Genomic DNA, 144179 nt, shown 5'->3' on the forward strand with positions numbered 1-144179 from the left:
GCTTGGGATTTATATCCCAAGTCCAGCCAAACTTTTGTAAATAGCGTTTTAAACCTTTTTGAATAAACAGCATTTAGAGTTAGGGGTTTGTCCTAGATAGAGAGTTTAGAGTTAGGTTTTGATCTTTGTTTTGCTGTGTGCTTATTTGTGATTGTTTTAGAGTTAGGGGTTTGTCCTAGAGTTATAGGAGCGCCTCCGTCCGATCAGTCGGCGATCCACATCGCCGAGTGATGACTAAAGCAGGATACGTTAGTCCATCCTTTGTTTTCCTTAGGAAGCATAGCCTAGTTACACACAGGTTGAAGGAACCACCTGCATTAGCTTATGGCTAATCTGCATTTAGTTAGGGCATATAGGGTGTCCTAAAATCTACCATTCACTGGAATTTAAATAATCGTACAAGAAACTTTAATAACTAGTCTGGTCTTTTAGATCGAGTCTAGGATAGAGGGCTAGGTGTCTTAGGCGTCATAGCTTAGAATAGGCGCGAAGAACTATGTTGCCTTGATTCTCGTGGAGGCGGGGATACGTAGGCTTCTTTGGATGAATATCAGACCATCCAAGGACTCGGGCTAATGTTTTAGAGTCTTAGGATTTATTGAGTGGTCATCGTATGTTTTGATGTGTTTTCTTACTTTCTTGTACTGATCCTATACCTTTAGCTATAGCTTGCATGTGTTTGCACATTAGAACTTAGACACCCATTAGGCTTGTCACTCGTAATCAAGCTATGCTTAGGTGACACATCTTTCATTTTATTTTATATGTGTTTATTATCTTTATCCTCAGAAAATGCATGCTTAGGTAGACGATTCCTGAGGATTGTTCCCATTTCACATGATTTTTACCCAAACTTCTTTGGAGTTAATAATAAATGGCATAAGAGACCAAGTGCTTGCACTCGGACGAATTGGGGGTGCTCTCAGACCTTCTCCATTCGTAACCAGGCACGAACCCATATATATTTCTGGTTATCCATTGCACAGAGGATTTGATTTTAGGGTTCCATGGCATATCCATGGATGGCGACTCTGAGTTTATTTCAGGTATGTCTTGGTTTCGAGCCTTGTCTCCGGATCGAGACATATCTCTTTCTTTTTACATCGCCACTCGTGCTATGCTATGAGGGTGGCATCCGTTTTGAGAGTTCCTTAGTAGAGCTCTCCTTCACACGTGGATGATCCAGAGGGTGTGTAGGGACTCGTTCCCTCTCGCCGTCCTCGGATCAGGGTCCACAGGCTGGCTACTCTGCTGGGGATCTTAGATTATTTTCTCTGTTCTTGGGACGCTATCTTTCTTGTTGTGGTTTGTCTCTTTGAGACGTTAGTTGCTTATTTGGGGTTTCTCCTTTAGATTTAGGGCTTTGCCCTAGTTTGTGGTGTTACTTGCGTGTTCCCTTTAAGATTGAAAACATTTAAAGGTTCAGAGCATTAGAAAAATTTTAAAATCCAAAAACATTAGAAATTTGAAATTCAAAAAATATTGGAAAACTTTAAAAATATCAAAAACATTTAACAAACAGAAAAATCCAAAGTTATCTAAAGTATTGAATAGTTTTAGGAGTATAGTAGGAGAGTTCGATTTTCGAATTAAGTTGGTTTGATCCTCTTCCGACGTACGTAGTGCAGCTTGGGATTTATATCCCAAGTCCAGCCAAACTTTTGTAAATACTGTTTTAAACCTTTTTGAATAAACAACATTTGATTTCGAAAAGATCTTCCTTTAGAGTTTAGGACTTTGTCCTAGATAGAGAGTTTAGAGTTAGGTTTTGATCTTTGTTTTGTTGTGTGCTTGTTTGTGATTGTTTTAGAGTTAGAGGTTTGTCCTAGAGTTATAGGAGCGCCTCCGTCCGATCGGTCGGCGATCCACATCGCCGAGTGATGACTAGAGCAGGATACGTTAGTCCACCCTTTGTTTTCCTTAGGAAGCATAGCCTAGTTACATACAGGTTGAAGGAACCACCTGCATTAGCTTAGGGCTAATCTGCATTTAGTTAGGGCATATAGGGTGTCCTAAAATCTACCATTCACTGGAATTTAAATAATTGTACAAGAAACTTTAATAACTGGTCCGGTTTTTTAGATCGAGTCTAGGATAGAGGGCTAGGTGTCTTAGGTGTCATAGCTTAGAATAGGCGCGAAGAACTACGTTGCCTTGATTCTCGTGGAGGCGGGGATACGTAGGCTTCTTTGGATGAATATCAGACCATCCAAGGACTCGGGCTAATGTTTAAGAGTCTTAGGATTTATTGAGTAGTCATCGTATGTTTTGATGTGTTTTCTTACTTTCTTGTACTGATCCTATACCTTTAGCTATAGCTTGCATGTGTTTGCACATTAGAACTTAGACACCCATTAGGCTTATCACTCGTAACCTAGCTATGCTTAGGTGACACATCTTTCATTTTATTTTATATGTGTTTATTATCTTTATCCTCAGGAAATGCATGCTTAGGTAGACGATTCCTGAGGATTGTTCCCATTTCACATGATTTTTACCCAAACTTCTTTGGAGTTAATAATAAATGGCATAAGAGACCAAGTGCTTGCACTCGGACGAATTGGGGGTGCTCTCAGACCTTCTCCATTCGTAACCAGGTACGAACCCATATATATTTCTGGTTATCCATTGCACAGAGGATTTGATTTTAGGGTTCCATGGCATATCCATGGATGGCGACTCTGAGTTTATTTCAGGTATGTCTTGGTTTCGAGCCTTGTCTCCGGATCGAGACATATCTCTTTCTTTTTACATCGCCACTCGTGCTATGCTATGAGGGAAGCATCCATTTTGAGAGTTCCTTGGTAGAGCTCTCCTTCACACGTGGATGATCCAGAGGGTGTGTAGGGACTCGTTCCCTCTCGCCGTCCTCGGATCGGGGTCCACAGCGATATGTTAGGAAATGATGAAAGTGAGGTGGGATATATATCTGTTGATGAGGAGGTAGACCTAAATGAGGAGGTAGACCCAAATGAGGAGGGAGACCCAAATGAGGAGGGAGGTGTAGAATTTGTTGATATTGATGATGGTGGTGAGAGGAATCTGGGTAAGAAACCCTTTTTGGATCAGATATTTGATAGTGAAAATAATGCATACGAGTTTTATAATATATATGGGTTGGCCACCGGTTTTGGAGTACGGAAATCATCAACTTATAAGTCGAAGATAACACAGAAAGTGATATTTAAGATATTTGTTTGTGATAGAGCAGGGTTCAAAAGTAGTAAAGCTAAAAATGTAGTGGTTGATAGAGTTGTGAAGCCACGTCGGACTGTCAGAGAGGGTTGTAAAGCGAAAATGGATATCTCATTAATTGATGGGAAGTGGAAAGTTAAAGCTTTTGAAGATGTACATTGTCATGAGCTTACTTCTCCACTCAAAAGACAAATGCATCATTCGCATAACAAATTTATCAAGACTCAGGTAGTTAAGAATTTGATGGACGACCTAAGTACAGCTTCAATCCATCTTGCTAATATTGCGAAGGCCATTAATGTTTCATATAAAGGATCAGGTAGTTCTATAATCACAAATCAGGTGGTTTGCCATTTGAGAAAACAGAGGGTGAATAATATGGGGCAAGAAGGCGTTTTGGTAGCACAGAAATTCCAAGCGAAACAATCAGAGGACCCAAACTTTTTTTTCAAAATGGAGTTGGATATTAATGGTAACTTGTGATCAATGATTTGGGCCGATTCACGAGCTAGAGATGCATATCTAACCTTTAGTGATGTCATTGTGTTTGATGTAACGTATAGGACGAACAGGTTTAGAATGCCTTTTGTACCATTTACTGGAGTAAATCACCACAGGCAGAGCACCTTATTTGGATGTGCGCTAATAGCAGACGAAACAGAAGAGACATTTACATGGATATTTGAGCAGTGGTTGGACTGCATGTTCGGGAGAGCTCCTGGTTGTATCATCACAGATATGGATGGGGCGATGCGAAATGCTATCAGAACTGTTTTTCCAAATACGCATCACAGATTTTGCTCTTGGCACATCAGTACGCATCTACTTGAGCATGTTCCATTAATGCGAGATCCCACTAGTGAATTTTCCAAGGATTACAAGAAATGGTTTTACACGAGACAAAAGGAAGACTGTGAGGTAGCATGGGAAAATTTGATTCAGAAATATCATATTGAGGAAAACGGATGGTTAGCAAAAATGTGGGATGTACGGACCCACTGGGTGCCAGCATATTTCAGGGACACATTCACTGCTGGCATGACATCCAGTGCGCGCAGTGAAAGCATCAATTCTTTCTTTGATGGATATGTAAATCAGAAGACAAGCTTAAAAGAATTCGTAGAGCAATATGATAGGGCACTTATTGAACGCCGTAAAGCGGAGTCCTAAGAAGATTTCAAGTCTAAATCTACGAAGCCTGTACTTGTTTCAAGGAGCAAATTGAAAGAAGAAGCTAGTAAGTGTTATACGAAGAAAATATTTGACATATTTCAGGCAGAATTTAAGGATAGTATTGACTGTTATCATGAGAAGGTGGAAAAGAGTGGCGTCGTGGCAGTATACAAAGTTGGATTAAGTGTTGATGAGAAGTGAAAATGGTGCAAGGTTGTGTACGATGAATCTGAAGGGGTAAAGGCAACATGTGAGTGCGCGATGTTCGAGACGAAAGGAATTTTATGCAAACACATACCCCGCATTATGTTGAAGAAGCAATTGATGAGCATTCCCCAACAATATATCTTAAATAGATGGACAACTGGGTTTAGATATCGTGTGGATAGTGGAGTGTTTATGAGAGAGTTGGATAATAATGACGTATCTCCACTTCATAGATGGTGCCTAATAACAAAATTTCAAACACTTCTAGATAGGTTTAAAGATAATAACACTCTTTTCAAGAAGGTGAATGAAACCCTTGATGCTTGGTTGTTGGACTCTGAAAAGGAGATGAGAGACAAGCAAGTTGATTTGGCAAACAGTGGGAGCCAAGTAGTAACCAACACTGTTAGCCAAGGAGTTGAGATTTCTATTCGCGACCCCCAACCTGTAAGAACCAAGGGCCGTCCAAAGGTTGCTACCCGGTTCAAATCCCCGAGAGAAAAGTCCCAATCCCAACCAAAGCAGATACGAAGGTGTAAGAAATGTGGAGAAATTGGCCATTACATGACAACATGTGGACAAGAAAATAAAAAGAAACAGAAGGTTTGGATTTCTTATGTCAACCTCTTCAATTTTTTATTCTTACTAATTGTCTTTATCAATGTTGTAATTTTTTCATTTTTCTTGCTTCGAAATAGATGACTTTAAGGGATGAGCAAGATGATGACAAACATGAAGAGTCAATGCACGCGGATATTGCTTCGTGATTTTGCAGATTCGTGTAGGTATGTGGTAGCTTCTTTCGATAATAGAATAATTATTTATTGCTTCAATAGCCTATGTATAATAGAATAACTCTGTTGCTTTCTTTCTCTGTTTCACATTTCTGCACTGATAGTTTAGTACTTAGCTTTATGCATTTCCATTTACTAGTGACCTTTTTCTCACTATTTTTCTTTCTTTTCAGGTTTTGAACTGTAAGGCATTTGAAATGTCTCAATATTAACCTCTGAATGTTCATCAACAGTCGTTTCGAATACTTGGACACAGGTTGATGGCATGGGTATAATTGCTACAGGGTGCAATTTCTTTCTGTAATGGGGGGATCAAGGAATACTTTGTCTTCTATTTATATTTTTTGTCGTTTCTTCCTTTATAGACACAGATGTTGAAAGTGGAACAGTGTTGACATTTTATAGTTTCTTAATTGCATTATGGCTCGTCTAAGTTCTTAAATAAGCTATCAAATTTACATGTGCCATGTTGGTATGGAATGTGCAGGGCCCTGTTGAATGGATGATCTAAACAGGTTCAGCTATAAGAATTGTGGCCAATTTTGTGAAATTGCAGTCATTCTGTTACCTCAGGTTCAGCTATAAGAATTGTGGCCAATTTTTTCACAGGAGTACATCAGTTTGTATTCATGGCGTTCCTATGTCCTTTCACGTTAAAAAAATCCTTACCAATAACAAGAAAACGAAGATCCAACCAAGCAATCAATTATTTCATGAAATTTATGAGTACCCACATTTTATAATTTTTTTCTCAAATTTTTTCTTATTTGAAGGCTCTCTGTTTCACACTTGAATTTAAACCTTATTGTAGTTAGTGAGCATTGCCCGTTGCCTACATGAATATTTTGACCAGGTTCACATTAGAGTTGTAATGTAGGCCATTTTGGTACTCTATTCTGATTGTGCCAAAATGCTAATGTTTGAAAATCAATTTGATCCAGTAAAGCCTAAAAATCACAAGGGAGAATGTTGTAACCCAAGTACCCAACTAGGGTATGCCACTTACCCCCAACTTGGCTCGTTGAGTTCAGGAAACTGGTAAACAAATCAGAGCCCAAAGGGGTTTAAGTATTTATATTTACAGGTTCTCTATATCACTTGAAAGTTTACTATAGCTTACATGGGTATAGTTGCAAAGTTTGTTTTGAGGAATAATTAGGTGAGGTAAATTTTTATATTTTAAAATCTACCAAGGGAGGGCGAGTTTTTTATTCTAAAATGTCACAACTAAAAACACCTAGAACAATCTTAGTGTCCACTCATTCATTCAATATTACCTTGGAAGTGAGGCATCAAAGTCAGCCTCATTTAATAATCAGTTTTGAACTCACAATTGGTTCTCATAATCCAGAACAAATCTTAAATTGTTCACAAATTGCTTTCATGATTCAAATTCTACAATTTCAAGTCCAATACTGATTATTACACTCAAACTAACGCAGCATTGAGTCTCCACTTAGAATATAGATCCACAAAAGGGCACTGTAATAAAACAACTATTAATGGAAGAAAATTATCATTTGTTCCCATTTGAATAAATCCCTAGGATTTACCTACCCTACCCAATGGAGCTGTTCTCAACAATAATGCCCACCAGAGTGGTCAATCTTGATTATGAGGGGCTGGTGAAGATACATTGGATCTTGCCATTGCATGTGTTGAGCTGGTTGCTGCCACCATGTGTTGAGCTGGTCTCATAGTAAATGGAATAGGCTGTGATCACATTTGCCATTTCATCCCTAATCACCCCAACAACACTCATTTCCCCATGTTTCCTTTCGCTTCGTCATCTATATTCAATTTGTACAAACAAGTACATACAAGTAACAATTTCAGGAAAAGCAAGTTAAACAGGCTAAGTTAAGCATCTTACATTCATAAAAGGGCATCTAAACAACAGTACCCTAGATCACTTAGTAACGGATAGACACAAAAAGAAACAAGATAAACAACCCCACACCTCCAACTAACAACACTGCCCTAGATCATTAAGTAACATAGACACAAAAAGGATCAAGATAAACAACCCAACAACTGCAACTTTAATCCATTGTAGTTGGTTCTCAAAAACTTGGAACCGTTTGCCTCCATGCACCTTCAATTCATTTGCATGCACCTTCAATCCGTCGAAGCGTTTGCCTGATTGCACCCTCAATTCGTATAATAAATTTACCAATGTGCCCATGTCATTCTTCAATTCGGCTATTTCATTCTTCAATTCGGCTATATCATCCCTATTCGAACCAACTTCATTGTCATCCATATCTTCTTTGCACTAACGGAAATAATTGCACTTCTTTGTACTTCCTTCCTGCGTGTTGTATAAGAGTTAGGAATTTGAAACTTCACATACTAGTAAAAATTAGAATTATTCACTGCTTACTTACACAAAAGAAGGCACAAGCGTAAAACAGGCGGCCTCTATTGCCATTCTCATCCGTCTGCGTTATTTGGATAGAAGCTTTCTTCTCACATTTACAATTTCTTGTAGCAATTCGGATACAACGTCTGCTAGAACTACTATTGCGAGAGGATGCCATCATTGGAAACGAATAACTTAATCCTAAATACTTGTCTGCTCCATTTACTCTACTGCTCTAATTAGAATACAGAACAGAGCTTCATATCTCTGCAAAATAAAATCATTGCAGTATATCAGATGAGCAATTGGCCAAACAATAGGGTTTCAAAAAAATACTGTCATGTTAAAAAGATAATATGCATCTGATCATACAACTAAGCAAGTGTTATGAAATATAAATATGGTATGTGTAATATAATAAACTTTTTAGGGAGTTATTTCCTCAATTCCTCCTCAAATAAGAACATGGGTGGAAGTGCCTAGTGTTATGGATTGCCCCCATCTGTATTCTGTAGAACTTCTCTGCCGACACCTTGCAGAAGAAAGAGATCTCACGCCCTCTATGAATTTACCAATAAAATGTGCTGGTTTCCAAGGACCCAAACTTTTTTTTCAAAATGGGGTTGGATATTTTCTAAAAACCCAATAGTTTCCTCTCTGACTAAAGCTTTAAGCTCTCCACATTCTCTCTCACTAAAACAAAATTATGATTTTTGATGGAAAAACAAAAATACTCTAGAAACATCAATGATTCACGATTTTCCCTAGAAAGCCTAGAAAGAAATAGAGGAAACCATCAATGATTCACGATTATCCCCAAATACATCACCCTTAAATCCCAAGAAACCAAAAAAGCCTAACTGAAACCCTAGAAAAGGGGAAAAAATGACAAAAAATGAAATATAGAACTTACCTAGGGAGGAGAATGGCGTCTAGTTCGTTGGAGGAGAAACCTAGAAAGAAAAACCGAAACTCCTAAAACCCTAGAAAGCAAAAATGTAGATCTGAAACCCTAGAAAAGGGAAAAAAAACAAAACATTAAATTACAACTAACCTGGGAGGAGAACGCCGGGCTTCTGCGGAGATGGCAGATTTCTTCGTTGGAGGGGAAAAAAACAAAAAATGAGGTTATATATATAACCTGGGAGGAGAAAAAGGAAAAAAAAAACAAAAAATTAAATTACAACTAACCTGGGAGGAGAACGCTGGGCTTCTGCGGAGATGGCAGATTTCTTCGTTGGAGGGAAAAAAAAACAAAAAATGAAATTATATATATATAACCTGGGAGGAGAAAAAGGGAAAAAAAAACAAAAAAAGAAATTACAAACTAACCTGGGAAGAGAACGGCGGGCGTCTGCTCCTTCGTTGGAGGAGGAAAACCGGCGGAGATGAGGGTTTCTCTTAGGAAAATCTGAAACCCTCGTTGAAAGAGAGACGATCGGCTCTTTTCTTTGGAAAATCTGAAACCCTCGTCGATCGGTTTAATCTGTGACGAGAAAGAGAGACGATCGGCTTTTTTTTTTAACGATCGTGGATTTTCACAGGCGAGAAGAAATGGGAGAAGGGATTTTGGACGCCAGTCGAGAAACACAGAGATCCGATCGTCTCTCTTTTTCTCAGCCGGATTCTCGACTTTGTTTTCTTTACATTTTGAAAAGGGCAAGGAATGGCCACGATCGTTTGAGATCGACGGCTCTGAAGCTGCTGCGCATATAACCTTATATGAGCGACCGCGCATAGTCACTTCCCCCTATATATATATATATATATATATATATATATATAGGGGAAAGTGATTGTGAGCGGCCCCTCATATAAGCTTATATGAGGTGACCGCTAAAAACATGGTGGGACCCACATTTTTTGGGTGATCCGAACCGGTCATTTGATAGGCCCTGACATAGATAGGGGGTGCCCAAAATCTCAGCTCCATAGGATCATCCCAACCCTTCGTACTGTGGAGGTGAAAGAGGGGAAATTGGACGGGTAAGTGGGCAAATTTATACCCACCCATTTTCCCCTATTTCACCTCCACAGTACGAAGGGTTGGGATGATCCTATGGAGCTGAGTTTTTGGGCACCCCCTATCTATGTCAGGGCCTATCAGATGACCGGTTCGGATCACCCCAGAAATGTGGGCCCGCTATGTTTTTAGCGGTCACCTCATATAAGCTTATATGAGGGGCCGCTCACAATCACTTTCCCCATATATATATATATATATAGGCCCCTGACGGAAAGTTTCCACAATATAGTGGGAAGTGATACGGTCCTCTCTAAATAAAACTAGTTGGTTGTTTTAAAGCGAAACCAAACAATGGAAAAGAAAAAAATTATGATAAAAATAAAATAAAATAATCCAAGTGTGTTTGGTTGCACAAGAGCCATGATGACTCAGAGGTTTTGTTTGGCATTTGAGTGCCACATCAGCAAAAAACCTTGTCCGGTTGCCAATATAGCATTGGTCTCAGGAGACTCCCAGGGATGTCTCCTCCTTACTAGTAATTGCATAGTGGTGATGTGTCACCTTTGTGCCCTCCCTATGATATCCAAGTCAAAATCTACAGAAAACGTGCAATTTTGCTTGGATTTCTTGGGATTATGCTCTCTGTGTGTTGGTAATGACACACCCTACGACTACCCTACTAGATTGATGACCAGACCCTACTTACCACTATTCTCCAAGGTAAGCACCAGGCAAATCCAATGCTTGTCCATGGTGATTGCTTATTCTAATACTCTAGTCTAGGTTGCGCAAGTAAGCAGACCTGGGCATGACCTCACTGGAATATAATTAGTGAGGTGCTCCCCCATGACATACTAGGTCCCTCCTAGCATGAGGTGTGGGCAGACAAGAGAAGACATGACGAGCGGTCTTATAGTAGCCGTGATGGGAGGAGGGAAGAACTAAATGATTTGAGAGAGAGAGAGAGATGGAAAGGAGAGAAAGGGTTTCAGTTCACACTCCAAACTCTTCTGGAAATGGATTTCTTGGCGCTGGGAGTTATCTTTGGCCCTCTTTGGCTACAACATGTTTGGCAATAGGGGAAACACATTTCATGAATTCATTGTAGGCTTAGAGTTGTGAGAGATGGGTGGCGAGGGGGGATTTTGAGAAGGTGATAGTGATGGAGCAATTAAATGGTGTCCAATGAAAAAATATGGTAGCAAAAGTACAATTGGCATCCAATGGTTTTGCTATTCAAATCATTCATCTATTTGTCCCTACAATGAATGGTTCATATGAGATTTTACCTTGTGCGCCCACGTGAAGTCCAATATTTTCCGAATAGTACAGTGGGGTATCCAAATCTTTCATCTGTTGGGCCACAATGTAAATAAATAAATCGGTCGTCTTACGGAGATGATCTACAGGATATAACCTATTTATGTTGCGGCCCAACAAATGAACTGTCTAGATCATCTTATGACGGGCGGGCCTTACTATTCTGTTCGAAAATACTGGACCTCATGTGCACACATCATATCAAACACCAGTGGATAAGATTAGGGACCCATTAATGAACATTGTTTGACTAATGGAAAATGATCCGTAGCCCTCCATTTTACACCAACCCACTCTTATTTTCTTCCTTATAATTGGGCGAGTCCCCATTCTTTTCCTCTTTCTTTCCTTTTTCAGTCAAGTTGAATTGCGTGGAGAGTTAGTTCTCTTTTGGGTCTTTGGTCTCTGTTTGTAAAATACTAAGAAGAAAGTTGTTCTTACTTATTGGGCTCTACTTCGTCCTCTCGTATACGATCAGATCCGTTGATTCAATAGGCGATTGAAAATCCGACGGTCCATATATGGGTCATTCTACATTACACATGGAATGTCCATTTGTGATGGGACCGAGACCATATATATGGGTCCCCTAATTATACTCTTCAAGATCAACGGTCTCGATTTCACAAAATTATCCCATGTGGGACCCAAAATTTACCTAAAATTGCCTGTTACCATGGATGGTGGAAGTGACTTTCTGCGTGGTCGTTCTCCTATCTTTGCTCGTTGAGGTCGGCAGTGTTCGGTTGGTAGACGTTATCCCTCGCCGTCCCACCAATCAACATAAATATAAAGAAAAAAGTTGGGAAGTGATGTATTCGCCCCATTTTCTTACTCGTGACAGCCCCTTCTAGTGTATTTATGACTGTTTTTTACACTACAAGGGGCTGTCCCAGGGAAGAAAAATGGGAGAATATGCCATTTCCCAGAAAATTTAAAAAATTATAAAAGCCGTATCCCGATTTTTAAATATCGAAAATACCCCCAAGATTTTATCGTATATCAAAACGCATCCCACATCCGAAACAGTTGGGATACCGTATCCAAATTTCAGATACTGACCAAAACACCCTTTTCTCCTTCTTTGTTGGAATATGGCCCTCAGATGATTGTAAGAGTTGTTTTCTGGGGTGTTGACTGGTTTAAACTGAAAGCAGGGTTGTCCTTGATTTTATTGAGATGAGCAATTTGAGATCAAGTTCTTCGTCTGCTATTGAGATTTTACGGTCTACTAGTGAGAATGTCACATAGGTGAAGTTCATTTTCTGGTTCCCGTGGTTAGAATTTGTGATGATTGTGGTTATTAGAGAATAATCGGAGTTTTGTGTTACACTCTCGATTCTTGAGTGGAGACCTGTCTAGGTATGAGACTATGTAGGCGATGTTTAAAAGGTCTAGCCTAACACATTCCATCTTCGAGCTTTTGTCATATTGGTTAGGTACCTAACATTTGGTATCAGAGCAAGTGAATTGGCTCATCTAATGCGTGTGGTTTACATGTGATTGTGCATATCCACAAGGAATAGTCTCGCCCTAAAAATTGGGGTTTGCCATATTAGCATTTCATCTTTGCAAAAATTGATGATCAAAGATTTGTGTTATGTAACTTACCAATACATCACAAGTTCCATAACTAATGGAATGCATCAAGCAAGGCCTTTTATACTCGGGTTGGATCCCACTTAGTCCAATACGCAGGCCCTCACTCAGGACAGTAACATTCTACCACGTCTCCGTTTCTGCCGTCCTCGATGGCCCACTCTATAAGTGACGTGGTGGCTCCTATGAAACCAAATGTTACGTACTTACCAATATGACAATGGAGCTGATAGAATGTGTCAAGCAAGGTTCTTAAAAACCTGTCCCATGCCGGGCTAGGTTTCACCCAATCCCATACCTAGGTAGGCCGCACTCAAGACCCTCAGGACGCTTTACAATTTCAATTTGCTTATCACAAAAGCCCAGATCACAAAACCGTTATCTAATTACACCTCCAAGAATGACAAATCAAGAGTTGAGAAATTAGGGCTCTCGTAGCGTGTACGAGATAGAGAAAAAGGCAAACGAAATGAAATGCAGATACAGCGGCAGAAGAATCAGGGATATTTTAGTACAAAGGGAAACTGGGAGACCATAATACGCGGGTAGTTGAGGTAGAGGGTAGTTTTGAGATTATACCAACCTCTCTCTCTCTCTCTCTCTCTCTCTCTCTCTCTCATACACACAAGATAGAAACAAGATAGAAACAAAGACCGAGGGAAAATAAAAATAAAAAGAAGGTGGTGGTAGATGCGACCCTCTCTTTCTCATAACCCTCGCCACCTTTGCCTTCATTAGCATGCCTCAAAGACCCCTTCCATATTGACCAGATTTTCTCAATTACCCTCTTTATTTTCCCTCAGTTTTTACCATTCTCTGGTCTTTGGCTTCTTCAACACCAGGTATGAACAGTTTCTCTGCTTTCATGGGGTTTTCTGTTATTCTCCCTTTGCATGAACGTGGGTTTTGTAGGTTGTGGTATTTGGGGTTTTCTGGGTCCCACTTAGTCTTATGCCTAAACAGGCCCCCACTCAGGACCTTAACATTTTCAGAGGAGAGATTGGGAATTTTTGTTTCTATGGATTTCTTTTTGGTGTATCTTTGTTGGGTTTTTTTATGGTATTCTTAATTTTCAATGTTTTTGGGGTTCTGACTTGATTGGTTGATTCTATATAAGTATTGTGACTATTGTCTTTGAAGTGTTTTGAGTTTTGGATGAGTTAAGGTTTTGTCACCCTATTTGTTTGTTAAGGCCAGGACAGAGACAATGCAAGTGGTTTGTGGTTATACCGTGTTTTCGCCGCACATTTGTTGTGATATATGTGATATACGTTGGAATAGGAGAAGGAGATTAGACCAGTGAGATGAATAGATGGAAACTGTTTAAGGACACTTCTGATGTTTCATGACTTTTTTTTATAGGTGTCCCAGCAATTAGGCATATTCATTTACTTTTGTGACTCGTAATCTATGTAATCTGGCCAGCGACCTTCATATTAAGTCTAGAATCTGAGGCCATGGCATTCTTCTGTTTGATGTTGGTAACATAGTTTATAATCCTGTTCAGGATTCATCAGAACTCGAGTTATTCTATTAATTTTGCTCCACCTCCCCTCCCTAGAGATTTAGACACCTGTTCAGACCGATTTTCAATGTGTTTAATGTGTTGGAGTGTAGATTATCTCATGATCACAGATAAGGCAATGCTGATGTGGATTGGCTTGCAAATTTTGGTGTTTCGAATCCCGGTTTGATGGTGTGGCATGTGTTACCAGTTTTTTTTTTTTAGAATTCTTGTTGTTTTTGTTTTAGGGGCTTTGCCTTCTTTTTTTTATTTTTTAAAATTCTCAGTTGTCCAAACAAATTGTAAACCGTTTGGAACTCTTTGAGATGAAGTGATTCATCAGAAGTCTATCTTCAGCTGATACATGCTAAAGAAATGAACTTCAGTCCAATACTTTCACACACTGTCTGCTATGTCTCATTTTACTGCCAATCACTTTGATATTTGCCTTCATTCTTTTCAACCACGACTCACTTCTAACAGCCTTCTATTTCTGCATGTTCTTACATGTTTCTACTTCTCACCTTATTGTTATCCCCATCCTCTGTCTCATGCCTTTTATTCACCTTTGCTCACTTTTAGATATCTCCCATGTCTACCTTTTTTTGTGTAAATTCTTTTACACACTACATTCTCCATGCAGAGTTTGTTGATTCTGTACCAGACCCGTAAATAATCTGGGAAAAAAATCCTTCATATGCATCTTCCACTTGTTAGTAAATTAGAAATTCTCCTCAGGGCATGCCCAAAACATGGAATGCAAAAAACCTATCACCTGCTTTTCAAAAAAAGAAAGAAAGATTGAATACCGGTCACCTACATTTAACTTCCGAGGAACACCCACACACTCGGAGAAAATTAGCTTATCTGGTTTAGTCTACTGAGAACACCTTTCTAATTATCTATCAAGTGTTCATATGGTGTAAAGACCCATATTTTAATATTGCACATTAATTAAATCACTTAAGTTTTACTAATGGTACCCTATTAAGATGCACTAAACCAAGTAAAGAAAACTGTAACGACCCGGCTTCCGTTGCCTGAGGTATTTTTTTTTTTTAAAAGGCCATTAGATAACAAATGGCGGAAGCAATAATTAAAACTTAATAACATAAAACCTTGCCATAAATATTCGCTCTTAACAATTAAATCATAACAATTAAAACAAATCCTTATTAACTACGACTCTCGGTTATGACAACTGTGTCAAACCGAACACAAGACTCCAACTTTCCCCTTTCCCGCATGGGTTTCGTCAAATATCTTCATTAGCAAACGCTCCTTCCTCTTCACTTACAATTCCTGTAGGATAAGTGGGTTAAAAGCAAGTAAAGAAAACTCCCAAAATAATGAAATTAAGCGACATGAATCTACAACACAATATTTTCTACAATAATGAAACAATAATAAAACATGACACAGTAACAATCTTTTATTCGATAATAACAAAACGATTTAACTGCAACATACAAAGCGTAGCATGTATTTTAAATGTTCTCCCCTTTTTCCCCAATGATCTGCGGTGGCTTTCTAGCCTGGCCGGTGATCATTGACCATCAAGGACCCTCCGTTCCCTAATGGAACGTGATCCACTTTAGGATTTCAATCGGTTCACCACGAGGGTTCCTCCCAATGCATCGCCCACCAGCTGTCGTACGCTCTCAGACTGGTTGGCTTTTGGCTTTTCGCCCAAGGTTGGATCTAAGGGTTCTCCTTAGTCCTCCCTCCCATTATTCCAAATTCTAAATATATGTACGCTTATTTTACAACAAAACTTTTCTTTACAAGCATTATCAAAATTCACAATTATTTTCCAATTCCAAACAATTATCTATTTACACATGCTTGATTATCCGTATCATTACTATACAAAATAAAATGTTAAAGTCATATCAAAATTAATAGCATTATTAAGCGAGTAATCAGAACTTGCCTTGATGCTTGGCGCTCGAAAAAACGGCGATCCCTAAATGAAAAAGCACAATATTCAACCTGAGCAGTGTCACACACATACAATGTCATAGATGTATACAAAAAGGTTCACGGGTTCTAGGAAATAAATAATCCGGATTGAATTAAGATGTTTTGGAGTTGAGAGAAAAAGTGGCTATGGATGAAGGCTGGAGATAAGGGTTTGGGCATGGAATCAACGTGGGTGTGGGTCTTTGTTAAATTATGTTTGAAGGTTTGAATATATTCCAAGAATGGTTGCACGGCTCACACCAAGGATGATCCAACCGTCCAATTGATGGGGCTCACACTAATGATGATCTAACCGTCCAATTGATGGGCCGTCCAATTGATGGGGCTCACACCAATGATGATCTAACCGTCCAATTGATGGGCCGTCCAATTGATGGGGCTCACACCAATGATGATCTAACCGTCCAATTGATGGGCCGTCCAATTGATGGCCAAGTTATCCAAAATTAGACAAACAAAATGGGAACCCACCTGTCGGGTTGCATATACTCAAGCACATATCGGGTTGCATATACTCACAGTACTCTAGTCATTAAAAGGTATAGCATAAAGTGGAAATTATAACATTAAAAATATGGCAGCGACAATATCAGAAGGAATGATATAGTCACCCACTGTTTCTACCCAAGCCACCCCTTGTAGTGGAAATACATTAAAGGGAGGTGGTCTAGGGAAGAAAAAGGGGCTGATATATATCACTATCCTTTTATGCATATCTTCTTTAACTCTATTTCTCTCTTTTCCTCACCTCTCTGTTTTTGGGTTCCTGGGCTGAATTTGTGAAAGGTTGATAACATAAAAAAAATCTGAATACTTACTTGAAATTGAAGATTGAAAAGGTAAGCCTAACTCTCTATCTTCCACTTCTTATTCTTCTCTTCTTCTTCTTCTCGATTTTCTGATTCTCTGTTTTTTTTTTTTATAAGAGCGCAAGCACAGTGGGGAAAAACCCACGAGGATGGGTTTTTATAAAACCCACAAACTTGCATTTACACTGAAATTATTAACCATAATTAGATTTAAATTTTTAAACCTACCTTAATAAAGAGGCCCACAAACTTGCATTTACACTGAAATTATTAACCATAATTAGATTTAAATTTTTAAACCTACCTTAATAAAGAGGCCCACAAACTTGCATTTACACTGAAATTATTAATCATAATTAGATTTAAAATTTTAAACCTACCTTAATAAAGAGGCCCACAAACTTGCATTTACACTGAAATTATTAACCATAATTAGATTTAAATTTTTAAACCTACCTTAATAAAGAGGCCCACAAACTTGCATTTACACTGAAATTATTTATTAAATAAAGTAATTACGGGGAAAATATGGTTTAGTGCATCTTAATAGGGTACCATTAGTAAAACTTAAGTGATTTAATTAATGTGCAATATTAAAATATGGGTCTTTACATATGGGTGCCTCAACTACACTCATTTTCAGGAAGCCTTTGTATTATATGGCATAATGTAATAGCATCGGCGCCCTGATTCTACTTTAAGCGTCACATTTCTTCTCCTTTTGTTCCACTTCTTCCATCCCGCTCTACACCTTTTGTCAAAGAAGTATTTAGGGAAAATTTCTCCTGAAGAATTTTTCCTTTGACAAACGAGGTTGCCGTTGTTTGGTTTCCTCAAAACCCCCAGAAGGAAGAACCTTACATGACTTTTTCTATGAAAATTTTCATTGTCATGCTATTATATTTTCTCTTATTATTTTTTTTTTTTGTCAAATGTTAATATCTCTAGCCTGGTAAGGTGGCACACATGTACATGATCTAAACCGTTCATTTGGTGAGTCTCCCATCATGATGGGAGCCCAAAGTCGACAATGATCCACAATGCTCAATAATTCTCAAATTGGGTTGTTAAGATTATCGAATTGGTGTAGTTTTTGGGCTATTGCCAACTTCCCTGAAAGTTCTATTTCTGTTTGGTTGTTTTTATTGAAAAAAATCGTGAAAAAATAGCTCTTAGCTGAACAAATCTTCTCCATGAATTTTTTTCCTACATCCTAATGACTCCTTAAGGTAATACCAAGTAGTTGTCTTAGAATAATGGTTCCACTTCCTAATGACTCCTTCAAGGTTAACAAGTATGTTATTTTTCCACACCCATGCATTTTCAATTCCGCATAATGCCATTGTACTAGGTTCTGGTGATGTGGTGGTTTCCCTTTGAGAAGTCACCATGAAAAGCTTGTGTAGTGTGGAAGTGGCTGGCACTCCTATCTCTATATGTATGTACGTGAGCATGTATGTATGTATCTTTTTAGCATCACACTGAATGAGAAAACCTTAAAAACCCATTTGACCTAGCAGTTAGGAACATTTATTTGCCTTGGCACCAGTGAGCCCCATATAGTCTAGCAGTGCACCCCCAAGTCAATGATCCTGATCACTACACACATGTTGAATGTGTACAGTGTGGCTTGCGAGGCTCCAAAATGTTGGAGAAAGAGGGGTGGAGGAGTGGTGATGCTCTTTAGACAACCAACCTTTCCTTTTGTCCTGAAGTTTGGGTTTGCTTGAATTGTATGGGTTGTAATAGTCGCAAATGTACCCATATCTAGGCACCGGTAAAACTTTGGGTATACCATTGTAGAAGTAGCTTTTATTTACTTTATCAAACATAATCACATATATAATTAAATGCTTTCAAGTTTCTAGTATGTGCGGTGCCTCCTCCATATAAAGGTTTTAAATTTCAGTTTCGGTGGAAATTTTGGTGGAAATCTTGTAAAATCATGTAAACGTACGGAAACACATTCAAATGATGAATTTTTTAATCTTTAAAAAATACATATGCAAATGATGAAATTTTAAGATGGAACTTTGGGAAGTTCTAGAGTAAGCACAAATACATACATAGAAAACATCACAGAAGCAACAAACCAACCATAATAGCTTAATCACATCGAACACATAATGACATGCATTGTCGCACATGTCTATAACAATAAAGTCAATAAAGAAGTACATTGTAATCGAGTCTAAGAAAGTACAATGACCAAGTACAATGACTTGTCTTCCTTCTAAGGACCTCAACTCTATGTCAATGCCACATAAAGTTACGAGGTATTATTGATACCATGCTGCTATGACATCCCATGCACAAGATATGGTTTCTTTGTTCTGCAGTTCAATGATGTTGCCTGCCAAATATCATTTTCTACATTAAAGAAATGAAATGAATTGGAATTCAGATAATATCTTTCCATTTTATGTCGTTTCGACTATTTCGGTCGAATTTCGGCCAAATTTTGGGACTTTCGATCAAATTTCCGGGATTTCGGTTGGAAATAATGAATTTCGGGGAAATAATGATATGAATGGAATCATGTAGATTTCATTTCGGTGGGGATGGAAATGGAAACATTTCGGGGAACTTTAAAACCATGCTCTATATCACATGCTATCTTCGATCGTCAACAGTTGCTAACAAAGCCAGGTCATAACTGCATCACAAAGAAAAGTTTCAACTTGTAGGATTCCCAACCACTCATATTGACTTTGGTGCTCACCCTTTGTTTTGAATACCCACCGAAAACTCTCTTTTAGATATATTGATAACCCTCATCTCATCATTTCCTACTGTTCTACTAACTTGTTGATGTGATGTAGAAATATCTCAACAACAATCGTAGTCAAGCTTCCTCACTTCCTATTTGTCCCATCTTTATCATCATTGGAGGATCATGATGATAAATGATAGCTTATGTGTTTTTTGATTCTTTCAAAAAGGCTGCAGGTCATCCTGGATGTAGAAGGGGCTCTAGCCTCTAGGTAATGCTATGGCATTCGTCTGAATCTGTTTTTTTTTTTTAGCCAGAAAGTGGAAAACTCAGATGTAGTGTCGAGCCTGCAACCTCTCTTCTGCTATAAAATGACCTAAACTAATATTACTTGATTCACTCAATACCATGTCGTATTGAGACTTGAGAGCCGGTATGCCCAAACCAGCTCGTAACACAGTTCACTATAATAACCCAAAATATTACCAAAGACGATGCAAGCTTGTACACTAGCAAATAGAAGTCAACCGAATAAGCCCACCTGTAACGAACCGGGTTTGTATAAAGGTTGTGAACCACAAACCATGAACCTGAACCTGAACCATTTGAACCGATGAACAAGGTAACATAGACCTTGTTCCTAACCTTTATATGAAAGTTTCAGGAAAAAGGTAACATAGACCTGAACCACTGCACCTTTCAATATTTGTGTGATCTGGATGGTGTTGTACATGGAAATCAGCTTGTTATATGCTTTTGGTTGATCAAGAATTCTGAAACATGTCAATATGGCAATGTTGTTTGTATTATTATGTGTTGTTTATTAGAGATGTCGTTTTGAATGTTCTTATTTCTTTTTACCTGTGATATTTTTAGCCATCAAAGCAGAGTTCTTATTTCCTTTTACTTGTCAAATATGTATAGCCATCAAATCAGAGTAATTTTATGCTCTCTAGACATTGAAGAACACAGGTTCATTCTGAGACCGCATAATGTTAGACCTTAGCTATTTGACTCAGATATGCATTCTTTGTTTTTTTTTGGTACTTGGTAATAGCAAATCCCCTAGGACTGATTAGCTTTCACATGTTTGGGTTCATTGATCTAAAATTATAAATTGCCTTCCTTTTGTGTTTCAAAAATTACAGGCAGTTGATGGTTTTGCACATCTACTGAAGTATTTTCTGTTGTTTGTTAGGGAGACTAAAATCAGTCATGGTGAGCATAAGGAGACGTAAACTTTTGGGACTTTGTTCTGGTATACTCAAATCAACATCATATCAACATCAATTTCTGTTTTGTATTTTGATTCCATGAGTTGTTATTGTATTGTACATCAGATCCTTCTGTCTACTGTTTTTTTCTTCCATAGACCTTATAATGCCTATTGCCTTATTCCACAATTGATTGCTGGTGAAATGGAATGAGTATCATCAGAGGTTTTGGTGACTTCTTGATACGAAGCTTCTTTTTCCAATAACTACTTTTACATATTGGAAAAAGGCATCGAGAATAAAGGAAGAAACCAATGCAGAGGATTTATTTCGCATAATGGGTGGTTCTAATATCGCCTATTATTAGGACTATCTGGATCCCTCTTATTAAATTATGTGTTTCACTGCCTTGCACAACAATATGCTCATTCATTCTTGTATTGAACTTTTTGATGAATTAGCAATGAATTACCTTGGTGTCTTATTTCACATCTTGCATTTTTATGCTTGAAATCAACACATTGTTTAAGATCTTTTGATTGGTATCTGCAGGAAGAAATTCTTTCTTGGTTCAGTTTCCTAGGTTTAGCGAGATTGGAAATGCTTCAGAAAATATTTCTCATGGTGCCAAATGGGCCAAATCACTCAGTGTGCATCCTAAACCTTCATTTGATTTTGGCGAGCAAAAGCAGGTAAGTGGGTTTAATTTACCTATCATTATGCTTTTCTTGATATCTTTTACCATAAGTTTATAATACATTCCTCTTGCAGATAGCTCATTTATATTTACTAATATGCATTTAATCTAGCATCATATTGTTTAACAGGTTGAGTATAAACTGTGAACGGCCAAATAAATAAATTTTCAAAAAAAAAAAAAGTTTTACAGGCTTACCTAAAATGTTCCATATGATCTATCTGTGTTGGTAACAAACGTTCTTGTATTTATTTATTTTTTTGAAAATTATATGGAAAAATGGGGTGCGCCAGGCCCGTGCAATAGTGCAACGCATGGGCGACGTGTGAGTACCCCCAGCAGCAAGCTACTGGTAATGGGCCCTCCCCACAAAAAAATAGATTAATATCTTGTGGTCCGATGGACCACGTATCAGATATTAAACTGATAAGAACAGATACCACAATTGATCATAGCCAAAAGGCCGAGAAAGGTATGGACCTTCTTGTATTTATAAATTCATGAATTCATCTATTAGGCTTCGTTTTGAACTCTGAGGGCACGAATCCTTGAGTCCATTATGTCACCCTTTGTTTCGTACTTTGGTTAGCTAATTTGTGAAGCTATTGGCCTTTTGACTAATATGCAGGTGTCTATAGTACAACGCCTAATATTTTCTTATATTATATAGATTAATATTGATGCAGGGATTCACAGAAGAAAAAAAAAAAAACTTTCGCCCTTGATTCCTCTATTCCTAAAAGACCTAAATTCACCCGTGATATTGACGAAGGGGTTCGCCCAAAAAAAAATCATCATTGATTCCTCTGTTCCTAAAAGACCAAAATCTACCGAAATAAGTGAGGCCCAAAGTGCTTTTGACTTACTAAAACTCAAAATCATTGTTCATCAACATATTAGTACAATTTCACAAAAATAGGGCCCCGAAAAACATAATTTACCCTATGATACCCAAATATGGTTATTGATAAGGGCACGGTTGCGGGGCGGAGATGCGGTGACATTTCTTGAAATCCAATATGCGGGTACGGCTTGCGGGTCCCATGCCATGAGATAAGACACACTGACACACACACAACATATGTAAATAAAAATTAGAAAATCCTAACTAGGGGAGTGCTACTGTGTTCACTTTTGGACATATTATGATTTTTCCTTTATTGTTTGGACAAACCATACATGATATTTTTTGCTTTCTAAATAGAAGTCTTGTGCATTTTAACCTTTTTGACCTTTTATTTTCACTCCTTTTGTCCTCAACATCTTTGTTCTCTCCTCCACACCAAGATTATCATCCTACACGTACAATCATGGTGGCGATTTGCTTCACTAGAATCACCTCTCCTCTCCTCACCGTAACAATAATGAAAATCTTAGATGGCCGCCATGTTCCTCTTGGTTACCTTTGATGAGCATGTCCTTTCTCTTGACACGCCATGTAAAAGTGCACCAAAAGCTCTGTTGCAAGGGTTTTAGGGGTACTGGCCTCTTATATAAGGTCCCCCACAATCACTTTAATCAGCCACAAGAAAAGCCATATTGCGGTGGGGTGGGGGTGGGAAGCTGTAACCGTGAGGGTTATTGTCATGCAAGCAAAGAAAAACGGATTAGTATGCGAGGCTCCCTATCAAGTACCGTGAGCGTACTTACCTCCTCATCTAAGGTTCCCCACAATCACTTTAATTGGCCACAAGAAAAGCCATATGGCAGTGGGGAACTTAGACCGGTCAAAATGGTGAACTAGAGAGTTGCTTTCTGCTAATGTTCGCCTTTATTTTTGCACATTCTATATGTAACCCTTCATTCTTGAATAAATATTTATGTTAACTGTGAAAGGAAAAAGAAATTTGTGTGATTTCAGCTTCCAAGGACTGAGAATTGGATAATCTCTCAGGATGAAGAAGATTTGATCTGTCTTGATTAAAATTTGATTGATCTTTTGTCAAATCAGATATAAAAAATCCCAAGTGGTTGATTAAATGTTTACTCCTCTCACTGTGTGCGTGAGGAGGTATAGTAAGCCTGAAACTTCATAGCAGCAATCTTTAGTTGATAAATCTCTGCATCATTTCTAGTCAATAGCTTGGCTAGGTTAGGGGTGTCGAAAGAATCTTTGGCTCTATTTGACTCTCTTCCCCCTTGATTTCTGGTGCTTTTCTGGATCTTGTTCTTTCTATGTTTCTTTCCTCTCTTGTATCTGTGGAGCCCCGCGCGGGATCCGATAGCCCGCACCCACGGGTGTGTTGTAGGCATTGCCGACTGTTTGTTAGCGTTTGCTCGATTCAAGTGTGTTGTATTTGATTTTTCTTGCTTTTCTGTAAACTAAGGATAAGAAGGTCCGAATTTTACTAAATAGGGATTGACCAGAGTCGCCACCTAGGTTAGGGCCTAGGACCCATGAATGACTCTGCGAACTAAGTCCGCGTTCCGATGAGATTGGGTTAGTTGCCTGGTTACGAGAACGGAAGGTGTTAGGCACCGTTCTCGCCTGATTAAAACTAGTCTTTATATTTGAGAACTTATTTAAATGCTAACTAAAAGGGGTTAAAAGTGTTTATTAAAAGGAAATTGACTGACCTAATGTGTTTTATTTTAGCCGTTCACAGTTTATACTCATGTGGGCAAGGAGTTTCAGTCCTAAATGCCTAGCTAGAATGCCTAAATGCCTAGCATGGATCTTATGTATCTGAGTATGGTTTGATTGAGTTTGAGGATTGGAGGTTGATTGAATGCTAGTGAGAATATGCCTAAAATGCTGGTTTTATATGATCCTAGAACTAATGCATGGAATCCTAATGAGCCTAAGCTAAGGCTAAGATTTGAGGTGGAGGATTGGATGTCCTCGATTTCAGGATTCTAGGTGAAGGGTTTCTAGGATAAGGTATCCTATTTTTGGGATTGGGGAGTTGGGATAAAGTATCCTGGTTTTGGGTTCTAGGATTGGATGTCCTAGATTTAGGATCTAGGATTAGGTATCCTAGGCTTGGGTTCTAGGTTTAGGTATCCTAGGTTAGGGTGTCCTAGATTTGGATTAGGATTTCCTAAGGTTTTGGGTTCCTAAGGGGATCGATTTTCCTAGGAATTCGATTTTCCAAAGAATTGGGATTTCCAGGGATTTTGATTTTCCAAGGAGGGCTTTTCTAAGGATTTAAAATTCCCAAACACTTTGGTTTTTCAAAGAATTGGAATTTCCAAGGATTTGGATTTCCTAGTCACTTTGGTTTTCCAAAGAATTGGATTTTCCAAAGATTTGGAATTTGCAAACACTTGGGTATTCCAAAGAATTGGAATTCTCAAGGATTTGAAATTCCCAAACACTTTGGTTTTCCAAAGAATTGGAATTTTCAAGGATTTGGAATTCCCAAACACTTTGGTTTTCCAAAGAATTGGAATTTCCAAGGACTTGGATTTCCAAATAACTTTGATTTCCCTAAGAATTGGAATTCCCAAGGACTTTGATGTCCCAAAGAATTGGAATTTCGAAGGACTTGGAATTGGTTTTGGTGAGTTTCTAACTCAGATGGACTCTGGGGGACTCTGGTTGTGCAACTGGGTCACTCTCTAAGCACTCTGGTGTCTGTTGGTTCATTCTAGGAGACTGTTTAGTGTATTTCAGGAGTTTTCTGATGTACTCTGCGTCATTCCAGAGGAACTCTGGGTTGACGCTGGGAACTCAGGGGGACTCTGGTTAATTCTAACTCCTAGGAGATGACTTTAGCGTAGCCATTTGGGTTCAAGGCCGAGAGGGCCATGGGGATTGGGTTGGGTTGGGTTAGGTTTGGTTCGAGTTGGGGTGGGGTTTGGGGTTTGGTTAAGAACACTCATTTGGGGTTTGGTTGGCGTGGGTTGGGTTCGGATGGGGTGGATTGGCGTTGAGTAGGGTCGGGTGGGGTGAAGTTTTGGGTTGAGGTTAGGTTGGGTAGGGGTCAGGTGGGGTGGGGTTTGGTGTGTGAGCTCGGGTATGGGTTGGGGTGGGGTCGGCTTGGGTAAGGGTTCAACTAGGAGTGGGTTGGGTTCGGGTAGGGGGCTGGGTTAGGGTGCAACTTGGGTTTTGCGTGAGGTGGGGGTCAACTTGGCGTGGGTTGGGTTAGGTTAGGGGTCTGTGTTAGGGTACAATTTGGGTTCGGTTTAGGGTGCGGTGAGGTTGCAAGTTGGGCTGGGTTTAGAGTGGGGTAAGGTCGGCTTGTGTAGGTGGTGCAACTTGGATTAGGTTTGGGGTGGGTTGGGGTCGGCTTGGGTTAGGGTAGGGGTTGAGGTACAACTTGGCGTGGGTTGGGGCTTGGTGTGGGTTCGGGTATGGGTAAAGGGGGTTGGGTTGGGTTGGGTTAGGGTAGGGGTCGGATTGGCATGGGGGTTTGCGTGAGTTCGGGTGGGGTAAGCGTAGGGGTAGGATTGGGGTGGGGGCTTAGCATGAGTTCAGGTGGGGTAAGGGTGGGGGTTGGAATGCAACCTAGAGTGGGTTGGGCTTCGAGTGGGTTTGGGTAGGTGTAGGGGTAGGGGTTGGGTCGGCTTGGGTTAGGGTAGGGGTCGGATTGGGTCGGATTAGGTTGGGTTGAGTTGGGTTAGGTTAGGTTGAGTTGGGTGCAACTTAGGTTAGATTGGCATGGGTTGGGGGAATAGGGTTGGGGTTTAACTTAGGGTTGGTTGGGCTTGGGGTTGGTTTGGGTAAGGGTATGGGTAGGGGTAGGCCTAGGCGTGGGGGTTGGGGTGAAACCTAGAGTGGGTTGGGCTTGGAGTGGGTTCGGGTAAGGGTAGGGTTAGGGATTGGCGTGGGTTCGGATAGGGGTAGCGTAGGGGTTGGGTACGAGGCGGCTTGGGTTGGGGTTAGAGGTAGGGGTTGGGATGCAACTTAGGGTGAGTTGGGCTGGGGACTAAGGGTGCAACTTGAGTCGGGTTTGGGGTGGGGCAATGGAAATCATAAAAATCATGGATGCTTAGTTGTCTCCTAGAAATCCAAGAGTGACATGATATTCATTGGGTTTCAAGTAGCTCTTACTGGTATTAGGCCTTCTTCTAAACAAGTCATGCCATTAAACCAATGAAGTGAGCAAACAACATTGACCAATCAAGCACCAGATAACATCATGGATTGAAGCAAACAGTGAGCAGTATTCACTTCTTGAACCATTGGCATGTGAGTCATTCAAATATACGTACAATATAAAATCCAACAATAGAAGAAACCGTACACAATATAAGTTAGTGGATGAATGCAGCCCATCTAGTTTGAGTCTTTGAAAGAGACAAACTTTTATTTAAACATGCGAGTCCTATTAGTAAAAGATGTTTAGCCAAATTTTGGAAACCTTCCGTTAATTTATTTTTCCGATCCTTTTGATTTTGCATTAAAGCCTTCCCAAGTTTGGTTAAAAAAATCTTCTATTCACAGCATTTCGATTTTGTGATCTTTTTTGTCTAGAAATTTCCACAAAAAATAAAATAAAAGAACTTGCACATTAAATTGCCTACCTCTTGTGAAGCTTGATGAATGCCCTTGATGAAAACCTTTGACGATGATGTTGATGCTAGCTTAGCGCACTCTTCCTCTTGTTGATGTTAGCTTAGCGCACTCTTCCTCTTGAATGATTTGAGAATTATCTTGGTCTTGAAGAAGAGCGTGCCAAATCAAGAACTTGAACCGAAAAAGGAAGGATTGACGCTTGTGTTGCTAGGCTTGAGGGGGCAAATGTACTAACCTTGGGGAAGACTATGGGATTATGGGGAGAATAGCGTAGTGGAAATTATAATGTGGAGAGCAAGCTATTGAATTCCTCCCTCAAGGGTTGGGGTTGGGTTCTATTTATAGGCCAAATCGGGGTCATTTTAAGTTTTTCACAGAGGTGATGGGGTGGAGGGTTAGGATTATTTTGGTTGGGATCCAATGGTTGAGAGGATCAAGAGAGGGAGGTAAATGCCACAATTGGCTAGCAAGGGATAAGCTTGCCACCTCCCCAAAGTGGTTTGATTTGGATGGCTCGGATGCAATCATCTAAGAGAGGGAACCATTGACGATCAAGATAAAAAATGGTAGGAAAATCCTTTCTGCTGTGCACATGGGGGAGAGAGAGAGAGAGAGAGAGAGAGAGAGAGAGAGAGAGTTAGTTGGATGGTCATCAAATGGATGGCTTAGATTAAATAATGATAGAAGAAATTGAGACAAATTTGAAGTTCGTTTGGGGGAGGAAGAGAGAGACAGAGACAGAGAGGGAGAGAAAGGGAGACGAAAAATGGGGTGGGGGGGTGGGGGGGGATCGTGGGAGAGAGAGAGAGAGGGGGTTCGGTTGGGAGTGGGGGAGAGAGTGGCCAATGGCCAACTCTCTCTCTCTCTCTCTCTCTCTCTCTCTCTCTCTCTCTTTCTTGATCTTATCTCTTTCCATTTTCTTCTCTCCTTTCTTGTGTGAAATGACAAGGTTGTCTCTAACCTTTATGAGAATTGCAGGAGTGCCTCATTTTATTTGCAAATGGCAAATCTACCCCTCCTTTATGGCTTTTAAACAGACCGATTTTGTCTTTCAAGGGACGACTTAGACGTGTTTTGATTGACTATCTTGAGATCATCTCTCGATTTGACGGTCAATATCGCATTTCTCTACAAACAATAAATGAGAATTGTTTGGACTAACGAGATTATGCCATGCGACACTCAAAGATGAAAAAACATTTTGCCTGGATAATGATTTTTCAGGAAAAATGAATCCAAGGAAAGTAAAACGATAAGGGAAATACTTTCCTGGAATAGAATTGTAAGAAAAATATCATCTTGATCTCCAATGCTCTATCTTTAATGAAAGCCATTGGTTTCCCAGATAATCTAAACCTTCGCATTCTTAGGCGATCAACGATCTAAACATTCCTGTCTTGATCATGGAGTTAAGATAAGACGGTCTCGACCGTCGGTTCATAGAACTACAGTCCAAAGTGATCCCAACTTGCCGATCATCTCTCAAAAAATGATCTTGGCTCTTGATCTTGCGATCATCGGTAATCCCTTATCCAATGCGGGCCCGGGCATGAGAAAAATAAGGAGGCGGGGTCACAAAGGGAGAGGAAAAATAGGAAATGGGAGGAACATGGCATGAAGATGATTCAGGGAGTCCTATAATACTAGGATCAACCCGAGAGCGAGGAGTTTAAGTAGAGTGTGACTTTTGATACGACCATGTCCTAAGATGTAAGGACTCCTACATTTTAGGAGTTTTCCAAATCACTCCGAAACGACTCGAGACATAGGACGTTCTTACGAAGACTGTCCTAAAATTTAGGAAACACCCTAACATGTAGGACTCTCCTACAATTTAGGAATTTTCCTAAAAATTCAGGAAACGGTCCGAAACGACTCAGATTGCTGAACATTCTTCCCCGGTTCGGAGCTTTATCCTAAAATGTAGGAACTACCCTAGAACGAAGGACTCTCTTAAAATTTAGAACTTTTCCTAAATTTTAGGAAATGATTCGAAATGACTCAGATTGCTGGACATTCTTCCCAGGCTCGAAGCTTTCTCCTAAAATGTAGGAACTACCCTAAAATGTAGGAGTCCTTACATCTTAGGACATGATTGGTATCAAAGAGTCCCACTCTACTTGAGACTCCTCGCTCTCCGGTCGATCCCAGTATTCTAGGACCCCCTGAATCATCTTCATGCCTTGTTCTTCCCATTTCCTATTTTTCCTCTCCCTTCATGACCCCGCCTCCTTGTTTTTCTCTCACCCGGGCCCGCATTGGATAAGGGATTACCGATGATCACAAGATCAAGAGCTAAGATCATTTTTTAAGCGATGATCGGCAAGTTGGGATCACTTTGGACGTAGTTCTATGAACCGACGGCCGAGACCGTCTTATCTCAACTTGATTATCAAGACGGGAATGTTTAGATTGCTGATCGCCTAAGAATGCAAAAGTTTAGATTATCTGTGAAATCAATGGCTCTCATTAAAGATGGAGCATTGGAGATCAAGATGATATTTTCCTTGGAATTCTTATTCCAGGAAAGCATTTCCCTTATCGTTTTACTTGGATTCATTTTTCCTGAAAAATCATTATCCAAGCAAAAAAATTTCTCATCTTTGAGTGCCACATGGCATAATTTCGTCGGTCCAAACAATTCCCATTTATTCTTTGTTGAGAAATGCGATCTTGACATTCAAATCGAGAGATGATCTCAAGATAGTCATTCAAAGCACATCTCAGCCGTCCCTTAAAAGACAAAATCACTCTATTTAAAAGCCGTAAAGAAGGGGTAGATTTGCCATTTGCAAATAAAACGAGGCATTCCCGCAATTCTCATAAAGGTTAGGGACAACCTTGTCATTTCACACAAGAAAGGAGAGAAGAAAATGTAAAGAGATAAGATCAAGAGAGAGAGAGAGTTGGCCATTCGCCACTCTCTCCCCCTCTCTCCAAGGTTTTAAATCTCGGTTTCGGTTTCGGTACGAAATTTCGGACGAAATCTTGTAAAAATTTCACCCGGAAATTTCCGAAACGTTTCACCTAAATTTCAAATTTCCGAAATTTCAGATGAAAATTTGTACTTCACCGAAATTTCCAAAATTTCACCGAAACGAAACGTTTCGGCGAAGTTTGGTACTTTTCCGACTCACTGTGAATTTCGTTTCATTTCCACCGAAACCGAAATATTTCGGCCGAAATTTAAAACCACGCCTCTCTCTCCCACAATACCCCCCACCCCCTATTTCGCCTCCCTCTCTCTCTCTCTCTTCGACCTCACTCTCTCTCTCTTCCTCCCCCAAACGAACTTCAAATATCTCTCTCAATTTCTTCTATCATCGTTTAATCTAAGTCATCCATTTGATGACCATCCAACTAACTCTCCCTCTCTCTCCTCCATCTCATTCTCCCATGTGCACGGCAGAAAGGATTTTCCTCCCATTTTTGTTTGATCTTGACCGCCCATGATTCCCTCTCTTAGATGATTGCATCCGAGCCATCCAAATCAAACCACTTTGGGGAGGTGGCAAGCTTATCCCTCGCTAGCCAATTGTGGCCTCTACCTCCCTCTCTTGATCCTCTCAACCATTGGATCCCAACCAAAACAATCCTAACCCTCCACCCCATCCCCTCTCTGAAAAACCTTAAATGACCCCGATTTGGCCTATAAATAGAATCCAACCCCAACCCTTGAGGGAGGAATTCAATTGCTTGCTCCCCCCATTATAATTTTTACTGGCCTATTCTCGTCATAATCCCATAGCCTTCCCCAAAGTTAGTACATTTGCCCCCTCTCAACCCACCCTCAAGTCTAGCAACACAAGGGTCAATCCTTCATTTTTCAGTTCAAGTTCTTGATTTTGCACACTCTTCTTCAAGTCCAAGATCATTCTCAAATCATTCAAGAGGAAGAGTGTGACTAAGCTATCATCATCATCATCGTCAAAGGTTTTCATCAAGGGCATTCATCAAGCTTCACAAGAGGTAGGCCATTTAATGTGCAAGTTCTTTTATTTTATTTTTTGTGGAAATTTCTAGATTGAAAATATTATAAAATCGAAATGCTCTGAATGGAAGATTTTTTAAACCAAATTTGGGAAGGCTTTAATGCAAAATCAAAAGGATTGAAAAAATAAATCAACAAAAGCTTTCCAAAATTTGGCTAAACATCTTTTACTAAGAGGACTCGCATGTTTAAATAAAAGTTTGTCTCTTTCAAGACTCAAACTGGATGGGCTGCATTCATCCACTAACTTATACTGTGGACGGTTTCTTCTATGGTTGGATTTTATATTGCAAGTGTATTTGAATGTCTCACATGCCAATGGTTCAAAAAGTGAATATTGCTCATTGTTTGCTTCAATCCATGATGTTATCTGGTGCTTGATTGGTCAATGATGTTTGCTCACTTCATTAGTTTAATGGCATGACATGTTTAGAAGAAGGCCTAATACCAGTAAGAGCTACTTGAAACCAAATGAATATCATGGCATTTTTGGATTTCTAGGTGACAACTAGGCATCCATGGTTTTTGTGATTTGCATTGCCCCATCCCAAACCCGACTCAAGTTGCACCCCTAGTCCCCCGCCCAACTCACCCTAAGTTGCATCCTAATCCCTAAGCGTAGCCCCTACCCAAGCCGTCTCGTACCCAACCCCAACCCCAACCCCAACCCCTACGCCTACCCGAACCCACGCCAACCCCTACGCTTACTCGAACCCACGCCAACCCCAACCCTCTCTAGGTTGCACCCCAACCCCCACGCTACTCCTACTCCTACTCCTACGCCAACCCCTACCCCTACCCTTACCCAAACCCTCGCCAAGCCCAACCAACCCTAATTTGTACCCCAACCCTATTCCCCAACCCATTCCAACCTAACCTATGTTGCACCCAACTCAACCTCACCCAACTCAACTCAACTCAACCTAACCTAACCCATCCCAACTCGAGCTAATCCAACCCCTACCCTAACCCAAGCTGACCCAACTATGCTACCCGAACCCAACCCAAGCCCACACACTCTAGGTTACATCCCAACCCCCACGCTTACCCTCCTGAACTCACCCAAACCCCCCAGTCCATGCCAATCCGACCCGTACCCTAACCAAAGCCGACCCAACCCCTAGTCCCACCCCACCCGAACTCACCTAAACCCCCTACCCCAATCCAACCCCTTCCCTAACCCAAGCCGACCCAACCCCTACCCGAACCCACCCCAAGCCCCAACCCACCCTAAGTTGTACCCAACCCCTACGCTAACCCAAACTGACCCAACCCACCCATGCCATGCCCACCCACTCTAGGTTGCATCCCAACCCCCACGCTTACCCCACCCGAACTCACCCAAACCCCGCCACCCCAATCCGCCGACCCAACCCCCAGTCCCACCCCACCCGAACTCACCTAAACCCCCTACACCAATCCAACCCCTTCCCTAACCCAAGCCGACCCAACCCCTACCCGAACCCACCCTAAGCCCCAACCCACCCTAAGTTGTACCCAACCCCTACGCTAACCCAAACTGACCCAACCCACCCACGCCATGCCCACCCACCCTAGGTTGCATCCCAACCCCCACACCTACCCCATTCGAACTCACCCAAACCCCGCCACCCCAATCCGACCCGTACCCTAACCAAAGCTGACCCAACCCCTACTCCCACCCCACCTGAACTCACCTAAACCTCCCACGCCAATCCGACCCCTTCCCTAACCGAAGCCGACCCAAACCCTACCCGAACCCATGCCAAGCCCCAACCCACCCCAAGTTGTACCCAACCCCTATGCTAACCCAAGCCGACCCCACCCCACCCCACCCCACCCCACCCCAAACCTAATCCAAGTTGCACCCCCTACTCAAATCGACCTTACCCCACGCTAAACCTAGCCCAACTTGCACGCTTACCACACCCTAACCTGAACCCAAATTGTACCCTAACCAAGCCTCCCACCCGAACCTAACCCACCCCAAGTTGACCCCACCCACGTAAAACCCAATTTGCACCCTAACCCAGCCCCCTACACGAACCCAACCCACTCCTAGTTGAACCCTTACCCAAGCCGACCCCACGCCACCCCACGCACGAGCTCACACCCCAAACCCCACCCCACACCACCTGACCCTTACGCAACCTAACCCCTACCCAAAACTTCACCCCACCCGACCCCACTCAACCCCAATTCCCACCCAACCTAATTCCACCCCAATCCAACCCCACACGAGCCTATTATACCCCAACCTAACCCTATCTAATTCTATCCCAGCACAATCTAATCTCATCCAATCCTATCCCGTCCCAATCTAATCCCATCCGATCCTTATGCCACCCCAATCTAATCCCATCCAAACCCAACCCACGCCAGCCTAGCCCCAAATGAGTGTTCCTAACCAAACCCCAAACCCCAAACCCCACCCCAACTCGACCCAACTCAACCCAAACCCAACTCAATCCCCATGGCCCTCTCTGCCTTAAACCCAAATGGCTACGCTAAAGTCATCTCCTAGGAGTTAGTATTAACCAGAGCCCCCATGAGTTCCCAGCGTCAACCCAGAGTCCCTTTGGAATGACACAGAGTACCTCAGAAAACCCCTGAAATACACTAAACAGTCTCCTGAAATGAATCAGAAGACACCAGAGTGCACCGAGAGTGACCCAGTTGCACAACCAAAGTCCTTTGAAATTCCAATTCTTTGGGAAATCATAGTTATTGGGAAATCCAAGTCCTTGGAAATTCCAATTCTTTGGAAAACCAAAGTGTTTGGGAAATCCAAGTCCTTGGAAATTCCAAGTCTTTGGAAAACCAAAGTGTTTGTGAATTCCAAATCCTTGCAAAATCCAATTCTTTGGAAAACCAAAGTAATTGGGAAATCCAAATCCTTGGAAATTCCAATTCTTTGGAAAACCAAAGTGTTTGGGAATTCCAAATCCTTAGAAAAGCCCTTTTTTGGAAAATCAAAATGCTTGGGAAATCAAAATCATTGGAAATCCCAATTCTTTGGAAAATCGAATTCCTTGGAAAATCGATCCCCTTAGGAACCCAAAACCTTAGGAAATCCTAATCCCAATTTAGGACACCCTAACCTAGGATACCTAATCCTAGAACCCAAGCCTAGGATACCCAATCCTAGATCCTAAATTTAGGACACCCAATCCTAGAACCCAAAATCAGGATAATTTATCCCAAGTCCCCAATCCCAAAACTAGGATACCTTATCCTAGAAACTCTTCACCTAGGATCCTGAAATCGAGGACATCCAATCCCCCACCTCAAATCTTAGCCTTAGCTTAGGCTCATTAGGATTCCATGCATTAGTTCTAGGATCATATAGAACCAGCATTTTAGGCATATTCTCACTAGCATTCAATCAACCTCCAATCCTCAAACTCAATCAAACCATACTCAGATACACAGGATCCATGGTAGGCATTTAGGGCTGAAACTCCTAACCCGCATGAGTATAAACTGTGAACGGCTAAAATAAAAATATTAGGTCAGTCAATTTCCTTTTAATAAACACTTTAACTCCTTTTAGTAAGCATTTAAATAAGTAAAGCTCTCAAATATAAAGACTGGTTTTAATCGGGCGAGAATGGTGCCTAACTCCTTCCGTTCTCGTAACCAGGCAACTAACCCATTCTTATCAGACTTAGTTCGTAGAGTCATTCATGGGTCCTAGGCCCTAACCTAGGTGGCGACTCTGGTCAATCCCCTTTTCGATAAATTTAGATATATTTATCCCTAGTTTACGGAAAAACGAGGAAAATCAAATACAACACACTTGAATCGAGCAAACGCCAACTAATAGCCAGCAATGCCTACAACACACCCGTGGGTGCGCTATCGGATCCCGAGCGGGGCTGCACAGTATCTTGACCATCTCGGTCTCTTTTCTCAATGAAATTGGCGATTATTAAAAAAAGATCTCTACATCATTTCCTTGTGGAAAGAATTCATGCATATGGTCCTATCTTCAATCAAACTTGCACCTGTGTCTAGTTTAACGACTTTTATGGGCCATTAGATAACAAGTTCATTTGCTGCTTTGTGCTCTTAGAGAAATGGTGCATCCACTGAAGGTGTGTCACCTATAGAAATTCTATTTGGAGGAAGTTGGATCTAGAAATATCTTAATGGGTCAAACCCCTTGGTGGAAGTTGGGTCCATTAGATTGATTGTCAACAATTCGAAGTCCAGGATTATCAGCAACATCATGAGGGAACTTTGGATGAGCAGTGGGAAGATCAGGGCATCAAAGTTGGGTGGGTAATGAATAAGTATAACTAGGAAATATCTCCTCTTACCAATTGAATGAAACTTACACAACTATCATCCTGAGATTATATGTTGTATGGCACATGAGCAGTGCAAGTGTGGAGCCTTCTTCATCGCAGATTTGTGTATGGGAACCCCTGTCATCCGGGTTCCTGAAGCTCAACTTCAATGGTTCTAGGATAGGAAATCCTGGTCCAGCTGGGGTAGGAGCTGTGCTCAGAGATGACTCAGGTACTACGGTGTGGGCTTTCACGGGGCCCATTGGGGTCACGGACTCCAATGAGGTAGAGGTAAGAGTGGTGCTTCGGGGCCTTAGATTCCTAGAGGCAAACCTCAAGGATCGAGTGATTGTTGAGGGAGATTTTTTTTAATGACATTGTGGAGAGAGATTCTCTCAATGTCATCAGGTGGCTGAGGGGTTCCTAGCCCATTCAATGGAGATTCCCTCAGTGGTTTGATGAGATCCATGATAGAGTGGGGAGCTCATCCATCTCATTCCATCACGTGAGAAAATCAGCAAATTCTGAGGCGAATAGGCTGGCTAGATCAGGGACCCTGATGGAGTCGCTGGAGTTTTTTGACACCCCCCCTCCCCTCTGTTTGAGTCCTGCTCTTGTTCTCTTTGTTTTTCTTCCTTGTTTTGACCATCTCGGTCGCGGCGTCTTTCCCACTTGTTCCGTTGTTCTTTTCCTATTAATAATATCTGCCATTCAAAAAATAAAAATAGAAATTCAGGGCATCAAAGTTGGGTGGGTAATGAATAACTAGGAAATATCTCCTCTCACCAATTGAATGAAACTTACGCAACTATCAACCTGACATTATATGTTGTATGTCACATGTTACATTGAAATTCTACATTTTTTTATATACACATATTTTTCTTAACAACATTAGATACAGAACATGTTTGCAAGTTGACTGGATTGTTGCATTGTCGACTGGAATTGGTTGGCTCCATATTAGTTTCATCTTATACTTCAAATTTATGCTATTCAACCTGTTCTACAGATCAATGCCTCCGAAGCATTTCCAGTATCTACAAACATATCCATTTCTAGCTCATCAAAACAGGAGCAGAATAAAAAAATTTCAGGTCTGCCTCGCTTTCGATTAATGAGTATTTGATAAATCTCTTGATTTTTGTTCGTTATATTATAAGTGGCAGGAAGTATTTATTAGTTTCTAATTCAGTTGTGGAACTTCAATCAATCTTGGCAGTTTGTCTCTCTTAGATTTCCTAACCTATGGATGATCTGCATTTGTTGGAGGCATAAATAGATTTGCATCGGAGGATGATATCTGATGTAGAGAATGTTCTATATAACTTTAAAAAAATGTTACCAACTCAATAAGTTGCTAACTATGTACTTGAATCCATGGTTTTAAATTTCGGCCCAAATACCAAAATTTCGGATTTCTTTTGGGACCAAAACTGAAACCACATGATTCCGAAATTTCGGCCAGGGTCCCAAATTTAGGCGAAATTCTGAAAATGTGTAATTTTGGAAATTGTAGTTTTTTAATTGTTTTTCTCCAAAAATTCTTCCGAAATTACAGAAAATTTCCGAAACTTCGGCACACTTTGAACTTTGCCTTTTTTTTACCGAATTTTGGCCGAAATTTCGGTTTCTGCTATGTCCAAAACCGAAACCGAACCGAAATTTAAAACCTTGGTTGAATCCCCCTAAAAATTGATGACTAATCTTCTTTATTATACTCGAATTATATTGGCTATAGAGGTAATATACAGTTGATCTTATGGTAATTCAAAAAGAGTTCCATTTGAGAAGAATAAAATCCTCTTTTATTAGAGATGTTCTACTGATTCCGTTTCTAGCGAAGGGATCACAATTTCACTAGAACCCATGGTCTTTTTGCGCTACTCTTAAATATGGTAGAAAGAAACTTCAAGGGGACTGTAAAGTCACTTGTGATTCTTTTCCAAAATGTCAGCAACCCAAGTCAATGGAGATAATCCCTCACTAGAAGCCCATGTAATAAATTAGTGAATTAAGAAAGATGAGTAAAGTAGGTCATATATCTACTACCCTTGACACCAGAGGCTAATATATGTACACTTGGCAAACCAAGTAGGTCATATCTCTTCTACCCTTGATATTAGAGGCTAATATAGGCTACACTTTGCAGAGCTTATACCCAAGGTTTTAAATTTCGGTTTTGGTTTCAGTTCCGGTCGTCATCGAAACAGAAACGTTTTGGTTTCGATTGGAAATTTAGGTAGAAATCCTAGAATGCTAGAATCACGAAAACATATACAAATGATCGAATTTAAAGATAAAACTTTAGAGAATGCTAGAATAGGCACAAATACACACTTAGAAACCATCACACAAGCAAGGCAACCATTATATTGGTATTAAAAAATAAATAAATACCTAGTGACATGCATTGTCGCACATGTCTGATATTTCACTACATACCGAATTTCAAATATATTTCATATAAATTTTTATACATAATACATGCACCGCATGTCGCATGCAATTCATCTAAATTTTTATACATAATACATGCGCCGCATGTCACATGCAATTCATCTAAATATAATTAGGTAACACATACTAATATAGTATACCAGTATCACATTTATGATTTGGTCGTTTTGGTGGGGATGGTAACGGAAACATTTTGGTTGTTTCGTGTTAGTTTCGGTAGAAATTTAAAATCATGCTTATACCCCACACTCTATTCTTTCAATTTTTCTTACCAAACTGCCGTTAATAGGGGAAGCTCAATCTCTCTCTCTCTCTCTCTCTCTGCCCATGTTGGTGACCGCCGTCCCCACATTCTTGTTTGAATTCGGCTCCAATTTTTTCGTGAATTAGTTACTTTCACACTGTCTTAATGCCATCCCTTGACTCAACATCTCCCCGCTTGAGCATTTGGGCCCACTTCCATCAGCAACTCTACCGTCGGCTTGCCGTTGAACCCCACTTTTGCCAAGCTCCTCACCACGCATCCGCTGTTCGCCCCCCTTCCTCAGCTTTCGTGACATCCTAGTTTCCGTCACCACTCACACCAACATCACCCTCGCTATGAATCATAGGACCACATATCTCTACTTGTGTGGAGACTCCTCTAACCAAGTAGAGATATGTGGTCCTATTATTCATAACACTAATGAGGTGCACGCTAGCAAGATAAAAGTAGGTGAAAGAGAGGAAACCCTAGAAATGGAGTTTGTAGGAGATGCCAAATCTTGGCCTTTATCATTGTATTTGGTTGATCACCCACTTTAATTCTATGCAGAATATCACTCGAGATAATATGTGAAGAGAAAAAGAGAGAAAAGGGAAGAAGACAATCACATTTGAGGAAATCTCATTAATTTCACAAGTTTGGGTTACAAATATTTATATGCATAAGCGTTTAAAAGACAAATACCTCTATCTGGTATTTTCTAACTGGACAAACTGAGCAAGTGATGATACGTTGTTCCTGTGTAAAGCAGTGCCTATGTTAAATAGTAAAATTTCAACCCCCCTATGGGCTTTTATAAAAACTGTGCTAGAGATTGGTATTGCGCCAAAATGGAAATGGGACGAATGAATTCACGGAATATGAGGGACTGAAGGAAACTATGGATAGATATCAATTCTTGTTCGCCCAATCAAAATATTGATTCTCTGCCTACGTCGAGAAAGACCTATTTTATTTGGTTAGATTGTCAAGAGCGGGATATCAAACCGAATTTTGAATGTGATTGATCAATGAGTTGCTAATGCGCATGTCACTGATTTAATGGTTAGTTTTGAAGCAATAGTTATGTACTCAAACTCGTTCAAGAACTTAACAATGTTCTGAGTCAATGATTTCTTCATACGAGTCAATAGGAAATCTCTCTTTTATGAAACAATTAGAGCCTTCTTAGATGACAGGTTATTTTAACATTTTATTTAGTTACAGCTGCCGTATCTCTCTCCTCTTTCTAAACAGGCACCGTTTCATTTTGTTCTCTCTCTCTCTCTCTCTCTCTCTCTCTCTCTCTCTCTCATTTATACATAATAAATAAACATTGATCCCTGGCAGAGTATCACTAAAGGAGGTGTTAAGTTACCAACTTCTCCAAAAACTTAAGCTGTTGGAGAAAGGCGTTACTTATCTTTTATACTTCTAACACTCCCCCGCACGTGTGGCCCACTTGGCAAACACGTGGCACATGTGGTCCCACTTTGTGCCAACCATCGCATGTGGATTTTTGCTATCCGGGAGGTTTGAACTCGAGACCTTTGGCTCTGATACCATGTTAACTTACCAACTTCTCCAAAAGCTTAAGCTATTGGAGAAGCTGGTTAGTTAACAAATAGACTTCATAAAGAGTAGAAAATCCTTTTCTTCCTTCCAAATGTCAAATGACCAACATAAATTACTTCCTAATCCATGATAAACATAAAACAAATCAAATCCATTTTGAGTTCCAAAATTCCCGACAATGCATGAAGTTGCTCAAAATAACAAAAGTTATTCAAACACATTCTCACCGAAAACTCCATCTAGTAAAAGAAACCCAAGACTTTACCGCCGATGTTTTTTTCTCCTGGCCTCCTCATGATCCATGATGCCCGCGGAGGTTGTCAGCACAATATAGCCAGACTGTCTCGAAGGGAGCAATCTACCAGTCCAGGGCTCAATCTCTTTGACACCAACATCAAAGCGAGGACTGATAACCCCACATTTGTTTAGTCTTCCATTTAATTCCACCACAATTTTACCAGATCGATGATCATCAACATACTCAAACTCTCCGATAGAACCATGCTTCTGCATAACCAGAAGGAACTTAATAATGACTTTGGAGGATGGCCTGATCATGACTTGTCTCTTTCCTCGTTTCTCAGCATTGTACATGCTTTTGAGAGCATCATTCAAAACACTCACTCTCACCATCTTCACTACTTGGAGAAGGTATTGCCGCGAAAACCCTAAAAAATGAGAGTTAAGAAAAAAAAAAAATGTTAACTTACCAACTTCTCCAAAAGCTTAAGCTGTTGGAGAAAGGCGTTATTTATCTTTCATACTTTTAACAGGAGATAAGGCAAAGCTTGAGGAATGAATCAATATTCCCAATCAGGTAGCATGAAGAATAACCCATCTGCCAAAACCTTTTCTCTGTCTTCGAAATAGTGCAAGGCGTGCCTCCATCCGAGAGAAAAGAAATGATCATTGAGGCAGTAAGGTGTCCTCTGTCTTTCTGTCCGTCTCCCTCTCTCTCTCTTAAAAACTTTGGTAGACCAAAAACCGGTTGACTCAGCCTACTTCCAAGTGAAATTAGCGGATCTTTAGACATTGTTTTGAGGTTCCATTATCTTAATTTGGAATGAACCATCAGACGTACTGTGCCAGATGGACCACCGATAATTGGAACCCGGTTTAACTCTTCATCAGGAGGCTCACAGGGTTGGTCAGCAGAGAGTAAATCTTGTGAAACTAACTGCCAGAATGGATATTGTGGGTTGTTTTTACCTTCATGGGATTCTAGATTCTAGACGGATGGTACATCTGCCCTAATACCATTTGAAAATTGTATTAGAGCAGATGGAAAAATATATTCTATTCAGTTGCAAAACATAGCAGTTTAAAGTTGCAATCTCTTTATAGCAATTAGATGACCTTGGAAATGAGAATATTGTAGATAAATAGAACTTGGCAAATGATTGATAATTCTGGATCTTGAATGTACTTGTTGAAATGGAACTGATTGATATTATCATTTATACCAATATTATTTCTATAATCTCGTTATGAGTTTTTATATGTGGGTGTAAGCCCTTATAGTCCCATATTTTTCAAAAGTTACTGTACGAACCACATCATAGGATGATCTAAACCGCCCATGTGATGGAACACAACATAAATAGGTTGTGCCCAAAAAATCATTTCTATAGGATGATCCCAATCATCCAATCTATAGAGGAATGCATTATGGAAACCTCTATAGATCGGAGGGCTAGGATCATCCTATGGAAATGATTTTTGGGGCACAACCTATTTACGCTGTGTTCCATCCCATGGGCGGTCTGGATCATCCTATGATGTGGCCCGTACTGTACTTTTTGAAAAATATGGTACTATAAGGGCTTACACCATATAAAATCTCGTTGCATATGTATGTATATGTGTATGCATATATGTGTAGCTCTATTGAGTTCTGTTGATTCTATTTGTAGGGCTGGAGATTAAACGCAGAAAGCGACACCGGAGAAAGCATTTTGAAGATCAAGAGCCATGTACCATGAGAGGTGTCTATTTCAAAAATATGAAATGGCAGGCAGCAATAAAAGTTGACAAGAAACAAATCCATTTGGGAACTGTTGGGTCACAGGAAGAGGCAGCCCACTTGTATGACAGGTATTTTACGTCCATCATTTGCCTTCATAGCGTGCTCTGCAATGAACAAGTTGAGCACCCACTTTCTCTTGCACCAATATTCTTCAGTAAGATACTCTGATAGATACACTGATAAATTTATTCATGAAAACATAGTCAGGGTGTTATGGTTCAGTGACTTTTAGCCTTGCAATGTGTAGCATGATACAAAATTGTACTTAGTAGGCACTATTTTAAAAGAAATTCTGGACTCTATTGTATGTATTGCATGCTCTACTTGCTGATGATGTGTGTTGCGACATTTTTTTTGCTTGTAATATTATCTATTGAATGGTATTTTTGAATAGCTAAGCAGTGGATTCCTAGGCGATCACTATGTTTGAACCATAGTTACCGGATTCTTCATCCGTCCTCCGACCTGCGATCCGGGGTCGCACGATCCCAAATGTGGTTCACTAGCGACCCGGATTGCCAAAAATGACGACTCGCAGCGACCCGCGAGAGAGGAAGAGAGAGATGTATATAGACTGAGGGAGAGATGGAAAGAGCTACAGATTTTATATATTTTGGGTTGGATTAGAACTAGTGCTTTCATTTTGAAAAAAAATATGTAGGGCATATTATATCAAATTGTCACATACAAAATAGTCGATAGAAAATAAAGATTATTTGCATTCCTGTGTTTATAGATAGGTCTTAATTCTCAAAAAAAAAAAAAAATTGAAAAAATATGTAGGGCGTACATGAGGTTTTTTTTTTGTTTGTTTATTAGATGGATGTAGCATGGACTATGGAAGGATATTCATATATTCCAACGAGAACTTTCTTTATGAAAAAATATGTATGACATACATGAGGTAGGGGCAGACCGAAAACAACTTGGGTAGAAACATTGAGGAAAGACTTGATAGCTAGGAACATAACAGAGAACTTGACCTTGGATAGGATAGAATGGAAGAAAATGATCCACGTAGAAGAACCCAACTAGAACCAGGATTAGAGCCGGGTAGATTCCTTTTACCTTCTTCATGAATTTTTTATAAAGGATTCATTTAGCCGACCCCAACTAGTTTGGGACAAAGGCTTTGTTGAGTTGAGTTGAGAAATGTATGTAGTGTGTACTATGGAATAATATTCTTGTAAAAATATATGACGTTATATATATATATATATATATATATGTGTGTGTGTGTGTGTGTGTGTGTGTGTGTGTGTGTGAATTAGCGCTCCAAACTGACCCGCGACCTCGAATAGCGAACCGTAACATTGGTTTGAACATAATCATAATGTTTTTGTTAAAAGATAGTTTATATTTCTTCTAGTTATGCATTTAGGATGGGGTTCATCATGGAGTGGCAAACAGTGAGAATGTGTTATGTGTGCCCAAAAAAAAAAAAAAAAAAAAACTTTTTGTTGATTTTCTAAACCTAAGGTCTGGCTCACGTCACTTGTGATATTGTGACGAGAACCCATTCTCGGGCATACTCTCGGTCCCCCTAGCATTACTCTTTTATTAACTATGATTTGGCCGACACTTCGAATTTATTGCTGACTCATGTGTCCTGCCGTGTCCGACACGACACGCGTGTCCACACGTGTCAACACTCCTCTGGACACTTTACTTGTATTGGTGGTAGTGTTAGACTTAATGTGGGTGCATGGACATGTTTTTGTACCGTGTCAAGTGTGACATTCTGTTTTTTTATTGAATATTGTGTTTACCTCATTTAGACAACTCGTACCCATGCCGAAACTGGACACACAAATCCATATCCACAAATCATGATTACATATACTTTCTATTTTAGCCGTGTCCCCGTTTCTAAAGTTTGGGGGTTTGCCGTGTCCGTGTTGGCAAGCGACACTCGTGTCCGTGTCCACAAATCATAGTTTATTAATGAGAAAAAGGGGCATGTCCCACAACCAAGGTGGTCCGTATAGAAAGAAAATGATATCATAATACAGCATCTCATGGGGTTAGATAGTCAAAAACCTCTACACAGGACATACCAACGCCCTCCCGGGCTAACTGATCTGCTTCACTGGTTGCTAACCTCTTGACATGTTGAAATGAGATCGGAAAAGCCCCCACACGGTCCTCGGTCTCATCCACCAAATGCGCGAACCTCCAAGGGTTGGGGTGGCTCCCGAGCATCCACATAATCTCCCTCCACAACCAAAAACGGTAAAACAGTCTTGTCAACAAGTTTAATGCCCTGGAGGACTGCCCTAAGCTCAGCTTCATTAGAGTCGTCTGTCCCAAAAGGACAGGAAAAACCCACTTAACGCCAACCCTCTCATCCCTAAGAAGACCTCCAATCCCACTCGGCCCCAGATTCCTAAAACCCGACCCATCGAAGTTTAACTTATACAATCCAAGGTCAGGGGGAATCCATTTAGGGCAAGAGGTCTCCTTCAAATCCCCACTCGTACAAATCTCCATCTATCAATGCCATAAATCAGAGTTGGAAATGAATTTGAAATATGTGAGAGACTTCACCTATACAATACTGAGCAATATGGTATTTGTAGTGGCGAAAAACAGTCTTTTGGACGAGCTATGGAAAACTTGATTATTTCTTTCCTTCCTGATCACCCAGATGGTCAGCAAGACTACTTCCAGAGCATTCTCCCTTTTTTCTTCCAGGGAGCCAAGGATCAACTATCCAACAGATTAGCCATCCGGGATGGGAAAACCCACAAGATCCCAAATCTCCTAAGAATGCGATCACAGATATCTCTTACATATTTACAATGGATGAAGATGTGGTTCGCTGACTCACCTGCCTCTATACATAGGGAACAATGATCAATTATCAACATATGATTTCTCAAGTGGTTCACCTTGAGAATCTTGTCCAAAAAAGGCTGTCCACCCGAAAGTACACACTCTATGGGGAACAGTGGTGCGGCACACCTTATCCAAGAGTGGAGAAAGAGGGCTAAGTGCGATGTGGTAATGGAAAGACTTGACAGTGAAGGCCAGGATGTTAAATTTCGGTTTCAGTTTCGGTCGGAATGGAAACGGAAACATTTTGGTTTCGGTGGAAATCTTGTAAAATCACGGAAACGTATGGAAGCATATGAAAATGATGAAAATTTTTAATCTTTTAAAAAACATATGTAAATGATGAAATTTTAAGATGAACTTTAGGAAATGCTAAAATAAGCACAAATGCATACTTAGAAACCATCTTATAATCTGCAAAACCATCCATATTGTCTTAATCACATCGAACGCTGGCATGTGTTGTCACATAAGTCTAGAATGGTAAAGTCAATAAAGAAGTACAATGTAATGAAGTATAAGAAAGTACAATGACCAGGCTCCCCTCTAGTGACATGCGTTGTCTCACATGTCTGAACAGTAAAGTCAGTAAAGAGGTACAAGGTTAAGAAGTATAAGAAAGTACATGACAAGTCTCCCCTCCGAGCACCCCAACTCTACGCCAATAGCTTTATACGATATAAATCATAACACCGTTCTATTTTTTGTCGTTCCGGGAATTTCGGTCGGAAATAATGACATGGAAGGAATTCATGTAGATTTCGTTTCAATGGGGATGGAAATAGAAACTTTCGGTTGTTTCGGAGAAATTTCAGGGAAATTTAAAACCATGAAATGGTCACCATGATGGCTATCTTGTTCACAAGCAAAACATGGATTATGGTTTTGAACAGTCATCTCTATCTTAACTGGAAAGGAAGAATCAAAATAAAAACACTGCCGGTTGTAATAGGCTAGTACAACCTCTAGAATGTTACCGAACAGTTACCGAACAGTTACCAAGCAAAACTGTTTGGTAACTGAGACCCTGCAAAAGAATTAGGCTAGTAGCATATAATACATATCCTCTAGAATGTTTGAATCTATTGATCTCCCTATAACAATTCTTTTTCAACTGAACATTGGAATCAAATATCTTAACAGGGCAGCTTTTATGTGTGGAAGAGAACCCAACTTTGAGCTTTCAGAGAAGGAGAAGCAAGAACTTCGACAATTTAAATGGGATGAATTCTTGGCAATGACGCGCAATGCAATCACTAGCAAAAGTAGGCCCACTTCAACTCTATTTATAACTTACTTGCAAGTGTCTCAATTGGGTTTTTATTGCGTAGCCTAAGTGGAACTGATTCTTTAAATTGTTTTTACCTCTAGAACACCAAAGAAGGCTTGGAGCAGGTTCACGTAAGAAGACCGGGACTACCTTGCATAGTGACAAGGGCGATGATCGAGCAGTCTCCGACCTTTCGGCTTCTGAAGAAGTAGAACCAGACACATTTTGAATGTTTTCTGTAGCTTAGAAACCAAACTCAGGTTTAGCCATATTTAGCAGGTAAGGTCTTGTTCATCTAGTCTCAATTATTTGATTCTGTATAAAGGCCCCTATTAGGGCAAATGATGGTTGACAATATCCATATCTGTAAGCAAATCTGATGCTTCTAGTCAAATAAAATTGTTCATTCCTTGCTTAAATTCTACTCCCATCTATGCATGATATTTTTAGGAGCTAGAGGAGTACAAAGATGGACAATTTTTTTCAAAAAGATTTGTTAAAAGAGAATTTTTTTTTGCTTAAACTATAATCCCATAGTCCCATCTATGCATGATATCTTTAGGAGGTAGAGGAGTACAAAGATGGACGAATTTTTTCAAAATGTTTGTTAAAAGAGATGTTTTTTCCTGCTTTTATCATCGTAAGAACGTTGGAAAAATTCAGTTGATATGTGTTTTAGGTTGGAATTTAGAAATGGGTGTTTACTGCCCTAAATTTAGCCAAGATCATTTGAAATACCATTTTTGACGTATTGCAAATAGTGCTAGTGGGTTGGAGTCTGCATGATATCATACCAATTCAGGGTAGCTTATATAGGGATTACTATCCCTTTCGAGAAAAGCCCCAATGAAGAAAATTGTTCCGGGATTGTTATTCTCATGGTGAACAACGAACAAGATAATCCAAGACAAACATATACAGGTTGGATGAACCTATCCAGGGCCTGTTACTCCAGTGGAGAGACAGCCACTGTTTTTTGCAATACTCCTTGAAATCTCCACAACAATTTTCCATTCTTAGGGTGCGTTTGGATTGTCGGAATCAAGAATTGGTATTGCCATTACATTCCAACCCATTCCAATTCTCTCTTCAAACGGAACGGCAATTCCGATTCTATTCTTTGGGTAAACATTAGGATTCATAAGGGAATGACATCAACATTGTCTTCTTCGCCCAATGAAACCCTAATCAATTCATGATTTCCTTGATATACGAAGTCCCCCTGTTTCAAGCTCGAACCCGCCCGAGATAAATCCGTGCTTCACCTTCTTGATTTCGACATCGGCAAGGGCTCCCAATACACCACTATCATCTACGCCCTTGCCAAGCGCGGATCCTTGATGAATCCAAGAATCGGACACTATTCTAAAATGAAATTCGTTAGGGTTCTTTGATGGAGAGAGGTTTTAGGTAATAGAGGAAAACAAAGTGGTGGCTTTTTTTGGAGAGAGAGAGAGAGAGAGAATGTGGATTCTCCAATAACTGCAGCCAAATCTCCTCACAAATAAATCTCCTATTTTTTAGGCTTCCTAATTATTTTATTTAGTTGTGGTTGCTATTAGTTTCCTTATTTCTCTCATTTCTACTTATCTTTTAGTTATTCTAATCTCTAAGAATCTGTAAAACATGGGTGAAGTTGTTGTATTTAAAGATTGATTTTATCATTAATAAAGGGAAGAAAAACTTACAGCAAAAAATACTATGTTTTCATGAGAGTAATGGCTCCTCTCGAATTGAGCCTTTAGGAGGTCCCGTTCCCTCGACTCAACCATTCCCTTCTATATTCTACCTTTGGTTTTCTTTATTTGTGTTACGGCCAGTTAGGCACGTAACAAGTGGTATCAGAGCCATCGATCTTGCGCCATGGCTGGTTCCTGGGAGATTCTGGATTCCCTTCATAATGATTTTCGAAGGATCAAGGAACTTGTATTGAAAATGATGAAGGGCATAGACAATTTGCGGAAGGCTTGAACAAAATCAGTATAATGATTGAGGAATTGCGCAATGATGAAGAAAAGCGGAATGATGTTCGGCTCAAGGAAGCTACAAGAATTGATGGTGACAAGGCTGAGTTAGTTGAACACATTACCGAAGAGCATATTGATTTTGTTCAACTATTCGGTCGTCTTATCATTCCGATGCGACGCCATGAAAAATCGTATTTCTTTCCAACATGGATCACATCGGATTTTGAAGACAAGGTTCGAATGATCGCGCTCTCTATTTTTGAAGAGAACTGCCCAATAGGATTTGGGATCCTGGTGGAATAAATCATTTTCCCCAATAATCCAACCTTGAGGACAAGGTTGTTTCTAAGGGGGAAGGAATGATGCATGCAAGAACGTAGATTCTCCAATAACGGCCGCCAAATCTCCCTGCAAATAAATCTCCTGTTTTAAGGCTTTCTAATTATTTTATTTGGTTGTGGTTGCTGTTAGTTTCTTTATTTCTCTCATTTTTACTTATCTTTTAGTTATTCCAATCTCTACGTATCTGTAAAACGTGGATGAAGTTGCTATATTTAAATATTGACTTTATCATTAATAAAGGGAAGAGAAATTTACAGCAAAACAGAAACTACGTTTCTAGGAGAGTAATGGCTCCTCTCGAATTGAGCCTGTAGGAGGTCCGGTTGCCTTGAATCAACCATCACCTTCTCTATTCTACCTTTTGTTTTCTTTATTTGTGTTACGGCCAATTTAGGCACGTAAGAGAGAGAGAGAGAGAGAGAGAGAGAGAGAGAGAGAGAGAGAGAGAGAGAGAGAGAGAGAGAGTTTGGGCCTGATTTTTCATAACGAAAATGGTAGCTGAAGAAGCAATATCAGTAACAGCAGATACACCAATACACCAATGGCAATCTCTGAAATTCCGTGGTACGAAGCCCAGATCTCCTGCTAGAGTTCTCTAATTTGCAGAAGAGTTTGTGTGAAATGAGAGATGAGGAAAGAGAGAAGGCAATTTGGCAAATAGTTTTGAGATTCAAGTTCTGATCCAGAAAAAAATATTTTTTACCTGAACAATCTATTTAGAAAGGCCCTTAGAGAGAGAGAGAGAGAGAGAGAGAGAGAGAGATGAGCTTTTTTCTTTCTTTTTTTGGAGAGACGCCCAAGGAATCAGAATACCACCTCTAAGGGCGGGTAACGAATACCCCAAAAAATTCCGACGTTTTCTTCGCTAGGTTTCCCCATTCTGTTACCATTTGTGGAACCAAACACTTGAATCATAAACTAAAGAATTAGATTCCAATTCTTGTTTCCAACACCGGCGATCCAAACACGCCCTTAAGGTATATATAATCACTGTAAATATCCATATGAAGCTGTGAAAGCTTGCTATTTTTCAAACTAGAGAAGCCCCTCAAAAGCGGGGGACCCTTTATCATCAAGGCAACTTGTTCGAAGCCAAGAGAAGTGGGATCATTGCAAGCTTTCATAGTCAAAACCGTAGTTGCCAGAGTGAAAAACGAGTGCGAGAAGCGATGCACCATTGAAATTCAACATGAAGCATGTAAGAAGCTTCACCGGAAGCGAACAATAAGTACATAGAAAGAGTAGGATTGTAGTAGCTTAGGGAGGAATGATTAATATAGGTAAAGACTGCAAGTAGAAAAGAAGATTTCGTGACTAATTACAGTTACGAGTTTTAGGAATTTATAGTTTTATATGTTTTATTCATGTATATTTAATGATAAGTTTTTTGGAAAAAGATCCGCATAATTTTCATTTGAAATTTAAGATCGGTTTTCAAGTTATAAATGCTTTTTTTTTAAATACGTTCCCATTATCAAAAAGAAAAGAAAAATTCATTTAGAAAGAAATAATTACCTAAATAGTAAGCACATTCTTAAGAGGAAACGTATGGGAAGCCGGAAGTGAGTTTTTCCTAAATTTGGGAAGAGAGAAAAACTTAGCTTCCGACGCAAGCTTCCCATCCTACTAGGAAATTTCCGGTAACTATGGTCAAAACATGCTTTTAGATCTAAATTGTGCTTGTAATCCACTGGACTGAGGGTGCAAATTTTTCTCTAAACTTGCAATCATCTAGGTAAGGAGGAATTTCAATAGCAGTCTTGGTTGCATGACCTTTAGCCGCGCCGCCCAAAAATCAGCCTTTTACTTTCTCGCGAAGGACTGAGATTAAGGCCATGTCTGGCAACCATGAAAAATTATTTCATGGAATATTTGTGGCCCCCACTGTGTGATAAGGGTGGAGAAGGTGGGTGAGAGTATAAAAAATCCCTTAAAACTAGTGAAAAAATAATATGTACTTCAAATTGGTTTTTTATTTTACTGATTTTTAGGAGCTTTTCATGCTCCCCTCACTCACATCCTCTCAAGGTTCACCCTCTTCCACCATCTGTCACAGTTGGTCCTAGAACTATTTCATGGACTATTTTTTTCAAGGTTTCCAAATATGGCCTAAATAAAGTGTTTTAGTGAGAATAATCTCAACTCTTCACAAGAAAGTCAAAGTCTGATTTTCGGGTGACGAAGTCTCGACCCAAGTGAATTAGGCTTTAACTATTACATACCTTATAAATGTAAATTTCTTTATCTATGCTATTTATCATGGGAGGGTGAGATAATAATTAAGATATTCTTAATGTAAAGTTTCCTTTATCTATGAAATATCTTGTAGATGAGGCGTCTAAACCACTGTATCTCACATTCTTGGTCAAACCCCAACTCAATGCCCCATCTTTAGCAACAAACCCACAAAACTCAATGGTTTAGCTTTTCTCCTTAGTCCCCTAATAAGTAATAACCTCTTTTGTTAAAATTGATTTCCTAGGTTTGGAGTATAGGGTTAGATAACTTAGATCCTCAACCCCCATATAAAATCACAATCAATCTCTCTCTCTCTCTCTCTCTCTCTCTCTCTCTCTCTAGCGTGCATGGTCGTGTGCCTTTTCTTTTGCTAGTCTTGTTTGAACTTTGAACTAAGAAATGCCTTTTCTTTTGCTTTACAACTCATCTGTGCAAGCAATGTCCTACCAAAAGTGGGTTGTCATCCATGTGATTACATTTATATGCAATTTTTGCACAAACTACTCGTCTCTCATGCTCCAGTTATGGAGAGAAGCGTATGGAAAACGTTCTATAAAGTAAAAGTCTCTGCTATAATATCGAATCCCACTAGCTGGAAGATATCATCTGGATCAATCCTAAGATCAATCTTCGGGTCCCGCGTCGTGACACGTATGTGAAATTAAGACCGTTGATCTTGTAAACCATCATGAGGCAATCCACATGATCCTAGTCGCTTGCGAAATGGATACCCTATCTATAAGATAAAGGCCTATAAAAATCAATGGTTTATCTTTTCTGAGAGGAATCCTAAATGTGGAATCATGGATCAAAGGGCTAGGATCGTCCGATCAAGATGAGGCCAATAAAATTGCGCTGTGACTTGTGTCCTCGGTCAAATTGGTGGACCCAATTACATCTTCATGGCATATGTGTGGAGCCCAAAGAGTGATTGTTAGGAAAGAGAGTTACACCCACGTTCTTTTCAACATTTTTCAAGAAGATTATAGTATTGTATGCCTTAAATGGAGACTTCAATACATATTTGAACGTGTGGGCTAGTAGTGGTTGAATGTTTACTGAGATATCTAAATCTTTGACATTCTATGCATCATTGCTAACCATGTTTTAAGCATGAAATTCTAGGAAGCTTATTATTTAAGGCAATTCCATCTCTATATCCAGGAGATTTTATATGGTGTGTGGCAGTATAGTCCAGTAAATTTCAAAAAGTACTGTACAGCCCACTTCATAGGATGATCCAAACCCTCCGATCTATAGAGGTTTCCATAGTTTGCATGCAGTCCCTTTATAGATCGTACGGGTAGGTTTATCCTATGAAAATTATTTTTGGGGCACAACCTATTTATTTTGTGGCCTCATACATGAACGGCGGATCATCCTATGAAGTGGGCCGTACATTACTTTTTGAGAAATATTGGTCTATATGGCCACAAACCATATAAAAAATCCCATATGTAGTCATTTTATTTGGAGATTTTATATGGTGTATGCGGTTGAAGTCCAGTATTTTTTTAAAAGTACTCTACGCCAACTTCGTAGCAGGATCCAAACCGTTCATTTGTTGGGCCACGATGTAAATTGGTTGTAAGCTGAAAAACATCTCTATAGGATGATCCTAACCCACCGATCTGTAGAGGGATTGCACATTATAGAAACATCTATAAATCGGAGGGTCAGGATCATCCAATGGAGATGATTTATAGGTTACAACCAATTTATGTTGTGGTCCAACAAATGAACGGTTTGGATCATCCTATGCATTTGGCCCCACAGTACCTTTTGAAAAAAGAGTGGACTTCAGGCACACACACCATGTAAAATCTCTTTTATTACAATGAAATTTCGGTTCTTATACATCAAGATCATGAAAATGACAAGGTCGTTATGAATGTAGCATGTAAAAATGTCGGGATTGCACAAAAAAGTAAAGGTATGATGAAGGTTACTGGGAAAGAAATGAAGTCTTTAGTATTTCCTTTCTGTGGAGACCAATTGAATGGACCCTATTTGGTTGCACATAAACAGGGATGGCATAGGGGTTTTGCTTGGCATTTGGATGCCATGTCAGCAAAACTCCTTGTTTGGTTGTCAATATAGCATTGAAATCTTTGGAAACTCTTGGATATGTCTCTTGGTTTAATCACTCCATGTCTATATTGTTGGAAAATTTGTAGAGGGTACTGTTGATGATAGAAAACAGAAACTTGTTGCTTCAAGGCGTGATATCACTTTCCTTAAGACAAGATTCGCCCCCACTAGTAGTGTGCAAAGGGGATCCGCGAATTGCCTCCAAGATACAATGAAGCCTAGTAGGGAAGCCCTACTAATGTTTGATGACGCGTAGCACTAGCGGAATCAAACCCGAAATGCCCTTCCGAAATTTCAAGCCTTAGAGAATCTCTAGATTCTGTTTCTGCAGAAAAACAGTATCTAGAACAGTAAACAAAAGAAAAACAGTATGTAGAAATACTTGGGGATTTTTGTAGGAGTGTAGAAGAGAGTGTAAAGTCTGTCAGAATTGCCAATTCGATTTCTATATGAAATGACTGAAGTTTGCACATTTTTATAGACCATCTGGTGTCTTTTCAGTGTGAAAAACACCTCTACAGGGCACCTTTCCAGAATGTTTGAAATCTGACCGTTAGATCGCACCCATTGATATTGAACGGTCCTGATCGATCCTAGATGTGACTGTTGGCTTGAGTAAAACCTCTCTCCAACCCAGTCATCGTTAGATCAACCATCTATGGTGTGGATCGCACCCCCTTGGCACATAACCGCCTAAAAAAGCGCCGGGCGCGCGCGCGTGTGCGAACGGTGCCTTGCACCGTCCCGTGGGTCCAACCATGGGTTCAACCCAATGTGCAATCAACAAGAGTTAGAAAAGGTAGTGCTTTATAAGCCCTTTTCTTTCTTTTCTCTCATCCGATGTGGGACTATCTTTTCAACTACACTTCTACATCCTTTTGTAAAAGCAAATATTTTCAAGAAAACATTTTCTTTTTCCCAAACGCTTTTGATAAAACATTTTCCAAAACACTAAAACATGTAACATACATGATTTTGAAAATGCAAAATCACTAACATATCTGTCTATTGATATGTCACCCCTTATCTCCTCCTATAATATCCAAGCCAAAACCACAATAAAAAGGTAGAATTTTACTTGGATTTCTAGCGTTCGATGCTTTTTCCTGGGATTTTCTAGCGTCCATCACAGAAGGCTTTTCGCGGATCATCTGTTGCATCTGACAGCAGCCATAGAGTGAATGAAGACAAAATCTACTGAAAAGTGAGCCTCTGTGGTTGCTGTCAGATGCAACAGACCATCCGCAAAAAGCCTTCTGCGATGGACGCTAGCAAATCCCTTCTTTCTTTCGTTCTTTCTCTCTCTTATCTCTCTATATAAGTAATAACACCTCTTACAACTACTCTACAAGGTTGACAACCAAACACTGCCACTATTCTTCGAGGTAAGTTCCACGCAAATCCAATACTCTCTGAGTCCATCCTTCTGCCCGATAAGGAATGGCTCTCTCAATCATGCTTGCTGAGTAGTGTCATTATCAAAATATGGCAGTGCAGATAAGACTTTCATCCTTGTTGAGTAGTGCCATTATAAAAAAAAATTGGTAGTGCAGATTAGTGTTAAGACAAACCTAAAAAGGGAGTGGAAGGACCTACATTTATGCAGGACAGGTGGTCCTAAAAACTAGGATATGTTGTAGCCCTTAAATCCCTTTCTATATTCTCTGATCTCTCCCTCTTTTGTCTCCATTTTCAGTACCAAATCCAGCTCATCACTCTCTCTCAATTTCTTTCTTGAATAAATGCAGAGTAAATGATCTCTTAATCATTTCATGAGCATCTCGTACACCTCTGTGTTCTCTTCAGACCCAAAACAACACCTTACACATGTTTTCCAGAGGACAAAAACAAAAAAGAACAAAAAACCAGAACTCAACGGTCGAGTTTAGAAACAGTCTGAATTGAAGATCTATCTTGAGAAAAAGAAAGAAAAATGAGGGTTTCAGGGAAAAATTGGTGTTTTTGCTCCGGCGGAGGGAGGTCGGAGAAAATGAAAGGCGCCATTTTCTCCGGCAAAGGTCCGGCGATGGCGAATGTCGGTATTGGGACCGGTTTTTTGATCCACAAAAACCTATTGCTCACAACCCACATCAATCTCCCCTCTGTGGCCGCGGCTGAGGATGCAGAAATCAAATTGCAGGATCGAATCGCGGCGAGACTCGTCCCTCACAGGTCGGTGTAAGAACCCTAATGTACTTTTTCTTTGGGTGCAATATGGTTTGAATTTGTCTAAATTTATTTGTTTTTTTTTTTTTTAACTTCATTTTATCAGCTGAGCTAGTTGAGATGGTGGTGTTAGTTTCTGTTTGCTTAAATGTTAGATCTGATAGAATAAGTAATTCAAGGTCTGGGGGATTTGGATTGAGGAAACGGAATCTTGTCGGTGAAAATTTCGGTAGAAATCTTGTAAAATCATGAAAACGTATGAAAACATATGCAAATGATGAAATTTTAAGATGAAACCTTGGGAAATAGTAGAAGCACAAATACATGCTTACAAACCATTATATAAGCAAGAAAGACATCTATAATGGCTTAATCTCATCGAACACCTAAGGACATGCATTGTCGTACATGTCTTGAACAGTAAATGCAATAAAGAAGTACTATGTAATTAAGTACAATGACCAGTATCCCTTCCAAGGATCTTAACTCTATCCAAGGTTTTAAATTTTGGTTTCGGAATGCGTTTCGGTCCGGGCGAAATCCAACGAAATCAAATAAAGTATTATTTTACATCGTGCGAAATTTCAGTAATTTCGGCTGAAATTTCGGGAAAATATTAAATAATGAATAAATTCCAGATATTTGGTGAAATCCCCTTAAATTTCGGACCGAACGAAATTTCAATCAAAATAATGTAACGTTTCGGGTAATATCGTTTTTGGATTTCGGTCGATTTCGGTATTGACCGAAATCCGAAATTTTGGTCTGAAATTTTGGATTTCAGTCGAAATTTAAAACCTCGACTCTATCTCGATACTACATAGTGGTACGAGGTATTATGGGTCCCTTGCCAATCTGAAATCCCGCGGTTACTTTGTTGTTCAGTTTGATGATGTTGCCTACCAAATATCATTTTCTACGCTAATGAAATGAAATGAAATGCAAATCATAAAGTCTTTCTATTTTTTGTTGTTCCGACTATTTAGGTCAAATTTTCGAATATTTCGACGGAAATAAGGACATGAAAGGAATTCATTGAGATTTCATTTCGGTGGGGATGAAAACGGAAACATTTTAGTCGTTTCGGGAAAATTTCGGAGAAATTTAAGACCCTGGAGTAATTACGATGGGAATTTAGCATTTTGTTTTGGTTATGCAGGAAGAGTGTAAGTGGCAAGCTGGGTTCCGTAAGAACTTAATTTGTTCCTTATATTTTATGTTATGTTAACTGTGGCAGTGAAGAATTTATTGCAGTTGTATTTTTTCTTAAACGAAATGTGTCCTGAATTTAGTAAATGTTTTAGACAATGAGACAAGTATGACAGATCAGCATCTGGCTGGATCTTATACACCGGAGTTTCTTATTGGAAATGATATCAATGAGTTCCAATATATGCGCCTCGTGAGACAAATTGTAAAGTAAATTCTTTCCATTAAGATTAGGGGGTGATAAACTTGCTATTCTCGTCCACCCAAATTGGATTTATAAGGAGTTTTGCTAGATCTTTCTTGGGATGTGGAAGCCCATGAAATCATTAGCGAGGCCAGTGTTTAAGGTGTTGTAGATCTAGAGTTAGAAGAAGTGCAGGAAAGGGCTGTATGAGCATTTTTGTTTTGGGTCCTTAAGAAACTGGTTTTTGGAGAGAAGAGAAGCACGATGGGGTATCCATTGATGAATGCCATCGGTTAGCTAGTTTGTGGAGGTGAATGGTTCACCGGAAGGATTTATGTTTAGTCCATGGGTCTGACAACATCTTGGCATTTCTTTCTTTTTCCTGTTTAGTTTGGTTGCAGGGGCATATGTCATCCAAGCAGATTAGTGTTCTCATATGTTTGGTTTAAATTAGGGGGGCTGGGGACTCTTAGTTGATTGAGACATCCAATACATGGTTGAGATAATCTTGTTTGGAGCGAGTCAGAGGTATAGTTTTTCCTAAATGTGATGGCGATTAATGTGGAGGTCTTTGTTGTTTTGGAGATTGCAAAGTTATTGTGTTGTTAGAAGGTGACCTTACTTTATTCTTATTTGGGCCTCCCATTGTGTATGAGGAAACCTCAAGCTTTCTTGGGTCTGGTAGTTGAACCTTTTGAAAGGAAATTGGCTAGATGAATAGGAAACATGCTTTTTATTCATCTAGCCATGATTAAATGCCATTAAAAAAACTTTGTTTTCGAAGGAGGATAGCCTTGATTAAATCTTCTATTGCCAACTTATCTTGCTCTATGGATCTGATTGATTGTATTGATCAGTTGCAAATGGATTTTCCATGGAAAGGGGTGCAAGTCATTTCAAGTTTTGTTTTGTCCGGTGGGAGGAGGTTTGGACTATTGCAAGCCCATAAAATGTGATGGTCTAGGAATTCACAACCTATACTGATGAACCAATTGGTAATGGGCTTAAAGAATTTGTGAGGAGGCCGTGGCCAATAGAAGGACATCACTAGAAGAAATTATAGGACCAGGTTTTTTGGTGGGGAGCAGCAGAAATTTCTAGAACTCTAGGGTTCATTTGGGGTAAGTTATTTGTGGGGCAAAAAGTAGCTTTTTCAAAGGGGATTGTATTCAAGGCATGTGTAGGCATTAGGATTAGGTTCTAGGAGGGAACTTTGGTAGGAGTTCAATTGTTTGCATATGTTAATTAGGTAGTTTGTTTTTGATGTTTTTGATGTAAGTGTTGTTATGGTGGGACCAGATTATGCTCTTTTGGTTTGGAATGGTCTATCATTCCCGCCAATTCCCATATTTGGAGGGTTGATCTAGGGTTTCTTTTCCTCCTAGAGGTTTGTTTGTATGGCACCTAATGTTATCGCTGCTCTGTGGTCTATTTGGAAGGAGCAGAAAATTGGATTCCGTTGCTAATACTCAGCTCAACTCAACTAAGCCTTTGTCCCAAACTAGTTGGGGTCGGGGATTTCGTTGCTAATGTAAAGCAAAAAACAAAACTCAACTCAACTAAGCATTTGTCTCAAACTAGTTGGGGTCGGCTAATGAATCCTTTAGGAAATTTGTCGGGGGCCCATTTGGAAAAAACAATATGGTAGATAATTTGTCGGGGGCCCATTTGGAAGAAGATTATGAAATTGGTTTCATATTGTGAGGAGTGAGGCTAGACAAGCTGGAGTGATATAGAAATTGCCTCATGGGAGTTTTTCTAAGCTTAATTTTGATGGAAGTTTACTTGAGATTTAGTAATATTAATGTACTGGCTTGCCAAGTTGACTTGAGACTCGTCTGATTCAGCAAGGACAAAGGAGTCAAATAAGTCCTTTAATATTAGTTTTAGATTCTCTTTGTTAAAGATCATATTCCATTTCTTTTTCTTCTTTTGAACCTTATCTCCATTTCATGTTTTCTTAATTCATACCCAATAAGTTTTTTGATTTTATGAATTATCATTTTTTAATAATAATTTTATGAATTATCATTAAATTTCTAAAACTATAAAATCTAAAATGTTAGACCCTTGAAACATAGCTCATTGTCAATTTTTTCCTTCATAAATTTTTGAAGCACTTCTAATCATAAAATATAACTAAAATACAATAATTGAAAAAAAAAAAACTAAAATACAATGAATTTGCTAGCCACCTTCACTCTCCGTCCTTTGCGAGTGATGACAACCACATATGTTGACTTTTGCTTTATTAATTTAATTCATCTGACATGGCTGTCATCAATTGCAAAGGACGGAGCACGAAGATGCTTTTGCGAAGGAGGCTAGCAAATCCCAAAATATACAATAATTGACACACCTAGTTGACCTATAGAGTTATCCAATTTGTTGACTAAGCTGTCCTGCCTGAGTTTGTATATCATGGACTATTATACTATCAGCCGATTTTGAAATGTGTCGTTCGATACATCTCATATTTTAGTTGGACAATGTGAATAACAAAGTATCATCTAATGCGTTTACTATTAATTCAAGAGAACACAATGTATAATCTGATAAATTTGTATCGGGTGACCCACTAGGATACATATCAAAATTACATATTGGAAATTCTATACTTTATAAACATCTTCTCCCAATCAGTAATTTTGTCTTTTTTTCCTGAGCGCACTGAGAACGAAAGAGGGAAAATGTCCCAAAAAACGATAGTAACTTCACCGTCTCAACACAAACAAGACTCTATTAGTAAGGCCCAGCAATGCTCAAATGCCTTCCATGGGCAAATGTCAAAACTAAATCATGTTGTAGACTACCCATTTTTCCCAAGACCAACCAGATTTACTAGATCAGAGTGGTGCAAGCAACTTGCCAAGGGTTTTGTCCTCTTCTTCCGGTTGATGCTAACCTCTTTTCTTCTTATGCATCAGATGAATTTCATGAAACCAATTTTAGAAAGTTGTGTTTGGACCATCGCACATTCCTGAGAGTTGAGGGTGTCATTGGGCCGAACCCTAAATCTGGCTTGACCTAATTACAGAAGTAAATTTTGGGTCTGATCAGCTTGTGGATCTGGCCTGTACACACCCTTATCAAGAGACCATGCAAGCCCTCCAGAGCCTATATGATGACGCAAACTTTAGGATTTATACCCATTCCTGTTTCATATCCCTGTAAAATAGGCCTAAGCTCCCAGACTTGAATTTAAGGTTGTCCATATGACCAGATACTATCACTAATAAGAACCTTAGACAAGCCTTCATACCCAGTTGGCCACTCTTAGATCAGCTCCATTAACTTCCCAAAATGAACCAAATGTCATTACCATGGAAGAAAAATTGCTGTTCAGAAATTCAGAAATGAAAACTATGTCCTTTGCATCTAACCACACCCAATTTTGATACTTAAGCTTGATTATGACCTCAAATAGTGTAGGACCTGCAATTTGAGCGTGCTATAACAGATTTGGAGAAGAATACCCAATCACCCCAAAGAAGTGTGCAAAGTACATTCTAAACCTTCTTGGCCCTAGACAACAGTTAAAATCCGCATGACATACTGCCCTTTCTCCCCTAGGAAACCACTAGAGTACTAGACCATTCTAGGACCAAAATCATCCCATTTTCCTATAAAGGGCAAATACCCTTTGCTAACCTGACATAGATTATGACACTTTTCACAATTGTTAGGAATTGAGATTAAAGACAAAACTATACTGTGTGCATGAGTATATAGTCTTTTCATAGACACAACCTTCTTATTTCCCTTCTCCCCCTTAAGATTATTTTTATGAGTTGCATTTTGTAAGTTCTAGTCTCATTAGATTAAAACAATAATGACAAATAGAAAGTATAATCTTCTCAATTTTGAACGATATCTACTCTTATTTGGAAACTGAAAAATGAAAAATAAGACACAGTAGAAAGTAGGAACTATTTTAATGCTTTCCAGATTTTTTTCCTTTGTAAGGTTGGGATCTGATCTAGTCATTTCCATAGAAATTAGGTATATCGTGGCATTTTTCCTCATTTGTTTATCTGGTTACAGGTTTTTCATTACCAGTTCTGTTCTTGATCTTACAATAGTGGGGTTTGATCCCATGGACGGCGACTTAACTGCCCAGGTTCCGCACCCTCATTACTTGAAGACCTCCTACAAACCAAGTCTGGATCTAGGCAGTGTTGTTTATCTTTTAGGCCACGCCGAGAAAAAGGAGCTGACAATTGGTGAGGGTAAAGTGGTGATAGCGACAGATAATCTCATTAAACTATCAACAGATGGAATCACCTGGAGCCCTGGATCTGCTGGTTTTGACGTTCAAGGTAATCTTGCCTTCATGGTATGTGATCCTATGAAGCTCGCCACATCACCAACCGCCAAGTCATCATCCACCTCATCATCATCCTCATCATCATGGAAAAAGGATCTTCCCATGCAATTTGGCATCCCCATACCCATCATTTGTGATTGGTTAAACCAGCACTGGGAAGGCAATTTGGATGAGCTTAACAAACCCAAACTACCACTGATTCGACTAATGTCCTCGGGACAAAAGAGTGACCATTCCTGTGTTTCCTTCACCATGCGTCGGGTTTTCAAGTCAACAGAGGGGGAGATTGACGGGGAATCGTCATCATCACAAATAATGTCAAGGCCTACGGAGAATGTATGCGAAGAGGAGACTCCATTTTCCAATTTGCATGCTTCTACACATGAACAGGGAATTCCAACTCCGGAGATCTATGAGTCTCGGACGTTGACCGCGGGACCCATTCGTAAGAAGGAAAACACCCAAACCACCCAAACACAGCTTTTGGATATTAATTTTCCTCCTAGGATCCCCAAATCTATAGTCCTTCCATTGCCCATCAAGCAGTTGCTCCCGCACTCGGATGAGAATGTCGTTGAGAATTCTAAATTACATATCCTATCAAGAGAAGACACATTTTATGAAGCGGGACCCGCCAATCTCAATGGGGATTCTGATATTGCCCCTAGTGGCTTTGCTACTGGGAATTGCAGTGAGGTCCAGTCCAGTTCATCTCCATTAGAGGCTTCGGAGTTTCAGAATGGGGATGATGGATTTCACGCTGGTTATAGCAGCGAGGGGGAGACTATGTACTCGGCCGAAACAATGGAGAGTAGAAACTATACTAGTCCTAGAGAGAACAAGTTCCAACAAGTCGGGAGGAGCCACAGTTGTGTTAGTTACAGAGTATGGGGTGCCACTCAGAGAAATTCAGCAACTTCTAGGGGCTCTTTAGAACAGCAGAGAAGCCTAATCCAGGAAAGGAAAATGTATTCACAGGGAGCTATGTCCCAGAGGACTAAGGGCCATGATTACTTTAGTCCCACTGTTTCCTCAATCATGAAGAAGCGAAATAACTCAGAGCAACTGCCAAGACCCCGGCAAAATGTGGTTCAGCTATCCCCCAAATGGAACTTTTGATAATTTTTTCAAAGATTATATTACTCAAAAGTGATCTCAATCCTGTAGTATGTATGGGTGCTTGAAATTTATGCCAATCTGTTCTGGTTTTACCTGCTATAACGATTTTTTTTTTTTTTTTTTTTTGTGATTGTATGTGCAAAATCCTCTGATATGAATAAGCAGATTCAATAAAATATTGTAGGTCTGCTTTATGGAAGAGGTATGTTGCTTTTGTCTTTCCCTTTTTGGTTTGAAAATCTTACCTTATAAATTGCAGGTTGGGGTTCTCTGTAAGGCGAACTTGTTCATTCTTATGCCAATTTTAGCTGAAATTCAGAATAGTTTTTGTTAAAATATAATAAGCTGTGTAGGGGTAATTTAGTCAAATCAACATGTATTGTAGACACACGCACATGTGTTGTGTGTTTATAGATAGATGGTGAGAGAGAGAGAGAGAGAGAGAGAGAGAGAGAGAATCTTCTCTTACCATTTCTCTTGTTCTCTCTGTCTTTGATTCTCTATGATAAGACCATTTACATCAACATCGTATCGGAGCATACATTCTGGGGTTTTATCTTTTCTCTTCGTTCTCTGTTCTTTGTATCTTCTTTGTTTCCCTTCTCTCTATCATTTTTCCCCTTTTTGATCTTGGAGTACACCAAGAGAGGGGTTGTGTGAGGTTCGAAGTATAACAATCTTTCAATCAAGATAGACAAGAAAGGATGTTGTTGTGACATGTTAGGGTTGTCATGACAGTGTTGCTTGCGTAAATGTTTTGCTATCACATAACATTTTTGCAATCACAAATCTCCCTTTTGCAATTGCAAATCTATTTTCATTGGAAATGTTTCTGTCATTGTTGTTTAAATATGTTGTTATGCGGTTGTGCCTACGTTGCTGTATGTGGGCAGTTCTCTGTGCTGGTGTGTGCCGATTCAAATGTTATGCTCTTTGTGTGGGCAATTCTTTGGTTCTTCTTCTTCACCATGAAAGGTTGGTTGTTATTGTGATGGGTTTTGTTTTTCGCCACTGTTAGAGCTACATCTCAAGTGTTTTTTAGTGGGTTTGTTAGTCATAATGGAGATAAAGAAATGCTACTTCTCCAGATTATCTCAACATTCAGGTTCCTTATAGTTTGGTTTCCACTTCTGAAGGAAGGGTGAAATATCTTACAGAAAATAAGCCCAATTGGCTATGAAATAGCTTGAAAATAATATTAGTAGCAATTTGGTATTTCTTAACACAGCCAGATGCATTTGGAATCATAAGTGAAAGAACACTATAATCTATTAGCATTTGCTGTAATATGCCTACAGCAGGGTGATAAAAACTGTGGAGGTTTATTTTATTTTATTTGTGAATAGTTAAATATTTATCAACCTATTTCGTAATGGGAAATGTTATCAGCACTACCATATTTTGATGATCACACTCCTCACTTTATTAAAAAGTACAGTATGGCCCGCACCACAGGATGATCCAAACCGTCCATTAGATGGGCCACAGCCTAAATAGGTTGTGCCCCAAAAATCTTTTCCATAGGTTGGTCCTAACCCTCCGATCTATAGAGGGTTAGGATCAACCCTCTAATATCCAGTCCCTCTATAGATTGGAGGGTTAGGATCAACCTATGGAAACGATTTTTGGGTCACAATCTTATTAGGCTGTGGCCCATCTAATGGACGGTTTGGATCATCCTATGGACTTTTTAATAAAGTGAGGAGTGCCATCATCAAAATCTGGTAGTGCTAATAAAATTTCGCTTTCGTAATATAATGATGATGTATCATCAGAGATAATTTTAGTGTCACTTAATTTGTATTCGGTCTAAAGTCCGACTATGAGTCCATTCGAGCTCAAATTCTTAGTAGTCTAGAACTTCAATCTTTACCTGAGGTGTTTTCCATACTACAATATTTTGATAATGCAACAAACTCATCTTGTCTTTTATTACTGCAATTCCCAAAAAGCTCTCAACAGACAATTAAAAAGGAAAACACAGCCGATTAGGGGAGAATGAAAAGGAAGAAAAAACCCAATTTTAGGCCCTGTTCGTTTGAGATTGTGACCACCGATTGTGAGCCCCTCAACCGATTATTGGAGTCAAAATTACATTTATTTTGAGTCCAATAATCAGCTGGCAAGCTCACAATCGGTTGTCACAATCTCAAACGAGTAGGGCCTAAGTAGTGTATTTGCACCATTTTTATGAATTTCCCATGCTCTTTCCACTCCCACCTGCTCAAGTCTCTTCCTCCTCCTCCTATCTCTCTCATTTGGGCCAACAAATATTCTATGGAATATTTTTTTCATGGTTGCCCAAAAGATTTTTTTGTCTTGCCAATGTTTGGCAACCATGGATTCCTTTTCCATGGAATATTAGTATATCAAGGGGTGAGAGAGGGATAGCTAGTGTGGTAGAAGGAAAGAAAAATAAATCCTATTTTTAGTGGAGCTTTGTTTTTATTTTTATTTTGGAGTTTTTATATGGTGTAAGGGCTTAAAACAATATGGTAGGGGTATCACCCTTGATTTTTGAGGAGCTGCTGTTGGATCAGATATCAAGGATGGTACTTCCACCGTACAAAGGCCTTATTGTTGTAAGCCCTTACACTATATAATTTCTCTATTTTTTTAGCCTAACTTTTCAGTCTTTTCTTAACCTCTCCTCACTGAGTTCCAAATCTCTTGCTCTCTCGCCCTCGCTCACCATTGAGTAAAATAATATTCCATGGAAAATAAATTCATAGGTTCTAGACATGGCCTTAACTATTTAGAAGGAAGTGATATCATCATGATTTATTTAGAAAACCATTATTATGAGTAAAATAAAACTTGGAGGTTCAAATTGCTTTTTTTCATGTATAATAAATAAAGGCTACTAATATTGGCACTACCATGTTTTGATAATGAGACAATCTTACCTTGTCTTTTCTTTTTTAATGGGCTCTTGAGAGCTTTTTGAGAAGTGTAAATGCCTTTGACAACTAGTTAAATAACAAACGACAATGTGAGTTCGTCTTATTATCAAAACATGGTGGTACTAACATCACTAGCTTAAATAAATTGGAAGAAAATATATTCTAGAAATTTTTTTCTTTTCCAAACTTCTTCGAAAAATTCTTTTCCAAATCTAATTCTTTTCTCTCTTTGACTTATTTTTCTCCTATTCTCCCAGCCATCTACAAGCAACCAAACAGAGCATAAGGTCAGTTTCTAGGAATTTTCTAGAAAAGTTTAGAAAGGAAAAATATTTCTAAAATTTCCTATTTTTTTAAACAGGAAAAAGATAACCTGAACCAACCCTATGCAATTTTTATTGGAATTTGCTAGTGACCATCGCACAAAGGCATTTCACGGCTGGCTATTGCATGTGAGAGCAGCCAGCTCAGATGAATTAAATGTATAAGACAAAATTTGCAGAAAAGCGAGCCTGTGTGGCTGCTCTCTCATGCAACAGCCAGCCACAAAATGCTTTTATGCGATGGTCCGTAGCAAATTCCTAATCATGTTATCTCCCGATTAAAAGAAAAAAATCCAAGAAAATTTTTTGCATCAGAATTTTTTTCCCTTCAATCCAAACAGAGCCTGTGATTGAAAAAATATAGTTGAAGATCAATAAGTTGATCCGATGATTAGATCAATTGATGGGAATGAAATTGTAAAAAAAAGGAAAAGTAAGCCAATTTATGGACGGTTAAGCTCGCCCATTGGAAAAATATATATTGTGTGCATGTGAAGTCCAGTATTTTTTCAAAATGTACAGAGGATCCCAATTCTTAGGTTGATCCAAACCGTTCCTTTGTTGGCCCACAATGTAAATAGACTGTACCCATAAATCGTCTCCATAGGATGATCCATACCGTTCGATATGTCGGGCCCACAACAAATTTTCACTGGTAGGAACAGTGAACATAACCGAAAATAACATGGGAAGAAACAGTGTTGAAATACTTGATAGCTAAGAACATAACAGAAAACTTAACCTTGGATAGGATAGAATGGAAGAAAATGATCCACGTAGAAGAGCCCAACTAGAACCAGAATTAGAGCCGGGTAGATCCCTCTTACCTTATTCATGAATTATTTTTCTAAAGGATTAGTTTAGCCGACCCCAACTAGCTTGGGACAAAGGCTTTGTTGAGTTGAGTAGGCCCCACAACATTATATACAAAAATACACAACATGTAAAATCCCAGCCACAAATATCTCCCAAACATGAAGATAAGTGAGAATAATCCAGCCTAATATGGTAAAGACGACAACTCCTTTTTCACGTTAGAACTTAGAGAGAATAGAACAAAGCAAGCCTCCAACGTACATGTCCAATTCCATAAAAAGAAAGAAACCCACAAAATCAATCCCAGCCGTCCATTCCCACCACGCCTTTAGTTGCGAATCGGAGAGATTGAGACCGGCTTTTTGTTTCGCGGATTCCAAAATTCTATCAATTAGAATTTTGGAAAGTCATCCTTTTAAAAGAGATATTTAATTTTAAGTCCTTCAACTTTCTCGTTTCCGCGCCTCTTGTGTTGGCGTTTTGTTGAACCCTAAAAACCCTAATAAGAAACAGAGCGATTTCTGAACGGAGATCTGAAAAATGTCGGGAGCTGGTGCTGCTGCTTCTGCTGCTGCTGCTACTCAGGAAGAGGACAAGAAGCCGATGGATCAATCGGCTCATATCAATCTTAAGGTCAAGGGACAGGTAGCTTTTCTTTCTATCTTTATCTTTGGTTTCAGATCTTTTGATTCTGGTTTTTAAGGGTTTTGTGCCTTGTTTTGGTGCGGATTTGATATTTTGTTGTGTCTTGAATCCTCTATTCGGTTTGTAATGTGTTTTTGCTCGATTTCTCCACGGCTAGAGGTGAAAAGCACGAATTCGACTTCTCTGTTAGGCTTCATGTAGGTTACCTTGTAGATTAGTGGTATAAGTAGTCAATTGGGAGGAGGCAAGCATTTGATTTACCTAGAATTTACCTCGTAGAGTAGTGATGGGTATTATTTGGTTGCCAACCTCCTTGTGGGAGGGGTGTGTCATTACCAATATATATACACACTAGCAAAAAACCTCGTGCGATGCACGGGCCGACAAAGAATTGTATATACCACATCATAGGTTGATCTAAACCGTCCATGTGATGGAACGCAACATAAATAGGTTGCGCCCCAAAAATCATTTCCATAGGCTGATCCGAGCCCTCCAATCTATAGAGGTTTCCATAATTCCTCTTCAATCGGATGGTTAAGATCACCCTATAGATTTTTTTATTAAAAAAGCATAAAGGCTATAGATTTTCAAAAAATTCTCTTCTTTTCTCTTCTACTATATTCTTACCCCCTCCTTTATGCTTCTAATAAAAAATCTATAGGGTGATCTTAACCATCCGATTGAAGAGGAATTATGGAAACCTCTATAGATTGGAGGGCTAGGATCAGCCTATGGAAATGATTTTTGGGGCACAACCTATTTATGTTGTGTTCCATCACATGGACGGTTAAGATCAACCTATGATGTGGTCTATAGAATTCTTTGTCGGCCCGTGCATCGCACGGGGTTTTTTGCTAGTATACTATATAGCAGAAGAGAAAAGAAGAGAATTTTTTGAATTTTTCGAAAATTCTATGAGAATTACACATCAGTTTTTTTGACTTTTTTTAACAAATGCACCCATTCAACTCACATATTTTCAATCCTACCCCCACCTTTATGCTTTTTAACAAAGGCACTCATTAAAGCCATATAATTTCAATCTTACCCCCCTCCTTTATGGTTTTTTAATAAAAAATCTATAGAGTGATCTTAACCATCCAATTTAAGAGGAATTATGGAAACCTCTATAGATTGGAGGGCTAGGATCAGCCTATAGAAATGATTTTTGGGGCACAACCTATTTATGTTGTGTTCCATCACATGGACGGTTTGGATCAACCTATGACGTGGTCCGTACAGTTCTTTGTTGGCCCGTGCATCGCACGGGGTTTTTTACTAGTGTGTGTGTGTATATATATATATATATATATATATATATATATATAGAGAGAGAGAGAGAGAGAGAGAGAGAGAGAGAGAGAGAGAAGAGAGAGAGAGGGAGAAAAAGAAAAAGCATCATTCTTCAGGCCAAATTCCACTTTTTCGAGAAATTTGGCTTGGAAGTTATAGGATGGTGCGTGGATGCCGCATCACCAGGCTTGCAATAATTACCTATGAAACTTGTCTGGTAGTCTCCAGGGATTTTGATGCTGCATTGGCAACAAAACAAGAGATTGTGTTGATGTGGCACCCAAATGCAAAGCAAAACCTCGAAATGATCTTGGCTTTTGTGCAACCAAACACACGTCAAGTTCAAAGAGAGGGAGAGAGAGGATTATGGTTTTGGTTGGAGAGAGAGAGAGAGAGAGAGAGAGAGAGAGAGAGAGAGAGAGAGAGAGAGAGAGAGACATCGCTCGTTCATTCTTGAAAGGAGGTGGCTGCGGTAAAAAAAAAGGGGTGAATTGTGTTTTTTGTGATGAATCTCAGAACGAAATATTTGAGTTCAACTTGGTTTCTAACTCTTGAAGGCTCAAATGATCAGGTTCAAGTCTCATGGCACCATACCTCCATTTTCTAACTTTGATCATCTATATGTGATGACCCACTTGGATTTCTTTCAACTTTGAAGGAAATAGAAAAGCTGTTGAAGTGTAACCTATCTCTTCTAAGTTTGTTCCCCAATTGTCATGAGCTTTTGATGAGTGACCTGAAATTGATGAATTATTGCCAAGTATCATATGCCACTTTGTTCCTGTGAAATTGATTCATTACTGTACTTTGTTCTAGAGTGAGTGTTCAATTGAATCATTATTGGAAGTTATTGTAGAATGATACATGCAGCTTGAATTTTAGGTTCCAACATTTTTATGTGCATATTTTTTACCTTTCTTTCTGGGATAAACAGGGATTGAAACCCGAGATCTCAATGAGTGTCCAAAATTCAGATTCGTTTAGACAATATGTTTATTTATTTCAACACTAGCATTTAGTAATTGACTTTATCTCTTTCGTTTTAATTTCTCTTTGATTCTTAGGTTCTTTTACTATTTACTAATGGAACTTTAAAATTTTGATGGACTCGGATGAATGACCAAGTCTCTATTGTGTTTTGGGTATTCTAAAACCATTATCGTAGTTTTCAAATTTAGGTATTGAGTGTGATATGTTACGTATCGCGCAGGGTGCCCCAAGTTGTGCTTGTATTGCCTGCTTGCTTTCAAAAACTGGATGATCAGTGCATCTAGAAAATCTTTGATATTTTTTATTAGTTTTGGATGATTCTAAACCTTCTGCAAACCATAGAGAAGGTAGCCTGGCTCAGTGCATCCATTGATATCTGATTCATAGAATGATCTTGCATTTTGAAGATATGGATTGTCTTTTTTAGAAGGCAAGGCATGTCCTCCTCGGAATGTAATAGTCTGTTAGTGATGGCTTTGTGAAGCTTGTTCCATGCTCAAATAAGATGGTGGATGCTCTAGCCATTATGAATTATACAATACAGTTTACTGGTTACCCATGGATTTCATTGCCTCAAAGCACATATTTTGGTGGCAAATGTTTACACACACATGGCGTGTGTGTGTGTGTGTGTGTGTGTGTGTGTTTATAGATTTCATTATGGTCTAGGACTATAAATAATCCTTATTAGTATGTGTTGGATGTGAAATTTCTATCTCTGTGTTCCATGGTATTCTGAACGGAAAGTTTGCTTTGAAATGGGTGAATGGATACCAAGAAGTACTAGACTCTGCCCTTCCATTAAATTTGAAGTAATTCAATCCCTTTTTTTTTAATGGTGAAGTAATTCAATCCTTGTCTAAAGAACCAAAGAAACTCCTTACATATTTTTTTTGCCGTCCACAGTTCTCCTAAAATTTGAAGTTCATAAGTTGATTGGATTTTGGAGGATGTTGATCTTTGGTTGTTTAATCTGTAAGAAATTTGGTCGCCAACACATGTAGTTGAAAGTTTCTTGAGGATTATATAGATGATTGTTATGTTATGTGATTTTAATGGATGTTAATACTTAGCTCCGAATCCTGTTCACCCATTTTAGGAGAGAAAGGGTCATCTTGCCGTGAACCATTGATCATGATAGGGAACCAAGAAGTGGATATGCAATTATAAATCCAAGATCACCACTTAGCACCGAATCCCATCAGGCTCATGATATAGTCCTAGCAATCCCACTCAACTCTATACTCTTATTATGCCCGCAAGAGTGAGTGCCAGAGATTGCTTTCATGAGTGTATTCAAGGGGTGCCTTTTCCATATCCAATTTGCACAGTACTTTGGTCTTGGTTGTGGGTGTAATGATCCCCTAACTCGTTGGCAATGTGAATGAATGTGCTCTGATTCCCATATTAAAATAACAGTTATAATCATCTTACGACTCAGGTTCAATAGACCATTCGATTTAGGCTAAATGACAAAACGACGCAAACGAAACCCCAGCGCGAGGTATAGTCAAATTAAAGAGAAAAACTCACGTGGGAAGATGAAGTCATTGCTTTCTTAATCTGGAGATAAGCTACAGCTACGAAAAGCAAAAAGTAGAGTGCTGGAAAAGTAAATGATAAAATGCTAAAACATGTTTGGATTTGGTTATGGGACCTCTTCCTTGGAGACAGAAGTCTCCTTATATAGCTTTATTCGGGTAACCGCTCCGTTTTACCCCACCTTTCCACGATTGGCAACTGTAGTGCCACATCTTTGACTTAGTCCACCCGGATAGTAATTTGGTAACTCGGCCCTGTTTGAACTATTGGGCTTAAAGTACAAGTAGGGTGAAACTTCTAATAATTATCCATTATTTTAGGCTCCGCTACCGACATGTTCCTCTACATTCCCATCAAATGCCAGCGTGACATATAACTTTACTCACTCGGTCCAAACGAGTTGCCACTTGGCAATTCGGTCTTTCATGACCGATTATGCCCAAAATGGGTGTAAATAGAAGTCTTCAATCTTACGAATGGAATCTCCCTTCTTTTGCATGAGACATGGACCCACCATGCTCGTCTACCACATATACGTGAGTAGTTACGACCGTTACTAGATCTTTCCGCAATGACCCATCAGATCAACGGCTTGATCAGCAATCACATCTACCACGCGTACGATCAGTGTGATCGTCAAATGAGGATGGGACCAGTGGCAATTAGCTGAATTTGTGATGGCTGGCGAGATTGAGAACTCAATTGCAATAATTCAATGTGATCTAGACAGTTGATTTGATGGACTATCACAAGTAGACTTAGAGTGTCCATATCCGATGCCAAGAAGTGATTATGAAACTATTTTGGTCAATCCCCACTATTCACCTGGTGGACCCACGTTCATAGATATCTTTGTTATGGATAGTGTGCCCCACCTTGGTCGATGCAATCTTAGTTATTGGTAGTGGATCCCACCTTGGTTGATCCACATTTAGTTATTGATAGTGGATCCCACCTTGGTCGTCTCCACGTGAAAACCCCTATGAGAGAGAGAGAGAGAGAGTGAGAGAGAGAGAGAGAGAATGTCAGTGGGTCCCGCCATGAAAAGCGTTGCAATGAAAAAAATTGCAACTGCTCTTCACTAAAGCTAACTTTCCCAAGAAAGAGCTGACTATTTTGGGAATTTTTATTTAACTAAAGTTAAAGAAAACTGATTTTAAATTGAAAAAATGCGCCTCTGTATGTAATAAGGACTCGATTACGGTCAAGCAGGTGTTTACCCACTTGACACTAGTATTCCTCAATTATTTTACAGCTATGAAATTAGAGGGTGTATCCAATAAGGACTCGATTATGGTCAAGCGGGCGTTTACCGGCTTGACGCTAGCATTCCTCGGTTATTTTACAGCTATGAAATTAGAGGGTGTTGCCGCTGGAATCTAGACTGAAGCTCTCGAGTGGCGAGCGACGCTGAGATGACTCCTGGAACAAAGATTTGTAGCCTGCGAGCATGAAGAAATGTCAAAAAGCCGTTCGTAGGCTCTTTGATGCCTACGAACGGGCAACATATACGAAGTGAGCTCTCTATGAATGCAGTGACAGCAGGAGAATGGAATTGAATTCATACCTTTTAGCCTTGGTTCCCTTTTTATAGAGCAAGTCCCAAGCCAATTAGGAAAGTTGTCTCTCTAGGACTCTTTTGATTGGTTGGCTTTCCTGGAATTTCAGTTTCCAAGATTATCTTTTGCGGCTAAGCTTTAAGGCTGTAGCTTTAGGGTTGCTAGGGCTTCTTTAAGAGGTGTGAAGTTACCCTTTCCCCCTGGTGCCTTTGAATCCTTGAATGCCACATTTTGATCTCCGATTGGGTGCCAATTTTTACCCCCATCAGAGGGGTTTCAGGTTTTTATTTTTCTTATTTTGGCAAAATAATTTCTTCCATCCCTATCTTCCATTTCAAATCATCAAATGTTTCTTGGTTCCTAATTTTATTTTGTATATTTTGATATATTTTATGAAAAGAAAGCAAACTGGATATATTATATCACCAATTGTCGTCTCTACACAATTGGTAGTGAGTGTTCATTAACGAACTGTAATTGATAATGAAATTGTTAAATTTGCGAAAGACTTTTTTCTTAATTTTTCTTAACGAACTCGGAAATTATATTTTTTCTTAATTTTTCTGTTTAAGACTAAAAGTTAATTTTTACTCAAAGATCAGGCCGAGTTTATTTAAGTAGCAGTTTTCTAGTGCTCAATTCAGCTTCTAAGGCTTTAAACTAAGAAAGCCCAAACAATCTTAGCTACTTTGATTCTACATTTTTTTTTTGTCGATTTATTCAATTTATGTTCATTTGATAATCTTTAATTTTAGGCGGCTGATATTGGCACTACCATGTTTTTATAATTGCACTAACTCTTCAATTTGTGTAGTTTTTTTTGTTGATTTATTCAATTTTTTTTTTTTTGGAAAGATGACATATCTCATTGATACTATGAAAATTGCATTGGGGACCAGGAGTCCCAGCCTGCATTACATAGAATCAACTAAAAAAACCAGGGCGTACCCTTAGGGCTGTTCAATCGGTTTTAACCGAACCGAAATTACCCAAATTAACCGAACCGAAATATTTCGGTTATCTAAAAGTGCTAACCGAAACCGCAACCGATTTATATGGTAACCGAACTGAACCGAAACCGAAATATAATTTCGGTTGTTCGGTTAGTTCGGTTTAGCCGAATTATGAGAAGTAGTGTTTGATCGGTTAACCTTGAGGAAAAAAATCACTGATTAAAAAAGTTGAAGAGAAAAAGACTTCTAAAGATCATGCTCAAATGAAACCCCAAAAAAATACAACAAACCCTAATCCCTCAAACCCAGCTTTCTTTAAGAGGGGCGAGACTCCATGGCAAGGGCTCGAATCCTCCTTACAAGAACTCAAACCCATTTCGATAAAAACCTTCAAAATCTCATCCAACTCCAACCTACAAAATCTATGCTCACCTCTTTTGAGAATCTTCAAAAGACATTTGAAAAACCCAAATTCCTCTTCTGTTTGCTTTAGAAGGGAGTTGAAGATGGGGATCTTCTGAAACAGAGGAGAGAAATCAGAAGCTTTGTGTGGATCTGCTGAAAGAGGGAAGAGAAATCAAAACCCTCAAAATCTCAAATGAAAAATATAAAGAAAGAAAAAAAAAGAAGAAAAGAAGGGAGAGGATCAGAGATTCAAAGAGAGAGAGAGAATACCTGATCGCTGGAGAGGTGGCCGACTGGCCGGAGTGGAGAGGTGGCCGGAGGCGGAGCCGCGGAGAGAGAGAGTGAGAGACGGCAGAAAATGAGAGAAGAAACCCTAGCTGTGAGCTCTCTCTCTTTTACTCTTTTTGCTAAAATGAATAAACCCTAACTTTTACTACCTACTTACCTTTAGTTATTCTATTCACCTCCTTTTTATTACAGGACAGCCCATTTTTAAGTTTTTACATTTCCCAGGTAAAAAAGGGGTGAATAAAGTTAATTTATCGTTTCCATTTCAAAATCTAAGGGTTTGGATTATTCAGTTTTTTAACCCAAATTAAGCGAAAACCGATTTTGAAAAACCGAATTTTTTTAACCTGAAACTGGTTGTTCAGTTATTCGGTTAACCGAATAATTTTCCAGTGAAAACCGCAACCGAAACCGATAACCGAAATTGGAGCCGAACCATAACTGAAACCGAACCGAAATAACTGACTGACTTCGGTTCGGTCGGTTATTTCGGTTATTTCGGATTAATGAACACCCCTACGTACCCTGCACCAAGAAGGCCAAGTAAAAACAACAGGAATCGAGACCCTTTCTTCATGCACCGCACCATGGTTGAGGCTTACATTACATTTAAAGAAGCCTGCCCCAACCATGCTGAACCGCATGCTCTGCACTGTAGATATTACAACCAGCATCATTCATCATCCTCATATAGTCTCCCCAAACCCCAACATTTCTCTAGCAACAACTTCACCATATTTCTTGACTAATCACATAAAAAAGAACCTCCAGACAACATTGCCTTGACTAGCGAAAGACCATGATCTCTCAGGCTATTGAGATTCTAACTCTTTTCTCGGCCCACCTAGGGTCAATATTAGGGGTGGCCAGAACCGAACCAGAACCGAAGAACCGAACCGGAACCGAACTGTAAAAAAATATTTTTGGTCCGGTTCGGTTCCACTGATGAAGAACCGAAAATTTTCGGTTCGATTCCGGGTCTAATGTTCTCGGTTCGGTTCCGGAACCGAAGAACCGAACTTTGAATATATATATATATATATATATATATATATATAATATTTTTATATTTCTATTATACGTATACTTAATAATATAAATTACTTATAATATTAATAAGTAATAGTTAATACTATTCTTATAATAAGAAAGTAACTTATATTATAACTTTAATTAAAAGTTTTTATAAATTATAATTAATAATTAATAATTACCCATTAGAACCGAACCGGACCGAACCGATTATGTTCGGTCCGGTTCGGTTCGGTCCTACTGTGTAGTACGGTTCGGTTCGGTTCTTACGGTTCATGGAACCGAGAACCGAGAACCGAAAAAAAATGAACCGAGAACCGAACCGGTTGGCCACCCCTAGTCAATATTACCTAGAGTAGATATTTACTCCTGCGATCTCGCTTATACACCATTCTAACATATTACCTTAGCACCGACCAACAAAATTGAAGCCAGCTTCATAGGTTCGACAATTTAAGTAACTAAAATCCCAACTTCCTTTAACCATCTCCTTTTCCGTCCTACCTCTACTAATTAGAAACAACCAAAAGAACCATGACTAAGAGGACTCCACTAGTAGACAATTACAATGCTCCACAACTAACGAAATCAACTTACCTAGATACTTCGGAAGTCAATAAGCAATGAGTCACTAATACAATTCAAATCAGTACCCTCTTAAGATAGGGTCCTTTAATCTCATATTTCAGCTTCCATTTCAGCCTCCTTTGCTCTTTCTTTTTTCTCCTCTACGTTTCTAGCTTCCATTGCGAGGAACATTTCTTTAGTCTTTCCTAGATCCTCTTGGTATGAGATTCCAAATACATCTCCAATTGCTAAAAACTCATTAAAACCCTCCGGCTCTGGGTGCCCAGATTCCTCTAAATTAGGCGATATCAATACACCATTTCCTTTAACATTTCCACCGGACTCATTAAACTTCACTATTCACTGATCATCTTCCACCTCTGAATTACCTCGCACTAGACCCGAATCAGCACCCAGGTTCTCGCGCCTATTCTCCAGGCTTAAAATCGCCAAATGTTTCTCCTCTTCCCATAGTCGCCTTCGGGATCGCCTTTCCTTTTCTAAAATCTTATTGAATATGGGCAAATTACGAAGATGCGTGTGAAGTTCTTCCTCGCTATTCATGATGGACAGATTAGGAGACATCCCGAGCTTCGACTAGATTCTTCTCTTTCTTTCATCCATTGCTTCTTAAGAGGAGATAGTAACACCTCACGAGGGGTAGGTGATTCCTTCCTCGCCAGCTTTTCGTTATATTTGAGATTTTTTAGAAGGTCAAGGTCTCCCTCCTCCAGGGTAAAGTCCCCCTTGGTCCCACTAATTGTAGCCCGAGATCGATCTTTACCAAACATGCTTGACCTAGGCGAGTTATCCAAAATTCGTTGAAATTAGTGATTTTCATACTCAAGTTTTTTCTTTCTGAATTCCTTTTTTCAATACATACACTTAATCCTTCTGTTAAGTACTGATAGGCCATCACGGGTAGCCAAGATGCAAGCGTCCTGCCCGAGACCTCTACTAAATTTACCTTTACCCGAACATGTGCGCTTTTCATCGAAACTCTTGCTTTCCTTGAGGAACCTATTTTTTAATTTTAAGGCCTTTAGCTCCTTCGCCGACTTTAACCTAAAAGAATCCACAATATCTTTTCCACCTGCCTTTCCTTTTGCGCCACGTGAGGCGGAAATTAATGTCTTTGGTGCAATCCTTGCCGTAGACTGACCCTCAGCTCCCCTCAGCGTAGCCTCCCTACTTTTTGACGGGCCAGGAGGGATCTCAGAGGGGACAGGTGCGTAGGTAGGCCATTCAAAATTTAAAGCGGGGCCACCAACGGCTCCTTTTCGTGCCCAGGGACCACTGTCACCTTTTCCGGTGAAAAAACTGCCGTCGGTGGGCCTTTATCGGTGGAAATCTGACCGGGTCCCTCAAAAATGGCCAAAATGTCTTTACTACTGGATTTTTCCACCACCGACATTGCCAAAGAATTTATATTATCCTCGGACACACCTTAACTCCCACCGAATAAATGGTGGAATCTACCCTTAAGTTAATGGATGGAGGGATTGATTTCCACAGGGAGGAAATGACCAGGGCAAAGGCAAAGGCCAAATAATGATTGTGATTCCCAAAGAGTTGGGTCTCAAGGACATGACCCAGATGGAGACCCAAGATCTCCACCTTGGCTGAAGACCATGAATGAAGTGAAATATCATAGAATCGCAACCGAATAGTTCTAGCCTCCGTATTATATGCTGGGAACCAGGACTGGAGGGAAGAGAGATATCTTCCGAAAGCCTGGGCCTCAGAGTCAAAGCGAAAAAGGATGTCCACTGTGCTAATAGAGAAAGGTTTTTGCAATTCCGGGAGACCCCAAAACTTTTTGGCCCAATCCCAAATATCTTCTAGAAGCTAGGAGCCGGATTGCAAACTCCTAATGAGACAACTCTTAAAGATTCCTTTTTATTTCCTCCACCACGGAAGCTGGAACGTCCAAACATTGAACCTTGTCGTGGGTGGCAACTTGGATATTTTTGGGCCTCCACAAAGTTGGGATTCTCTGTTTCAGATTCCGAGCACTTTCTGCAAATGGTGCGTGAGCCAAAGTTTTTATAGTTACATTTTAAGCACAACCAGTCGCTACCACTCGGACGTGGCTTGCGATTAGACTCCAGTGCTCTACGGCCAGGGGTCTTCCTAGCCCCAAAGTCCAACCTCCTCCCGTTGGTGTCCCAGTCTTCCATACTTCCCAAAGAACCTGCATGCAATCTAGATGGGGGCCATTGGGGCCTCGCCAGGTTAGCTTCTTACCCGGGCGAGAACAAGAATCTTCGGCAGCATGGGTTAAAAAACCCCAAGAGATTCCAACACTTCCAGAACAGAATAGCCGCCATCTAGACATGAAAGCAAATGCTTTGATAGCCGCTCAATTTATATATTGTATCATGTATGTCTGTAGTATGTTTTAAGTTTTATATTTGTGTGTGTGTGTGTGTGTGTGTGTGTGTGTGTGTGTGTGTGTGTGTGTATCTACTACTATATAGCAGAAGAGAAAAGGAGAGAATTTTGTCCATTTAACACATCAATGTGGATGATTTTTACCGTTTTTTGCCCTCCTCACATATCTGTACATACTATCTATGTGAGGGTAAAAAAGGTATGAATGTTCAGAATTATTTGCAAAATCTGTGGCATTAACACCTCGGTGGTAATTTCGAATCTTGATTTGCTAGCCACCTTCTCCAAATGCTATGTCTTGCCCATCCTTTGCAATTGTATGTATTCAGAGATTTGTCTTATTAGATGCGATGAAAAACTGCATGAAAATACTATTTCTTGAAAGGTAGCTAGCAGTAATACGTAAAGAGAGAAGCTAGCAATAATAATCATTACGTAGTAAAGATTGGGAGGGAAATTACGGACAATGGGTACCTGGATATGACAATTACAGAAAAAACTACAAAGAAGAGGTATCAAAATATGACAATTAAGAAAAAAACTACTTTTCCTTATTTATTTTTTGAGGATATTACAAATTCCACACGCCTGTAAAAATATTTACAAATTCCGGGCACCTTCAGACGAACAACAGATTATGGAAACCTCTATAGATTGGAGGGCTAGGATTAGCCTATGGAAATGACTTTACGGGCACAACCTATTGATCTTGATGGTTTGGATCAACCTATGATGTGGTCCGTACAGTTCTTTGTCGGCCTGTGCATCGCACAGGTATATGCGCTTGAGGGCACAAAACACATGTGGGCCCACATTGTTTGGATGATCCAAAGCATTCATTTGAAAGGCCCTTACCACATTGTTAGGATGACCCAAAGCATTCTTTATATATATATATATATATATATATATATATATATATAAGAGAAAACGGTTCCTACACATATGTGTAGATAAGTTATCTACACACTAGCTTAAAATACAGTGGGGGCTACATTATTTGGGTGATCCAAACCATTCATTTTTAAGGCCCTCACATAGATAGGGTGTCCACAAAAAATCAGATCCATAGGATCATCCTAACCATTCGAACTGTGGAGGCAAAAAATGGACTAATTTGTGAAGGTTTAAAGACATCCATTTTACCTCCACAAATCGTAGGGTTGGGATGATCCTATGGATCTGATTTTTTGTAGACACCCTATCTATATGAGGGCCTTTAAAATGGATGGCTTGGATCACCCAAACAATGTGAGCCCCCACTGTATTTTAAGCTAGTGTGTAGGAACCGTTTTCTCTCTCTCTCTCTCTCTCTCTCTCTCTCCTATATATATATATATATATATATATATATATATATATATATATATATATATATAGGAGAGAGAGAGAGGTGAATGTTTTAAGTTTTAATATATTTATAATCCATTCAAGTAAATGTTTTTGTGGTGTGGGTTCACATGCATTATGCTGAGGTTTACCATTGTCAAATGAAGATGAGGAGATGCTGTCAGAGCAGCGACTGTTGAGGCAAGAGATACATGGAAATCAACATTTTTATGTTTAGAATTTTTTTCGGATGCAGTTTCTTCGTTGGTTGCATGGATTCTAACCCAGTATTGAGTGAGAGGTTTTATTATACTGAAGGTTATCACAGTTCTACAGAAAATGGGGTTACTGTGGCTTCAGAAGTTTACCAAAGCGCAGTAAACAGATAGATTATGTAAATAGAGAGGGCATGACCTTGAAAAAAGCTCCACCCTTTGATATTTGATCCAACAGCAGCCCCCTTTTTCATCTTTTTAAGGGGCTGCTGTTGGATCAAACATCAAGGGTGGCGCTTTTTTCAAGTTCATGCCCGATCGGGCATCATATAATATCTCATGTAACTAATTCCCATGCATTAAGAGTTTTGCTTACCAGTAAGTTGTGCCTGATATGATGAAACCAGAGGAAGATAGTGTAATGTTCCCACATTCACTGCTATTAGGGTTACTCTCTTGGAGGGCACAAGATTACCTTCACAGTACCCTAGCATTTACCTTCTCATGTGCCTCAATTCTAGATCAATTATGAGTTCCTTGGTTCCTCCTTTGTCCTTTGGCATCTTTTTCAACTATAATTTTATTTTAATCTCAAGGAGCTTGTATTAGGATATTGTCATCATACGCCTGTTGTTATTGAGTGTTACTCATTTATTTTGGACTGTGCAGATCTATGGAAAGCTTGATTCCCTTCTGGGGAGGGATGTTGATATGTAAGATAACAACTATGATATCAATAGCAATCAAGTGTTTAAGGAAACACCACATAGCTTACTATTCTCTCCCTCCTATTGCATACTCCAAAAGAAACATCAGAGATGAACTCATGAAATAGTTTATTTATCATATGGTGTGGTGATGGTTTATTTACTATTCATCGAGATACTGTGTGTTTCATAGAACAATCCCCTATTTGTGTTTGGCATGTTTATACTTTCAGGACCAGGGTTGTTCTGACTGAATCATGTGTGCTTTCATTCATGATTATGACTGTAGGATGGGAATGAAGTCTTCTTCAGGATCAAGCGCAGTACCCAGCTGCGTAAGCTCATGAATGCTTACTGTGATCGACAGTCCGTAGATTTTAATTCCATCGCGTTCTTATTTGATGGTCGAAGATTGCGAGGAGAGCAGACCCCAGATGAGGTAGAATTTAGTTTTTTGTTTTTTGTTTTCTTTTCTTTCTTCAAATTCAATCATCTGAACATCTGAAATTGTATGATGCTTTTGAGCTTTACCCAATTTTGTAAACTGTTTGTTGTTTTTTTCTGCCTGAATTGCAGCTGGAAATGGAAGATGGGGATGAAATTGATGCCATGCTGCACCAGACTGGTGGTAGCCTTGGAGTCATCTGATTAGGGCTCAAAGAAGTAAATGTAGAAGAAAAGAGGGGGAGAATGGCTGCTGCTTATTTAGTTGTGCTTAATCTCTATTTTCTAAGACTTTGCTGTAAAGAAATATTTGCAAATATTAATGTGAGATCGACTATTTGCAAATTTGCATTTAATTCAGAGAAATTGGGCTTGTTTCAGAAAATTCTCATTTAATTCTACAAATGCTTTTGATTATTCGGCACTTTTAAAAGTTCAAAATGAGCCACAAAAGATTCATGTTTTTTCAAGATTTGTGGGTGTCTAGGCAATATCGCAGCCCCACAATTCCTGTTGAAAATGAGGAGCTGCGAAATGGCTTTGTCCGAAATTGCCTAGACATTCCCTTCAAAGAAAGATTGAGTGCATTATTATTTCGGATTTGCTAGGCACTTTTGCAGAAAGCCGAGCGGCTGACTTTTGCATGAGTGAACAGCGACAGCAGATTTTGTCTTATTCATTTAATTTTCCAAGGTGGCTGTTCTCTCATGCAAAAATCAGCTGTGAATTTGCTTCTTGGGAACTTGCCTAGAAAATCCATTATTATTTCGTGGCAATGTTCATTAGCTATGCAATTTTGTCATTAACAAACTGCCTAAATTTGTTTGGGTAAATTACTGCTACGTGTTGGAGAGTTGAAGAAATGACATAAAAATGTCGCTTGTTGAGAAAAAATGAATAAATGCTGATTTATAAAAAAATCAAAATTCTAAGACCAAAATGCCCCTAAGTACCTTTATTCTTCTTTCCTTCTTTTTACCGTTTTACTTTACCCATTTTGTTTGAACCCTATTTTTAACTTAGTTGAAGTGCTTCTTCTTCTCCGGCGAAACCTACTCTTTTCTCTGGTAAAACGTAAGAAGGTAAGCCTGAAATCTCATTCTCCCTCCCTCTATATATATATTTCTATTTTTTTTTTCAAAATTCCATCTAACATCATCTCCTTCTTCTCTCTCTCTTTTTAGGGTATTCAAAGGTTTTTTTGCTTGAAATGCACAAAATTGGACACATCGGCATTCTGCCTCATCAAATCTTTCTCAAAAAGGGTTTCGAGATCTCCCATTCTTCTTCTCGACGCAAAAACAGGTTATTCGAAGCCAAAAATTACTTGGTCGAAGACAAAAATGTATTTCCAGTAATATTCGCCGTTGTGTTTTTCGCTTCGACTAAATTTTTATAGGCTTTGAATAACTAGTTTTTGCTTCGACTAACATGTTTTTTGCTGCAACTAAAACTTTTGAATTCCATTAACATTCGGAACTTTTTTCGTCTTTGACTAACATATTTTTAGCGTCGAGAAATATTTGTTGGCTTCAACTATCACGTTTTGGGCTTCGACTAACTTTTTTTTTTGCTTTGACTACCATGTTTTTCGCTTCGACCAACTTTTTTTTGGCTTCAAGTAACTTTTTCTGACTTTGAGTAATTTGCTTTTTGGCATCGACTAGTTTTTTGGCTTAAGTAATTTATTTTTTTGGGGCTTCCAGTCAGATTTTTTGGCTTCGAGTAAATTTTTGTTTGTCTTCGACTATCATTTTTGCTTATAGTAACTTTTTTTTGGCTTCGACTAGCATTATTTTCGGCTTCGACTAACATTTTTTGCTTCAAATAACTTCCATTTTGCTTCAAATACCTTGTTTTGCCTTCGACTACCAATTTTCACTTCTTATTTTGGCTTCGAGTGACTCATTTTGGATTCGGATAATATGTTTTTGGCTTCGAGTTCGTCTTCTAGCTTCGACTAATCACTTTTTGGGTTTGAGTAATCAATTTTGGATTCGAGTTCGTCTTTTGGCTTCGACTAATCACTTTTTGGGTTTGAGTTATCGATTTTGGATTCGAGTTACATTTTTTTTTGCTTCAAGTAACCCGTGCGAGTACCATTTTAGCTTCGACTACTATCTCAGGACAAATGAGCATCTGCTGCAGGAGAAATGAAGATGTTTCACTGGAGAAGAAGATTTCTATCGCTCGAAAATGAGGCCGTTTCATACAAAATGTGTCAGAGTAAAACCTAGAAATGAAAGAGTGCAAAACCTAAAAGTAAAAGAGTAAAACTGTAAACGGCCGATGTGTCCAATTTTGTACATTTCAAGCAAAAACCTTTGAATACCCTAAAAAATGATAAAGAAGGAGATAATGTTAGATGGAGTTTTGAAGAAAAAAAATAGAAATATATATAAAGAGAGAGGGAGAATGAGATTTCAGGCTTACCTCCTTACGTATTACCGAAGAAGAAGAAGCACTTCGACTCAATTAAAAATAAGGTTCGAACAAAATGGGTAGAGTAAAACTGTAAAAGAAGATGGGAAGAAGAAAAAAAGTATTGAGAGGCATTTTGGTCCTAGAATTTTGATTCTTTTATAAATCAGCATTTATTCGTTTTTTCTCGACAACCGACATTTTTATGTCATTTTTTTAACCCTCCGACACGTAGCAGTAATTTACCCAATTCTTTTTTGTTAATTGATATGGGCACTCCTTCACTCAGACAATGATGACACTTGTCAATCCTCACTTCATCAAACACTACTGACAGAGTGACAGTAAGGAGTGCAAAACAGAGAGAGGAATGCCATTATTGAAACAAGACTACTGATTTGATTTCCTTGTTTTATATGTGGAGTTTATCAACACTTACCCAGGTGTGGCATTAGGGGTCTTTCTTTCCTAGAGGTTTAGAATGGGAGGGTAGAAAGAAACAAAACCACACTTTTTATTTGCTTAGGCTAACCATCGAAACATAGAAATCTCTCTCATCCCAAGATATTTCCTTTAAGTTTGGATACATGGGAAATAAAATTATAGAAAACAATATTTTTCTAGGAAAAATTGTTATGGACTTGTTTTTCTATTGTTTGGTTCACATTATTCAATTTTTTGGAATTTCAAATTTTCCATTGTTTGGTCACTGGTGGTGATTTTTGCAAGGGAGAGCTGCTCATGGTAGTCCTTCTCTGCTGAGCACATTGGAAAATCGTTTACAGCATTTACATAAGCATGGCTAATCCCATTGAGCAGGAACTTATATTATGGTCCAACAAATGAACGGTTTAGATCATCCTGCAAAGTGGGCCCCACTGTACTTTCTGAAAAATACTGGGACTTCACGCCCACTCACCATATAAAATCTCTCCATATATAAGCTTCCACCAAAAAAAAAAAAAAAAAAAAAATTGCATTATAATTCCCTAGTGATTGCATGAGAAGAGTTGAATATTTCACATAACACAGTTATAAGTTATAACAACAAGCTTTTCTTAGTTGAAAAATGATCAATCAGTCCAGGTTTAAACTTTAAACCCTTCTTTTAGAGTAAAAAGAAGCTAATACTCTGATCTAACAGGCCCAGTAAAGGAGACAAAAAAATGATAAAATACATCTGTAAGAACATATATGTTGACTCATCCTTACCTGCCAATCATAAAATAGGTGGGGAGATGGCCTCAAGCTGGTAACTGGAGCTTCACATTGTTCTTCCAGCTGCACATCAATGCGAAAAATAAGTAAAAATAAACAATGTGAACAAAAATGTACACAGGTTAAGACTAGATATTCTTTTTAACAGAAATAATTTACCTATTGAAGTAGTAATAGAAGAAATCAGCATATAATAATGTCTGCACAAGGCCAGAAATCCAAGCTGCAACAACAAAATAGCCATAACAAAAAAATGAGCATTCAATAAAAGGTAGATGAAAGGAAGCAAAGAAAATGGAGAGCTTTTCATACTGATCCAATGAACATAGTGTGGTCCCGTAAAGTAGCGATACATCCAGTTGAGAATATAAAATGCTCTGTAGGCACTGCATTGAGAAAGGCACGACAATTAATAGATGGAGTTATATGGAGATTAGCTTTCTGAACCCAAAGCTTAGGCCATGTTTGGCAGCCATGAAAAATTATTCCGTGGAATATTAATGGGCCTCTCACTGTGTGAGATGGGTTGAGAAAGGAGGGGGAGAATTATGTGGGCAGGAGTAGAGATTGGCATAAAAAATCCCTAATAACTAGTGAAAAGTTTTCCTGATTTTTAGGAGCTTTCCATTCTCCTCTCTCCCACCCACCCTCTCAAACTCTCCATCTCCCACTCATCTCTCATAACTGGCACTACAAATATTCAACAAAATATTTTTTCATGGTGGCCAAATATGGCCTCTGAAGATTTGACTCATCTAGCCAGACGGATCCTATTTATAAAATTAATACAATCAGTTCAACCACATAAATAAAGGAGTCAGGTTAAGTATCAGAAATAGCAAACAATCATTATAAAGATGAAATTCATTGGCAGGCCAGATTCAGTGTACAGTCAAAAGAATAACACATATACAGGAAACAAATAAGCAATTAAACGCAAACATAAACTTGGGTGCATTACAAAACCTCCTACATCAAGAACCATAGAGCTGGAAAGCATGTGCAAGGCACCTATGATATTTGTCATTCACAAGGAAAATTCTACAGGACAGTTGGGGCTTTCAGTTTTGGAGACCACATTGTGAATCACCCCCATGCAGATGTGTATATGGAAATATGCAAAGACGGGATCTTAGCTCAAGTACACAAACAACCGCAAGCATACACACATAAATCTTGGTCAAAGAATCCCACATATGATAGAAAGACAAATGGAACTATCATATAAAATGCAAAAGAAGAAGAGAAAAAGAAACAAAAAGGGGAAATAGAACCATAGGTGAAATAACCCAAACCGTCGAAAATGTGGGGACGTTTGGGGGAGAGGGTATTTTTGTCCCAAATTATATATATAATATTAAATTAAATAGTTAGTTCCCAATTGGAGTGGGTTAGGGTTTCCAAAAGCCTTGCTAAGTTAGGACTCTTAAAAGTAAGAGTCTATAAAAAACACACTTAGGCTACAGATTTTGGAACTTTAACCCTAAAGAGAAATCTTGTGGAACTTTTGGGAGAGGAGAATGAAGAAAAGTTTGAGAATCCGTCTTCCAAAAGGTATGTAAGTTATAATTATGGTTTATTTTACTCCCTAAAGAGATTCAAATCTCTTGAGAATAAAGATTATAGTGTATTTAAGATGATTAAATCAAGTCTTCTGTTCTTCGGTTGAAGAACCATTAATTAGGGTGGAGGAAACTGGTTTTTCTCGAAAGATCTTTGCACTCTTCCGCGTTAGATGCCCTAATCAAGTGGGGGAGATTAATAAATAACTTGTTAAGGTATTTAACATGTTTAAAGGAAGAAGAAAGATGGGTTTTCGGGTTTTGAAGGTAAAAACCAATTTTTCCAGTGGCAGTCGACTGGTGCTCCAAAACTGTGTTTTGGCCGAGAAACAGTAGTTGAGGGGCAGTCGACTGGAGCGCCCACACTGTGTTTTTCATTTAAAACAGTAGTTAAGGACCAGTCGACTGGGCCCAGTCGACTGCCAATGACCTGAATTTGTAAATTGATTTTGGAGGTGTTCCAATAATTTTGGAGGGCGCAGATCTGCCCCGGGGGACTTAGATATTAATCCAAAGTATTGATTAAGGGTTGATATGGACTGTAGGGGATACTACACAGTAATCGAAGGAGTTACTTCGTGGGAGACAAATCAGACAAGTACCACAGGTGAGTAGACTTGTTCTACCACAGTTATTCATTACATTGAATATGATTCTTATGCAAGGTTATGCATGTTCGTGATTGTTATTGACTGTGTTGGTGTACACGAGGGTCACTAGTCATGGTATGGTATTGACTCCTGGTGCGGATCTACCATATGGTGGTATGGTATTGACTCCTGGATAGACTTATTAGTCATGGTGTGGTATTGACTCCTGGTGCGGATCTACCATATGCACGTGTTCTGGTGTGGTATCGACTCCTGGTGCGTATGCCAGTTTGGACTGATAGTCATGGTATGGTATCGACTGCTGGTGTGGATCTACCATACGCACGTTTGTGTCAGTTGGATTTTTATAGTCACAGTTCTTGCATCAGGACATGGTGTTGTCCAAGTAAGGATGTAACAATTAATGTCCGTGAGACAAAGTGTTTTTGCATGGTTATGCCAGTTATACAGTTTGATAGCTAGATTGCTATGCCAATTACAGTTTTACATATATTGCCAATTATCCTGTTACATTTAATTGGTATTATGTTGTTAAGTGTAGTCATGTTTATTTCACTGGGCATTAGCTCATTCCACGCATTCTATGTTACAGGGGATGGACAATAGGATGCATGAATTTCACGGGCTTAGGAGTGAGCAAGGGCGACAGATTAGGGGATTTATTATTTTCAGTTATTCAGACAGTAGTTTTAGTTGCAATGAACATCTAGTTATTTAATTTCATTTGAATTGATGTAGTCCGTTGGACAAGAGGTTTAATTTCCGCATTGATTACTCTGATGATGATGACTTAATAAATTAGTTTTGCTTTAGTAGCTCTGCTTATTGCATGGTTCCAGTGTGAGTGCCTTACATATTCGTGGTTTGATGAATATGTGGCGCTGTAATGTGCCTAGACAGGAAACTCAGTTTGGGGCGTGACAATTGGTATTTAGATTAAGCACAAAGACATTTGGATATAACTCAATGACAGTTAAAAAAAATATTACATAAAATTGGAAACTAAAATAAAATATGTAAATTAAAAGAAGAAAAGTGACCAAATAGATGCATAAATTCTTAGCTTTAGTTGATGGAGGACCATCCAAGATTTCATTAAGAATCAAGGAGCTAACAAGATGGGGGCTCGTCGTTAATGTTAAAATAGTTTTATTTAATTTTTTAGAATGTTATTTAAGTCTTTTTAAGTCATAAGGAGGTAGTAGAATCCTTTTCCATCAAAATCACTTAAGTTCTTCGAGTTGTGAGTATTTTAAATAGGTCACACATGTATTGTGAAAATTTTACGTAGAGAGCAAATCTTTAAGTCATTAGCGGGTATTGTAGTCCGATAGTATTAGGTTTTTGTTTTTGGTTTTAGAACCTTCTTTTTCAATGACAGGTTTTTAGAATTTTCTAGTTGTCACTCTTTTCTTATATAGATGCAGCCTTAGAACACTTCTTTTAAGCAGTGATGGAATCAATAAAGATTTTAAAATTTTCTCTAGTGTGGATGTAATGTCTGTTCTTCAAGGTGTGATGCCTTAATTCCATTGGTGCGATGTCTAGGGTTCCCTTGGTTCAATACCTCAGGATTGCTATTGTGATTCTATCACAATCTTCATCTTTGGTGAGATGCCAAGGAAAACTCCTAGAGGGGTGCCTTCACTTAAGTATTGTCTCTTCATTGCCGGCAATCTATATTTCTCATATTTTCTCTCTTCTTTTCTTGGTTTCTTCCACAAAAAAATCTGCTTGGGAAACGAAAATATTTCTTCCTCTTGCCTAAAATCTCAAAACCCTAGTTTTACTCGTCCCATCTCACGCTAAACCCTAGTCCCCTAATCTTGCCAAAACCTTTGCCGGCAGTCCTGCACCTTTCTGTCATACATCTGCACCTTCCTACGTCTGCATCGCTCCAAGCCTACCATAAACGTAGTAAAAATATTCTTCCATTCTAATCACATATTTTAGGATCCAAAATCCTAATTTTTACCAATCCTTTCACCTATACTCCCTATTACAATGGTATGCTCTTGCCAGTAAATTCACATCCCTAGAGCCTGCATAGCCTATTTCCTTGCCCATATCCTATTCTCCACCCTAGTCGACTAAAACATGAGCTTAAACTTTGAAAGATACTCCCTTCCTATTCGTCCTACATCATTAGCCTAGAAAACATGTAAAAGAAACAAATCATAAGAATAAAAAAAATGAAAGACATAACAAAAATAGAAAACAGAAATACAAAAATATGCATATATAACCAAGAAATCTCATCAAATCTTACCAAAACAAATGATTGAAACCTGACCACATGAGCCTAAACTGCAAGTAAGATTTGATGAGATTTGTTGGTTATTTATGCATATTTTCGTATTCAATCCTGACCAGATGAGCCTAAACTGCAGGGAAACAAATATTTATCATGCTCCTAGTAGAACCCGCCTAAACTGCATAGTAATTAATATTCCACATAGTACGAATCTAAACTGCGTGACAAACATGATTTTGACTGTACGACCTTATATTTCAAGGTGTGCGTCATTGCAAAAGCCTAAAACTGCACAATATCCATCAGCCAATGCTCCTAGATGCATGATCCTAAGCAGCAAGGTGCTCCCTAGAGCAGGCGGTTAAAACTGTGGATACATTGTTGTTGACCTTGTAAGTATAAATGTGTTTTGGTGCGACAACCAAAGTTCCCAGTACTACAAGACTGAAACTACAACACATGGGCCCACTTTATCACACATGCAAATAGGTGACTTTCATTCGTCAAAAAGTTTACAGGGTATATTATGCAGCTAGCAGGTCATCACAAAGAAGATGAAACAAGAATCACGTTCAAGAACTTCAACTAATCAAGAGAATCCTAGGTCACGGTACTAGGTGAGTACTTCATCAGACAGAAAACTAGAACTGGAAGGAGTGGGTCCCAGATTCAACACCATCTGCGACTCTGTACCTCATTCAGTAATCCTTTTCATATGTAGCAGTCAACACCGTCGTGATACCTTGATTGGAGTTTCTTCATCAACATCCGAGGGTCCATTATCTACAAGCCCATAATCATACCCTAATCCCTGATATTCATCAAACTTCTAAAGAATAATAATAAACCTGGAATAAGTGGGTCCTTGAGTTGACACCACGTCAGAATCTTATCCAATAAACTCCTCCTCAGAGGCAGTCGCAAGTCAGATATATCACGACAATCCGCTGTGTTTATGCCATGGACACCGACCGTGTGCCACCTTCAAATGACAAATACTTCAGTCACACACTACCTGAGCAGGATTGTAGACTCCTCAGTGTCAACGGCAATGAAGACGTAAGTAAAAAAAATGGAGAATCATTTAGGTATAGATAATCTGATAATTTTTTTATTTAGTGCTTCGCGGCATAGTTGATAGTTATGGCTTATCTGCACCTGCCCTACAAAGAATAGCCATTCACATTTTAAGTAAAAAAAAATGGAGAATCATTTAGGTATAGATAATCTGATAATTTTTTTATTTAGTGCTTCGCGGCATAGTTGATAGTTATGGCTTATTTGCACCTGCCCATCTCTCTTATGATTGCATACCTCCTCCCATTTCACTAAGTTTATTTAGCTACTTTCCTTCTTCCTTTCTTTTAAGAAAGTCTCTTTGAATTCCATTAATCCTTTTGGCCAGATCCATTGAGATTTTGAAGAGAGACATCTAATATTTAGGGAGGTTAGATAGTGCTGCCTTGATAAAGGTGATCAGAACACCAAAGGAAAAGAAAGCTTTCTTCCAACCAGCTAACTTCTTTTCCATCCATTCAATAATGTGGTTTGACAAGTAATGTTGAACAACTCTACGATTGACGATTGATGCTCTGATACCAAATAATGTAGAAAAAAGTGTGATTCTTATGCTCTGTTACCAACTTGGTGATGCTTTTACTAGAAAACAAGGTTCGAGAATCAATGAGTAGCTCTTGATTTAAATTTCAACTATTATATTCAGATCTGGAATCGCCTAATAAAATTACAGCAAATTACCTCCAGACTAAAACAGTTCCAAGAAAGTATATTTGTAGCAGACTGGATTATATTGACGGGGCTGACAAAATTTGAGATACAAAATTTATCTATAAATGACAGTGTTAGAAGCGACGCATGTCGCTTTTGAAGGTCATAAATAAGTACAGAAGCCAAGCTTGATGAAAGCAATCTTATCCACAATGACAACTTCATAAGTTGCGTGTTGACTTGGACTGAACATTATGCAAGTTTATTCCTATAGCCATTTTTTGGCTATTTGTTTGTATGCCTTTTCCTTTAGCTTTTAACTTTATGGATATCACGAGTGATAAAACGGTGAGTCTATTTCATGAATATTCATGAAACAATAGAGAGTCAGAATGTCAGATGAGTGTTTCATTAATACAATATGCTGATTCATGGAAGGATACTGCGATGCTATTTAGTTAATCAGTGCTAAATGAGAGAATGACCCTCACCACCTCACATGACAAAAAAAAAAAGGTAACAACCACTTCTAAACCCTAAATGATAATGCCAAAATGGAAGAAAGTGGTTCTCTAAACAAGCAAATTTTTTACCTTATAACTATATGACTCATGTAATATGCTATGAATAAAGCATGGCGTTATACAAGAGATCACAAAAAGTTAGCTCTTTGTAGATTTTTTTTTTTAAAAAAAAATTTCCTTAAATTCCTAAAGGACTCCTTAAAAAACATGTGATCTTACATTTTCATGTAACATCGTATGACAATTCGATTCAATCTTCAAACATTGGCTTAGATAACTGCACTCATACATTAACAAAAAAAGGTACCAAGTTCTCTAACTTTCATCCATGGATTTTACAGCAGGATTTTCTTTGATAACATTGGTATAAATAAAGCAGAAATGCTTGAAAACGTTCTTTCAAGATTTTGAAAAAAAAAAAAATTAACAATTATGTTAATAATGTAGAGCTAATGCGAAGATAGAGAATAGGTGAGAATGTATCAGCCATCTAGCCAACAAAATTGTCTTAAATAACGAACCCAAAGTCCAACAAATGAGCTGTTGAGGTAAAAGTGACATGAAATTCCATTAGCATGTGCATCTTGAATCATATGACTAGCATCTCAAAAGGAAAAATCTTATGTTAATATTACACACCTCTTGAAGACTTGAACACTGAATGCCCATTTGATCGTAATAACAAATAAAAAATGGGAAACGATATTTACGCCCCTTTTATCACCAGGGACACCCATTTGCCAGTGTACTTTGCAATCAAAGCCATTGGAATTTTCTGACATGAAGTACATTAGCCACCTTTTTGCCATTGATACACTGACGTAGGGTATCCCTGGTGATCAAAAGGGGCGTAAATATCACTTCCCTAAAAAATCTAATACGTGCTACTTGAACATTCAATGCATTATATGAAAATGATGGGAAATGAAGGTTTTCAGCCAAGTAGTAATATGATTGGGACTAAATTGGTAAATCGACAAAACCAGGACTAGGGAGTGGTAGTCACCCAAGAAGGAGAACATATTGTCCGGTCAAGTTGTCAATATTCCTAGTCCGCTGCAACAATACCAGCTGAGGAAGTATGGCAACAGCCTCCAAATACAAGGAAAATGTCCACATCACCTGTTCCAGGGGCAGACACATTAAGCAAGACAACAAAACCAAAAGATAATACATGGGGAACAGAGCAACACTATGCACATGAATTTAAATTTCAGTTTCGGCCCAATTTCGGCCTTGGCTGAAACCGAAATTTTGGCTGAAATCTGGTAAAAAAATAATAATTAATTTATCATTTCCGAAATTTCGGTAATTTCAGCCAAATTTTCGTAAAAATATAAGGAAAGTGATACATCTGCCCCTTTTCATTACTTGGGACACCCAAATCTAGTGTATCTATGACTGGCATAGGACCAAACTTACGTCATGGGGGAAGTATTCAACGGCCCATATTGCCATGTACACTGATTTTGGGTGTCCCAAGTAATTAAAAGGCGCAGAACATATCACTGCCTAAATATTAATTTTTTTAAAAAAAAATTGAATTTCTCAAGAGTTCGGCCGAAATTTCCACAATTTGGGAAATTCGAAATTTTGGATTTTGTGGAAAATTTTCGGTCCCAACCGAAATCCGAAATTTCAGACGAAATTTAAAACTATGCATGGAAGAATATCTTTCAAATAATAAGCGGTATCAAGCAAAATGCAAATCAAGTAGCTTCTTATTGTGCTGAACTACCTGGGAAATGAATAACTAATCCTGATACACCAGACGTGCATATGGTCATTCATTCACGAGTTAAAGCAAATAAGTGCACATACCTCTTTAAAGGTGAACTTTTCATTAATAACTAGGGCCAAAAGTAGGCATGGTAATATGAGAAAAAGATGGCGGAAGGTGTCTTGTTCCTTATCATAAGATCTGCGGACAATCTTGTGGCGCCTCATATACCAGACAATTGTAAATGAGCTTCCCAAGAAAATCAACTTCATGATGGTATTATATAGTGAGATAAAATGAGTAAAAATATCCAAGTAGCGACTAGCAAAAACAATAGCATATAGTTCTTGGGTCTTCAAAGAAATGCCTGCATATTATGAACAACATTACGAGTTATTTATGAATGTTATGATGCTATAAAAAAAACTACTGGTTACAGACTTACAGCCACAGAATGCATTACAAGAAAGGAAACACCAAAGATTCAAAACGATTGAATGATACACTACATGGCAAAAGTGAGATCCTCATAAAAATCCAGGTGATAGTAGTTCATGTTATATCATGATTATCCAAGGATAACTACCTAGATTTGTACATACAAATGATTCTAACCATAGCGGAACGAGGTTTGCAGAAATGATTCTTACTTGAGTTGGAAATAACATTTACATAAATGTAAATATGACTGTCTCGTATGCATTGAGAAAGAAATATTTGGGCCAATAAGGCGACCAATTTTGGGGTGGAGGTACGAATATGATGCATTGGGATCATATGCCATCTGTCTAGATTGTGCACTGTTTTTCCCGGAACTATTTTTGTAACTTTTCTTTACCCTTTTTCAATAGACAAATTCCAGTTCGGTAAAAAAATTATTGACCACATCTTTCTTCTTACGAAGCACTTTTTATACAAATGTGTGAGCTACGAGCATCAAAAACAGAAGAGAGCCAATATGTGGAGTCTGCATTAATAATTCCTTGTAGGCAAGTGAGGGCCACCTGTTCAGTGATCCAAACCTTTAATCTGTTAGACCCCTTTTTTTTCTGTTTCTTGAATGGTTAAAAAAAATCTCCTCCATCAGATGATCTTAACCCTCAGATTTGCAGCATGTGCATAGGCGATGATTAAATAAAGCAATGTCCACATAAAGCAGGAAAATCTCTAGAAATCATCCGACGGGGGAGATCTTTGAGGCATGACCCATCCTAAAAATCACATTCAGTGAAGTATGTTAACATTTGCATGAAAAGAGCAAAGTGGTAGATTATTAACCACGCCAAAAAAAGATCAAGATTATTCTGAGCTGCAATAAGATTATTGTGTCATCTAAGCTGCTTCAGTCTAGATACAATCTAGCTTATCTATCAAGTGCTTTGCAATTATGAGAAACTGCTGAAAATGACAGGAATGATTCAGAATGACATACCCTAGACATCAAAAATTACATATCAGGAGTAATAAGATAAAAAGGTATGGGGATCAAATATCTGCATGACACAATTTAATTGCTTTTAATGCGGAAATCCGAGACATAGATCCATTGAGTGTTGTGGAAAAGCTAAAGATGTGCAGGAGACCTATCTCACCAATTATACATCATTTACATGAGGAGCTCCCTAGTGGAGACTCTCCATCATCTCCATTCCTCTTCTTCTTCCTCTCTTCTAACCCTAACTCCATTTTTAATATGGTATCGAAGCCAAACGGCTGATCCTCAAAGAAGGAAAGAAGGGAGTCTATCCTCACTCCACATATCCTCTCTCTCTTGCGTCGGTGTGTTTCCGCAGCCCTTTTTCGCATGTGTATCTCTTGCAAAACCCTTTTCTTTCTCTCGGTGCGATTATCCCTAGCTCCATCTCTGTGTCTATGTGTCTGTGTTTATCTTTGTGTTGAGCCCCAGATTAATCGCACCTTACTCTTCCCAGAAGACATTCTTCAGATTAATAATCGTATATATATATATTTCCTCTTGTGATTAACTCTCCCCATTGTGTTCCATACTTCCATGCAATTAACTCTCCCCTGCCACTTCATCTTGTGATTAAATCACATGTGCACCCCCTTCTTAATCGCATGGTGAGATTAACCCTGCCACTTCATCATGCGATGAACACCTCCAAGATATCTTGCGATTAACTATTTTTTCTCTCCTCTCTTGAGTAGGGGTGCAACTTGGGTCGGGCTCAACCCGAACCCGACGGGTTCAACCCGATTTTGGCTCGGGCTGGGTTGGCATTTTCTCAGGTTGGGTTGGGAAAATCCAACCCGATTTAATTTCGGGTTGGGTTAGGTTTGAGGGCTTGGTGACCCAAACCTGACCTCAGTCCTACAATGTTATCATGATTACCTTAAGATTATGTTTTTTTTCTTGTATTTTTCTATTTGGCACTAGATGAACCCGAACCCGAACCCAACCCGACCCGATTTGGAGGCGGGTTGGGTTAGGGTTGACCATCCTCAACCCGAGGCTCGGGTTGGGTTGGGATAGGGTTGAGGGAATGCTATCTCGGGTTGGGTTAGGGTTGGCCTCAACCCGACCCAACCCGGCCCGAGTTGCACCCCTAATGTTGAGATTAGCAAATGTTCATTTCATCATGCGATTACCATTCTCAGTTATCTCTGTGCGATTAAACCCTTGCAACTCTTAGATTAAACCCTTTCCGTGTCTTGCGATTAGGGTGTCTTGCGATTACTCATCCTCTGTTTTTCTTGCGATTACTTCTCAGATCTCTCTTGGTATCCTCCAAAACCCTAGATCTACTACCCAAAATCCCAAATCTCAACTCTAAATTTCTTTATTTCTCTTTATATATATAAACACACACACACACACACACACATTTGCTTATATGGCCTTTTTCTTCATCTTCAAGGTGCCCACCAAGTGTTCGATAAAATGTCTAAGAGGAGTTCGGTGCCTTGATAGTCTTCTTTTCTTTGCAAGTTGAAGGTATTCGGCCTTCAACTTATGTGTGTGGGGGGGAAGAGTGTTGTTATGTAGTTCTTTGTGAGTTCATTTGTGTTGTCTTTTTCCTTGGTTCTTGGTGTTGTCTCTTCTTGTTGGCATGTTGTCTTGGTGTTGCCCTCTTTATGTCTTTCCTTGTGTTGTCATCTCTGGGCTCATGTCTCACCCGAGGGGGAGTATTGTTGGTGATTTCTTCTTCTTCATGCTGTCTTCTCCTTGATGTATTTCACCACTCTTCGAGTGTCAGTTTCATTCTTCAGTTGTTTCTTCTCTTCGTGTGTCAGTTTCATTTTTATTTGGCGTAGCTTTTACGCATTCATCTTATTTTTCCGGCTTTAAGCCTTATCTTCACCGGGCAATGGTTTCCCCATCGTTGGTCGGTTCACAGACGATGATGTCCCCGTCAACCAAGTTTCACCAGGCGATGGTTTTCCCATCATTGGTCGGTTCTCCGGACGATAGTATTCCCATCGTTGGTAGGTTCTCCAGGCGACGGTTTCCCCGTCGACCTCTCTTCAGGAGACACTGTTCATGTCGTCGACCTTCTTTCCATACGATGGTGTCCCCAACGTTGGTTGGCTCTCTTCAGACGATGGTTTCCCCGTCGTCGACCTCTCTTCAGGCGACGATGAGCATTCCATCGACCTTGTCTCCAGACAATGGTTTCCCCATTGTTGGTTGGTTATCTTCTCATTTTCTTCTTCTCTCCAGGCAACAGTTTCCCCGTTGACCTTGTCTCCGATGATTTCCCCATTGGTAGTTATCTTCTCTTGGCAATGTGCCACTCAACTGATGCTCTGTCATCCAGTGTTACTTCGCCTATACTCGTGGTCCGTGCCTTTAGTGTGCCTATTTTGTTCGCTGGACCGTTGCTGATTCCTAGCATGGCGCCTCCATTGCTCGTTGATATGCAGATTTGTTTGTCGTGCTCTCATTCGGGAGGAGGTCCTTTTGATGATCGCTCTCGCCATTGTGTTACTTCAGGGGGAGCTGCTCTTTTTTATGGTAGTTGATCTCGATGTTGTTCATTGTGGCTGTTACTACTTTTTATTATGCTTTTCATTATGTATTTACCACACCAACTTCAGGAGTGTTTTACCAAGCTGGATGTGTGTATGAGCTTATTGTACTTTTTGTTTGGTTGTTGTAGTCTTCTTTGTAGCAAGCTAGAGTTCCACAGTATATACACTCCAGCTTGAGAGGGAGTGTTGAATAACATATATTTAGGGCAGTTTAGTCATTACTTGTAGTCTTAGGGGTATTACAGTCATTGTACATTGTTGCCCTATTTGGGGCCCTATATATACATCATTTACATGAGGAGCTCCCTCGTGGAGACTCTCCATCATCTCCATTCCTCTACTTCTTCTGCTCTTCTAACCCAAACTCCAATTCTAACAGATATGTTAAGAGGGATAATTTCAAACATAGGGTTGCATGCACCATTTCCAACACCTAAAGTACAATGGGAGGACTTAGAATGTATTTCATGTTTGGCTTGTCATGAACCCAATGAGGACTTTGTGAAAGTGATCTTAAACAAAAATTCAATATATTAGTACCTATCACCCACAAGTAAATGGTCAAATAGAGGTGTTGAACCAAAGTTTGGGGAATCTCATAAGAAGCCTTGTTGATAAAATCCGAAGTAATGGGACACTATTCCACCATAAGTTGAATTCACATAAAACTAATCCAGAAGCATCACTACTTGAAAGAGCCCATTTGAGATTGTGTATGGAAGCACAAAAATAGGCTGAAAACTTATCTCCTTTTCATAATAGATGAAACCATATAAATGACTACAAAGATCTCAACTTCTAGTGCAGCTAGAACTCTACTCTATTGTCACAACCAATCATAATAAAAGATAAATATGATAGCTAGCTAACTTCCAGCAACAGTGTTGGTTATTAGGGATTCCTAGAAACCTCCATAAGCATGCACAAGTAGCTGGGATAGCTGGAACGTAACACTCCTTCTTCCTGTTGATGTGTCACTCTTGTCTCCTCCCAAAGAAATTCAAGCCTAAAACTACAAAAAGGTAGGATTTTGCTTGGATTTTTTGGGAATGATGCTCTCTCTCTCTCTCTCTCTCTCTCTCTCTCATGGTAATGACACCCCCTACCACTACTCTACAACGTTGACAACCAAACACTCCTTACCACTATTTTATGAGGTAAGTTCCGGGTAAATTCAAGGCTTGTCTCCTCCATCCTCCCTACTGACTACTTATGCCACTACTCTCCGAGGTAAATACTCGCAACCAAGCACAGACTTAGTTACCTAACCAATACACTAAAAGCTTCATAGCTGATGGAACGCGTTAGACTAGGCCCCTTAAACCTGCCCATGCCACGTTGGGTCCCACATAGTCCCATGCCTAGGCAGGCCCCCGCTCACGCCACAAAAAAAAACACTAGCAAATGAACCGGGGGGGGGGGGGGCGAGATTGTCTTCTAGTTACACTCAGGAATTGGAAATTCCGACAGGAAAGTTAAAAATAGCAATTTTCACGTAGAGTTACCAAACCAATCCAGAATATAAGTTGCCCTAACAGTGAAATGATTTATATTCAGTTTACCATTCTTTCTATAAATCAAGAAAGCGAAAGATTCAAGTTCTAAATATCATTACTTGAGAGAGAAGTAAAAGAAAAAAATCAATAGAACAACGTTCTATCAAAACAGAAAATAAAGAAGAAGATTGATAGAATGAGAGAAAAACAGAAGAAGACAATGAGCTGATTCGAGGAAATTCAGCCTCCAATGTCCTAACTGCACCAAATGTGATTACTCCCTGCTGAATAGCCACACAACATCTACATCATATAGAAAATAGGGAATGTAAAATAGGAAACATGATACGTGCCTAATCGGCCGTAACACAAATAAACAAGGAAAAGATAGAAAAATGATAGGGAAAGATGTTGATTCAAGGCAACCAGACCTCCTAACAGTTCAATTCGAGAGGAACTATGACACTCCTAAAACAAAGTTTCCTTTGCTGTAAAAAAATTTTCTTCCCATTTTCATTAAAATACAACTACTAAAATATAAACACAAAGGTGTACCACATCACCAACCCATTTAGGCCCTGTTCGTTTGAGATTGTGGCAACCGATTATCATCCCCCAATTTGGTTGTTGGACTCAAAATTACAAACCGCCCCCCACCCAATCTGATTATTGGACCCAAAATTAATGTAATTTTGAGTCCAATAACCAGATTGGGGGGTGGAACAAACAGGGCATTACCCATTTACATAACACATAACAAGTAACTAACACCCGCTTACATAACACATAACAAGTAATTAACCCCAAAAATCTAAAATGCTCAACCCTACAATAACTACTTTGTAACTAAATCATATACACATTTACATGTACTCATCAAAACATAAATCAGCAAAATAGGAAAAGGAAATTAAGAAAACCTACTAGAATATTGAAATAACATAAATAAGGAAAAACAATCTAAATAAGGAAACCTGGTTCTTGAAAAAAAACCCTAATTGACAGAGATTGTGGCCTCCTACGTGAAATTTCAAAGAAAATGAGGATAGAGAGGTACCGGCACAGGATTTTATAGTGTGGATCTTGAGGAGCAAGACGAGAACGCTCATGAGATGCGTCATATCACCTGCTAATCTGAATATATTCATCTTCAATCGATGGGGAAAGAGCACTCGAATTGAGAATTTTCAGATCTCTAATCTGAAGATCAATATATTAAATTTAGGGTTTTGCTTGAGAGAGAGACAGAGAGAGACAGAGCAAAGCTACAGAAGTCTGCGTATTGCAATGGTCGAATCTAAGCTAGATAAGAGAGAGAGAGAGAGAGAGAGAGAGGTGCTGATGTTAGTGTTGGTAGAGTTTTGAGAAAGGACAGTGATAAATTCGCACCCCCTGTAGGATAATTCGCGCCCCTGTATACGTTAAAATGCGTTAAATTATGCCAGATAATCAGATACCTTGCTTTTTACAGGGTGCGAATTATCCTACAGTTGGTGCGAATTTACCATAGCCCTTGAGAAATGACCAATATGGTCTTAACAGAAAAGGACGAGATTATTTTTTAAAACTTTTTGTACAGTGGGATTTGCAAAAGAGCATCGGCAGAACGCATTTAGCGGTATGTTGTTGCATGAGAGAGCAGCCACATCGGCTCAATTTCAACGGATTTTGTCTTATTCATTTTATTCATCTGAGGTGGGTGCTCTCTCGTGCAACAGCCGGCCCATGAAATGCCTTCTGCATGGTCCCTTGCAAATCCCAAATGCTCTGTTTGGTTGCTCGGTTTTTTTTGTTCCCAGGATTTATGTGGGTAAAGGTTTAGTGGTCACATCAGCTTTTTCTTGCTGACATCAGCAAAATCTTGTCTTGAAAAGGGTGTTCTCTCTTTCTCTCTCTACCCTCTCTCTCCACTCATCATAATATCTTTCTCTAATTAATGCTTGTCCCCTCTTTTGTCTCCTACCTTTACCCACATAAATCCCAGGAAAAAAAAAAACCCTGCATCCAAACAGAGCAAAAGAGAAATAGAAATAAAAAGGAGAAGGTATTTCGCAGATTGCGTGTTGCATGTGAGAGCAGCCACATCAATAATGAAGACAAAATCTGCGGAAAAGTGAGCTGTTGTGGTTGCTCTCACTTGCATGAGGCGATCCGCGAAATGCCTTCTGAGATGGAATCTGGCAAATGCCAAAAGAGAAAAGGTCATTGAGGTTATGTAAAGCAACCATTATGATAACGACTAAGGTGACCTTTTTAGGTTCCGGGAATGTAAAAAGGATAAGAATTCCTAAAATCTCGTTAGGCTCACTCACACGCACACATACACGCCACACCACACTTGGTGCACTAACCGACCACACCGGGGCAGTACCGGAACACCTTCTCTTGTTATTATGTGGTTCTATTTATTTTATCTTATTAGTGTTAGGCCAATGATTTTCAAACTTCGATCATTGCAATGTCAAGCGAAACCGGTCGGACATTCTATGTAGGGGTGCAAATTGGTTAAGAATGGGCTGAGCTTTTGCTAAAACATGAAGTGGAATCAACCTGAACCTGACTCGATTTTATGATAAAAGCTCAACCCGAATTAGACAAGTGGAGGAACTTTATTGTATATAAAGCTTTATGGATCATAGGGTTAGGGTTAGGGTTAGGGTCATCTCACGGAGATGATTTATTGGGTACAATGTATTTAAGTTATGGCCCAAGTGCCCAACAAATGAGCAGTTTATTGGATCATCCTATGAAGTGAGCCAGAGTGTACTTTAAAAAGAAAAAATTATTGGGCTTCACTCACACACCATGTCAAAACCATGGTTAGCAAAGGACATTTTAGACTTAGACGCCATTTTTATCTGAAAAAAACATGTCTTATTCCCTCTCAAACTTCTTTTTTTAGGAAAAATGTTTCAAACACATTTAAAACGCTTGGCCAACTTTCCAACTTTGCCTCTACTATATTTTGTAAGAGAGAACGGATCCTAGTGTAGATAAGTTATCTACACACTAGCTTAAAATACAGTGGAGGCCCACATTGTTAGGGAGATCCAAACCATTCATTTGATTGGCCCTCACATAGATAGGGTGTCCAACAAAAGTCAGCTCCATAGGATCATCCTAACCCTTCGAACCGTGGGGGCAAAAAATGGACAGATTTGTGAAGGTTTATACACGTCCATTTTACCTCCACAAATCGTAGGGTTGGAATGATCCTATGGAGCTGATTTTTTGTGGACACCCTATCTATGTGGGGGCCAATCAAATGGATGGTTTGGATCACCCAAACAATATGCCCTTCATTGTTTTTTAAGCTAGTGTGTAGATAACTTATCTACACGTGTGTAGAAACTGTTTTCTCATTTTGTAAATGAGAAAATTTTAAATGCATTCTTGTTTTTTTACTACGTTTTAGCTCACTTGAATTTTCTTCTACTACGTTTTTGCTAACTATGTACGTGACCCTAGAAAGGAATTCGCTAGCGTCCATTGCAAAAGGTATTTCACATATGCTCTGTCGCATGTCACGAGGCGACTGCTCCGACACCGGGCAGATCTATGAAATGCCTTTTTCCTAGCAAATCCCCATAAAAACGATTCAATTTCTAAAAATTTGTTTCACAGTTAAGGTCATCGTTCGCTTGCAAAAACTAGGCTGTTAGTGGCAGTTGGGACCAATGATAATATGTAACTTCTGGTTCCCACATTATAGTATGCATGTGCAATCAAGACAGTCATGGTCCGACCCCACATGGCACATGGTCTTAATTCAAGGGTTTAGGATCATCGGATAAAGATGTTCTCAGGGAGATTTGACCGGACTTATGGTGACATTTTAGATCATCGGAGCCGATCCACATGCATGGGGCATACTAAATTTTATAAATAAATATAAAAATGAGATTGATATCCACAACATCTCACCTTGTATCGACTCAATTGATACTGGCACTACAATGTTTTGATAATTGGACCAACTTGCCTTGCCTTGTCTTTTCTTTTTACTTGGCTTCTCACAGTTTTTTTGGGAATTGCATTCAACTTTGACAGCTGGTTAAATAACAAAAGACAAGGTGATTTAGTGCCACAGCTGTGTATAGCGCTGCAACAGGGTCGGGTTGGGCCAGGTTTTTCAAAACCCTAGCCCAACCTTGGATCCAATTATCTTGGCCCTGACCCGCCCTGGAGTCAAGGCCGAAAAACCTCAACCCAATGCCCGCACTACAGGGTTCAGCTCAGCCCTTGCCCGCCCTGATTGGGTCGGGCTGGCCCTGGAGTCAGGGCAGAAAAACCTCAACCCAATGCCCGCACTTAGAATTATTGGATGAGATCGGATTTTTGTTTATGGCTCATCCATTGAAAGGCCTAACAAAGTAATGGTTTGGACTTTGGATCATTGAACAAGTGGAGCCCACAAAAGTGGATGTCCCTGGTATCTAATATTAGTTCATTAGGCTGGCTTCACAAAGCCGTTGATTTAGTTCACTAACCATGTGGGGCCCATTTGTTTTATCTTTTGTAAATGGGATTTGCTAGCGTCCATCGCATATGGCATTTCGCGGAGCATCTGCTGCATGAGAAAGCAGCCACATCAGATGAATTAAATGAAACAGATGTGGCGGGTCTCTCATGCAACAGACGCTCTGTGAAATGCCTTCTACGATGGACGCTAGCAAATCCCTTTGTAAATATTAATATCTAATATCAGTTCAGCTGATAGCCTAGACCTTGCCAAGATCTGTTCATTTGCCAGCAAAAAATAAACAAAAGTGGGCCCACATTATTAATCAACAGTTCATCCTAACAAGGGCTATCAAATGAACGGTTTAGATCAATCAAAGTAAGACCCACTATTAAGTAGTGGGAGTGCCATTATATTACCATGGGTTGGATCCATTCTGACTGTAAAGTGTAAACATGGCCGGGTTCGGCCGTGTAATGACGGGGCAGGGGTAAAGTGTAAACGGGGTCGGGTTGGGCCGGGTCAGGGTCAGGGGTAAAGTGTAAACATGGTCGGGTCGGGTTAGCCCGATGTATCAACACTTAGCCCGACCCGACCCGACCCTGAATCAAGGCCTAAAAAATGAACCCATGCCCGCCCTTAGGGTTGGAGAATCCAGCTCGGACCCTGTTCGGGCTCAGGACGGGTGGCCAAACTCGCACAGTCGCACCCCTAACTGTGTCAATACCTAAGATGCTATAAACAACGTGAGTAGTGCCGTTATTAAAAGTGGTGCTGATATCAGCCCCTGTGTAGATATTTTAAAGCACTGTAAGAAAAGTATTGGCTAAGGGATTTCGTGGAAAGGCATTTCGCGGTTGACTTTTCCAAGGGAGAACAGCCACACAGACACACAGGCATACATTTTCAGCCGGTTTTGTCTTATTCGTTTGTTCATCCGAGGTGGCTGTTGTCTCGTAGAAAGGTCATCCGCGAAATGCTTCGACGAAATTCCATAGCAAATCCCAAGATAAATAAAAAATAAATAAAGGGAAAGAAAAAGAGAAACGTGGAGCGTCTGAAGCGCAGTGCTTGTTGGGCACGCCCTCCGCATTAAAAGCGGCGCACCTCTAAAAGCGTTGCACGTTTTATCTGCTTCGAGTGTGGGTCCCACTGCCACCTCACTTTCTTTTCTTTTATTCATTTATCGTTCATTCCCAGGAAAAAAGGTGAAAAGGAAAAACGGAATATCTTTGTCACGAGTGTTTTGATAATTGCACGAATTCAGCTTGTATTTTCTTTTCAATTAGTTTTCTGATACACTTTTGGGAATTGTGATAAGCAGGGGTGAAACTACCCGAAAAAAAGCCAGGTCGGGTCGGGTGGAGTTAGGGTTTGGGTTTCCCAACCTGGGTTGAGGATTTGGGCAACCCGACCCGAGTGAAACCCAACATTTTTTATCAAAATTTTTCCTTGTAAGCTAAAAAACTTGGGCTAGGTCAAGTTGAACTGTGGTCGGGTCGGGTTCTGGTTGGAAAGAACAGGTTCCTCAGGTCAGGTTAGGTCGTGTCTGGTCTGGTCAGGTTCGGGTTGGGAAAAAGGATTCCTCGGGTTGGGTTGGTTGCACCCCGAGTGATAAGGCTTGAAAGTTGTTTAAATAATAAAAAACAAGATGAGTTAGTGCAATTATCAAAACATGGCAGTGCCAATATTACCCTTTTAGTTAGTGAAAATCTCATATCCCATTTCTACTACAAATTTGTCTCTCACTTTCCATCAGAACATAATGACAAAACCGTCCACCCATTTGACTTGCATACTTTTGCCGGTTAGTTCTCCGATTCAATGGTAAAGGATTACCCCCAGAAGGAGATGAAACTCATAAACTCTGTTTTGATATTGACACCTCTTTTCCTTTGTTGTAAACACTTCCCCCATTAGGCTGTTGGGAACTGGACTACAAAGATGTGGTACAAAACCATCCTCAAATAAGAGATTTTCGATATGTGGTCCATCGATCCTAGTTAATCTATACTTTTGCCACCTCACTTTTGCATAGGAAATGGGCATACATAGGGTGTCAATATTAATTTGATATTCATCTTTGATGTAGTTATGACCAAGGTTTTAAATCTCAGTTTGGGCCGAAATTCAGTAAAGGCGCATGAAATGTCCTTTTTTTTTTTGCCGAAATTTTGGTAATTTTGCTTGAAATTCGGTACGGGAATAAATAAGTAATATTTGTTCCAAATTTCGCCGAAATTTGGTAAGTTTCGGTTTCGGTACGTTTCGGTGTGAGACCGAAATTTCGGATTTTGGTCGGAATTTAAAACCATGGTTATGACATAATGGGATCTTTGGAAAGAGAAAATGGTTTTAATAGGTTTGTATTTTTCCTTGGAAACAGTGAAAATTTTCGACTTTGGAAAAAAATCCACGAAAAAATGAGTACACCAAACAGTGGAAAATTTATTTCCATAGAAAAAAGCTTCAAAATAGCTGGGGTACTATTAATCTGGAAAAGTTCATATGTTTAATGGTTAAGATTGCTTGATGGTTCATGATAGGCCCCACAAGAATGTACAGTTCAAAATAAAGGAAGATGGGCCCCACCTATACAAATGGTGGTTTCAACAGAATCTGCTTGGGTCAAGCATTGTACATCTGTACTACTCTTATCAGAGTCTAAGTGTGGTACTCTTTGACTGTACCCAAGTGTTAAACACCCTTAGCAGTAAATCTCTAATCACCATTGGATTTTAATCTGATGGCCTCATTTGATCAGACTGCTTTTAATAACGCAAGCCCCCTTTTCTTCCCCGTGCCACCCCCTGCAATTTATCGATGACTACTCCTTTTGTATGGGCCTTTTTTGAATGGTTACTCTCTTTTTGTATGCTTCTTTCATACATACTCATCCTCAAAATGTATTCCAAATTCATGATAGCAAATTACATATCATTATTGAAGGAATAATGGAAACAAATATGGTAACCCGGATATTGAACCTCCAATAACATCTTAACACGTTGACAACTAGTTGACTTTAATCTTTTTGCTTTTTCTTAAAATGGCAAACTTACCCTCCCTCCGCCACGTGGGTTGTATGAATTTGCTCGGTTCCACTCTTGGTTAGGAAGCTGGTTTCCGTGGTAGCACTCTTTCGGTCAGGCACGTGAAGGTACAAGAGATGTGGGCCCGTTGGAGTGTAACACGTGAGACACAAACGGAACCATATTTAATAGGATGAGACCCAGACACTGTCGGAAAAAGTCAGTTATGCCCGTAAGGTTCCAAGTCCTCCCCTTGTAATTTTTATCTCTGTTAATAAAATTTGAAGTGTAATAAATAAAGGCTACTGATATTGGCACCACAGTATTTTGATAATTGCACTAAATCACCATGTCTTTTATTATTTAACCTTCTGTGGAAGATTATTACGATTCCCAAAAAACTCTCAAAAGCTGATTAAAAAAGAAGTGAGAAGGTGAGTTAGTGCAATTATGACTACCTTTGCCCTCTTTTTCTTCCCCGGGTCACCCCCTCTAGTGTATTTATGACTACCTTTTAACATTAAAAGTGGTGGCCCAGGGAAGAAAATGGCTGAAATTCTAATTTTGAGTATGTGAATCTTATAATTAATATATGAGATTAACTAGCAAGACAATCTCATTCCCATGAACGAAAATGGCTAACCAAAAAGAATTGAGACCTCGTTCACAAGATTAATCTGTGCAAAAAATCGACGGTATGAAGAGAGTGAGACCTAGGGCAATAGGCAAGATTTGTGATGACAAATAATATTAATGGACACAATCTCCCTACACATTGCAGTGGGTCCATGTCATGCGCGATCATTTTTCTTAACAAAATATTAGGGATGCAACTAGATTCGGGTCAGGTCGAGCTTTCCCTAAAAAATGAATTGGAATCAACCTAAACCCGACTTGATTTTATGTTTTTTTAGGGGATGGATATATCATTTCCCAATAAATTTAGGGAAGTGATATATTCACTCCTTTGGATTACTTGGGACACCCAGCAGCAGCAGCAGTGTACCTGGAAATCAGCTCCATTGAATCCTTCTTACGTGAAGTACACATCAGCCCCTCTGCAGTCATCGATACATTGATGCAGGGTGTCCCAAGCACTCAAAAGGGGTGGATACATCACTTCCCTATAAATTTATAGGCTACTGGCTACTGATATTAGCACTGCCATGTTTTGATAATTGTACAAACTCATCTTGTCTTTTATTTTTTAAACAGCTGTGTTACATTTCCAAAAAGGGAAGTGATATTTACGCCCCTTTTGATCACCACGGACACCCAGCCTGATTCTTCTTACGCCAAATACATCTGCCCCCCTTAGTCATTGATACACTTGCGCTGGGTGTCCCTAGTAATCGAAAGGGGCGCAGATATCACTTCCCTTCCGAAAAGCTTTAAGAAGCCTAACAAACAAGAAAAGACAAGCTAAGTTTGTGCAATTATCAAAACATGGTAGTGCTATCAGTACCCTGTAAATGTATTGGGAAATGATATTTCCATCCCCTCCCGTCAATTCTACATCCTTTGTTTGTCAAAAGGTGTAGAAATGCAGATTTTTTAGCAAAAGACAAACAAAATTGGTGGAAATATCATTTTCCCAACTCATTTTTAGATTAAATCTAATTTAAGTTTTTTAAAATACCAGTAGTATTCCCCCTCTATTGTTGTAAACTTGTAATCACACGTCCGGTCCATCCAAACAGCAAGTCATACCAAATCTATCACGTGCATTGCAGGTGACTTTAATTAGATGTGGGTCCCATCCTCCTTGAAAATGGAGTGGCATTAATGTAATTATAATGAAAAAATATGTCAACATCTTAATCTCCTACCCACATATTTATTGGAGGACTGATAACAAAGGGGATTTTCGTTTGTAATTGTGACACATGCGCAAAAGACAAGGAAGTGAGCCCGGATCTATATCTATGGAAAAAAGGACATAGAAATTTCCTTTCTATTTATAGGGTATTGATGTTGGCACTACCATGTTTTGATAATTACACTACTAATCTTGTCTCATACTATCTAAATGGAGTCAAACTTTATTTTATTCCCCAAAAAACTCTATTAAAAAAGAAAAGACAAGCTGAGTTTGTGCAATTAAAACATGGTAGTGCGAATATCAGTGTCCTATTTATATTGCAAAAAAAATCTCTAATGTCAAAATTTGGTATGATTAGTAAATAGATTACGAGATTAGTAATAATCCCACAAGTAACGGAACCTGCCCCTTCTCTCTCTCTCTCCCCCCATGCTCGCTGTTATTAACAACAGAGCACGCTCTATGGAGAGAGAGTTTTGTTCCTTTTTTGCACAGTTATCGAGTATAAAACATCAATGTCTCTATTCTAACGGCTCATTCTAGTAGTGGTGAAAGAACATTGACTTGGATCTTCATTTTCCTTTCTTACTGACCCAATGGATTATGACAATAATAAGTAAGTTGGAATGTTTGTAACTGAATGTCTTTGGTTTTGATTTTGGGTTTTGTGGGTATGGAAATCAGTTGTGGGTTTTTTTTGTCTTTGATGGATAGAAGAGATTCTGATGCTTGTTTTGGGTTGAAATGTTGGTTTGTTTCATGGGTTTTTTGCCTTTTTTCTTTTGGTTTTGTTTTGTGGGGTGTTTGGTTATGTCCTTCGGAGAAAATGGATGTTGGGTTGGGATTCCTTTGTTTTTTTTTTTTTTATCTTTTTTTTTTGTAATTTATTTTATTTTATTTTTGTAGAGAAGGAGATTTGGATTTTGGGTTTGTGATGAAATGCTTGGGTTAGGAACTATAACTTTTTTTAATTGATGGGTAGTCTTTTTTGCCCTTTACTCTTTTTTTTTTCTTTCTTTGCATAGAAATGCTAGATTGGTCTTCCAGTTTTTATCCTGCATTTGATTTTAGATTGTTGTAGGGCTTCTTCTTTCAGAAAACTTATAGTTTTGTTTTGTGCTTTAAGCATCAGATCTCCATTTTTCATTTTTTCTCATTTCTTATTTTCTCTTGGTGAATGTTATTTCATTTGGTTCTCATTTCCATGTAGATTATGTACTTACTTTTTGTTACTTTATTACTCAACCAAAATAAATTGAAATGCAGTTTATATTGTAGAATCTTTCTTGAATTTGTTTTACTCTTTGTGATTTTCATGCATTTGATCTAACTTGGTATGAACCATTGGTGATTTCTTCATCTAATTTTAGCATCAAACATCTTTTGCTCTGTGCATTTTCTTTAGTCTTTAACTTCAATTTTATGTTTTGCTAAACTATGAAAGTCCTTGACCACTATTGATTCTCTCTATGATTTGTGAAATGGGTAGTAATGAGCCGTGGGGATGGCAAGGTGATGATTATTATCCGCAAAGAGATCCCCATCTTGGTATGTCTTCCGTAATATTCCTGTTATTTTAGGCTCTTCCATGGGATATCTTATTCAAAATGAATCTCTTTATTTTTATAGACATCACTTCATGCCTATGGGATGACGAAAATCAGAACGGAGACGATCTGCTGTATATGCTTGACGAAACAACTCCAATCAAGGCTTGTACAGATATTGATTACCATGTTTCTGAAAGTGGTGGTATGATCTTGAACTCCTCAAAATATTTTTAGGCCATGTTCTTTTAAAATCATGACAACCGATTGTGATTGCTAAACCGATTATTGGACTCAAATTTAAACGTAATTTTGAGTCCAACAATCGGTTTGGCACTCACAATCGGTTATCATAATCTTAAACGAACAGGGCCTTAGCTTTCTAGATGTAAGTGAAATTGTGCCATACACCTGTTCTTAATTTGAAGAGAGAAATACAGAAAACATGAACAAGGGATTGGAAGAATGTAGAGAGTCTTCGCAGTTAAAAAGGAGGCGCATGTTGCAGTTCAGTTCTCATGTTGACGATCCCTGCATTTCCGATGAACAAATTTCATCTGCATTTGTAAAATCAAAGGTTGGCAATCAACTAATATCTTTGGGAAAACCTCTCCCAAAGATTATATAGTAACATTTCTTACTTTATTGTGTTTATGATTTTTCATTGCTGTTTTGATTTTCATGTTTAGGATAGGGAAAACTTGTTGATGGGAGATTCATTACCTGACGATGCATTGACTGAAAACTTACCGTGGCTTTCTAGCTTTTCTGGTTGGTCTCTCCTGAGATTTTTGTTCTTTCAAGTGCTATAATCCTCAATGGCCATTCTAATTGTGTAGTCTATTTCAGAAGATGGGTGCACATCTGCTAACGAGATCCTGGATCCGTCATCAGATGGGTGGCTGGAGAATTGCTTTATCAACACTGATATGAATATCTGCTCTGATGAAATGTATGCTTATTTTAAAATGGACTTTTTAATTTAAATTGTTTTTTGCACTAGTCTTATCCTTTTAACGTGCGGGCCAACAGGAATGCTCTTGGGGTATCTGATGATCAAGTTGATATTCCAGGTGGGCGAAAATGTATTTCTCATGCATTGAATTCTATTCCTACTCTCCAAATCCCTCAGGCCATGTTCGTTTAAGATTATGTCAAACCAATTATTGAACTCAAAATTACGTTTAAAATTGAGTCCAATAATCGGTTTAGTAATCACAAACGGTTTTCATAATCTTAAACGAACAGGGCCTAATATGATACAAATTTAATGTTGGATCATTTTTTTTTTCTAGAGTTCTACAACATCCCTCCAGAAATTGAATCTGGTTGCATGCAAGGGTCTGCTACCCCACCTCCTCGAAGTATTTTTAAAGGTATATGACACTGTATTTGATCTTTGGGCTGCTTATGTTGTTTAAACGGTTGTTTCCAAACTCTTACTCTATTCACCCAGTCTCTCTTGTTTTGAGCCTGTTTTCAACTGTATTATAGTCGTACCAGGTAGGAAATCTTATGTGCAAACTCCAATGAAGTTGGCTACGGGGTCTGTTGCTTATCCCTTTGCCCTAATCAAGCCCTGTGGAGTGCAAGGGGATGTGACTTTGAAGGACATAAATCAACGCATCCGTACTCCTCCTCCGTCAAGAACAAAGCACAAGAAGGATGAGGACCCATCACCTTCTTATCCCACTTCAGCTTTCTCTGGGAAGCCAGTGGTTGTAAAAACCAAAATCCGCACTGAAGGGGGAAAAGGCAGCATTACAATCACGAGAACCAAAGGCTGAGTGGATAAGTTCTTCTTATTGTGGGTCTTTTTTTTGACTAGTGTATATCATTTTGATGAAGGTTTTGCATGATATGCCATGGTCAATTAGTATAGAAGTTCTAGTCTGTTGCCCATGATCCTCATGCAATTCTAGGCCTTTTACAGGTATCGGTCTTGTAATTCCGTTATTGTATTAAAGGTTTGTGTTTCTAGATGGTTTTGTCAGTGTTAACAGATGATGCTTATTATATATTTGGTGATTAGGGTGAGGATCTTGATATGTTAGATCCTCCTACCTGCTTTTGATATGACTAAATTCTAGTTCACAGTTCTTTTCTGTGTGAAATATATTTTTTGTCTTTACTTGGTAGCATGCCAATTTTCAGAGGTTAAATTGGTTTTACTTAAATTGATCTATGGAGCCTTCTTAGTAAAAATTAAAATGAACTGCAGAATTTGAAAAGGAGGTTGTTTCTTGAGGAGTACAAAAATGATTTCACAAATATGGTGAATGGCTTGAAACCAAATGGAGACGGTGGTAGTCTCACATGGCTTTATAATTTATTACAGCAAAATTGATTGGCTATTACTTAAAATTTGTTATGCGCACTGTTTAGTTACAGCTAATTTTATTTGATTTCTCAAATATGGCAAATGGCTTGAAACCAAATGGAGGTGGTGTCAGTAGTCTCTCATGGTTTTATAACTTGTTACAACACAAATTGATTGGCTATTACTTTAAGTTTCTTATGCATAATGTATAGTCACAAAGCTTACTGAGATATAAATGTCACCTCATTCAATTACTATCAAGTAACAACTGTAAAATACCAAAAGTTGCTCTTATTATGCATAAGAATAATAACAGCATAATCAATGACATTGGCTAGTAATAAAATAGTAGAAATTGGCTTGTAACAATAGCTTAGACAATAATAACATTTAAATGTCATCGAGATTGAACAAGTAGTCCTTACAATTTCACTTTTTTTTTTCTGATGGATAAGCTGGGGTTAGGCGGACCCCGACCAGTGCATTAAAATAGAAGGATATTACATTTGAGAGTACAAAATGATAGCCCAATCCGTAGAACAACGTCTAAAGTGGGGGGAGCAAACATGGTGATGGTGGTAATAGCCCTGAATACAAACACTACAAACACTACGCATAGTTTTAGGATCAAACTAGGCAAATTAGGACTAAAAATATGTGAGCTGACGGAATTCAATTGATGTGACCCATGTGACACAAATCATCTTTGAAGTCAGCTTCCTTGGCCTGGAAGAATTCAGCCTTGTTGTGAGCGTCTCCAATAGGGAGTACCGGGATGCTTCTTCTTTCTAACCAGAGAGTACTGGGATGCTTCTTCTTTCAAACCTCAAGCCATGTCTTTATCTCAGAATTGTTATGATCCGTCATGGCATATTTGTTTTTTTTTTTTCTATCTCAGCCTCATCGGAAGAGTCTGAAGCATTGCTAGATCTCTCAGAAGTAGTCTCTTCTTTTCCCTGGTAGCTTGATTCTTCATTGACTGAGCCATATTCTTGGCTGGATTGACTTCCACTATCAGTGTCTTCCTTGTTTTCTTGACTATCAAGAATTGAGAACCTATTTCACTTCTTATGATCTTTATAAATTAATTAGGTGGGTAACATATCAATTTCTCATGTCTTTTATAAATTAATAAGGACCATTGTAATTTATAAATTATTTAGGTGGGTATCAAAATTGCAGTAGCAATGAAAAACTATGCGATTGCCAAGCTTATGCTGGGATTCTATAGTCACCTAAGCACAGTTTTAGGGTGAGGTGACAACTGCATGCGACCTAAGGCGCAAGAATCACTTCCGCTGGTGTTTTTATTTTTGTAACTCATTTTTTCCTTATCAAAGGGAAAAATGATTTAGTTCTTTCCTCTCCTCTTGTCTTCCTTTTAAATCCCCCAAAACATCTTCTTTCTTATCTTTCATGAATCAAATGGATGAAAATCTCGTTGATTATATTTTGTTCAGTTATTTTGGGAAATGATGAAGAACTTGACTTTTTTAGCTTCAATTGGGTTCCAAATCAAACTATGATGGAATTTTTTCAGAACTTATTTGGGCCAAGGGAGATGGGTTCATAGTACAAAACTTTTTTAATGATTCAAGTGTAGCTACTTAACTAATGGTATGCATGTCTCAATGATGATTTGGTCTCCAAGCTGATGAAGTGAACAAATGAGGTACAATTAATTGGGCATGACTGATCTTTGAATGTGAAAATACATATGAGTGCATCTAGTAAAATCTCCAAGTGAAATGCAGTTTGGCTCTGTTCATTTGAACAATTTGCCCTTGAGAATAAGGGGGAAATGGTTTTTCAACACATGTTGACCAGGCGTTCTGTTACCCTGAAACGGAAGAGGAAAATGACTTAGTTAGTTTCCTTGCCGATCCATGTGGCGATGACATTTCCGCTGAACAAAATCCATTGCGGATTTTACCTCTCTCTCTCTTTCTCTCTGCCATTCGCCACCATCATCGTATTTCAGGTTGCAAACAAGCTCGAAATGGCTCCCGGAATCTTCCACACCTCTCTTTCCTGCCGCCACCCCTTCCTCGTTTTTTCTCTTCTTCTTTCTCGACAAAAGGACACCCATTTCTGGTTTCTTTGCTATTTCTTTTCTTTTCTTTTATGCCATGTCATTTCTTCACGGTTTCTGACCCAACGGATGCAACTCAACAAACCCTCTCAGAATGGCAATTGAAAAACTTCAAACATGGTATTTGTTGCTTATAATTAAATAACATCATTGACATTTTATTTGCCAAATTGAAAAGTGACATCATTTGTCCTCTCCATATGTATGTCTTGTACATATGGCTCAATACGAGGCCGAGTGAATATGCTTATTATCTATTCCCCGGAAAAATAACACCAAGTGCCTCTCTTGGCATCCATCTAACTCAAGTCCAAGCATATGTCAAACCTCTTTGAATATGTAAGAGTCTTATGATCATTAGCTTTAGTGTAAACGTTGGATATTATGCTTGCATTTGCTGGAACCAAGGGATTCTCCTAATATATACAACTTCTTGTGTAAGCTATGTGGAAGTAGTAAGGAAAGTGCAAAGTATGTCATAAAGAATAAGTTGTAGATGTACTGCATCTAACTCCCCCTCGATTGCCGCTTTAAATCTCTTTTGACTAGTAGCATGGACTTGGCCATTTTGGCAAAGAGGAATTCTCTTCTAAATCTCAAAGGTATGCCTTTAACTCTTTTGATCATTGTTTTGTAGGTATTTCACACGTTAAAGCTAAACAGAATGCTGACATTCCTGATCTAGTTTATTTTGATATATGTGGCCCTATGAACGTGAAATCTCTTAGTGGTGGTATTTATTTTGTTACTTTTATTGATGATGCATGCATGAAGCTTTACCATGAAGAGCAAAGACCAAGTATTTGAGATTTTTCAAAAGTTTCATGTCATGGTTGAAAGGCAAACATGTATGTTCTTGAAATGCCTTCGTGGTGGAGAGTACACCTCAAGGAGATTTGAGGACTATTGTGCAAATCAATGCATAAAACATGAAAAGACTGTTCTCTCCATGTCGCAACATAATGGCGTTGCAGAAAGAATGAACTGTACCATAGTAGAAAGAGCTAGAAGCATGCTCTCATCGGCTAGGTTACCAAATGAGTTTTGGAGTGAAGTTATGAACATAGCGTGCTACTTGATAAATTTATCTCCTTTAGCCTCATTAGAAGAGAATATGCCAGAAAGAGAGGATCGGCAAGGATGTATCCTATTCACACTTGAAAGTCTTAGGATGCAAGCAAGACTTTCATGTGTAATCAAGGAGCATAGAAGCAAGCTAGTGTTAGAGTTAATGCCCTAAAAACCAGTGTAAATTGATTGAATATCAATAAACCTTTTCCGCTGTGCGTAGGGATTTTGCCCGAGGGTTACGACCTTTTTCTAACAGCTAGATGAGAATATGCCAGTGTGAATAGGATCCCCATTATGAACATAACGTGCTACTTGATAAATTTATCTCCTTTAGCCCCATTAGAAGAGAATATGCCAGAAAGAGAGGATCAGCAAGGATGTATCCTATTCACACTTGAAAATCTTTGGATGCAAGACTTTCATGTGTAATCAAGGAGCATAGAAGCAAGCTAGATGAGAAAGCAACCCAGTGTGTGTTTCCAGGTTATGGAGATGATGAACTTGGGTACATATTATGGGATCCCATGGCTAATAAGTTGCATAGACACCATGATGCAATCTTTCACTAAAACCAATCATTTTCTGGTTTTGATAAGGACGTATCACCAAAAAGGCTTGTAAGTTAGTTACCTGAAGCAGAAGCCTCTCTACCTATACATAATGACTGAAATTTTGACCGAAAGTAATTTTGTTAATTACTATTGTTCCAATATTTGGTTTTCGTGAAGTATAAAAAATCAGGGACTTAGTAATTTTGTGGTTTTGTTACTAATAAATGTATTTTCACATAAAGCATATCAATTTCCAATACCCAAGTCCATGCCATTTTTTGTCAATTTATTAATTATCTTTTAGGCAATTGTACAGGCCCGTCGACGTTATTGGTGTCAGTCATTTTGCCTTAAATTACCTCATTACTCTATACTGTAGATCCCTCTTAAGCACTAGATGCGCTTCTATTCAAACCATTCATTGGAGTAATTGGAGTGCCTTTGTTCTTATATGCATGAAGAATAAATGCAAAATCTTCCCCGTGTTAGTGGAACTAAGTCCCTGTATGGTTGTGATCCAGGGTGGCATATTGCCTAACGGAAAGTAAGATATTTCTTGGTAAGAGGTGCCTTAAGAGAATACAGGCTAGTAAGAAAAGCTTTTATGGTGTAGCGAAAAAGAATCAAAGCAAATAAAGATTTTAATTTTGCAAGAGGACACATTTGGAGATGGTGGGTGTAGAGCTTGGTAGATCAACAACTAGTGTGTAGCAGAAGATGGGAGGTTGCAGGTAATGTAGCAATAGAATTAAAATGACATTAGGAGCCTTACAATTGTAATTATTTGGGGACATGGTTAGATAGTTAATAGGGGCTCTGGAAGAGCTTAAGGGATAAGTTCCTCTCGTGGAGGGGGAAGAAGCATTGATTTACAAACCTATGAAAATCACCCCTGAACTGTTTATGGGAAATATATGAGGGATGCATAAGCATTGCATGTAATAGTCTTTTCAAGTTAGGACCATTGCATGAGCAGCCTTATTGATGGGGAGAAGTAATAGTTTATGAAATGAGCAATCTTTCTTTATGTTTAGAGAAGGAATAGTTGATGAAATGAACAATCTTTCTTTATGATTAAATGATTAAAGAAGGAAGTTAATGAAATGAACAATCTACAAAATGATGTTTGCGGTGTTCTGTGTGGTCTAGCTCCATGGGAAAACACGCCTCACCCACACGGTTTGAGAGCCATGCAAGTGCAAGAGTCTGTGAAGTAAAAAGAAAGAAAACAGGTTTGATAGAGAGAAAAAAACAAGGTGTTCAGTTGGGAACTATGTCTTACACTTTTTTTGAAGCCAAAAACAAGGTTTTGAAGTTGCCCATGGAGAATAAGTGCAGAATTGCAACAAGAGTTTCTCTTAGCATTTGGGTCATTCTAGTGGCCATTTTTGCTATCGCTCACGCTTTATACTCAACTGGAAAACTGGAACTGATGTATGTACTTTTCGGTTGTTTCTCTAAGCTATTGGAAGACATTTTTGGGACTTTTAGAGGTGGCATAGAGTTGCTTCTGTTAGTGCCTGTGTTGTAACATTTGTATTTTCTCAATGTTATTATTGTTGTCCTTCATTCTTATTGGAAACCTCAAGTTTTAGGCAAAACTTGAGAAGAAAACATTGTAACCCTGATTTCATTTTTAGTGGATTCCTCTTGGATTTGCCCCTTGATTTTTTCCTTCGTCTTGAAGGGGTTTCCTCATTAAATTTGGTGGTGTTTGGTTGTGCTTGGTGTGGTTCTTGTTTTGTGTTTTTTGTTTTTTTTTCCTCGGCACTTTTCAAAGGGTTGATAAATTCGCCGCTTTTATTTACATGGGACAGCCAACTCCAGTGTACGTGGCAATCAGGGCCGTTGAGTCCTTCCCACCTGAAGTAAATCAGCCCCTCTACAGTCATAGATACACCCGAGGTGGCTGTCCCAAGTAAAAAAAGGGGCGGATATATCACTTCCCTTTTTAAATTGCCCTTTTGCTGGTATTTGCACAAACAAAATTTGTGGGCTCTTTTTACCTTTTGGACCAATTGGTGGAAGGAATATGCATAATGCTTAAGGTTCTAGCAGGCCAATGATATGGTGATGATTTCTCTCCAACCCCATCTAGTCCGGGAGTTCTTACGACATTAGCATTGATATCTCATGATAGCGGAGATAATTTTAAAGAGATGCAGAGGTAAATTTCCCACTAGTGTTTGATCGAATACTTTTAACCGATGTGCCATTCTGACTCCGAAATTTTTATCCAACTGATGAAGATAGCAAAGAGATGTAGAGGTAAGTTGCCCACACGTGTCTGTTCGAGTACTAGCAATTGTTACTTTATTCTGACTGAGGTTTTTGTCCAACTGAAAAGAGATGTATAGGTAAATTTCCCACCACTTTTTGTTCGAATGCCTGTACATGATGGTTCTTTCTGACTCTGAAGTTTTTGTCCCTCTGATGAAGAGATATAGAGTTAAATTGTAGCTGGTGTCTGATTGAATTCTTATAATCGATGTGTCGCCAGTGACCGAAGTTTTCATTCAACTGATGAAATGGCTTATTAATTAGTTCCTGATGCCATACATCAAAGTAACTGTGTGGGTCTTTAATAGCAGATGGATTACAGAATTAGTCACAATGTTAATTTAGCAAGGTTGACAGGTTACTAGAGCAGCAATGATGTGGTATTCCTTGTAAGTTGTAACATTGAACTGTTACTCAGTCCCTAAATCGAATTTGATTTTTTTATGAACACAAACAACAGAGACAAAATAGGGTCTTGATTGTTGCGAAACAGAAGCAACAATTGTGGCATGGTCATGGAAACTATATGTGGTTTTAAGACAATGATCCTCCACTGGGTGAATTGAAGGTTACGTGCCATGTTTATAACCTTCTTGCAGGGCCAAAATTATTCTATCTATTCTAGATTGGAAATGGCAGTGTGGTGCATGCTATGAACCAATTGGACTTGTTCAAATCTGGGTTTCTTCGAGACTACATGGAGATTCTTGGAGTTGTATAGACATGCAAGATGTCTTGATTTTATTTCCATCTCCCATTATAAACAGCAGAAAAACCCTTCTGATTTGTGCAACTACTTTGGAATTTATGATGTAATGTGTTCTCTTTTGTTTCCTGTGTGTCTATCTTGTGCTGCTGCTCAATACCAGTCAACAAGACAACCTGGCCCGGGTAATTTTCACTCTGCATTCTACCAGTCTTGGACATGAATGGTATGTATTGAAAGAGTTAGAAATCTTTTTCACAACGAACTCAGGTGTGTCTTTGGACATTTTGCTGCAACATTTTGACAGAGCCAGGGCCATCTTGGTGATTTTCTTCAACATTTTGCTTCTTTGGATGCCAGTCTCTCTTTGGTGCAATCCACAGACTTCCACTCAACGTGGGCATCTGCCTTTTCCATATTAATCTTAGAACTAATGGCCAATTTTCTTTCTCTCTGCTTTGAATCTAAGCTTTCATTTGCATTGAGTGCCTTATTCAATATTTGCTTATTCTTAATGAAAACTCCAAAATGGTGAAATAATACTTCCCATTATTTTTTTTGCATCTCCCAAGAATAACTTTAACCTTGACTTTATATGAGCCACAGACTAGGATTATGGACATTAAGTATTTAATCTCTGCCGCACCTTCCTTCTTAGGAATGAGAGTTATGAAAGTAGAATTAGTCTCCTTATCTTTTCTACATCTGAAAGAATTTCACAAAGAACCCCTATTAACTCTTTTTTTGTTAGCTCCCAAAATGTTTGATTAAAAGCCATTGGCAACCCAACTGAGCCAGTGCCCTGTCTTCTTTCATGCTAAAAACAGCTTCCTGAATTTCCTCCACAAACTTTCATTCTAACCACAGTCGCTACTCGTAATCCAACCTCCTGAATTCTAATCCATCTGTTTTGAGGCTCCAGTCTTTGTCTTGGTGTAAAGACCTTTGAAGAAATGGATGATTGCTTTCTTTATCTCATACTTCTCTTTAAGGAGCCTTTCCCCTTGTTTTAAACAATGGATTGAGCTTACTCTCGCAGTTTGGCTTAGTGATAGACCATTACATACACTTTACTCTTCATCACAACTCCTTTCATCCTAATCGGATTGCTATAGTCTGGGAATCAAAATGCTTCGTGTGGACAATGTATGCAATTAGGAATAAGACAATACAATGTGATGTGCAAAGAAGAAAACTCAATGGTATTTAAGTCATTGTCTTTTAGTTTATGATGTGGCACTTCCATGTAGGCCCACAACGAGCAAGTGATGAAAGAGAGAAGGATTGAAGTTCCTCTTTTTTTTTTTTTTTTTTACCATCTTATTTCGTCAAATTAGGAAGATTCTAACTTGAAAATTGACTTGACTAGTCACCTAAAATAGGGACTTTGACCCAGTAAGGTATTATAGATAAAATCCCATTACCCCATAGAAGGGCTCATACTTTCTTTTTTATTGTACTTGATCACCTTGGTCCCTGGTCTTCGCCAGCTTTTTCGCCCTAGTCACAGAGATTTCTAAGAAATACTCATTCCTTGAGAAATTATATGGTGTAAGGCCTCACAACAATAGAGAAATACTTACTTACAACAATAAGGCCGTTGTAAGGTAGAGGTACCACCCTTAATATTTGATCCAACAGAGAAATTATTGGACTCAAATTTAAATGTAATTTTGAGTCCAATAAGCGGTTTGGACTAACAATCAGTTGTCATAATCTCAAACGAACCGAGGCTAAAATGAACATAGCCTTAGATCAGGAATTAGCATTGTTTCCTACGTTGGTAATTTATACTCTTATTAAAAAATGCTGTTCAAAGTGCATGCTGTACAATATTATATGTTGGTACAACATATCAACATATAATATGAAAGACAAAACGAAAATGGAAAAGAATACATGCTTCAAAGTTGATATATCCCAAGTTCTCGGTCGAATTTTATGCCACTAACGTTCTTTTTATTTTTTTGATGACGTAGGATGTCCCCACCCCCTTCAGGAGTAGGACTAGTCCCTACGGATACACGCAACGACCCACTCACCGCGTAGGGTGTCCCCAACGAGGCGTTGGCTCTTTGGCATAAAGTCACGGGTTTGCTCCCTGTTGACGAGTGTTCGAATCCCGCCCCCGACTTACCTGATATACCACTAACGTTCTGATAGCATCGGAGGGTATGTATGTACAGTATGCATGTTTCTAACTGAAAAGTCATGGATGTCCTTTTGTATCAATTGTGCCCAAGTCCCAAATATCACGTCGCAGCCTGAAAAGCTTTAAAATATTAGAGCTCTCTAACTCTATTAGATTTGTTTCTTTCAAATGAATGGTTAATATTAGAGCGATCAAAGGTCTTCACTTAAAAAATGCATATTACATATATTTCATTATTATATGAAGGGATTTGCTAGGACCATCGCAGAAGGCATTTCGCGGACCGGCAATGATGCTCACCAAGGAAAATAAAGTGAAAATAATAATTTCCCACAAAAAACCCTAAAAAAAGCTTGTTATTTTGATAAGGGCATCCATTTTATCTGTCTTGGTTTGATAATGACAACCCCTGTATCATTCGTTGTGATAATCAGGAGGGGTGGAGGCACATACAGCATGAAGGGGGCCATGGCCCCCCAATGACCTGCAAAATCCCTTATATATTGCATGCATGCACATGCATGGTTAGCTAGTTTAGTGGCCATGCCCCCCACCCATTGACCAATGCGGCCAAGAGTAAATTAGTTCCCCGCCAAGTGTAAATTCCTAGCTCCGCCCCGATAATGATACTCACCAAGGAATCCACTTCACTTCCATTTACTTCCAGATCACCCAATTTTCCACACCACTCCACTTTGCTTCTAATCGACTTCAGTTCACTTCACTTCCAAGGATTGCAACTAAATAAAGCTTAAGGAAAACAATCATTTTAGCTTTTGGGCAGCCATCAAACACCCATCAAATCAAAGGATTTCTATGCCTATGGTGGGGAACAACATAACAAATTTGGGGTTTATTTAATCCTTGTGCAGACTTTCCATCTTCTCTTTATGACAACCTTTGATGTTGTATTAAATGAATTTCTATATGGTGCCCGACCGTCAAGTACAATCAAAGCGGTACAACCCTTGGTATTTGATCCAACAGCCGAGCACTTTTTAGGAGTATGCTGTTGGATCAAATGGTACTACCATCGTACCAACTTCACAGGACTTGACGGTCGGCCACCATATAATTTCTCGTATTAAATATTATCAGAACAAAATTGATGGACATTAGAAAAGGAGATTTTTTTATTGTGTGCGTGTGGCTGTATAGTCCAATATTTTTCAAAAAGTACTACAAGGCCCACTTCATAGATCAGACGGTTAGGAGGCTTAGGATCATCCAATGGGAAAGATTTTCGGGCACAATCTATTTGTGTTGTGGCCCAACAAATAAATGGTTTAGATCATCCCACGAAGTGGGCCGTACAATACTTTTTTGAAAATTAGTAGACCATGCAGGCAACACCATATATAAATATTTTAGAAGAGATAATTTCAAGATAAACTTATATTTTAACATTTTCCATCTCTAGTGAATAGTCTCAACTAACTTAGGGTTGAACCATTAGCTCAATAGTTGAGGCTTTGTATCTGGATCCCAGCCAGCGTAACCTACCCCAAAAAACTCCCAACTTTCTTCCTCTCTACTCATTTGTCAGTACCATGGTATTCAAATCGCGGTTTCGGAAAGTGTTTCGGTCCTTACCGAAACCAAAATTTCAAAATTTCGGCTGAAATATGACGAAACCAAATAAAATAATATTTTATTTCATACAAAATTTTTACTGAGATTTCGTGAAAGTATTAAATAATGGAAAAAATCGAGTTTTTTGGGGTGAAATTCTTTAAATTTCAGGGAAGAAATTTTGTATCGTTTCGGGTGTACCAGATTTCGGTTTCCGTCTCGACTGAAACCCGAAATTTAAAACCATGCTCAGTTCAAGGAAGTGATATATTTGACCCATTTTCTCCCTGGGGCCACCTCCTCCCAGTGTATCTCTTTTTACACCCGAAGGGAGTGATCCAGGGTAGAAAAAGAGGCCCATATATCATTTCTCCCCAGTAAAAGCGACTGTAACGAAAACAGATTAAAAAAAAGTGCCCCAATGGTCATAAAAAATAAAGAGAAGAAAGCGATTTTGTGTCTTAAAAAACAAACAAATCTCTCTCTCTCTCTCTCTCTCTCTCTCTCTCCTATAAAACTTCGCCACCTTTGTATACTGTCTGGCACAGACCCAAAAAGAAGAAGAAGAAGAAGAAGAAGAAGAAGAAGAAGCTCAACATTATTCAACTAAACTGATAAATAGTTGAAAAATAGGTTGAGGCCAAAGGAAAACCCAAATGCCCAAAATGTCATCTGCGTTTCTGTTGTGCTTCTTTCTTTTCGCCATCTATTCTCAGTTTTTTAACGGCGGTTTGTTCGTAAGGGGAAGGATTCCGTCGACCCTAGACGGTCCGTTCGTTCCCGTTACCGTTCCGTTTGACAAGAGCTTGAGAGGGCACGCCGAGGGTTTGCCGGAGACTGATCCACGCGTGGCAAGGCCGGTCAAGGGTTTCCAACCTGAACAGATCTGTGTTTCTCTTTCCGTTAATCATGACTCCGTTTGGATCTCTTGGATCACAGGTTTTTTTATTCTTCTTTCTCTTTATCTTATGAATCTTCTTTTTTCTTATATGTTGTTGCTGAATTGGAGATGAGATATAGGTGGTGGATTTCTAACATGTTTGATGTGTTCATTTGGGTTTGTGATTTTTTTGAGAATTTTATGGATTTTTAATTAAAACTGTCCCATATTAGGCTGGGTCCCACCTAGGCCCATACCTAAGTAGGCCCTCCTACTCAGGACTGTAGCATTTCCACCACGCTTCCGCATCCGCCATCCTCTGTGGGCCCACTTTGTGCCAACTTTCACTCTGGCTTTTTTTTTTTTTTTCCTTTCCAGGTAGCCCTTTCTACAGGTTACTCATTCTGCGGTGGCCCACTCTATGGCAACTTCACTCTAGCTTTTTTGTTACGAGGTAGCTCTTTCCATGTAGTCCTCTCTGTTGCTCAAATATGAGCCATAGTAGCTGCTCTAATACTAAATGTTAGGTACCAAAAGCTCTAGAACTGATGGAATGCTCTAGGCTAGGCTCTTTAAACCTGTCTCATACTAGGTAGGGTCCCACCTAATCCAATACCTATGCAGCGTCCCCACTCAAGACTGTAACATCCCTTTACTATGTTTTTGTTGTTCTTCTCCAAGTGTGGACACATCCTTCTGAATTACAGTGTAAGTGGAGGAATTCAAATGTAGGCAACCACTGCCGGACTGATGGTTCAAACTAAACTTTGATGGAAGTTCAGTCGAAAATCCCGGTAAGGCGGGTATTGGTGGGATTATTAGGGACGAAGAAGGAAACACCATTATGACTTATTCGGGACCGGTGGGGATTTGCACTGCTAACGAAGCAGAGGTATAGGCGTTATTAATGGGTCTGCAATGGTATGAGAATAACAATCTTGGACATTTGATTGTTGAAGGCGACTGCCACCACCATCGCTTGGGCTCAAAGTCGTTGCTGTGGACCATGGCGATTTCCTAGTACCCTTGATGCGATTCGGGATTTGGTAAGAACAATAAAACCTCAACTATCGCATCAGAGGCATACTGCTAATACCAGGCTGATGAACTGGTGAAAGGGGGTGTGGACCGCCCGACCATGTGTATAACTACTCTCGACACTCATGTTTGGCCATGAACCATGTATTTACTAGGGATGTGTAATGGCTTATATGTTTGGATGCCTTGCACATTTTGATCCTATATTTTGGGGGACCTCTTGTCCCCTCTATGTAATGTTTTCTTTTTGATTAATAATAAACTTGTTACCTTTAAAAAAAAAAATGTAGGAAACATCAATATAAAGTGTAGCAGCAATGCCCACACATCTCGTGCTCCTGATATTAAGATGCATTTTTGTGAATTTAATCTCCCCGCCCTTGATTTGTGCTGACTGTGATGAGCATGAATTAATTGAGAAATTTGTTATTATATACTGATTGGGTTTTTGTAAATTTAGAATGGGTGAATTAGGAAAACGGGAAATTGTGATTTGTTTTGAAAATGTGGTGGTGATTTTGATATTACGGATTCTATGGAACTTGAGTCTTTGGATCATTAATGCTTCTGCGCTGGTATTGAATTACAGGGGAATACCAAATTGGGGATAACATTAAGCCCTTGAATCCCGGAACTGTGTCGAGTGTTGTTCGGTATGGAATGATACAACATCCATTGGCTCATGAGGCTACTGGTCATTCACTTGTTTACAGTCAGCTTTACACATTTGAAGGACTCCAGAATTATACTTCTGGAATCATCCACCATGTTCGCCTAACGGGTATGTTTCTATTTTGATTGTTTACAGGAATTTTATCCTTTTATTAGGTTTTGTGAGCATTGCTGAGAATGGTACCTAATGATCAGAAATGAGTGAATTCTACAGAGGTCCAAACTATCTTCTCTCTCTCCCTCTATATACATATAATTATGTGTCTTCGGTTTTTCTTCTATGGTATTTTTCTAATTATTTGGATTTAATTTTCTTTTTGTTTTCTTAAATAATGTTAATCTAGATGAGACATTCAAAAGCAAACTGTCACAAGCAAAAATAAAATAGATGAATCGAGACACAGTGTTAGGTCTAAAATTGGTAACAGGTTATGATAGGGCCGGAAAGGCTGATCTGGGCCTGAAGGGCTGATCTGGACCTGAAGGACTGATCTGGACCTGAAGGGCTGATCTGGACCTGAAGGGCTGATCTGGGCCTGAAGGGCTGATCTGGACCTGAAGGACTGATCTGGGCCTGAAGGGCTGATCTGGGCCTGAAGGGCTGATCTGGACCTGAAGGACTGATCTGGGCCTGAAGGGCTGATCTGGGCCTGAAGGGCTGATCTGGACCTGAAGGGCTGATCTGGGCCTGAAGGGCTGATCTGGACCTGAAGGGCTGAACTGGACCTGAAAGGCTGACCTGGGCCTGAAGGGCTGATCTGGACCTGAAGGACTGATCTGGGCCTGAAGGGCTGATCTGGACCTGAAGGGCTGATCTGGGCCTGAAGGGCTGATCTGGGCTTGAAGGGCTGATCTGGGCCTAAAGGGCTGATCTGTGCCTGAAGGGCTGATCTGGACCTGAAGGACTGATCTGGGCCTGAAGGGCTGATCTGGACCTGAAGGGCTGATCTGTGCCTGAAGGGCTGATGGAGTCCTGCGCTGTTAGGGCCTGACAAGAAGACAAAGGGTCAGAAGACCAGCCCGGAGCACAAAGGGCTGATCTGTGCCTGAAGGGCTGATCTGTGCCTGAAGGGCTGATCTGGACCTGAAGGGCTGATCTGTGCCTGAAGGGCTGATGGAGTCCTGCACTGTTAGGGCCTGACAAGAAGACAAAGGGTCAGAAGACCAGCCCGGAGTGGTGCTCCGGACGGGCGCTTCGACACTCAAGTCAGTATGAGCAGGAGTGCAGAGCAATTCCGAACTGAGGAGCTTAGGATTTTGGATTTCAGATCTTAGAACCCTCACCTTAGCACAAGTGAAGGCTATTTATAGTGATTCTGAGCCACCTGTCCAGGACAGGTGGTAACACCTGACTGGACCAGGTTTAATGCCTAGTAAGGGCAGGTGGAAGTCCCTGATTGGTCCAGGCAGCATACCTAGCAGGGGACAGGTGTGGGCTTTGCAGTGGTCCCTGTGAGGGCCACGTGTCAACAGCCGATTGGTTGCATATTTTGGACCCCATCAGTTGCCCCCTGGTTCTTCGAGCCATGAGAGTGGCTGGGAGAAGCAAAGAGAGGGTTAAAAACAGCATCTGGCCGGCCTCAGACTGGGCCTGAAGAAACTGCGGCCGGACAGGGGCCTCCGGGCGCCCTGGTCTGACCTTGAAGTTTGCCCTGAAGGAGCACGGCCGGATAGGAGCCTCTGAGCTATCCAGTACGGCCAAATTTTGGAACAGAAGTCTGGCCGGCCAAGCCCTTCTGGGCGGCCTGAAAGGGCAGAAATTGCGCTGGAGGCCTGTCCGTCTAAGCCTTCTGGGCGGCTCGGCCGGGCAGAATTTACACTGGAGGTCTGTCCGTCGAAGCCTTCTGGTCGGCTCGGTCGGGCAGAATCTGCACTGGAGGTCTGTCCGTCGAAGCCTTCTGGTCGGCTCGGCCGAACAGAATCTGCACTGGAGGTCTGGCCGGCCGAGTCCTTCTGGGCGGCTCGGCCGGGCAGGTCTTTGTCTTCTAGCGAACGCGTCATATCCTTTCCGGCCGATCCCTTCTGGGCGGCTCGGCCGGGCAGGTCTTTGTCTTCTAGCGAACGCGTCTTATCCTGTCCGGCTTAGCCTTCTGGGCGGCTCATCCGGGCAGGTCTTTTGTCTTCTAGCGAACGCGTCATATCCTGTCCGGCTAAGCCTTCTGGGCGGCTCGGCCGGGCAGGTCTTTGTTTTCTAGCGAACGCGTCATATCCTGTCCGGCTAAGCCTTCTAGGCGGCTCGGCCGGGCAGGTCTTTGTCTTTTAGCGAACGCGTCATATCCTGTCCGGCTAAGGCTTCTGGGCGGCTCAGCCGGGCAGGTCTTTTGTCTTCTAGCGAACGCGTCATATCCTGTCCGGCTAAGCCTTCTGGGCGGCTCGGCCGGGCAGGTCTTTGTCTTCTAGCGAACGCGTCATATCCTGTCCGGCTAAGCCTTCTGGGCGGCTCGGCCGGGCAGGTCTTTGTCTTCTAGCGAACGCGTCATATCCTGTCCGGCTAAGCCTTCTGGGCGGCTCGGCCGGGCAGGTCTTTGTCTTCTAGCGAACGCGTCATATCCTGTCCTGCTTAGCCTTCTGGGCGGCTCATCCGGGCAGGTCTTTTGTCTTCTAGCGAACGCGTCCTATCCTGTCCGGCTAAGCCTTCTAGGCGGCTCGGCCGGGCAGGTCTTTGTCTTCTAGCGAACGCGTCATATCCTGTCCGGCCGAGCCCTTCTGGGCGGCTCGGCCGGGCAGGTCTTTGTCTTCTAACGAACGCGTCATATCCTGTCCGGCCGATCCCTTCTGGGCGGCTCGGCCGGGCAGGTTTTTATCTTCTAGCGAACGCGTCATATCCTGTCCGGCTAAGCCTTCTGGGCGGCTCGGCCGGGCAGGTCTTTGTCTTTTAGCGAACGCGTCATATCCTGTCCGGCTAAACCTTCTGGGCGGCTCAGCCGGGCAGGTCTTTTGTCTTCTAGCGAACGCGTCATATCCTGTCCGGCTTAGCCTTCTGGGCGGCTCATCCGGGCAGGTCTTTTGTCTTCTAGCGAACGCGTCCTATCCTGTCCGGCTAAGCCTTCTGGGCGGCTCGGCCGGGCAGGTCTTTGTCTTCTAGCGAACGCGTCATATCCTGTCCGGCCGAGCCCTTCTGGGCGGCTCGGCCGGGCAGGTCTTTGTCTTCTAGCGAACGCGTCATATCCTGTCCGGCCGATCCCTTCTGGGCGGCTCGGCCGGGCAGGTCTTTGTCTTCTAGCGAACGCGTCATATCCTGTCCGGCTTAGCCTTCTGGGCGGCTCATCCGGGCAGGTCTTTTGTCTTCTAGCGAACGCGTCATATCCTGTCCGGCTAAGCCTTCTGGGTGGCTCGACCGGGCAGGTCTTTGTCTTCTAGCGAACGCGTCATATCCTGTCCGGCCGAGCCCTTCTGGGCGGCTCGGCCGGGCAGGTCTTTGTCTTCTAGCGAACGCGTCATATCCTGTCCGGCCGATCCCTTCTGGGCGGCTCGGCCGGGCAGGTCTTTGTCTTCTAGCGAACGCGTCATATCCTGTCCGGCTAAGCCTTCTGGGCGGCTCGGCCGGGCAGGTCTTTGTCTTTTAGCGAACGCGTCATATCCTGTCCGGCTAAGCCTTCTGGGCGGCTCAGCCGGGCAGGTCTTTTGTCTTCTAGCGAACGCGTCATATCCTGTCCGGCTAAGCCTTCTGGGCGGCTCGGCCGGGCAGGTCTTTGTCTTCTAGCGAACGCGTCATATCCTGTCCGGCTAAGCCTTCTGGGCGGCTCGGCCGGGCAGGTCTTTGTCTTCTAGCGAACGCGTCATATCCTGTCCGGCTAAGCCTTCTGGGCGGCTCGGCCGGGCAGGTCTTTGTCTTCTAGCGAACGTGTCATATCCTGTCCGGCTTAGCCTTCTGGGCGGCTCATCCGGGCAGGTCTTTTGTCTTCTAGCGAACGCGTCCTATCCAGTCCGGCTAAGCCTTCTAGGCGGCTCGGCCGGGCAGGTCTTTGTCTTCTAGCGAACGCGTCATATCCTGTCCGGCCGAGCCCTTCTGGGCGGCTCAGCCGGGCAGGTCTTTGTCTTCTAACGAATGCGTCATATCCTGTCCGGCCGATCCCTTCTGGGCGGCTCGGCCGGGCAGGTCTTTGTCTTCTAGGGAACGCGTCATATCCTGTCCGGCTAAGCCTTCTGGGCGGCTCGGCCGGGCAGGTCTTTGTCTTTTAGCGAACGCGTCATATCCTGTCCGGCTAAGCCTTCTGGGCGGCTCAGCCGGGCAGGTCTTTTGTCTTCTAGCGAACGCGTCATATCCTGTCCGGCTAAGCCTTCTGGGCGGCTCGGCCGGGCAGGTCTTTTGTCGTCTTCAGATGACCTCATTTTCTGGTCGGCCTGCGATGACCTCATTTCTCTGGTCGGCCTGAGATGACCTCATTTTCTGGTCGGCTTGAGATGACCTCATTTTCTATTCGGCCTGCGATGACCTCATTTCTCTGGTCGGCCTGAGATGACCTCATTTTCTGGTCGGCCTGCGATGACCTCATTTCTCTGGTCGGCCTGAGATGACCTCATTTTCTGGTCGGCTTGAGATGACCTCATTTTCTGGTCGGCCTGCGATGACCTCATTTCTCTGGTCGGCCTGAGATGACCTCATTTTCTGGTCGGCTTGAGATGACCTCATTTCTCTGGTCGGCCTGAGATGACCTCATTTTCTGGTCGGCCTGAGATGACCTCATTTCTCTGGTCGGCCTGAGATGACCTCAGTTTCTGGTCGCCCTGAGGTGATCTCCACTGCTGGCGTCCTCGGCTGGAACTGATCTCCAAGCCACCAGGATGAGCCGGAGTGGGCACTGCTGGCATCCTCGGCTGGAACTGATCTCCAAGCCACCAGGATGAGCCGGAGTGGGCCACTGCTGGCGTCCTCGGCTGGAACTGATCTCCAAGCCACCAGGATGAGCCGGAGTGGGCACTGCTGGGCTTCTAAGTCTGCAACCACCTAGCTGTGAGCTAAGTATGCAAATCTTAGAGTCTTCAAGGTGGTCTCCACTGCTGGCGTCCTCGGCTGGAACTGATCTCCATGCCACCAGGATGAGCCGGAGTGGGCATTGCTGGCGTCCTCGGCTGGAACTGATCTCCAAGCCACCAGGATGAGCCGGAGTGGGCCACTGCTGGGCTTCTAAGTCTGCAACCACCTAGCTGTGAGCTAAGTATGCAAATCTTAGAGTCTTCAAGGTGGTCTCCACTGCTGGCGTCCTCGGCTGGAAGTGATCTCCATGCCACCAGGATGAGCCGGAGTGGGCACTGCTGGCGTCCTCGTCTGGAACTGATCTCCAAGCCACCAGGATGAGCCGGAGTGGGCCACTGCTGGGCTTCTAAGTCTGCAACCACCTAGCTGTGAGCTAAGTATGCAAATCTTAGAGTCTTCAAGGTGGTCTCCACTGCTGGCGTCCTCGGCTGGAACTGATCTCCAAGCCACCAGGATGAGCCGGAGTGGGCCACTGCTGGGCTTCTAAGTCTGCAACCACCTAGCTGTGAGCTAAGTATGCAAATCTTAGAGTCTTCAAGGTGGTCTCCACTGCTGGCGTCCTCGGCTGGAACTGATCTCCATGCCACCAGGATGAGCCGGAGTGGGCACTGCTGGCGTCCTCGGCTGGAACTGATCTCCAAGCCACCAGGATGAGCCGGAGTGGGCCACTGCTGGGCTTCAAAGTCTGCAACCACCTAGCTGTGAGCTAAGTATGCAAATCTTAGAGTCTTCTAGGTGGTCTCCACTACTGGCGTCATCGGCTGGAACTGATCTCCAAGCCACCAGGATGAGCCGGAGTGAGCCACTGCTGCTTCGAGGTGGTCTTCACTGCTGGCGTCCTCGGCTGGAACTTATCTCCAAGCCACCAGGATGAGCCGGAGTGGGCACTGCTGGCGTCCTCGGCTGGAACTGATCTCCAAGCCACCAGGATGAGCCGGAGAGGGCACTGCTGGCGTCTTCGGCTGGAACTGATCTCCAAACCACCAGGATGAGCCGGAGTGGGCCACTGCTGGCGTCCTCTGCTGGAACTGATCTCCAAGCCACCAGGATGAGCCGGAGTGGGCCACTGCTGGGCTTTTAAGTCTGCAACCACATAGCTGTGAGCTAAGTATGCAAATCTTAGAGTCTTCAAGGTGGTCTCCACTGCTGGCGTCCTCGGCTGGAACTGATCTCCATGCCACCAGGATGAGCCGGAGTGGGCACTGCTGGCGTCCTCGGCTGGAACTGATCTCCAAGCCACCGGGATGAGCCGGAGTGGGCCACTGCTGGGCTTCTTAGTCTGCAACCACCTAGCTGTGAGCTAAGTATGCAAATCTTAGAGTCTTCAAGGTGGTCTCCACTGCTGGCGTCCTCGGCTGGAACTGATCTCCAAGCCACCAGGATGAGCCAGAGTGAGCTACTGCTGGGCTTCTAAGTCTGCAACCCCCTAGCTGTGAGCTAAGTATGCAAATCTTAGAGTCTTCAAGGTGGTCTCCACTGCTGGCGTCTTCGGCTGGAACTGATCTCCAAGCCACCAGGATGAGCCGGAGTGAGCCACTGCTGCTTCAAGGTGGTCTTCACTGCTGGCGTCCTCGGCTGGAATTGATCTCCAAGCCACCAGGATGAGCCGGAGTGAGCCACTGCTGGGCTTCTAAGTCTGCAACCACCTAGCTGTGAGCTAAGTATGCAAATCTTAGAGTCTTCAAGGTTGAGCGCTTGTGAAGATCCGGGAGGCAGGTCGGCCCTGCTCTCTGGCGAGCTCTTCGATCCGGTGGTCGATCTGCTGGATCCTTCGCAACACCGGGTCCTCTCTTTCCTCAGCCCGGTGGACGGGCCTTTCTCTCCTTGCTGGCGGGCTCATAGCCGATCTGGACTGACTGGCCGGACTCCTTCGCCGGTGCCGCGATCCCTCTACGTGCGTGGCGTCTCTCTTGCTGCCATTCCTTTGTACGGAGGGAGATCGTGACCGGTGATGTAGGCGAGGCTCGGGGCGCACATGCTTGTCCCGGGAGAGGTGATCTCGTCTTGTAGAGTGACGAGTCTGCTCCCGGGGCGGAGGCGTGTGCTCTCTGCGGGAGCTTCCCCTCCTCTGGGCGGGCTGAGAGGCTTCGGCTGGACGCTGCTGGAGTGCGGTGGCCAGATTCCTGAACTGCGCAATCACAGCAGTCATTTCTTGGAAAAGGGCCCGCATCTCCCTCGGGGTCGGGGTAGGGTCTGAACGGTCCGAGCGAGTCGGACTGCGCTCCCCTGGCGCCCTGACCTCTATCTGCGAGGCCAATCGCTCGCTTCTTCCTTCGCGGGGGGCTGTAGCCCGGGTCGTCCGGGAGGTTGGCACATGCTTTCCGTTTTTTCCTACCATTGCTTAAGTGAGGTTCCGAACAGCTTTTTGTTGCGGGGTCCCACGGATGGCGCCAAATCTGTTAGGTCTAAAATTGGTAATAGGTTATGGTAGGGCCGGAAAGGCTGATCTGGGCCTGAAGAGCTGATCTGGGCCTGAAGGGCTGATCTGGACCTGAAGGACTGATCTGGACCTGAAGGGCTGATCTGGGCCTGAAGGGCTGATCTGGACCTGAAGGACTGATCTGGGCCTGAAGGGCTGATCTGGACCTGAAGGGCTGATCTGGACCTGAAGGGCTGATCTGGACCTGAATGACTGATCTGGGCCTGAAGGGCTGATCTGGGCCTGAAGGGCTGATCTGTGCCTGAAGGGCTGATCTGTGCCTGAAGGGCTGATCTGGACCTGAAGGACTGATCTGGGCCTGAAGGGCTGATCTGGACCTGAAGGGCTGATCTGTGCCTGAAGGGCTGATGGAGTCCTGCGCTGTTAGGGCCTGACAAGAAGACAAAGGGTCAGAAGACCAGCCCGGAGCACAAAGGGCTGATCTGTGCCTGAAGGGCTGATCTGTGCCTGAAGGGCTGATCTGGACCTGAAGGACTGATCTGGGCCTGAAGGGCTGATCTGGACCTGAAGGGCTGATCTGTGCCTGAAGGGCTGATGGAGTCCTGCGCTGTTAGGGCCTGACAAGAAGACAAAGGGTCAGAAGACCAGCCCGGAGTGGTGCTCCGGACGGGCGCTTCGACACTCAAGTCAGTATGAGCAGGAGTGCAGAGCAATTCCGAACTGAGGAGCTTAGGATTTTGGATTTCAGATCTTAGAACCCTCACCTTAGCACAAGTGAAGGCTATTTATAGTGATTCTGAGCCACCTGTCCAGGACAGGTGGTAACACCTGACTGGACCAGGTTTAATGCCTAGTAAGGGCAGGTGGAAGTCCCTGATTGGTCCAGGCAGCATACCTAGCAGGGGACAGGTGTGGGCTTTGCAGTGGTCCCTGTGAGGGCCACGTGTCAACAGCCGATTGGTTGCATATTTTGGACCCCATCACACAGATTTACGTGGTTCGGGGCTACTATGTCTCAACTTCACCTCCATCATGAAAAGCATGTTTTCCCCCTTGGTAATACAATGTGCGGGTTGTACATATATATTTTGTACAAAGATGTGAAATTATCAAAATCCCCTTGTAACCCCTAAAAATTTTTGGATGTTACCAACATGATACAAGGCACTAGCACAACAATTAACAATGCTATTAATAAAGAACAAAATTTCTTACCAAGTAACTGTTTTTATGCTCGATGTGTGACTGAAATATCCTGGATCCAAGATGAATCATTTTGTATGATATATAAAACAGATTTAATTAAAAAAAATCCTCTAGTTCATGACTAAGAGATCAGTGGAAAGTTGCTAGTTTGCCCGTTTTCGAATTGAATTTGTTTATTTTTCAAAGTATATGCCAGTTCGTTCAGATAAACATTCAATCCATCAGATCACAACTAGAGTAAAGCCTCTCCTGCATGCTCCCTGGATGTATTCTTCTGATGTCATATCCTTGCAAAAATTATCGTTGTACTCTGCTAATTACCAAAATGATTAAATAAACTTCTTTTTGTAAATTTGCCTAAACATTTGTTTTCACACTGATGGGAGAAATAAGGGAATAAAAACTAAGAAAGGCCATTAGTTCTGTAAAACATAGACATCCTAGTTTGAAAATCTCATGGTGTAACAATCTCATGGTTTAACAATCTCTGTTTTCAAGATACCTGAGTGCCCCTCAGTGTTGTGTACATTAATTTGCTGAGAGTAATTCTATCCTTGAGAAATCAGATATCGATTTGAGAAAGTTTTCGGAAGATGATGTATTTTCCGAAACTCAAAAACTTTCTTGGTTCCATATTCCAAAGCCACAAATTTGTTGAGATGATTGATTGAAAAAAATTATACTTGTGTAGAATTTATCTTCCATCAATTGGAAAAAAATTATTTTCTGTATTCCAAGCTATTTTGTTATTCTGAAACTTCCGTTGCATATTTTCTCGTCAAGAGGAATTTCTCAAGATCTATTGCACCATGTCCTTACTGTTGTGCTATTTGAGTTCCACAACTCAGTTTCATCTAATTGAAGCTTCTCTCTTCAAACAAGAATATGTTAAAGGTAAACTTGATTCAACAACAAACAAGTTACGCCTAGTTATGATTGTATTGAAGTATGTAAGTAATTTTACTAGAGATATATTGAGTAGGGGCTTGAATTTTGATCCATCTAGTTAAGGAAGACCCAAACGTAAGTCCAGAACAAACCAACACAAAAGTCAGGCCTTCCAGTACATGAATTTATCGATACCTCTGATGGTTTTATAAAGAGAAAGTGTATTTGTTTCTTGGGAGTAGTCAAAAGGAATTTTATAAGCTCCAATATCATTTATCAAAATTGAATGTGAAGAAATGTTTTCCTATCTGAATTTTGCCACAAAATTTTCCACGAAATTTCTTTTGTTATAAGAAACTCACTCAGTTTTTAGAATCCATGAAGTTATTTTTCTATATTACTATTATTCACGTCGTTTCAGGTTTATGCAGCCTTTGGTGTCAGAAGTTCCAATAATGGTGGTAGAAGGAAATCATGAAATTGAAGAGCAGGCAGGAAACCGGACTTTTGTAGCATACAGCTCTAGATTTGCATTTCCTTCTGAAGAAAGCGAATCTTCTTCCACATTTTATTATTCCTTCAATGCTGGGGGGATACATTTCATTATGCTTGGGGCCTACATTTCTTATAACAAGTCTGGTAACCTAACTGTGTGCCCACACTTCTTTTTCTTTACTTATTTTACCTCCATTGTTTGACACATCCAAAGTGCTTACTATGCCATTTCGACAGCTTTAGCTCTAACACTAAAGATTTGAACTCCTTATCATTGGTAGTTTTGGACCAAAAAAATAGTTCCTTGTCAGCATGGGATTGTCATTTTTGCTTTATATATATTTTACTATCAAAGGAAAGGATTTGTTGTAGTGATCATTTTCTGGACTTTTGGTCATGAGCATTTGGTGGGCAGTAGCAAGGATCTTGTGGTTCCATAGCCTAGGCCGGGGATTATACTTTTTAAAGGTGTCTTGAGTCATCTCCTGAGAATTATGCTTTTCAACAAGTGACCCACAAATGGTACAAGGCACCTTTATTGGACATTTGCTCCCAAGGAGTACTTATGATGAGGGTTAGGAAGTTTGAAGTTGTACATGAGGCATTGTGGTGTATGTGTGAAACAACCAATTACTCCAAAAGCTTAAGCCGTTGGAGTTGGCATTATTTAATCTTTTATACTTTAACACTCCCCCTCAAGTGGGGCCCTTTTTTTAGGGTTGGCCTACATGTGGCACATGTGGCTCCTCTTTTGGGTTGGCCATTACATGTGGATTTTAATATCAATGAGTTTTGAACTCACGCAATTGCTCTGATACCATGTGAAACTACCAATTGCTCCCAAAGCTTAAGCTGTTGGAGCCTTTTGGAGCTGCCGTTATTTAATCTTTTCTCTTATTCATTTAATTCACCTGAGGTGGCAGTTCTCTACTGCAAAAGTCAGCCGCAAAATTGCCTAGCAAATCACAAATGGTTTTCATACCTCAACTACTTTCTTAATGGTTAGGCTACTACTATTGTTTGTCTGCTTATAATTGGTATTAAAAATAAATATACTAAACCAAAATCTTATGGATTGTCACCTTTGAGTGTTTACTTTCTTTGGCCACCTTTATCCCAAAAGCTTATCCCTTTCAACTTTAGACAGGATGTGTTAGTTTCATTAACCATGGCTTCTGTACCGAAATAAGCTGATCCCATTATTTTGGTTTAGGTGATCAATACAATTGGTTGGAGAAAGACTTGGCAAACGTAGACAGATCAATGACTCCATGGTTGGTAGCTGCTTGGCTACCTTGGTACAACTCCTACAAAGCCCATTACAGAGAAGCAGAGTGCATGCGGGTGCAAATGGAAGAATTACTCTACTCTTACGCCGTTGACATAGTCTTCAATGGACATGTAAGTGAACAAATCTAATGGAACTTCATCCAGTTGTGATGATTGTTTCTTAGTTCTTACTATGATATGCAAGGCCCTGTTTGTATTGGATTTTAAGAACCGCTTGTGAGTCCAAAACTGATTATTGGACTCGAAATTAAACATAAATTTGAGTCCAATAATTAATCAGTTTTGGACTCGCAATCGGTTTTCAAAATCCAAAACAAATAGGGTCTACGTGTTGTTTATAGATATGCTTATGTGTGTATATTACCTAAAACATGTCACCAATCACCATTTTCCCCCTTTTGTTGGTTATAATTATCAGGTTCATGCTTATGAAAGATCGAACAGTGTTTACAACTATACGTTAGATCCATGTGGTCCTGTTTATATCACGGTGGGAGACGGGGGCAATCGAGAAAAGATGGCGACTATGCATGCAGATGATCCTGGCAGCTGCCCGGATCCTTCAACTGCAACAGACACTGTGGGTGGTTTTTGTGCCCTGAATTTTACGACGGGCCCTGTGGCGGGGAAGTTCTGCTGGGACCGGCAACCTGATTTCAGGGCCTATCGGGAGAGTAGCTTTGGCCATGGAATTTTAGAGGTACTACCACATTGACCTCCCCCTTTCCTCTCTTTGGCTATTTAATAGAGGTGCAACTCGGGCCGGGCTGGGGCAGGTTGAGGCTAACCCTAGTCCAACCCGAGGTAGCATTCCCTCAACCCTAAACCCGAGTCTCGGGGCGAGGAGGGTCAGCCCCAACCCAACCCGCCTCTAAATCTCTCAACAGTCAACCCTAACCCAACCTGTCTAGCCCGCCTTTTCCAAATTGGGTCGGGTTAGGGTCCGGGTTGGGTTCAGGTTGGCCCAGGGCAAAAATAGAAAAACAAATACAAAAATGAAAACGTAACCCTAAATTTTGAAAATTGTGATAAAATTAGAGGGCGGGCGAGCTTAGAGTTAGGTCAAGCTTAGGGTTAGGTCAGGTCGCTCAAGACCTCAACCCTAACCTGACCCAAAATCAAAGCAGGTTGGCTTTTCCCAACACGAGGAAATACCAACCCTACCCGTGCCAAAATCGGGTTGAACCCTTCGGGCTTGGGTTGAGCCCGGCCCAAGTTGCACCCCTATATTTAAGGGGTAACAAAGTAACCAAGAGTAAGTGTAATGGTTATTTGCAGGTAATGAATGAGACTTATGCTCTGTGGACATGGCATAGGAACCAGGATATGTACAACAGTCCTGGTGATCAGATTTACATTGTGAGACAACCCAAAGAGTGCCTCATCCAATGCAAGATGGCTAAGAGCTGGAAATTGCACTTCTTCAGTTAAGTAAAAATTGCTAAGAATGTGTTGTATTGCTTAGGCCCTGTTATGGATTTTGAGAATCCATTTTGAGTTCAAAACTGATGCTGGACAGAATGAGGCGTTTTGTTCGATGTGTAGAATTTATTTTGTACTCAAATTGATTCTACATATGCGAACTAACTGCCAAAAGTTTGCCAAGAATCAGTTTTGGACCCGAAATTGATTCTCTGTTGATGATAATTGTCATCATTAACTTCATGATTACACAGAGACAGAACATGGAACATAGACCAGGAATCTCCCAAAACTATACGAGGAAAAAAGAGCACACTGGGAGGAGTTTGTGGAGTATATGTAAATGTAAAGCATAGAAGAGCTTGTATACAGAGATTGAAGTGCTATCTAAAGGCTGATAGCTTGCTGTTTGTGGAGAATGAATCTGTCTTTCCATTCATGAAACCTACTGCAGTAAGCCATAAAAAGACTAAATTGCAAAAATCAAAAGTGGGAAGAAACGTGTTACGTTTTTGTGTGCGTGTGGGTGGGTGGGTTGTTAAGGGACTATGTGGGATCTAGTGTATTATGGGACATGTTTAAAGGTCCAAGGTCCCAGCCTAACGTGTTGCATCATCTATGGAGCTTCTCGCTTATTGGTTTGTACCTATTGTTTGGTATCAAAACCAAGGAAAAATGCCAGAGCGACCACCACGATAGACTAGGCCGTAGATGGCCACAAACACTGAAGTGTGGTGGAATGTTACGGTCCTAAGTGAGGACCTGCCTTGGTACAGGACTAGGTGGAACATAACATGGTCCGAGAGGTTTCAGGGCCTAATGCATACCATCAACTCTGGAGCTTTTGGCATATTGTTTAGGTACCTAACAAAATGCAACACAGATGTGCCATTTCATCTTCTTCACTCACATTAAGAACTGAGGAAAAACTAGAAACTGGTGAGCTGGGCTCATGGTTCTGTTTCCATCTCCATTGTTCATTCAGCTTAGGGGTCCCATGTAGGGGTGTTCGTTCGGTTATAACCGAACCGAATAGACCGAAATTTGATAACAGAAATAATTTCGGTTATCAAATTTCAATAACCAAAACTGAACTGAAATTTCTAAAAACCGAACCAATTAAAAATTCGGTTATTCGGTCATAACCAAATAGTGGGAGAAAAAGAGGGAAAAAGCAAAATCTCGGTTTGAATCGGAGGGCTAGGATCATCCTATTGAAATGATTTTTTGAGCACAACCTAATTAAGTTGTGATCAATCAAATGGACGGTTTTGATCATCGTACGGAGTGCCCATATAGCACTTTTTTTGAAAAAATAATGGTTTTTATCATAATTTCGGTTATTCGGTTAACCAATTTTTTTATTTTTGATAACCGAAACCAAATAACCGAATTTCCAAAAAAATAAAATAACCGAAACCAAACCGAACCGAAAAAGAAAAAAACCGAAACGAACTGACCAAACCAATTCGGTTCGGTTATTCAGTTATTACCGAATAATGAACACCCCTAGTCCCATGTCTGATTAGTCTGATAATCTGGTGGGTTTCAGTTGTGGATTGCCTGATCTAAAAGAGAAATTTGTACCGATGTCGCATATGATCGGTCCTACTATGATTGGATGATTCTTGTCCGTTGATCTAAAGGCATCCTTTTTTAGGGTTTTGCTACGAAGTATTCAGCGCTCCATGCCCATCCAACAAATGGCCCCATGAAGAAAAGGGAGCCGATATATCACTTCCCTATTTTTATTCAACATGCAAAAAAAAAAAAAAAAAATTACAAATTTATTGTGGGAGGTGAGAATGTGTAGCTTGACTTCAAATTGTGGTGCAATGCATTTCTTATATAATGTTTATACTGATATCAAAATTGCTTATGTAGTTGTCTCCATCAATGATGAGACATGAAGCAAAAAATTGGAGCAACTAGATAGTCCTCATCATTAAATTGGTATATTAGATTGTCCTTATCATTTGATTAGTATATGAAAGTAATATATTTGCCCCCTTTTCTTCCCTGGGCCAGCCAGACTCCTCTAGTATATTTATGATTCTCTTTTTACACTACAAGGGGGTGGCCGGGGGAAGAAAAAGGGGCAAGTTTATCATTTCCATTTTACTTTTCTTGGTACGTTTGGTTGCTTGGAGTAGCTCGTAGAGTAGTGGAATAGGAAGTCAAAGGGAGGATACAAGCAGTTTTATTTTTTTAGAATTACCTCAGAAAATTGTGTCGTAGTGTTCGGTTGCGCGGCAAATACTTGGAGAGTAGGAGAAAAAGTAAGGAGAGCCATTACCAATATAGGGAGAGAGGAGAGAGAAGGAAGAGAGAGATAGAGAGAGCATCATTCTCTAGAAAATTCAACCATAATTTTTTGCTTTTGGAAGAAGGGGACAAGAAAGAAACAAGTAATTATTACATGAGAGAAATCCAAGGGAATCAATGGGAGTCTAATGAATTTTGGCAACAAACGAATAAGGGAACTGATATTCCCCCATATGGATAAAATCCCCCCTTTTAATGATATCCCCTTCCTTGAAGATGCCTTAATAATCATTAGCTTTTCTTACTTCTTTTTGTTTGCGTGTATTTAAATCATATCACAGTATCATTTATAATGACAGATACTTCGTGATTAAATTGTTGGGAAAATTACAGATACACCCCGTCTAGTTTCTGACACATTCAATTCTAACCCTGACTTTCAAAACGTGACAAGTACACACCCTGAAGTTTTTTTAACGTGACGGAGTAGACGGCGAGGCGGAAATGACCAAAATGCCCTCATCTTCTCCAACTGAAAATTAGGGTTTTTAGACTTGAAAACTGAAAATTAGGATTTTATTCAAACCCTTGTTTATTTATCAACATAAACCCTCGATTTAGGAGTTTTATTTGTCTTCAGTCACACCATTATCATGATTTGCACATAAACCCTAATATTTTAGGGTTTTTTTTTTTTTTAAAATTTATCAAGTTTTTTTTCTTGAAATGTGGGTTTGATGTAGCCATTGGGTGGGTTTCATTGTCTGTGGTGGAGGTGACGTCAGTGGCCGGAGGTGCGATGGCAGCGGTGGGAAACGGCGTAACCCTAATCCCTCTGCAAATGAGGGTATTTTTGTCCTTCAAATATTAACCATGGTTAGTTTCAGTCTTTCCCTCAGGTTAAACTAACAGACCGTTGATGGAGGGGGTGTACTTGTCACGTTTTGAAACCTCAAGGGGTCTACTTGTCACGTTTTGAAAGTCAGGGTTAGAGTTGAGTTGAATGTGTTAGAAACTAGAGGGGGTGTAAATGTAACTTTCCTGAAATTGTTTGTTATGTAAGGTATTTAAAATCTATAGAGAAAGTTACATTGATTAGGTGTTAAATGACTTCTTTTCAAATGCCCTTTCATTGATTTTGATTGCTCAAATTGTGGGCCTTGTCTTTCATGAATCTGGGTAGCTCTTCAATGGGGCTTGCTGGAGATGGATAATCTAATATCCCCTACTTCGATCTCACATTGCCCAGGAGTGGATTTCATGGCCTATTGCAATGGATAGTGAATTCGATAGCCGTTGGAGATAGATCTGTGGATCTTACATTGTACAAGAGTGGATTTAAAGGCCATTGGAGGCAAATCAAAATTAGAGAATGATCATTTAATGACACTACCTTGGATCTCACATTTCCAAAGAGTGTAGTTGGGTTCTACCTTTGATTTCACATTGGAGTTGATAGCCATTGAAAATAGATCATTTAATAGCCTTGATTTTACAGTTTCTGAGAGCTGAGTTAATAACTATCGAAGATAGATCATCCAATGAGCCACACCTTAGATTTTACATTTCTAGTTGAATTTTTTTAGAAGGATTTGAAAATTCTTTTTTAGAAGGATTTTGACAATATTTTAACATATGTCTTCTAAAAATATATGTAAAATCCTTCTAAACTCCAATGGCATCTTTTTTAGAAGGATTTTACAAAAGTCCAGCTAAATATTGTTAGAAACACATAATATCATATCATATATAATATATATGTAAAACAGAATCCTGATGAAGTGGGTGCGCCACGTGGCATCCCTCCTCAAAAAACGTAAAATTCTCTCTCAATGAGTTGATATACTTGGATTGTAGAAAAAATCTCACCATATCCCCACGTTTTTAGCAAAATTGTTTCTATTACTCACGTGTATCAGCAAAATTGTTTCTATTTACTGGAGAAAAAATCTCCACAAAAATCTCCACTATGTCTCATGATTTTAGCAAAATTGTTTCTATCTCTCAGTATAAAGCAAAATTTTGGCGAATTATTTATTTTTTGCCCCGTGCATTGCACGGGTTGTCCACTAGTAGATAAGATGATTCGATGCACTGGTTGTCCACCAGTAGATAAGATGATTCGATGCCTTCGACCCATTGAACTCATTAGGGTTCTTCCAAATAAGCTAAATTGTTGACTGCCTGCAATCTCTCTTCCATCTCTCCCAAACACAACCCGAACGGGTGTGGCTTTTTGGTTTGAAGTCATGGGTATGCTCCCCAGTCCCCATTGATGTGAGTTCGAACCCCCCGCACTTATCTGATGTGCGTGGTTTACGGGTGATTGCGCGCATCCGTAGGGAATAGTCCCGCCCTAAAAATTGGGATGGAGATACCCTATGTCATTAAAAAAAAAAAAAAAAAAACTCTCCCAAACACCCCCAACCCTCTTCCATTTTCAGTGAAGTTATCCAGGGCAAAGCTATAGCCATACCAAACATTCCCACTAAGATAATCTTATAGTTTATGATGCTCTTATAAGAAAGTGAAAGCAATATCATTTCCCTCATGAAGATAATTTCTCTTCTACTTTCTACGATTTTAACTTACCAAACCTACGGATAAGGCTTTCTTTCCTAGCATTTTGCATCAATACAGCAGAACTGAACACTTACAGAAGCTACACTCGTTATAAATTATTTGTAATCAAAGAGGAAAATTACCAGAAGGGAATGAAATGAAAATCAAGAGAAGAGTCACCCCAATGATTTGTGGAATCATTCAATTTGCCAAACTGTTTCAACCCAGTACACTTCAATTTCCTCTTTTGAATGGGGCAATTTAAGGCCCGTATGAATAACATTTTCAAGTGATTACATAGTTACTATACCGAATTATCAAAACTTGCATAAGAGGAGTGTGTATAAAAGAAAATGAAGATATATTGGCAGCGGAGAGATTGTGGAAATAACAAATGCTTGATCAAGTAGTTATTCATGACTTATCTGTGTGTGTGAATCAGGTGCCTCAAGGAGGAAGCAACAGATTCTTGGTATGGTGCAACACATGGAGTCCCTCAAGCGCGAAATATCAAACACCTCGATAAACCTGAGGTCCGATACCCTGACTTTGGCAGCGGCGAAACGTTGGTATTCCTCAAATATGGAAGACAGACACCAATTCTGCAATTTCCTGAAACAGCCCACGAGGCAACCTGTCCGATGCTGTAGAATGCAAATATCAAATAGAAGAAAAAGTTATGTACGTTTTTGAGCCCAAACATATGCTTGGGCCATGTCTTTTTTGGATTTTGATATCCGATTGTGAATCTAAAATTGATTATTGGACTTGATATTAAGGCCATGTTTGTTTGAGATTATGGCAACTGATTGTGAGTGCCAAATCAATTATTGGACTCAAAATTATGTTTAAATTGGAGTCCAATAATCGGTTTGACACTCATAATCGGTTGTCGTAATCTTAAACAAACAGGGCCTAAACGTAAATTTGAAGTCAAATAATCAGTTCTGGACTCACAATAGGTTATCGAAATCCAAAACATACAGGGCCTTAATCAACATTGAAGAAACGACAGTTCAATTCAAAGGAGTTGTAGAGGTTGATCCATACCTTTCCCCGTTTGCAATGGATCAGAACTGGATGATTCCTGATATCTGGAGGCACCAAAAAGAAGGTTATGCATATGAGTTACTGAGTTTTGGAATCAGTAGTGGGAAAGTTTTGGAAATGTTGTTTAATTTAGTACCAAGTAAGACTGAGAGGGCCTCAGAGATGGTCTCCTTGGGTATGGAAACAAAAGGCTCCTGCAGATGCAGAAATTTACTGAATATAGTAGCACAAGTCAAAGAAAAGCATGGAACACCACCAAGATTCAACAAGATATTAACTCAAGATCCCTAAAATTTCTAAAAACAAAATGTTTTTCAGTGTTGAGGTCTTCCGAAGAATTTAACATATTCAAACATAAAACCTTTTACGATCCCCTGATCAATCATTTTGCTGCAGAAAGGGCGGAAAGATGTAAAAAAAGTCATTTTTTTAAGAAAATACATGTCCCACAATTTTTGGTAGGTAAACTGGGAAAATCTCCCGCCTCTAGGTTGAAGAACAAAGCCTTGAACATTGAGCTAGAGGCTCAATCCCATGTCCCTCAATCCTGCTCATTGATGATGAGAATTACATAATAGTAGTTGCTTGCAGGTAGTACAACCTAACACTTAAACTGATTAGAATAAAAACAATAACCAAATCAACCATTCTTCAGGTAAAAATACAGGTAACACAATAGGTCCGCATGGCAAAGAAGGGCATCTGGCAAGATTCTTTTGTCATTGCAGGTGATTCTTCAAATGTCATTGCTCGGGCTACAAAAAAATCAGTGGGTCCTTGGAAATTAGCAGGTGTTGTTGATGAAATTAGAGATAATTGTTTCAACTTAAACCAAGAATTTCAGCATAGGTTGAGATCTACTAATGAACAAGCGGACAAACTGGCTAAAGGAGCGGAGAAGGCAGAAGTGATTATCAGCAAATCCAGTTCAACAGTAAGGGAGGCCGTGGAGCGATAATTATCTATATAGATAATTATATAGATAAGGCCAGCTATAGGCGGAGCGAAGCCGTGGAGGCTATGGATTATTGGATTTGGAGGCCGTAGAGGATTTGGGGGGCTATGGGTTGCCAGATTAGCAATAGGGCTGCTGGGTTTGGCTGTAGGAGGCTGTGGTCATTGTAATCAAGATCGTGGGTGGTGGCCCGAGATCGGCGTGGTGGCCAGTGGCAATGGAGGTTGCCGGATTCTTGATGACTGTGGTGGTGGCTGAGACTCCCCGGCGGAGATGTGGGTGGGACTGGAGGTGGTGCCCGCGGTGATTGATGGTGGTGCGGGATGGAGGTGGCGCCCGCGGTGATTGATGGTGTTGTGGGATGGAGGTGCTGGAGATCTGATGATGTTGTTGGATGGTTGGCTATCATGCACGGTGAGGACGCACGATAGCTCTGGGCCTTCGAGCGGAATTTTTGAAAATCGAATTCGGAATGTGGTGGAGAAGTCTGTGTGACGTGGCAGGTCATGATCTTGACTGGGTGGGCTCCACAATATGGCATTTTTTGTTGGATTCGATACAATGAAGGCTATTGGGTAATGTAAGGGGTAATGGGTTTCCTCTGGGCCAAGGAGAATGCTCTTGTGCAATTCATACTATGTAAATCTGGTGGGAATACTGGTCCCCATTGTAAATTTGTTGGTATGAATATATTTGTCAATTAAAAAAAAAAAGTGATGTTGGGTGCCTAGATAGGTTTTGGGGTGGGATTATTGATCGGGGATATGTCGTATTCTTCTTGGGGACAGGACACCTTGTCCCATCCAAGTGTATTATGCAGAGGTGTTGTCCATGCTTTTAAGCAATGAAATCTGTTAGCATATTCTATTATAAGTTGCTGTCCATTCTTCTTGGCAATGTGATAACAAAAGTCTCATGGAAATTGAACAAAAACAGCAACCACAAGTGTGAAGACAGAGAATCGTTTGGCAGACAGAGCAAGAAGGCAACAGGGGAAAGTACACGTTCTTCATCTAGGAAACTCGGAAAATACAGTAATCCATTCTCAAGTTTGAATCTTATGGTTGGGATGTTCATTTATATACATGCAATTCATCCACCCTGAAGCTAGTTACAGCTTTTACCCCAATAACCTAATGTAGTATCTCATATCACATGCACACAAGCATCAGTCTCGGATAAGGAAATATATGCTGAAACACTATGATTCTGAAAAATCCCATATGCTGCTGAAACATCGTACA

At 40.1% G+C, this 144179-nt stretch overlaps 8 protein-coding genes, 1 non-coding gene and 2 pseudogenes across 12 annotated transcripts in view; 7 read left to right on the top strand and 4 right to left on the bottom strand.

Annotated features, from left to right (window-relative positions):
• Positions 1-2892: 2892 nt before the first annotated feature.
• LOC143890968 (protein FAR1-RELATED SEQUENCE 5-like) lies at positions 2893-3678 on the top strand. Its single transcript, XM_077395634.1, has one exon. The coding sequence runs from the start codon at positions 2893-2895 to the stop codon at positions 3676-3678; it is 786 nt and encodes a 261-aa protein (XP_077251749.1).
• A 3-nt stretch (positions 3679-3681) lies between these two features.
• LOC143890969 (protein FAR1-RELATED SEQUENCE 5 pseudogene) lies at positions 3682-4365 on the top strand (annotated as a pseudogene).
• An 8863-nt stretch (positions 4366-13228) lies between these two features.
• LOC143889794 (ethylene-responsive transcription factor-like protein At4g13040) lies at positions 13229-46088 on the top strand. The gene is made up of 7 exons (XM_077394146.1): positions 13229-13458; positions 20824-20883; positions 21392-21531; positions 36272-36356; positions 41452-41632; positions 45543-45664; positions 45771-46088. The coding sequence occupies exons 2-7, from the start codon at positions 20841-20843 to the stop codon at positions 45896-45898; spliced, it is 699 nt and encodes a 232-aa protein (XP_077250261.1). The 5' UTR covers positions 13229-13458; positions 20824-20840; the 3' UTR covers positions 45899-46088.
• LOC143891494 (U2 spliceosomal RNA) lies at positions 21816-22012 on the bottom strand. Its single transcript, XR_013255375.1, has one exon. It is a non-coding gene; the product is annotated as a U2 spliceosomal RNA (small nuclear RNA).
• On the bottom strand, positions 39594-40207 carry LOC143890811 (small ribosomal subunit protein uS8 pseudogene; annotated as a pseudogene).
• Positions 46089-53866: 7778 nt separating the features above from the next.
• Positions 53867-61532, top strand: LOC143890812 (uncharacterized). Its single transcript, XM_077395491.1, has 2 exons — positions 53867-54479; positions 59911-61532. Exons 1-2 carry the CDS (start codon positions 54241-54243, stop codon positions 61310-61312), a joined length of 1641 nt encoding a protein of 546 aa, XP_077251606.1. The 5' UTR covers positions 53867-54240; the 3' UTR covers positions 61313-61532.
• A 4258-nt stretch (positions 61533-65790) lies between these two features.
• LOC143890813 (small ubiquitin-related modifier 1-like) lies at positions 65791-80105 on the top strand. The gene is made up of 3 exons (XM_077395492.1): positions 65791-65999; positions 79566-79715; positions 79853-80105. The coding sequence occupies exons 1-3, from the start codon at positions 65895-65897 to the stop codon at positions 79922-79924; spliced, it is 327 nt and encodes a 108-aa protein (XP_077251607.1). The 5' UTR covers positions 65791-65894; the 3' UTR covers positions 79925-80105.
• A 3010-nt stretch (positions 80106-83115) lies between these two features.
• LOC143889795 (ER lumen protein-retaining receptor-like) lies at positions 83116-98571 on the bottom strand. Its single transcript, XM_077394147.1, has 6 exons — positions 98305-98571; positions 91860-92125; positions 91045-91160; positions 83672-83745; positions 83519-83582; positions 83116-83422 (listed from the first exon to the last, which is right to left on the bottom strand). Exons 1-6 carry the CDS (start codon positions 98393-98395, stop codon positions 83386-83388), a joined length of 648 nt encoding a protein of 215 aa, XP_077250262.1. The 5' UTR covers positions 98396-98571; the 3' UTR covers positions 83116-83385.
• An 8380-nt stretch (positions 98572-106951) lies between these two features.
• Positions 106952-110209, top strand: XRI1 (x-ray induced transcript 1). Of its 4 annotated transcripts, none has more exons than XM_077395496.1 (9): positions 106952-107179; positions 108053-108111; positions 108193-108315; positions 108551-108687; positions 108800-108881; positions 108963-109062; positions 109143-109183; positions 109406-109486; positions 109614-110209. In XM_077395496.1, the coding sequence occupies exons 1-9, from the start codon at positions 107160-107162 to the stop codon at positions 109895-109897; spliced, it is 927 nt and encodes a 308-aa protein (XP_077251611.1). In that variant the 5' UTR covers positions 106952-107159; the 3' UTR covers positions 109898-110209. The 4 variants fall into 4 exon arrangements, with proteins under 4 accessions (XP_077251611.1, XP_077251610.1, XP_077251609.1 ...); XM_077395495.1 differs by having other exon boundaries at positions 106953-107179; positions 108960-109062; XM_077395494.1 differs by having other exon boundaries at positions 106955-107179; positions 109605-110209.
• An 11310-nt stretch (positions 110210-121519) lies between these two features.
• LOC143890970 (purple acid phosphatase 15-like) lies at positions 121520-136146 on the top strand. Its single transcript, XM_077395635.1, has 7 exons — positions 121520-121793; positions 123362-123553; positions 132873-132954; positions 133318-133535; positions 134605-134792; positions 135100-135381; positions 135960-136146. The coding sequence occupies exons 1-7, from the start codon at positions 121520-121522 to the stop codon at positions 136110-136112; spliced, it is 1389 nt and encodes a 462-aa protein (XP_077251750.1). The 3' UTR covers positions 136113-136146.
• Positions 136147-141106: 4960 nt separating this feature from the next.
• The window catches only part of LOC143889796 (inositol diphosphatase DSP1-like), a 5905-nt gene continuing 2832 nt past the window's right edge, over positions 141107-144179 (bottom strand). The window contains exons 4-6 of the mRNA XM_077394149.1: positions 142117-142174; positions 141981-142024; positions 141107-141574 (exon numbers count right to left, since the gene is read on the bottom strand). Coding sequence (XP_077250264.1) covers positions 141341-141574; positions 141981-142024; positions 142117-142174 — 336 coding nt within the window. The 3' untranslated portion in view covers positions 141107-141340. The remainder of the gene's footprint in view (positions 141575-141980; positions 142025-142116; positions 142175-144179) is intronic.

Source organism: Tasmannia lanceolata, unplaced genomic scaffold, assembly GCF_043159265.1.
Source record: "Tasmannia lanceolata isolate RefF3 unplaced genomic scaffold, GAP_Taslan_0.1 ptg000013l, whole genome shotgun sequence".
Classification (NCBI taxonomy): Eukaryota; Viridiplantae; Streptophyta; class Magnoliopsida; order Canellales; family Winteraceae; genus Tasmannia; species Tasmannia lanceolata.

Excerpts from the sequence above, each read along its gene's own strand:
- LOC143890812 (XM_077395491.1), top strand. The coding sequence starts at position 54,241 with ATGAGGGTTTCAGGGAAAAATTGGTGTTTTTGCTCCGGCGGAGGGAGG. Across the intron at positions 54,480-59,910 it reads GCGAGACTCGTCCCTCACAG|GTTTTTCATTACCAGTTCTG; the intron begins GTCGGTGTAAGA and ends ATCTGGTTACAG.
- LOC143889794 (XM_077394146.1), top strand. The coding sequence starts at position 20,841 with ATGGTGAGCATAAGGAGACGTAAACTTTTGGGACTTTGTTCTG. Across the intron at positions 20,884-21,391 it reads ACTTTTGGGACTTTGTTCTG|GAAGAAATTCTTTCTTGGTT; the intron begins GTATACTCAAAT and ends TGGTATCTGCAG. Across the intron at positions 45,665-45,770 it reads CAATGCAATCACTAGCAAAA|AACACCAAAGAAGGCTTGGA; the intron begins GTAGGCCCACTT and ends TTTTACCTCTAG.
- LOC143890970 (XM_077395635.1), top strand. The coding sequence starts at position 121,520 with ATGTCATCTGCGTTTCTGTTGTGCTTCTTTCTTTTCGCCATCTATTCT. Across the intron at positions 121,794-123,361 it reads TTGGATCTCTTGGATCACAG|GGGAATACCAAATTGGGGAT; the intron begins GTTTTTTTATTC and ends ATTGAATTACAG. Across the intron at positions 133,536-134,604 it reads CATTTCTTATAACAAGTCTG|GTGATCAATACAATTGGTTG; the intron begins GTAACCTAACTG and ends ATTTTGGTTTAG.
- LOC143889795 (XM_077394147.1), bottom strand. The coding sequence starts at position 98,395 with ATGAATATATTCAGATTAGCAGGTGATATGACGCATCTCATGAGCGTT. Across the intron at positions 83,746-91,044 it reads CAATATGTTCTCCTTCTTGG|TGCCTACAGAGCATTTTATA; the intron begins GTGACTACCACT and ends TTCTCAATGCAG. Across the intron at positions 83,583-83,671 it reads ACACTATGTTCATTGGATCA|CTTGGATTTCTGGCCTTGTG; the intron begins GTATGAAAAGCT and ends TTGTTGTTGCAG.
- LOC143890968 (XM_077395634.1), top strand. The coding sequence starts at position 2,893 with ATGTTAGGAAATGATGAAAGTGAGGTGGGATATATATCTGTTGATGAG.
- LOC143890813 (XM_077395492.1), top strand. The coding sequence starts at position 65,895 with ATGTCGGGAGCTGGTGCTGCTGCTTCTGCTGCTGCTGCTACTCAGGAA. Across the intron at positions 66,000-79,565 it reads ATCTTAAGGTCAAGGGACAG|GATGGGAATGAAGTCTTCTT; the intron begins GTAGCTTTTCTT and ends TTATGACTGTAG. Across the intron at positions 79,716-79,852 it reads GAGAGCAGACCCCAGATGAG|CTGGAAATGGAAGATGGGGA; the intron begins GTAGAATTTAGT and ends CCTGAATTGCAG.
- XRI1 (XM_077395493.1), top strand. The coding sequence starts at position 107,160 with ATGGATTATGACAATAATAA. Across the intron at positions 108,112-108,192 it reads GCAAAGAGATCCCCATCTTG|ACATCACTTCATGCCTATGG; the intron begins GTATGTCTTCCG and ends TTATTTTTATAG. Across the intron at positions 108,688-108,799 it reads CTGCATTTGTAAAATCAAAG|GATAGGGAAAACTTGTTGAT; the intron begins GTTGGCAATCAA and ends TTTCATGTTTAG.